This window comes from Cnephaeus nilssonii, assembly GCF_951640355.1.
Source record: "Cnephaeus nilssonii genome assembly, chromosome: 15".
Classification (NCBI taxonomy): domain Eukaryota; kingdom Metazoa; phylum Chordata; class Mammalia; order Chiroptera; family Vespertilionidae; genus Cnephaeus; species Cnephaeus nilssonii.
This window is the reverse complement of record NC_137086.1, coordinates 37,415,664-37,548,003: the sequence shown is the minus strand read 5'-3', so window position 1 is coordinate 37,548,003 and position 132,340 is coordinate 37,415,664. Positions and strand designations below refer to the sequence as shown.

At 41.6% G+C, this 132,340-nt stretch overlaps 1 protein-coding gene across 3 annotated transcripts; it reads right to left on the bottom strand.

The window, feature by feature from the left end:
- Positions 1-20,473: 20,473 nt before the first annotated feature.
- AFTPH (aftiphilin) lies at positions 20,474-88,753 on the bottom strand. Of its 3 annotated transcripts, XM_079791857.1 has the most exons (10): positions 88,529-88,753; positions 59,729-61,683; positions 50,021-50,172; positions 47,166-47,292; positions 46,696-46,752; positions 43,773-43,895; positions 35,863-35,923; positions 34,277-34,450; positions 30,116-30,239; positions 20,474-21,694 (listed from the first exon to the last, which is right to left on the bottom strand). In XM_079791857.1, exons 2-10 carry the CDS (start codon positions 61,649-61,651, stop codon positions 21,550-21,552), a joined length of 2,886 nt encoding a protein of 961 aa, XP_079647983.1. In that variant the 5' UTR covers positions 61,652-61,683; positions 88,529-88,753; the 3' UTR covers positions 20,474-21,549. The 3 variants fall into 3 exon arrangements, 2 of the variants coding, with proteins under 2 accessions (XP_079647983.1, XP_079647982.1); XM_079791856.1 differs by lacking the exon at positions 34,277-34,450 and having other exon boundaries at positions 20,478-21,694; positions 88,529-88,751; XR_013814619.1 differs by lacking the exons at positions 34,277-34,450; positions 35,863-35,923 and having other exon boundaries at positions 21,556-21,694; positions 88,529-88,752.
- Between the last annotated feature and the right edge of the window lie 43,587 nt (positions 88,754-132,340).

Below are 132,340 nucleotides of genomic sequence, written 5' to 3'. Positions count from 1 at the left end.
CTCAACACACACAAACACACCGTTGCTCTTCCTGAAATATTCTTTCCTTACCAAAAAAAAAAAAAAGGTTGACAATTTGATACATGAAATGCTATCTCATTTTGTTTTATTTAGCATTTCTTTAATTATTAATTGGGGTCAACAGTTTTTCATGTGCCTATCAGCCATTTTTGTTTCTTCTCTGAGAAGTGCCCATTCATATCTTTTGTCCATTCCATTTCTCAGTTAGATAGTTTTCTTTCAACACAGTTGTTTTATTTAGGTGGAACCTGGCATGTTAGAATCACCTAGAAGACTTTTCAAACAATCGAAGGAAGAAAAGAAAGAAGGAAGGAAGGGAGGAAGAGAAGAAAGGAGGGAGGGAAAGAAGGAAGGAAAGAGCCTCATCAGCGCAGAGTAAATATTTGGTGGAGCCTGGGTATCAGTACTTTTAAAGCGTCCTGTGCTTTGAATGTGTAGCCATGGCTGAGAACCCTTGTTACAAATTAGATTTCTCCCACTGTCTGGCTCCAAATGCTTTCTTTGCAGAATCTATTCTCGGTACTTTGACACCCCGTTTTCTCCTGTGAAAAATGGGCATCAGCACTGTGAAGCAACACAGCACCTCCCTCCCAAAGTCTATAAATCCCAGGGAGGAGGCCAGAGTTTCAGGAACCGGGGTAAGGCAGATGCCGTGGTCAGGCTCTCTGCCAGGCGGATGGGAAAACATTAAGAGTTCCCTCAGGCAAGGAGACGTGGCCTGCAGCTAGCCTGAGCTCCCCGTGGAGGGGGCCAACGCCAGGGTTCTCGGGACCCCTTTTGTTTCTCTCTTGTACCCACCTTCAGGAGCTCAGCAGTCTTGCCCATCCTGGCAAGAATTAAATTCTTATCTGAGGCATTTCATCTTTCAGATGTCAGCAGGAGAGAGGAGTGTGGGCCCAAGGCATGGGGTCCTTCAGGAGGGAGCCAGTCCCCTGGCTCACGGGCATGTGCCAGGTATGGGTGACCAGAGGCTGCCTCCACCACCTCTAGTCCTATCAAGGGGTTTATAACATTCTCAAAAACACTAAAACCAACGTATTTTAATTCATTTCTGTTAAAACCTAAAGGATCTCCCTCCCCACCCCCACCCCTACACACACACACACACACACACACACACACACTCCTCTGGTCCACCTAGTGCAGGTGCTCGCGGTCCCACTCTGGGGGACGGGAAGGGGTCACTTTCTGGTGATCTCATCAGGAAGGCCCCTGGAAACGCCCAGGCCGACTCTGTGCTACTCGAGGTCTCTGACTGGTGAGGTCTCGGGAGGACGGCCAACGCTGGTCTTCCAGGTGCCGGGGCCCAGCAAGGGGGAAGCTCACGCTCAGTGGCTTGAATCTTCGTCCACTTGGTGCTGGTGTGTGATCCTCAGCCTCGATTTCCTCATCTGTAAAATGGGCACAGTGATGTTCAGGTTTGCTGAGAGGACAAAGCAGTATGTGGTGTAAATGCAGACCCTCAGTAAATGCCAGGCGCTCTGTGTACGCCCCTCCGTGCCTTTTCCCTTCCCTCCGTAGTCGGAGCCGAGGAGGGCTGAGTCCAGCTCTGGAAACTCCGTCCACGTTATCTCCCTCACATCCCCCCCCCCCCCCCCCACTTACTCCGTTAGTCAGGGAAGGACAGAACCACCCCCCTTCCCCAGACACGGTCTCCCAGCCTCTACCCCGGAGCAGAGCTTACACCAGAGGCTGCACCCCTCCACCTGTGCCCACTCCCTGCCCCAGGCCACACCCCTCCCCCTTGCCTTCTCTCCCACCCCCTCCCCAAGAACCCCATGCCCCGAACCCCCACTGATTCCCCACAGCTCTTAGGCTTTCCCACCTAGACTTGGTGTCAAAACTTTTACGATAGCCCTGGCCTGGTAGCTCAGCCGGTTGGAGTGTCCCCCCCCCCCAGGAGCCGAGTTGGGGGTTCGATCCCCTGACAGGGCACATGCTGGAGTCAACCAGTGAATGCATGGATGGGTGGAACAGCAGGTTGGTCTTTTTCTCTCTCTCTTTCCACTGCTCTCTCTCTCTAAATAAATGAATAAATTAAATAAAACACTTTTATTATAAATCTAATTTTGACTGAGCACTTCCTTTGTGCCAGGGACAATGCTTCATCTCTGTTATATTAGTAAAGTTGTTCATAGGGACCTCTTTGTTACCCCCTTTACAGGTGAGGGAAGTCAGACTAGTTTGGAGTAATTTGCCTGAAGTCACAGGCCCCTGGGGAGCCAACCTGGGTGCCGATGGCCCCTTCTCTGTGTTTTGTGTCGCGTACACTGATCTGTCCCCAAGGAGCTTCAGTCCCAGCAGACGTTCTCTCTCCCTGCCCTGAGCTCCCACTGCACCAGGCTGGTTTCTTCCACATCCATCCACTCTGCTTCCATTGCTGTTGTCTGGGCACCTCTATGTCCTTTAACCATGGGCCCGGGCTCTAATGTGTGTCTTATTCATCTTTGAATCTGGCACTGTGGGTTCTTAAATAGTTTTTTCTAAAATTCGAAGGTAACATGTACTCATTATAGAAAAAAAAAAGGGAAAACACAGACAAAGTAAAGCAGAAGAAAAAAAAAAGTCACCTATGATCCCACCATCCTGAGAAAACCTTGGTTAACATATCGGTCAAATTCCTTCCAGTCCACATATGTATTGTATATATACATATATAGTTTTTACTTAGACAAATAATATGTATTGTGCGTAAAGTAGACATTATAGAGTACTATTTTCTATGTGACTTTTTGGGGTTTTTTTTACATTATATTGTGAGCAACTCCCATGTGAGAAATTCTTTGAAAGAAGGATTTTAGGTGGCTGTATGTTGTTCCTCTGTGATGGGGCCCCTCCTGACTAAACCACTCCCCCACTGTGGTGGTTCATTTAGGGCCTCTCTAATTATTCCCGTGGGAGAAATACCGGAAGTGGAATTGTTGGGACAAAGAGAAGGCTCTTGACACCACACAGTAGGCACTGCTCTATCAAACCCTCTCCCATCCTCGTCCGCCCTGGTGCACCCGCTGACCAGCCAGAGGCCCTGTCCTTCCCAACCCCTCTGCCCTTTCAGACTGCCCAGAAGCATGTGGGAATGTCACCTGGGGGGTGCGACTTGAGGGGCCTGGCCCACCTCTGCCAGATCTCCCCCTCTCTCTAATCCGGACTCCTTTGGGTTAAGGGCAGTGTGGCTCAAAGGTTGCTGGACGTACAAAGGATTTCCGGTTGGATGGAGACATTCCCCACGAAGCCACCGCCACCAGGCTGGCCTTCTCTGTCACTAGGTTAGCAACGGAGACTGGGCTTAGGGATCGGGGCACATTACAGAGTTTGGCAGGTTTTAAGTTTTATTTAAAAACATTATGTAAAAATATTAGCCGAAACCGGTTTGGCTCAATGGATAGAGCATCAGCCTGCAGACTGAAAGGTCCCAGGTTCGATTCCAGTCAGGGGCATGTACCTCGGTTGTGGGCACATCCCCAGAAGGGGGTGTGCAAGAGGCAGCTGATCGATGTTTCTCTCTCATCGATGTTTCTAACTCTCTCTATCTCTCTCTCTTCTTCTCTGTAAAAAAATCAATAAAGTATTAAAAAATATATTAAAGAATATTCTGGGGGGAAAAGACAAAATATCATGGCCATATCTTTTTCATTGGTCCACATCTTTTCTAGTTCAGGGAAGTAGTTGCTGCCTATGACATGGGAATGACCTTTATTTATTTTTTACAAAATGTTTTTATTGATTTGAGAGAGGAAGGGAGAGAGAGATAGAAACATCAATGAGAGAGAATCACTGATTGGCTGCCTCCTACCCACTCCACACTGGGGAACCGAACCTGGGACCTTTCAGTCTGCAGGCTGAGGCTCTATCCACTGAGCCAAACTGGCCAGCCCCATGGGAATGACCTTAGATCAGTCTCTTCAAATGTACCCGGAACCTTCTTGGCTAGATTTTCACTGAGCCTATAAGTGACGCCCTTAAAGCACTGGCCCAAGGCTCTCCAGAAGGCTGAATTCGGGAGCCTCACAGGCCGGGAGGCCTTGAGGCCTTGAGGCCCTGGGCAAGCCCAGCTGGTTGTAAACAACTCGGGATTTGATCTAAAGAGGCGCTAAGTGGGTCAGTTCTTCGAGGAAATTTGTGTTATTTTCCAAGTCACTTCTAGTCATCATCCAGGAGACAATTTTCTTAAAGAACCCGGGGGTTGCCTGCAAGAACAAGTCTCCCTGCTCACCGATCAGTAACCGGCAAGGAGCTCAGTGCACCCTCCGGGCGGGGCGGAGCTGGACCAGGCGTCCTCCTTGCTCCGGAGCCCTCTTCTCCAACTTCAGAGGGCGCGATGTGTCTGTCCTGCAGGCCCGTGGCACACCCCTTGCTGGGGCCAGAGACTCTGATTCAGTGGAGTCTGCATTTCTAGCAAGTTCTCGGGTGGCGCTGATGGTGCTGGTCCCAGGGCCCCACTTAGCGGACCCTGTAGGTCGGAGGGAGGGACCTGCAGGGATGCTTCCCCAGGGAGACGGATGGGGCTCAGACCCAGGGCGGGCGGCGGCTGAACATTCGCAGGCGGGGTGCAGACGCCAGGCCTGGGGGTGAGGGGAGGAGTGGGGGTGGGGAGGCGATGGAGCGGGAACTCCGAGCTCTCTGGCGGGGCTGCAGGTCGTGACGGCCCGGGAGGCTCCGACGCTTGTGTCCAGCGGCCAGGCCGGCTCGAGTAACCCCGGGGGCAGCGGGGGCAGCGGGGGCAGCGGAGGCAGCCGGGCGGGGTGGGTGGAATGTGCCCGGGGAGTGGCGGCGGGCGTCTCCTCCGGACACCCTGGCTGCTCCGGAGACCGCCCTCCTCCACCCGCCCCCAACCCAGCCCAGCGCCGGCCCCGCTGCGCGCCTGCTGAGCTCTCTGGTCCTCGTGCGCCCCCAACTAGACAGAGGGAGAGGGGCACGGGGCAAAGGCGCAGGGGACTGACCTGAAGTCTCCCTCCTGGAATGCCCACCCGACTGGTCCCTGCGCAAACCTCCTCGCCCCCCCTGCCTGTCACTGGTGCGCGGGCCCCTCCCAGCCCCCGGGAGAGAGGGAAGGCTTCCCACGCACACACCTTCGCCCCCATCGGACCGTGGGCCACGGAGCTGCCCTCCACAGCTCCCTTCCCCGGTGGCCTCGCTTCTCCGTGCGGAGAGCACGCGGGTGGCAGGGGGACGGGTGCTGGGCTCCTTCAGCCCTGGACGCCCTGCTTCTCCCCCTGGACCCTGCAAGTGGCAGATGGTGGGAGGGGGCTGCGGCGGGGAGGGGGGCAGGGGTGAAGACGCAGGGACTACGAGGAGGTGGAGGAAAGGAAAAGGGGGAAGCGGGAGGGGGCATCCAAGTACCTCTGCCAGACGAGCCCCCCCGCAGTCCTGGCCCCCAAGATGGGGCTGGCAGAGCCTCCAGCGCCCCCCCCCCCCCCAGGAAGGCCCCTCCCATGAGAACCCCCTCACTTTCTGGAGCCTGGTGTGCTGTCTGTCACGTGTTTGCCAGAGGCTGGGGGAAGGAACAGGAAGGAACGTGCAGGCTGGACTGGAAAATCCAGCTGGGCAAGCGACAGCCCTCGGCTGTGCCTCCCACTGGAGGCTGAAGCCTGGCTGGCCCTGCCCCCGCGTCACATGCCCTGCGGGACCCTGGGGAGCCCGGCCAGGGACTTGGCTGCCATGGGGCTGAGAGCATTGAACAGAAAGTCGAGGAGCTTTCAGCTCTGAGGCCAAACACATGTGCTTCCAAGACTGTGTGGAAATGACATTGTTGTCAACTTCAATCCATTTTCCTATAGACTTACTCAATGAGTTCAAAGACGCTAGCTCTTAATTCATACGCTTGGTGGCAGCTTCCAACACATTAATCCAAAGGACTTCGGGTCCTCCCCAGCCTACCCCTGCCCTCTCTGTAGGAAGGCGAAGCTCCCACAAAATGTCAGATGGTTCAGAGATGTATATAAGGCAGTCTGGTTCCGTGTAGCTTAAAGATATATGTACATATATAATATATAAACATATAGTGTTATATTATATACAAGTATATAACATTATATATAAACTAGAGGCCCGGTGCACGAACTTCATGCACGGGGGTGTGTTCCTCAGCCCAGCCCGCACCCTCTCCAATCTGGGACCCCTTGAGGGATGTCTGACTGCCCGTTTAGGCCTGATCCTACCGGGACCGGGATCGGGCCTAAATGGGCAGTTGGACATCCCTCTCACAATCCAGGACTGCTGGCTCCCAACTGCTCGCCTGCCTGCCTTCCTGATTGCCCCTAACTGCTTCTGCCTGCCAGCCTGATCACCCCCTAACCACTCCCCTGCCAGCCTGATTGATGCCTAACTGCTCTCCTGCCAGCCTGTTTGCCCCTAACTAACCTCCCCTGCAGTCCTGAGTCCCCCACAACTGCCCTTCCCTGCAGGCCCAGTCGCCCCCAACTGCCCTCCCTTGCAGGCCTGATCCCTCCCAACTGCCCTCCCCTGCTGGCCATCTTGTGGCGGCCATCTTGTGTCCACATGGGGGCAGTCATCTTTGACCACATGGGGGCAGCCATCTTGTGTGTTGGAGTGATGGTCAATTTGCATATTACTATTTTATTGGATAGGATTAGATAGGATAGAGGCCTGGTGCATGGGTGGGAGCTGTCTGGTTTGCCCTGAAGGGTGTCCTGGATCAGGGTGGGGCTTCCCTTGGGGCGTGGGGTGGCCTGGGCGAGGGGCCTGTGGTGGTTTGCAGGCTGTCCACGCCCCCTGGCGACCCAAGCAGAGGCCCTGGTATCTGGGATTTATTTATCTTCTATAATTGAAACTTTGTAGCCTTGAGTGGAGCCAAGCCTCCTGCTTGCTCCCTGGCCACAGCCATTTTTGTTGGGATTTATTTATCTTCTTTCTTTCTTTCTTTCTTTCTTTCTTTCTTTCTTTCTTTTTTTTTAAAATATATTTTATTGATTTTTTACAGAGAGGAAGGGAGAGGGATAGAGAGTTAGAAACATCGATCAGCTGCCTCCTGCACATCCCCCACTGGGGATATGCCCACAACCAAGGTACATGCCCTTGACCGGAATCGAACCTGGGACCCTTTAGTCTACAGGCCGACGCTCTATCCACTGAGCCAAACCGGTTAGGGCTATTTATCTTCTATAATTGAAACTTTGTAGCCTTAAGCGGAGGCCAAGGCAGGCCAGGGCAGGTGGAAAGCTTGGCTTCCTCCATTCCCGCAGAAACCCAAGCCTCCTGCTCTCTCTGTGGCTGCAGCCATCTTGGTTGGGTTAATTTGCATACTCACTCCTGATTGGCTGGTGGGCATGGCTTGTGAGTGTAGTGGGTGTATGGTCAATTTGCATATTACTCCTTTATTAGATAGGATATATAACATTATATATAAATATATATAGTAATATGCATGTTTATATACATATACTTGCACATATATTTGGCTCACAGAATCTAGGGAAAGATTAAATCTTAGTAGGAATGCAGGGATGTGACACAACTGTCCAAGGGCAGCCCCCAAGCTTAACAACTTGAAGTCTCACTGACACTTTCCTCTAAAAACCTAGAGCAAGGGAATCCTTAGCAAACCACACAGACCATGTGAGAAAGCTCTGCGGAGGCCCAGATGCTTCCGCTGGCCCTGGGTGCGGGTGCGGTCCTCTGGACCTGAGCCCGTGGGCCATGTGGGCTTCCTTTCTGGTAATGGCTCCAAGATACAAAGGCCCACTCCCAGGACTGATGAAGCCCACACGGTTCTCGGGCTGGGACCCGCCAGCTAGTCCTGCTGGAGAGCGGGGGCCAGAAGGACGAAGCCAGCCTCCCTGAAGGCCTGGCCACAGGGGCATTCGGCCTGGTCAGCAGAAGCGTCCAAGGCCACTGTGTGCGGTGGTGCCCCGCACTGCAGCCCCATGGGTGTCATTGGTGCCGTTGACTCCGTGAGGGCGCCCCCTGGAGTCGTATCGTGCAAGTGCGTGTGGCCCTGGAGGCATCTCTGTTATTCAGCCCAGTTTCTAGAAACATTAGGAACAGAGCTTCCTGAGGCATCTGCACATGCGCGGCCCCGTGAAAAACTCCAGGCAGTGAGGTGGTGACTTGCTTTCTCTGGGGGCCTTGCTACCCTCACCATCGCTGTCAGCACAGATGAAAGCCTTACTTCCAGCCCCCCGCCCTGCCTCTGAACCCCGAGAGCTGCCTTGCAGCAGCAGGGCCATCCCAACAGTGGACCAAGCACGGGACTTCTATGTAGAAACCCCAGGTCTCCACAGCAGAGGGGCCATGTGTCCTCGGCCAAGTGTCATTCTGAGGGTTCGTTCCCTAGGGCTGAGTAGTAGCAAACTGCCACAAGCTTCTGGAGGCCAGAGCCCACAGTCAGGGTGTGAGCAGGGCTGGCTCCTCAGAGGCGCCGCGGGACTCCGCCCCGGGCCTGTCCCCCAGCCTCTGTGGTTGCTGGCGGCCCCGGAGGTCCTGGCTTGCAGACACAAGCGATGGGTCTCCAGTCTCTGCCTCCATCTCCACATCACCTCCCCCTGGGTGTCTCTTCTTCCTTCCTCTTCGCTCTTTTAAAAAATTTGAATTAAATTACATTTTTTTTATGGAAGTAAAATAGGCATAGCATAAAATGTACCATTTTGACTGTTTTTAAATGTACAGTTCATTGGCATCAAGTACATTCACATCCTTCCCTCCTTTGCAAAGACAGTTATCCCTGGATGTAGAGCCCACCCTAATCCAGGATGGTCTGGTTTTGAAATCCTTATCTTAATTATATATGCAAAGACCCCCCCCCAAATGAGGTCATATTTACAGGTTCTGGGAGACTTCTTTTTTGAGGGGGGTCACCAGTCAACCTAGCATAGCCTCCAAGTCTCATCTGTGCAGTGGGAATCCTACTTCCATCTCTACCTCTATCACAGATGCCATCTGTGCTGAGGGGTCGGTGGCAGCAGGCCTGACCCATTTTGTAATTGTGTGGCCCCTAATGAGCCGCGTCTCCACGTGGCCTGAGCTCCGGCACCATGGGGATTCCCTCTCCCCAGGAGAGAGAGGCCTCTCCTACTGTAAATAGACACCTGGCCACTGCAAGTGGGACAACAGGCCCGAAGGGGAGGGTCGGGGTGGGGTCGGGGTGGGGGGCTGCCTCATTAATCTCTCTACCCATCGAAGGCATTCCTCATCCCCCCCGTGACTTGGATGCAGAATGGGTATTAGCCTTGAGACAGACAGGGCTCCATTCCCTCCTCCACAAGCCACCTTTCCCAGTGGGCTGGGGCCTCTGGAAGGAGGCAATACAATGAGGCAGAGACCAGGACTCTGCTTGTGGCCTCCAGGAGCTATTCCCGTCCTCCCCACCCTCCCCCGCCCTTCACACACACACACACACACACACACACACACACACACACACACACACATCTTGGTGGCCTTCCAGATTCCCACTGCCCCCTGCTGGACTCCTCCTCTGGTCACACCTGGCCAGAATGGCCTCTTGTCCCTCTGAATTCCTTCTTTGGCTCTCAGCTCCTCACAGCGGGAGGTGCATAATGTGCAGGTGACTTTGGGCAAGTTACCCAACCTCAGCTGTATCACCTACAGCAGTGATGGGCAACCTTTTGAGCTTGGTGTGTCAAACTTCGCCAAAAAACTGAGCATAACTCGGGTAGTGTGTCACTTTGAGGAAAAAACATTATTTTGCAAATGTTTCATCCTCAGGAGCAGCAAATGTTTCATCCTCGGCATGCGGCCGCCTCAGCGGCCGTGTGTCATCAGAAATGGCTATGAGTGTCAGTGCTGACACGCGTGTCATAGGTTCGCCATCACTGACCTATAGAGTGGAGATGATCATAGTAGATACTTCAGGGGGTGGGTGTGAGGCTCAAATGAGATAACTAGCTTAAGAGGTCAAATAAATGCATGGACCTGGAGCCAGGTCCTCCGGGTTTAAATCCAGTTTGCTGTGGGCTTTTGGGCAACTTTCTTAACCTCTCTGGGCCTCAGTCTTATATATAAAGTGAGATGAGAATAATGGTACCTACACTGAGTGGCCAGACTATTATGATCTCTGAACGCATAATAATCTGGCCAGTCAGTGTATATCCTATATAATAAAAGGCTAATATGCAAATTGTCCCCTCGACGGAGTTCGACCAGCAGGCAGGCCGGCCAAGCGCCCATGTCCCCTCCCCCTTGCCAGGCTGGGCGGACCCCACCCATGCACAAATTCATGCACCGGGCCTCTAATACACACACACACACACACACACACACACACACACACACACACACACTGAGTGGCCAGATTATTATGCGTTCAGAGATCATAATAATCTGGCCACTCAGTGTATGTTCTAGGACTTTGGGGAGATTAAATGAGCTGATACATGGGAAGCACTTGGAAGAGAGCTAGGTAAGAGCCAGCTACTATTATTGCTGTTACTGTTGTTGTTATGGAGTTTAACCCTGTACTGAGCGTGTAAGAAGCCCTAAAGAAAAAGTCGATGACAAGCAAATTAAAACCTAAGCACTCCAACCCGCCTTCTCCCCTGGGACCTATTTTCCCAATTAGCCTGAGCTCCTAAGTGGGATGGGGGCACAGCAGGGGGTGACACAACTTGGTTGATTCACGGACCCAAGGAGCTGCCCGGTGCTGTGTTTTCCTTTCTTACTTTGTGGTGGTGGTAATGGGGGCGGGGGGAGAGGGGGAGGCAGTGTCACCACCTTCATGGGGAAACTGGTGCAAGCTACAGACCTTCTCCGCAGAAAGGTGCTCGGAAGCAAATATTCACAGTATGTTGCACAGAGTTTCAGGGGACCCCTGGGGGCCAGGGTGAGAAGCCCCTCTGTAGATAACACACTCTCCCGTTGGTTGGTTTTACTCCAACCAAACAAAAGCTAGCCTTGCTCCTTCACTCATCAGTGGGCGGCACGGCTTCCACCCTGGCTCCCAGGCCCCATGCTACCTCCCCCGGGTCCCCTGGCTCAGTGCCCACTGTAAGCCACAGCCCTTGGCTAGGAGTTGAATACAGCACCTGTTCAGCATTTGAGGGCTTAAAAAGAAGAAGAAGAAGAAGAAGAAGAAGAAGAAGAAGAAGAAGAAGAAGAAGAAGAAGAAGAAGAAGAAGAAGAAAAAACACACACAACAGACTCAACTTTAAAAAAAATCAGACAGAGGGATCCTCCTCCCAGCCAAACATCGTAAGTCACAGGACTCTTATTTGCTGAGTGGGACTAAAAGGTATTTATGACCAAGAGGCCCTGGACTCACTCTGAGCTGAGTGATCCAGGAGTTACCCAAACTCTGGTGGCCGGGCTGACTGTGGGCTGGGAGATCAGATAGCTTGCAGGGGAGGTTCTATTGCTTTTATTCATGGATGATGTGATTTCCCCCTCAGCATTTAACGTTAAGTGTAGTTTCAGAATTTTAGTATATGTTTCTGGAAAGATGATAACCCAAACAACATCTGTTTACTTGACGTCAATTATGTTCTTGGAATTGGCCTACTTGCTGTGGGGCCCATCCATTCATCCATCCATCCATCCATCCATCCATCCATCCATCCATCTTTGTTTACTAGGTGCCTTCTCTATATGAGAAGCTGTTCTAGGCACTGGGGACACAGCAGTGAATAGGCAACAAAGGTCTTTGTCCTAATGAAGTCTTGGCAGGAGAGACGGCTAACACAAAATAAACAAAAAATATATGTCAGGTGGTAATGTGTGCTGAGAAGAAAGACACAGCGGGAAGGGCTAGAGAGGGCTGGGTGTGTACAGGAAAGGCTTCTTTGAGCAGAGGCCTGAAGGAGGGAGGGAGGGAGCCATGCAGGGTCTGAGGAAGGTCCCAGAGGGGAAGGAGGGCCGTCCACCAAGTGGTCAATCCTGGTTGATAACCTGCAGGGCCAGTTCCCACAGCTGGGGATGTCAAGGTTGCTGGATGACCCTAGCCCTGTGCCGGAGCCTTTTCTGGGGCACAGGTTCCCCCCGCCTGGCTGTGTGCTTGGGTCTTCGTGTCATGCGTAGAGGACTCTTTCTTCCTCACCCTTCCCCCCTCCCTATTATACCTATGCTTTGCAGAGCCCCAAATCTTCTGCTGAACTCTGGATGAAGCTGGAGATATTTGAAGACGTTGACCTTTAGGAAGGTGATACTATTTGCTATAGACAATGTTTGTGTCCCCCAAATTAATATGTTGAAATCCTAGCCCCCAGAGTGGTGATACTAGGAGATGGGGCCTTTGGGGAGTAATCAGGCCATGGTGGTGGGGTCCTCATGAATGGGATTAGTGCCTTATAAGAGACCCCAGAGAGCTCCCTCCCCCCTTCTGCCACGTGAGGACACAGGGAGAAGATGGCTGTCCATGAACCAGACTTTCACCAGAACCTAGCCACGCCAGTGCCTTGATCTTGAACTTCCCAGCCTCCACCACTGTGAGAAATAAATTTCTGTTGTTTACAAGCCATCCAGTCTATGTTATTTTTGTTAAAGCAGCCTGAAGGGACTAAGGCCTGTCAGAAGAAATATAGGGGATAGAGGGACAAGCTAAAGGACACCAGCAAGAACCAGTCAGATAAATCCAGAATGTGGGACAGTCTACAAGACAAATGACCTGGTCTCTAAAAAAAAAATCAATAAAAAAATCGAGGCAATGAAAAATAAAAGGATGGGAGAACTGTTCTAGATGAAAAGGAATATATAATCAAAATGGGATGCATATTCCTTTAGCAGACCCTCCCTGGTTAGAACCGGCAAGCTATAAAAGACATTTTAGGGACGTTTAGGGGATTTTAATAGACTGGATTTCGAATGGTGTTCAGAAATTATTGTTAATTTCTTAGGTGTGATAACAGGGTTAGCAGAAGAATATCCCTTGATTTTGGATATGATGTTGGTGTGTGTGTTTGAGGGGGGTGACATAATTTATTCTGAGGTTGTTCAGCAGAGTAAATAAGCAAGTAAATAAAATCTAAGATATCTAAGTTTCAGCTTGGTTCCAGGGAGGAGAATGAGATGCCCCAGGGGATACGACTCACCTTCCTGTGCCCTGCCAGGCCCAGGTGCTTGACAAACCCCAGGGTATGGACTTTCTGTGTGATCAGGGATGGAATGTGCACCAGCACCTGGCACCTAGTAGGTGTTTAATCCAAGTTGAAGGAGTGAATGGAGTGAAGGAGTCTTTGTGGGGTTCATCTCCTAGGATGGGCTCTGACTGAATATGCCCGCCCAACACATTTCCGTCCCACCCATCCTTCAAGCCACCATAGAACAATTGAAAACATGGGCCCATCACAAAGACACGGGTGGGTGTCAGCCAGGGTCACCTTTAAGGACGTGACTAGGAAGGTCTGAGGTCTCCCTGAGTCCCCTCAGCTGAGGCCGGGTCTTGGAACTCAGCTACTTCTGTAGCCTCTTGGTTTAAGGCAAAAGTAGGTTGCTCATAATCTCTCAGTCGTGAACAGTTGGCCTGCTGGTCCCTAATTATTTCACTGAATTGGGTGCTGCATGTTTAACAGCCTATACCCTAAAGGGCTCCCAAGTCAGACACCCAATAAGAACTTAGTGATAATAATAATAAAAATAGCTAACATTTATTGAGCAGTATTTTCAAGTGTCATGCTAAGTGTTTAACACAAGTTACCTCTTTAATTCTCCTAAGTAGTTGTATCCCTTGGGGCGGCTCATTCTCCTCTCTTGAACCAAGCTGAAACTTAGATATCTTAGATTTTATTTACTTACTTATTTACTTTGCTGAAAAATCTCAGAATAAATTAGGTCCACCCACACATACCAACATCATATTCAAAATTAGGGGATATTCTTCTGCTAACCCTGTTATCACACATAAGAAATTGGTTTTTTTTAAATATGTTTTTATTGATTTCAGAGAGAAAGGGAGAGGGAGAGAGAGGTAGAAACATCAATGATGAGAGAGAATCATTGATTGGCTCCCTCTTGCACACCCCACACTGGGGATCAAGCCTGCAACCTGGGCATGTGCCCTGACCAGGAATCGAACTGTGACCTCCTGGTTCATACCAGTAGGTTGATGCTCAACCACTGAGCCACGCCAGCCGGGCAATTGTGGTATTTTTTAAAATATATATTTTTATTGATTTCAGAGAGGAAAGGAGAAGAGAGAGATAGAAACATCAATGATGAGAGAGAATCATTGATCGGCTGCCTCCTGCACACCCCCTAATGGGGATCAAGCCTGCAACCTGGGCATGTGCCCTTGACTGGAATCGAACCCGGGACCCTTCAGTCCCCAGGCCAATGCTCTATCCACTGAGCCAAACCAGCTAGGGCCAATTGTGGTATTCTTTTTTACTTGAATTCCTATCCCCATTTTACAGCCCGTTTCATAGTGTCACAGCTAGGAAGTGGCAGTGCCAGGACTCAAATTCTGCCACCTCATTCCTGCTTCTCTTCCCAGAGCGATGGTCAGGCCGGACTTTCTGTGGCCTCAGAGGCTCGGGAGTCCTTTGTGCTGGGCCCGTGAGCACTTGGCAGCCACATGGGAAAGCCCTGGGCCACCAGGGCATCTGTTGTTCCCTTCCAGGCTCCATGCAGACATGATTATCTACAACAAGAGGCCTGTCCCTTTCTCACACCCTTCAGAAGCACACCAAAGACAATGACAACTTGTGTCATCTTGTATGGACGTGCCCGGGAGGACCCTTTCCCCCAGGGGTCAGCCCGGGAGGTACAGACCAGGGTGCAGACACACCCCTTCAGCTGGGGAAATGGCTTTTCTTGTCAGTCATCAGGGAAAGGGCTTCCTGGCGGGTTCCCCCCAGCACTTGAGCTGGGACAGGTGTCCTTTCTCGTCTGTGCTCCTCTCCCTGCAACCTCCAGGTTGGTGGAGGCTGGTATTAGCTCAACACCTGTTGTCCCGGGTGGGCTCTGCCCACATGTCCCACCCCTGACGGCATTCTTTCAACAGGTATCTGGTGACCGGCCCATGAGCGCCAGCCTGCTTCGCAGATGTTAGGTTCCAGCCACAAAACCAAAAAAAAAAACAACAAAAAAACACACACACAAAAAAACCCAGGCTGGGAAAGAGGAGTCCAGATTTCACTGCAAATGAAGCTTCCCAGAGCTGCTGACTAAGGATTTTTCTTTCCAAACATCTGAAACAGCAAACAGATTGTAAATTAAGAGGGAGTTACAAGATAGTAGCTGAAGGGAAACAGGCCTCCCTGTGTTCTGGGTTCTAGCTGTGGCCTCACTGACTGGACCTGGGCGGCCGGGAAAGGCGATTAAACCGGATGGGGGAGAGGGGCCGGGGTGGAACAGGGGTGCTGCCGGGCGTGGCAGGTCACTGGCGAAAGAGTGCAGGCCTCTTCTCTGAGCCAAGGGAGCGCAGTTTATTCTAACGGGAGGGGGACCCTGGTCTGTGTCAATCTCTGGAGCCTCTGAATTAATGCATCCCACCCAGATCAAAGTTCAGGCTCCCAAGGCAACGCAGCAAAAATAAAGGGAAACAAAGTGAGACCCCCCTTCAGCAACGCTCCCCTTGACCGGAGCATTGAGTGAGGAGCTGGGCGGTCCTTGGCCACACTTCTCTCCTCCCACTGAGTCAAAATACTCATTTTAGTCAAATGTCGCCAGCCAGCCGAGGCTTGAATTTATAATGAAAGAGAGCCCCCAGTGGTGATAATCCTGCTGGATTTGGGGGTCCCAGGATGGAGTGCCTGGGCCCAGAACCTCCCATTAGGAGCCACCTCCTCTACCATACCCGTAGCAACTCCAGCCCCAACACGCTAGTCCCGCTTTGCCTAACAGAAAAAAAAAAAGGGGGTGGGGTGGGGTGGGGTAAATGGGATGGTGAAAGCTGGTAGATGGCTGGGCAGGTTTCAACATGGAGCTTGACTTCAGGAGCCCTTGCCATGTCCCTCGAGGTTAATGACTATCAGTGTGACGTTTCCTTCCAGGAATATCAAGCTTTGTCTGAGGGCCTACGCGTGTGGCTTATCTGTGCCTCTGGGCCACACTCAGGCCTTTCCCAGGGGCCGAGAGGCGCTTGGGTTTGTTCAGAGCTTGCAGAATTGAACTGGTGATTGATAGTATTCTATATAATAAAAGGCTAACATGCAAATCGACTGAACGGCGGAACGACCCGTGGCTATGATGCGCGCTAAGGATTTTTCTTTCCAAACATCTGAAACAGCAAACAGATTGTAAATTAAGAGGGAGTTACAAGATAGTAGCTGAAGGGAAACAGGCCTCCCTGTGTTCTGGGTTCTAGCTGTGGCCTCACTGACTGGACCTGGGCGGACACAGGAGCTGTCCCCTGGTGGTCAGTGCACTCCCACAGGGGGAGCGCTGCTCAGCCAGAAGCCGGGCTCATGGCTGGCTCAGGCCTGCTCCCTGAGGACATCCCCAGAGGGCTCCTGGACTGTGAGAGGGCGCAGGCCGGGCTGAGGAACGCCCCCCAACCCCGAGTGCATGAATTTCGTGCACCAGGCCTCTAGGAGGATATATTTTGGAAAAATTCAGATGGGGTTTGAGGCGGGGTTCTCCGTATCTTCGGGCAAAGGCAAAACCCAGATTTAGGAAGGATCCCTGTCCGGTTCCGGTTCCCAGGGTCTCCTGCTTACACTGGGTGAGGAAGCAAACACTGCTGGACACTGTGCCAGGGGCCAGGGGACAAACCTGACCCAGAAACTGACCCAGGAGCCTGAAGCCAAAGCCGGAGGGAGAGAGATGAGCAAATCGGTCATCATACAGCAAGGCGACAGGTGCTGCAACAGCCCTGGCCACACTGAGAGGCTGACACTCTGCTCTGCTCGAGCGTTCAGTCCCTGGAATCAGACAGACCCGGGGTTCAGACTCTTCTGCTTCCCGGCTGAGGGACCTCGGGGAAGTTACAGAGCGCTGCACGGCTTGGTTTCCTCACCAGGCAATGGAGGCACGTTCCGTTCAGGCACCTCTCAGGGTTACTGGGAGGATTCGGAGAAAGGAGGCCGAGTGCAGAGCCCGTGTCGGGCAGTCTTGTGAGATTCTGGGGCCGTACGAGGTCCCTAAAAATATTCAGGCAAAGGCTGACTGGCCACCATTCCAGAGGAGATGCAGGAGAATATAAATGAAAAGGCCAAGAGTCAGGAAAAGTGGCTCAGGTCCTGCCTCTGGCTACAGATGTGTAATGTTGTGCAAGTCAGTTTTCTTGTCCAGCCTTCACTCTCCAGCTCTCAGGATTTTATCATTGTGGGCTTTGAACTTTTGCTAGCAGTGGAAGCCACGCTTTCATCAAATGGGATCTTCTGCACTCCCTCCTCCCAGGATGTAAGCCCAAGGTGTTACTGCTGGACACCCTTCCACTGCAGGACACAGAAGCAGGGCTCCTGCGGAAGGGTTTGCAAAGCACTGGGCCAGCCAGTGTTCCAGCCCTACCTTCGTTTTCAATTCTATAGACTTAACCCCCTCATTTATACATGAGGTATGGGAGACTTAAAAAAGGGATTATCCAAGATCTTATAGCTGCTTCTTGGCAATTATATTTACAACACACAACTCCTAGTCCCCTTCCACCCCACCAGGCTGCTCCCTACTTCCACCCATGATTTGTCTTGGCATTTGTTCCCCCAAAGGCCCAGTGCTGGCCTCTATAGATTCTCACCCTCCCCCCGCCCCAGAAAAGCACCAGGAACATGACAGATGCAGTCTGAAGCATCGCTGTAGCTTGAGACAACTCGTTTCTCTGTGTATTCCTTTACTCAATGAGATGCTGTTTGTATGGGCTGAGAGGTGAAAAACAGGTATGGCCCAGACTTAGGGTTGTCCTACAAACTCTGTTCTCTCCTTTTTCCTTACTACTAGACGCCTTCTTGAACTGCAACTCAGAATAAATATGTCCCAGTCTTTTTAGCAGTTACATGTGGTGCCACAAGTAAACGCTGGCCAATAGAATGTAATTGGACATAATGTGTATACTTTATGGGAAGTGTCCTTAGTGGGAGGAGAACACCCTTTGCCCAGGACGACTATAGGCATGGTGGTTGTACCAACAGCCACCTGGGACCATAAGGTACAAACCATGTGTTGAGGATAGTGGAACAGGATAGTAAGAGCTTTTCTCTGATGGTCTTATGAAGCCTCTGGACCAGCCAGACTGTTTCCTTCTGTTTTACAGGCAAGAGAAATAAGCTTCTATTGTTGAAAGCCACCATTACCATTTTTCATCAACTCTGTCATTGATTGTAAGGTAGCATTATTTTATACATCACTAAGAAAAGAAACCACTGCCAAATAAATGGACACCCTATCCAACTGTATGATACATTCCAACTTCAAGTGTGACACAAGTATGAGTCTTATTACATGAGACGCAGTATTTTGGGTTTTTGTTACAGCTAAGCCTAATCCTGATTCAAGAAACACAAGGGAACAGAAAGATGACAACTTCTAAAGGACATGATAATCATGTAGAGGGAAAAACAAGTTTCTGTATAAAAGAATGACTCATAAAAATAGTAGTGACTGGCCTGTGCGGCTCAATGGTTTGAGTGTCGACCCATGAACCAGGGCACATGCCCGGGTTGCAGGCTTGATTCCCGATAGGGGGTGTGCAGGAGGCAGCATATCAATGATTCTCTCATCATTGATATTTCTATCCCTCTCTCCCTCTCCTTTCCTCCTCTCTGAAATCAATAAAAACATATTTTTAAAATAATAGTGACACATGGTTCAACCTAGGAAAGTTTCTCCTATACTGGCTTGGACTGACTGGGGAATTATGTATGGGTGTTTGGATTTGGCCATCCAGTGAGACTAGGGGATGAGTGAGCGGGTTTTAAGCTGGTTGCTAAACCAGTCTCCACTATGTGTGACTTGGCTGTGAGGGTTGCTGACTCTTCAGTTTCTTCTCCCCAGTTCTGCAGGGTCCTCCTGGTTGACTTCGAGAAAGACAAATGGACATCTGATGACCAGGACAAGCTTGCATCTGACAGACTCTCCCTGGGCTGAGATCACAGGACGCTCAAGGCTCTTCCTGCAGCAGCCATTGCTACTGCTTTCTGGGGCAACTGGAGTCCTGGTCTAATAACGCAAAAAAGAGCTGAGCACTTTCGGTTGATTAGAGCCCTGGCTTTAACCTGACAATCCAATGTTAATATATCTGTTTGATTAAAACATCCAGAGCCAATATAATTAACAACAGGGAAATCTGCCTTATCTAAAAGTGGTTGTGAAATGAAACATCCATTCCCTGGGTCATTAAGCAGGATTCCTTTTATGAGGAAGGTCCACTTCACTGTTTTAAAATAATGCAATAACTTGTTATTCTTAGTGCTTCCTTCTTATTTTAAGAACATATTTTTATTGATTTCAGAGAGAAAGGGAGAAGAAGAGAGGTAGAAACATCAATGAAGAGAGAGAATCACTGACCGGCTGCCTCCTCCACGCCCCCTATTGGGCCTACAATCCGGGCATATACCCTTGACTGGAATTGAACCAGGGATCCTTCAGTCCGAAGGCCGACGCTCTATCCACTGAGCCAAACTAGCTAGGGCAGTGCTCCTTTCTTTGAGTGTCTTAAATTTACCAGGGTTCCCAAGGCCTTCACAATTTTGCTGACTCTATCATTTACTGACTATCTACTCATGTTACAAGTGTTTTACATTTATTATTTAATACATCAACCCAAGTTGGTGGTGTCATTCCATTTTAAAAGATAATATAATTAGGGCTCAGAGAAGTTGATTAACTTCCTCAGGATAACACAGCTAATAAATGGGCTCTAAACTTAGGTTGGTGAAGGCTGTCATTACAATTTAGTTTTGTAATGTACTGTAGAAGCAACCATTTAAGCTTCCATTCCAGAAATGTGAAGTTCTGCTGAGAATATTTTATCCTTCCATTCAGAAGGTCACTGGGCACTGAAGACTTGTGACTATTCTGAGGGAAAACCTTCTCTAAAAGGAAAAAAAAGTTGGGGAAGTGACTAGGAGATAAGCATGGTCATTCCAGGCCATATTTAAATGACACTCAGGTAACTTGCAATGGCCTGTGTAATAACCTGGCAACACAGGAATCTCTGTCAATGATGGAGGGACATTCTATAGCAGATGTGAGGAGCTGGGCTTCAGGGCTGCTGAATGCCTATTTCTAATGAAATATATCATGTGAGTTTGGGGGGAAGCAATATTTAATATTTTACAAGCACTTTATAGAAATTTTCTGCTCACCTTAATTTCATGCCTATATTTTCTTGGAAATAAAAAAATTCCCTACAAATCCCTACTTAACCTTGCTAATTCAGATGAAGATACATCATAATGAATCATGGGAATTTCTTTTATGATCTCGTGTTCTACATAAAAAACAGCTCAGCTACTAAAATGACTGGTCCAATTCTTATGGGCCAGATTCAAATTCTCCCTGGTTTCAACAAAGTGGAAGCCCTACCAAATGGTTTCCTCTGAATTGAAGTACATTAAAACGGAGTAAAACTTGACATCCAAACTCATTACATTTCCCCCAGATACCAAAGGACAAAGACACCAAGGCTAAATTTCTTTTAAATTATTTTATTTTTGTGTAAGCTAAAAGGAAATTTACACACTGAAATCTCCAAAGACCTTGGGCATGCACATTACCCTTGTTAGAAGTTCTTCTACATCTCTCTCTTTTTTTTCCATAGGAATTTCCCCAAACATTTAAAACCCATAGTTTTTACTGTATATACAGCCTAAACCATAGCAATCTATGATTATGTCATTTACACTGTGCAAAATCCTCAAAAAATAGTGGTATGATAGAACAACAACAAAAAAATCAGTAACAAGTAAATTTCATGGTAAGACATTCATATAATTTGGTCCTTCTCCAAACCAAACTGATTTAAAACAGACACACAATCACTTTAAACCCCTCCAATCAAGTTCTGACAATGATCCATACCCTTAACAAAGGAGCAATCGATGAAGTACCTTGCAAAAGGTCAAATAGCAATACGCCAGATTGAAAAGATTAAAAAAGAGCACAAAAATTTTAACAAAAGCCAGATCTGAAACAAATCCAGCGTGCGCGCACACGCACGCGCGCACGCGCGCGCGCGCGCGCACACACACACACACACACACACACACACACACACACACAATTTAACAATGACTTTGGAGCTTATATATGATAGTAAAAGTAATTCAACATATGATATGAAAAATTAATAGGACATTCAATGCAATCTGAAAAGACTGAAGGGGATTTCACAGACAGTGGAGATTTGAGTTTTTAATTTTCTTTTTTTTTTTTATTTCAAAAGTTTTGTAAGAAGGACACCACCAGTGTATTTCACAAAGACATAAATGTATACACCCCAGCAACACAAAAAGAATAAATCTTCAAAAATGTTCACCCCCGATTATTTACATTTTTTCTAATATAAATTTAGGACTTCAGTATGTAAATAAATATACATTACTATGTATACCTTTCTAGTGTGGCTTACCAACAAATCAGCTGAACTTGAATTTTTTTTAATTACAGCAGGTATGCTTTTGATGGTAGGGGAGGGATGGAGAGAAGGAAAAGCCATTGAAACTGTCCACTTCCTCTCAGCTATCAGTCTGCTTTCTCCTGGGAGCTCGTGGAAGGCGTTAACGTGGCTGGGAACATCAACACCTTGGCATGCATGAACGTTAAGTCAGGAAGGCTAGCGATCACCTTGATGGCTTCTTCACTGAGGTGCTCTTCTCTTTTCGGTTTCCTATTGACAAACGCAAAAAGAGAAGTGTGTTAATGTGACACTGCTGTGGACCAAATGGGGAGCACCCACTCTCAAGGTGGTCAGTTAGCAATCTATGCGGACTTGAGCACCTTTATCTCTGCTGGCTCCTGAACCTCATGATACTCTTGTGCTGTGTGCTTCCTATGCCAGATGCCAAGTCTCTTATGAAGATGCACGCCTTATTTATGTATGTTCATTATAGCTGGGCATGTACATACGGATATTCACATGTACCCGCGTATAGCTCACAGCTTTACTTTTAAGGCTAGGAGCATCTATCTACCCAGGCATCCTTTCAAAATGTGACTAAGCTGAAATATAATTCAGAAGCCCTAATAACACTTCGCCCAACTGGATTTCCCCCTGCTCCCAGTGAAACTACCAAAACTACCTCAACATAAAACAAAACATGTTTGGCACAAGACCTTGTAAGTCATTTTAACCTCAGGCGCTCTTCATCCCCAAAGGGGAATTCCAGGAGAGAAAGCCCTCAGTTCACAAACACCTGGCCTCAGCCCCAATGGGATGCAGACAGTGGGTCCAAATGCAGCAGCACAGGGCCGGCTGCTGACACTGAGGATGCACATAGGCTCGGGAGCAGGGGAAATCTCAAAATCCTGTGGGTTCTCTAGATGAAATACATTTTACTACAATGGCCCCAGGTGCCAGAAATGAGCAGTTTGGTGCCTAGCACATATATGAAGAACGCCGGGTGACTCATGTCTTCCCAGCAGGTGAGCCACAGAAAATGCCAACAAAGCCTCAAATGTGGCACAAATTGAGCACATGATTATAATCCAACCTTTACTTTTTCGAGATTAAATATATTGAAAGAATAGTTATAGTGATAAAAATACTAATTTTAAACCAAAGTTAATTTAAAATAATTTACTCTAAAAAGTCTGACCTCTTTTATGATAAAGGATAGTTGGTACTCTATTAGGTGTGACACAAGTTATTCTTGCCACCTAAATATTTTCTTTGTTCTGGGGATGGACAGCAGAAAGGCAGGAGATAATACAAGAAAGAGATGCAGACCTTTATTTTATACCTAGATTTTTCTATTGTTACCATTTTTGAATTCAGGCTGAAATTAAATCAAGCGTCAGACTTTTAGGACCAAAGTTGTTCAATGGGGCACATGGGTCAGCTTTAGGCACATTGAAACTATCAGCAGATCAACCAATACTAAACCGAGTTCTAGGGTTTCTCAGCAGAATTTTTTTCTGATAAAAATCTACATTTAATTGCACTTACAAATGGTGGCAAAACTATTAGGTGGATGTTTGATGGGGAACTGATATCTGCATCATTCTAAAGTAAAACCAGATTGTTTCTCTTTTTAGTCTAAAAGTTAAAAAACTGGAAGTATAAAATGGAAAAGGTTAGCCTCTCACCAATCGTCAATCTTAGCATCACCAACGATGGGGGTCACTCAGATGTTATGTGTTTTCTGATGTAACACAACACCTCTGATGCATTCTAGGCAATGGTTTACCTGTCTTCATCAACCCCTAGATATAATTTCCAGTTTACAGTAAGGGGAATCAAGAAACATATTAAATACTACGTGGACACAGACAAATCCAGAGGTTGGGATGTTCTTTGGCATAACTAGATTGATCATTTTAACAAGCTAGTGTTATAAAATGAAAAACAAAAGGGATCAAGGGTAGCTATGCTGGATTAAAAGGGACTTAAGAGCCGTAACAGCTAGGTACAATAGCATTAGATTGAATATTGGTTTGGACAAAGCAGAGAGAAAAGACATTGTCAGAGAAATCTGATATAGCCTGGGTATTAGATTAAATGAAAATTTTTTGAAATTGACAGATGGAGATCACTGATTGCAAGAGTAGATTTAATTCAGTATGGACTATAAAAATCTCATCTTTGGCTAAAATAATACACATACGTGCATATTTACATAGAAAAAAAATCTGAATTTACTCTAAGACATTATAGTGATCTGAGTGGTAAGAATGTGATAATTTAAAATTTTTGTTGGCTTATACTTTGTAACTTTCTACAACTTATCCTACTGCTTTGCAATGATAAAAGGTTACTAACAACAGTAACAAAATTGTATCTCAATGGACTTCCTCATTTGTGGAGTACAGTTGGGGTATGGGAAAGGAAGAACCTTCCACCCAAGGAATATTTGGTAAACATTATTCTAGGGTTTCTACCAATTGCCTCATTTCAGAGGCACTACTTGGAGGCAATATGAAGCTGTATTTAAAAATAAGAAAAAGTTTTCTTTGTGCATTTATCTGTAGTCACTGCACATTGATGTGATCTTGGTTTCTTAAAATATAAGGAAGAACATGGCTTGTGGAGAATTTGAAAATAAAAAGTTGTATCATGACCTTTTCTCAAAGCCAAAGGCAGTGACCTAATTTTCACTTATAGTGTCTCCAGTTAAGATTTATCCTTTTTGTCAAGGAAATACAATTAAGAGTCCAGAAATAAATCTATACATTTTTGGCAAGTTGATTTCCAACAAGGGTGCCAAGACCATTCTATGGGGGATGAGGGGAAAGAACAGTCTTTTTTTTTTTTTTAATATATTTTATTGATTTTTTACAGAGAGGAAGGGAGAAGGATAGAGTTAAAAACTTCGATGAGAGAGAAACATCAATCAGCTGCCTCCTGCACACCCCCACTGGGGATGTGCCCACAACCAAGGTACATGCCCTTGACTGGAATCGAACCTGGGACCCTTCAGTCCGCAGACTGATGCTCTATCCACTGAGCCAAACCGGTCAGGACAAGAACAGTCTTTTTAACAAACAGTGCTGGTACAACTGGATATCCACAGGCAAAAGAACAAAATTGGACTCCTATCTCACATCATATTAAAAAATTAACTCAAAATGGATCAAAGAGCTAAATGTAAGAGCTGAAACTATAAAACTTCTTAGAAGAAAACCTAGAATGTTCCTGACCTTGAAGTAGGCATTGGTTTCTTAGATAGGACACCTGAAGCACAAGCAACAAAAGATAAATTGTATTCATCAAAACTAAGAGACTTTCGTTAATTCTCTTCAATGAGGTGGCCAAGCAGCCTCCCCAGCAGACGCAGAGATGCGGATCTTCGTGAAGACCCTGACTGGCAAGACCAGCACCTTGAGGCCGAGCCCAGTGACACCACTGAGAATGTCAACGCTAAAATGCAAGAAAAGGAGGGCATCCCGCCTGACCAGCAGTGTCTGATTTTTGTGGCAAATAGCTGGAGATGGCTCCACTCTCTCAGACTACAATATGCAGAGAGTCCACCCTGTACTTGGTACTTCATCTGCGGGGTGGCATCAAGGAGCCCTCCCTCCACCAGCTTGCCCAGAAGTACAACTGCGGTGAGATGATCTGCCACAAGTGTTATGCACGCCAATACCCCTGCCCGCACCCACCATGCTGTCAAATGCTGCAAGAAGTGTGGCCACATCAACAACTTGTACCCCAAGGAGAAGAGTAAATAAGGCCTCTCCACCACCTTCTTGGCCCACAGGGTGGCCTCCCTGCCTGTACCCTGTGGCCCTGGGGCCTCAATAAAGTTTCCCTTTCGTTGAAAAATATAACTAAGAAACTTTCATGTTTCACAGGACACTATCAAGAATGTGCAAAAACCTGCAGAATGAAAAAATACTTGCAAAACATATTCCTGATAAAGGTCCAGTATTCAGAATATGTAAAGAATTCGTATAATCTATACTAATAAGAGAGAAATATGGTAATTGACCACCATGCCAAGACGCCCACAGCCAATCAGGAGGGATTATGCAAATTAGCAGGACAAAGATGGCGGTGGCAACGGAGCCAGCAGGAGTGGGTGGGAGGCTTGGGTCACCCCCGGCGACGGAGGAAGCCAAGCTTCCCGCCCGCCCTGGCCGGCTGCTGAAGGAGGGGCCTGTGGGCGGCGGCCACAGAGCCGGCCTGAGAGTGTGGGAGTCTTGGGTCGCCTGGGCCGGCCGCCGAGGGAGGGGCATGCAAATGGCCCTCAGCCTCTCACCCAGGCAGGCCATACCACCATCGGGGTGAGGGTCCCTGCTGGAGGGCGTGGCCAGCCTGCAAACAGCCCTCAGCCCCTCACCCAGGCTGGCCAGGCACCCCAGAGGGGACCCTCACCCTGAAGTGGGTGTGGCCTGCCTGAAAACAGCCCTCAGCCCCTTACCCAGGCTAGCCACACGCACCCAGCAGGGTCTCTCACCCCATGGGGGCATGGCTGGCCTGCAAACTGCCCCAGCCCCTCGCCCAGGCTGGCACCATCCCCAGTGGGAACCCCCACCCCAATGGGGGCATGGGTGGCCTGAAAACCACCACAGGCCCCTAGCCCAGGCCGCCCTGTCCCCCAAGGGCACCCCTACCCTGATCTGGGACACCCTTCAGGGCAAACCAGCCGGCCCACACCCATGCACCAGGCCTCTATCTATACTAATAAAAGGGTAATATGCTAATTAGACAGGGAGACCTTCCAGGAGACCTTCCGGACGTTCCTCTGGACAAAGCCATGGTAGTGAGGCAGAGGTACAGGCAGTTAGGGGCCAAGAGGGGAGGGCAATTGTGAGTGATCAGGCCAGGATGGGACGGCAGTTGTGGGTGATCAGGCTGGTGGGGGGGGGCATTGGGGGTGATCAGGTCGGTGGGGGGTGGGCAATTGGGGGTGAGCAGGCTGGCAGGTGGGGCCAGTTGAGGGCAAGTAGGCCGTCAGTGGGGGTCAGTTGGGGGCAATCAGGCCGGCGGGGGGGGGGGGGCAGTTAGGGGTGAGCAGGCTGGCAGGGGGGGCAGTTGGGGGCGAGCAGGCCGGGGGGGGGGCACTTGGGGGCAAGCAGGCCAGCAGGCAGAGTGGTTAGGGGCAATCAGGCAGGCAGGCAGGTGAGCAGTTAGGAGCCAGCAGTCCCGGATTGTGAAAGGGATGTCCGACTGCCGGTTTAGGCCCAATCCCACAGGAATCAGGCCTAAACCGGCAGTCGGACATCCCCCGAGGGGTCCCAGATTGGAGAGGGAGCAGGCTGAGCTGAGGGACACCTCCCCCACGCCCCCCATGCACGAATTTCATGCACCAGGCCACTAGTAATAATAATAATAATAATGACAAATTACCCAATTAAAATATTGGGAAAGGATGTGAATAGACATTTCTCTAAAGAGATATAAATGGTCAATAAACACCTGAAAAGATGCTCAACGTCATTAGCCACCAGGGAAATGCAAATAAAAATGACAATAAGCTATCACTTCATACTCATCGGGATGACTACAATCAAAAAGTCAGACAAAAACAAGCCTTAGTGAGAATGTGGAGAAATGGGAACTCTCATACATTATTGGTGGGACTGTAAAATAGTGCCACCATTTTGGAAAAACAGTTTGGCAGTTACTCAAAAAGTTAAACAGAGAGTTACCATTTGACCCAGCAGTTCCTCCCCAAAAAACGGAAAACATTTGTCTACACAAAAACTCGTAATAAATGCAGTAGCATTACTCATATCTGTAAAAAAGTAAAAACAATCCAAATGTCCAGCAATTGATTAATGCAATAGCAAAATGTGTTATTCCACAAAATGGGATATTATGCAGCCACAAAAGAATACAAAGTATTGATATATGCAACAACATGGCTGAACTTGAAAACATTATGCTAAGTGAAAGAAGCCAGGCACAAAAGGCTGCATACTGTATGATTCCATTTATATGAAACTAGAGGCCCGGTGCACGATTCATGCACCAGTGGAGTCCCTTGGCCTGGCCTGCAGGATCGAGCCAAACCCGGCTCTCCAACATCCCCCGAGGGGTCCTGGATTGCTAGAGGGCACAGGCCAGGCCAAGGGACCCCACCAGTGCATGAAAGGGGCTGGGGAGGGATATGGGAGGTTGGCCAGCTGGGGAGGGGCTGCAGGAGGGCTCCAGGGCGTGTTTGGCCTGTCTTGCTCAGTCCCGATCGGCTGGACCCCAGCAGCAAGCTAACCTACCAGGTTGGAGCATCTGCCCCCTGGTGGTCAGTGCACGTCATAGCAAGCAGTTGAGCATCCTTAGCATATCATTAGCATATTATGCTTTGATTGGTTGAATGGCTGACCAGTTGACCGGACACTTAGCATATTAGGCTTTTATTATATAAGATAACCAGAATAGGCAAATGCAGAGAGAGAAAGCATTTTAGTGGTGGCCAGGGTCTGGGAAAAGTGGCTAGTGAGTATGGGACTTCTTTTAAGAGTGATAAAAATGTTCTGGAATTAGATAATGGTGATAGTTGTGCAACCTCATGAATATACTGAAAACCACCGAATTGTACACTTGAGAAGGATGAATTTTATCTCAATTAAAAGGTTAGAAAAAAAAAGATGTACCCCTTTTGACAGTCCTTTGGCTTGAATAAACTTTAGTTAGAGATCTGTGGCTACTAACTAACTGGCCACACAATGATTAAAATTAGGAAGTAATTTTTCTATTAGTAAAGGTAAGCAAGAAGATGAAACGTGCTTTCTCTCATACATGCAAGGCACTTAGAAAGGATGGGATCTTGTTTGTTACATGTAAAATTCCTCTACCTAGACCACTGTTTCTTAACCTTTTCTCACCCTACAGTCCCTCAATGCTCTTCCGCTCTATCTTCTATATACTATCAAGAGCCAAGATTTTGCTGAGCTTTACATTCTATAGTTTACTCAGAAACAAACACAAAAATGACAGAAACAAAAGGAAAACAACAATACACCTAAAATGCTTTCTGGAGCCATATATGCCACCCCCTTTCTCTTCTCTGTACAACTGAGAAGTAGTTATGGGGACATTTTATAGTATTACCTTCAAATTGCAAGACTTGTGAATATTTACACTTCTCACCATTTTCAAATAATTCCTCAAAATAGAAAATACAAAGTTGGCAACTTGTCTTCTTTTCAATTTATTGTGTTTAAATATAAAGCTGAACAGATAGTAGAGAGTAATTCAATACAGCTACAACACTGATGGTCAGTAGGACACACACTGTAGTTTTAGTTCATTCCATAATAGTACAGAATAAGGGAAAACATTAAAATAACTTCTTAAAGTGATAGAGGATTTGGAAAAGTTCCCTAGTGTACATACAGCATGTTTCAAGGATGAACTAAAAAGTTAGGAGAGTTAACAATGTGGTTTAGAGCTCCTCCTAATGGCACAAAGAATGAATTCTCATCATTGGGCCGCCCATAACTCTACTATAAATAGTTTGTTCAGTGAGACTGCAGAGGAAAAAAGGAATGGGAACAGTATGATTGTCCTTAGAAGAGACTTTTCAAAAAATAGCTGGGTAAAGCCCAAACAATAAAAACATCAGTGTTTTTTTTTTTTTAAGTTAAACGTGCATTAGCTTTTGGTTAACATATATAGAAAAAATGGAGAAACTTGAATGAGAAGAATTTCAATTTGAAAATATGATTTATTTGGGAATAGGAAAAGTTAGAAAGCAGGCAAAACACTCACATTGACTTAATTTACAAGTAGGTTGACTTAATAGTAGGTTTTAACAGTGTCAGGTAGCCTTACTATGAAGAAATAGTGGTAATAAGAGCAATGGAGAGAATCTGTGGACAAATGAGCATGTGCATGCTACAAATCCATTTCAGGGAAAGAGTTAAGGGTATCCATAATTACAATTACCAAACAAATAATAATGGCTTTTCATAATTATAATTTTCATAATTTAATAATAATAAATCTCTGTAGAATGAATGCTTAAACATTTTAAAGTGCTGATGTATCATGGATGTGGGATAGCAGAGTTGGTATGCCAATCAACCAATATTTGCTCTTGCAGTAGTGATTAGCTTTTATTAGGAACTGGCTTATTCCTATGGCTAACATGTCAAAGCAATGGCTTATTCCAGTGCTTAACCATGTAAAACTAAAGGTTTCCCAAGAAACATTTCTTGTATCTGGTTCTGACACTGAGAGATAACTGCTTTTCTAGGGCCATGTCCCTGAAAGGGGTCCCAGACACCTCAGTAATCAGAGGTGCTGCAAATGTAAGAATTCAGAAAATAAAACAGTGACTCCAGAAGTGTGAGACTGGGTTCCCAAAGATTTCAGGAAGTTATGAAGGATAAGAGGGACCCTTTCTACAGTGGCTTTATGATCTCAATACTTAACCAGAATTCTTCTCTACAAAGTTGGGGGTGGGAGGAGAGAAAAATACCCATCTGTTAGCCCTTTCTAGTTTCTCATGAAATAGCTTGCTCTAATATAGTTCATAATTAAACATCTGACACTATTTTCTGGAATTAGGCATTATTAGTTTTTACAAACATAAAGTAAATCTTAATACAATACACTGAAATACTGCCACCTTATGTGCTTTCCCATTTGGGCTATTTAAACACAGAATTCAAAGTCAGGGTGTAATGAACACTAACTGCTTACCTGGTAGATGTGCTTGTCTTCTCAACTGTGGACATGAGTCTTGCAAATGCATCAGTCACTTTGAGGCTTGAGGTGGAGATTTCCAGCTTAGACGTTGTTAACTCATACAACTCTGGATCCACACCTTATAGTATAAAATGATAGTCAGTGACGGCAAGCTGCAATTGGTCACTCAATTAGCCACAATCCAAGATGCAAAAGGCAATTGTTCTGTAAACATCTGAGTCTTTTATAAGCACAACACATCTTTAGTATACTGTACTACTGTATTTATTTTTTAAATTTTAAGTTTCAGTTTTTAGAGTTCTTATAAAATAGGAAAATACTTTCAAAATTCCACTTTGGTATATGTATAGTCTTTAACATAATACCACCCAAACACTCTAAAATTCTATCTCCTATAGAAAACTCCCTCAATTTTGGATTAGTTTGCAATATGAAAGTTAACAATGTTTTATAAGTGGGATGCATATGATTTGTTATACAATAGGATGACTCAATTGTTAAGTTGACCGATTAACCACATTTTTTGAACCTCCCTCTCCCGCTACCTTCTTGACCATTTTCCTGCATTCTTTTCTTTCACATCAAAGGATTTGGAAGGTAATATAAAGTTTCAAATATGGTAATTGATTTGGTTAGTTTAAATATTCTGATAATTTGAGGGAATAAGATATTACTCAAAGCATTAAATTATTACTAAAGATATATATCAAGTTGTTTTTTCCTAAGAAGTGGGAGGGTATAATATTCTCAGAAAAAGTGAAAAAATAACTACTTTTGGACAAAATAAAAATTGTCTCAAGAGTTAATTATATTTCTATAGTCTCATATCTAAATCTAGTAGCTATTAGACCAAATATCTTTTTTTTAAATATATATTTCTTTGCTTTCAGAGAGGAAGGGAGAGGGAGAGAGAGATGGAAACATCAATGATGAGAGAGAATCACTGATTGGCTGCCTCTTGCACACCCCCTGCTGGGGATCAAGCCTGCAACCAGGACATGTGCCCTTGACCAGAATCGAACCTGGGACCCTTCGGTTTGCAGGCTGACACTCTGTCCACTGAGCCAAACTGGCTAGGGCTAGACCAAATATCTTGTCAGAGGAATTCAAAATGAAGCTGTGTTAGAGTATTAGACTTGTTGTAAGTCTATAAAAATCCTCCCCTTATCTGTCTTCAATAAAATATACATATCTATTTTTATATTTCTCTTGAATTATAGATTTATATTAAATAAGACTATGAAAACAATGAAAAGAACAATTAAATATTTCAACTCAAGCTAAAATTTGGATAATAAAGATAATGAGATAAAAAGAATTTTAATTGTATACTCTTCTTGGTCCTAGCAAATTACTTGAGAAAAGTTCAGTAGTTTCAGCGTTTAACAGAAAAAACAGACTGTAAGGGAGAATGTCTTATAGTTTCATCAATCTTTATTTTTTAACAAGCTCTGATGATCAGCTAATAAAATTACATATAAATGCACATATTGATATTAACAAGTTTCCTCCTTTTAGGATATTTCAAGATTAAAAAAACAAACAAAACCCCACAGGAACTGCCTTCAACTTAGGAAATGATTAGCAGATGTAAACATAGATCTCAGATGTTTACAGAAATCAAACAAGCAAAAGCAGCTTCCACATTTACCATGTCCAACAAGGGAGGAAGGCTATAGAAAATGTTTGTTGAATCTCCCAAGTTCTTAATATTTCATTAAGGTACAGTTTCAAAATATATCTAGAAGGCCTTTTATAATAAGTATATAGGTTGCAATTAAAATGTACAAAATTATAGATGCCTGTAAAGGGACTAAATGAATCCAAAGTACCTCTTTCCTCCACTGTGAAAGGTTAGCTTCTAAGTAACCACAAAATTTCAGTAGCTGTTTAAGGAATAATGCAGAATAAAAAACTGCATTCTGACTGGCAACAGAAAATTGCTGGTAAAAATTTACTTGGATTTGTAAAATACTGGCTACTTGGCTGTCAAACAGTAAAGTGGGAGATTAAAAAACAAAATAATCAACCTCCCCCAGCCGAAAACAAACACTATCATATCACATGCACGAAAACAACAGTACTATTGCCTTTTTAAAAAACAAAGTAACTCCCTACTCTATACTAATAATTAGACTAATTATTTTTAGTGGAAGAATTTTTTTTTCAACAAAACCTTAATGAGGCATAGTTTAATTACATAACTAAAGCTAGCCAACCAAGTTCTATGCCAACCTCCTAAGTCTCACACACAAAATTAACCGCAAGCTGAGACAAAATGACTTTCCCAGAAACAAGTCAGAAGTGCAAGCAAGTAGTGAAATGGAATACTAAGGAAGGTGTTGATACCTGTAGCTTGATGGTAAGTTTTAACAAAACCCAATAGCAATAAAAAGAAGGCAAAGCAACTTTATAGTAATCAAGTTTATACAGCAGCTAGAGCATATAATGAAAATACGGAATGAAAATATTTAAAAGGTTCCAAAGTAATGAGGACCGCATTTGACCATGCTAATTTCACTTCTATCACAGCTCTAAGCTTCCCTCAAAGCTGCTGAGCCTGGTTATCAGGTCATTTCTGTACTTCTTTATATGGTTAGATTATCTATGGATGATTTTTAACTGAGTTTAGAATGTAACCAAAAATTAAATTTAAACCAGATTTTTAGGCATCCAAAAATAGTGACCTCATTTAAATAATAATACAGTTCATGACAAAACAAAGCTAAGAGCAAATTAAAAATGGGAACTTGGTAATTCATTCTTGGGACCTGTAGAGTTATAAGGAAATTGATATAGACTTTCCCCCCTATTTAGTATTAAAAACAACTAATTAGCTCACCCAGTTATTACATAGCTCAAATGTATTTAGAAGTAATATAAGTAAATAGTAAAATATCATTTTGAAGTCACAACCAGACACAGATTGGTTTTTTCATATGCTTGCAAAATCTTGGAAACAATGAACATGATAACCAGGGCTTAGATTGGAGGAACCGAGTCATTCTACCAAATGGCCTTGGACCTTCCTTACAGCAGGATCAGATTTCCATAACCAGACCTTGGAGAAGGGCATCCACATCCCAGGTTCACCCTTAGCTGACTCTTACTCTTCCCCATTTCCCATCATGGCACCTAAACTGCTGGAAGTGGGTGGCAGGGTTATCTAGTTGAATAGGATAAACCCAGCAAATCCTCAGGAACCAGGCTGACTGTAACTGGCCACCAGTGGGGGCACAGAGAGATCCTTGCTATGCATTCTGGGCATCAGCATCTATACATAGCACTCCAATGGCTTTCTGATGATCAATGGGCATGATTACCAGATCACAAGTTTGGATGACAGAGTCATTAAAATCATATTAAATAAAATGTAAACATAAAAATGCCATTATATTTTAATCTTTTATTCAGTTAGACAATGACAAAATACATTAGTTCTTTGGTCAATGAACTGAACTTTCGCAGGGCTGAACATTAACAGGCACTCCAAGTAAGGTTTATTTCTAACTTTTAGTATCTCATAGCAATTATTTTCTATTATTAACTTTTTTCCTCCACATGGAAAACTAACAGTAAACTTTCTACTTAAGAGCTACATGAAGACAATAATAGTTCTATGTGGCACTATATAACTAAGTGCTAGATTCCAACATTTTGGAACCTAATTATACATTCAGCACTAATAAACAATTAATTGAATGCTAGCATTTGTAAAGGTTTTATTATCACAGGCACTACAATGTAAAGTCATCTTTGTGTACTAAAATATTCTTATATCTCTAAACTTTTATTTTTTCAAATGGCTTTATAGAATATGCTTGAAAAAAATAAGCATATCAAATATCACATTTTTCATTTACAGGAAAAAAAAACTCCTGCATTTAAATAAGGACATTAGGACTGTTTTATTCCTAGAAATGACTTTGAGCTCTGAATATTACACTCTGAGAAAGCTTTCCTTAAAATACATTTCACATAAGTCATTTGCTATAGTCAGCTACTGGAAAATAACAATAGATAGGTGAAAGAAAAGTATTAGAAAGACATCATAGAGAATACAATCTACTTATTTCCTTGTTTATAGGAAAGTCAAGTGATGTGGTCATGCTCTCAGTAAATAAACTAGAATTGTGGTTTTGACACTCTGCTGACCTGGGATTGTGGTGCTGCTGCTAGAGCTACTGTCATCCACGGGCCCAAAGAAATCAAGGTTCAGAAGAGTGGAACCTCCACTAGCTTGAAATTCAGTGACCGTGTTGGTAGGCAGCCACACAGAAGGTAAGCCAAGGGAGGAGGGGTTATGTGTAAAAAGGGGTAAGACACACACTTGAACATGCAGGTTATAATTAGTAGTCATTACACATTTTAAAATCAACATTAAAACAATGTGTACAGTATTAGTTTTTCATTACTAAGGACATTTCTGAAGTAACAATTTAATTTGATGTACATTTTCTCATGTACAAGTTAAATAATTTAACACTTAGTAAGGTTTTAGTTAGAAGTTCAGTTCTTTCAATCAAACTCGAAGCCATAGCAGAAAGACCAAGGGAAAGTATACCCGTTAAAGGGAAACAATACTTTAATCTCAACCCAACATTAAATCACTGCATATGCCCAAATCAATCTTTCATGTTAGTAATGCTGGTTTCCAATTAATAATGTTTAAAAAGTGACAAAGTTTTCAGTTTTAGGACACACACCAATACATTAATTTAGTTTAAAATAAAACAATATGTCATAACTGCCCTACCCTGATGTGCAACCTCAAGCTGTACTGTTCCCCTTTAACTCTGAAACAGTAATCAGAAATAATATACATTTTTAAAGAAGTTGTTTGTTAATAAAAAGCACGATGATTTGACTAAATAAGACACCAGACAACAGCAAGAGGTGCATCCAGGCTTTCCTTCAGCACTATTATTCAATTGGATGCTTTCCAAATATCCTAGCCCCCATTCTAAGGCAAAACTGACAGAATGTTTTAAGCAATGGCTCAAACAACTGATGACATAAAGGAGTAAGAGCAATTGTATCTTAGGGTCAAATTAAAACTTGTGGTGTCAACACATTGAAAAGTTAGCATTTCACATTATTTTAAAGACTCCACATTACTAAAATAAGCTTTTCCTTTCTCAAGAATTTCTCTTAAAGCCATGAGTGAAAACAATTATTTCTGGAACTACTTACCAGCTTTTTGAGATAAATTTTAGAAAAGGATCATGAAAATCATTCACTTTCTATTTGCATATAAGTGCTTTATAAAATATTATTAAATCTGAAAACTACAGAGTCAATAAATATGGGTCTATTTGCATTGTTTTTAAATAACTGTGCTTTGTGCTTCAAAGCAGCCTCTAGTCACAAGACTTTGCATCCAAGAAAATTCTATAAATTAAAAACTGCAGAAACAAATTTCAAGTAAATTGATCCTACCTAAAATATAATTTAAACTACCTACATACTTGTAAAAAATAAAGATGTTTTTTGACTTAAGATGAAGAAACTAAAATTGTACCTAACTACTACTACCTATATTTAGCCATTAATGCTAATTAATAGTAGTAATGGCTGATTTCTTGAGCAATTACTATTCAGAAAGAAAGCCTGAATTTCCAAAGATAAGAATAAGAAGTTACGTTCAAACAAAAAAGGAAATCAGCAGAGAGAAGTTTGTCTGAACTTTGTAGCTTTCTTAACTCTAGCTCTGGTGCTAGAGGCTCTACGGAGAGACGTACCATCTAAAGGGTTAGTAAGGCCACTGCTACTCCAGTCAAACTGGACGGGTGGTAGAGACTCCTAGAGTTGAAAACCAAAAAATCAAAATTAATCAGTACAGAATGTATCAAGGAAAAGAATTCTTTACAAAGAAAAAAATCGATTATAGCAAGATAATTAGGCAATAAAATTCCTAAAGACAAAATTGGGATAATTTACAATTTCAGAAGGTTACCTGCAAATATTAATCCAAACTGAAATTGCAAAATTTACAAACAGTACAGCTTGACATTGAAAAAGTTGTATCTGAAAAATGGAATTATCTTTACATTTCAAACAGAAATGTATGGACTGTTTCTATGTCAAGATTTCAATCAATTCTCAAATCATTATTTAAGCTATTGGATTTATTACAATAAAAACATTAAAATGTATAAAATATCACTGACCCTTTTCACTAGTGTGATAACTTTAAATGACTTGGCACTTAAAAATGGCATAATGCAATAGAGAAGGTACCCTACTAAATTGAGGAAATGTGGATGATCTGAAACTGAGCAACTAATCAGTAACTATTTGTATGACCATATATGGTAAATTTAGTTGGTCTCAAAATATACAAAATGAGAAAGTTCAAAGTCCTAGATCTCTGGTTCTTTACAATTTTCCAAATTGTACATATAAGATGAAAAGCAGTACAAAACATCTTAAAAATGAGTATCGCTTTAAGAATATTCTTTTTAATTTATTTTAAAGAATATTCTTGGTGAGAAAAAGTTGTGGTTTTTGGTTTTCTTTCTTTCATGTTGGGGCAGTGTTGACAACACTTACTGAAATAATCTGTGTTTTATTAGACTCAGTATCAACATGTTGTCTTTTTTTTTGCATACACACACACACACACACACACACACACACTTTATTGTAAGGTAGGTACTATTTAAACTTAATACTCTTTTTTTTTCTGTGTAAAGACATTGAAAGGAGCATGAAACCATTATTTCTGAAAGTCTAAAACCATAATATTGTAATAACAATTATCTTCATAACTGGGATACCAATGACAGGCATCCTACCTAATAAAATGGTAATATGTAAATTACCATCACTCCGCTACGCCCACGATTGGGCCAGCAGGAGGCGCAGGGGGCGTGACTTGGGGTGGCCAGGGTAGCCGATTGGACCAGCGGGAGCGGCACGAGCTCAGCGTCTGCGCCATGGCTGTGCTGCGGAACAGAAGGGGCCTCTGGGGCAGCGAGCTCACGTCCCGCCGCGGACCATCAAAAGCGGGGGAGCTGGGTGCCTGGTGCACCAGCGGACAGGCACCCAGCTCCCCCGCGATCGAAAGCAAAAGCGTGTAGGGGACCCTACAAGTGCATGATTCAATCATGCACTGGGCCTCTAGTATTACTATAAGCATCTAGTTGTCCCAAATTAGGTCAGACCTGGAGGTTGGGGGGAGGGATATAAACAAAGTAAAACGCTAACATTAGTGGGTGCCAGGGGTTAGGGATAGTTGTGGGAGTGGGGTGAGGAGGGGGCAGTGGAGTAGGAAGTATTAAGGGAGTTTTTTGTGCCGATGGAAAAGTTCTGTATCTGGATTACAGTGTGGTTATATGAATATTTCCACATGATAAAAATGACATAGAACTATGCACACATGTACAACTAGAGGCCCAGTGCACGAAATTCGTGCACGGAGGGGGGTTGTCCCTCAGCCCAGCCTGCACCCTCTCCAATCTGGGATCCCTCTCACAATCCAGGACTGCTGGCTCCCAACTGCTTGCCTGCCTTCCTTCCTGATTGCCCCTAACTGCTTCTGCCTGCCAGCCTGATCACCCCCTAACCACTCCCATGCCAGCCTGTTTGCCCCAACTTCCCTCCTCTGCCGGCCTGGTCACTCCTAACTGCCCTCTCCTGCAGGGTTGATCACCTCCAACTGCCCTCCCTTGCAGGCCTGGTCCTTCTCAACTGCCCTCCCTTGCAGGCCGGGTGCCTCCCAACTGCCCTCTCCTGCTGGCCATCTTGTGGTGGCCATCTTGTGTCCTCATGGGAGCAGGATTAACCACATGGGGGCAGCTATATTGTGTGTTGCAGTGATGATCAATCTGCATAGTACTCTTTTATTAGATAGGATAGAGGCCTGGTACAGGGGTGGGGGCCAGCTGGTTTGCCCTGAAGGGTGTCCCTGATCAGGGTGGGGTTCCCTTGGGGCGTGGGGCGGCCTGAGCGAGGGGCCTGTGGTGGTTTGCAGGTGGGCCACGCCCCCTGGCAACGCAAGCGGAGGCCCTGGTATCTGGAATTTATTTTCCTTCTACAACTGAAACTTTGTAGCCTGGAGCAGAGCCAAGCCTGGGGCTCCCTCCGAGGCCTGCAGCCATTTGTGTTGGGGTTATAATTGAAACTTTGTTGCCTTAAGCGGGTGGGCCCGGCCAGGGTGTGCGGAAAGCTTTGCTTCCCCTGTTGCCAGCGGCAACCCTGGCCTGCTCTCTCAAGCTCCATTCTGCTGCCATTTGTTTGAATTTGTTTACCTTCTATAATTGAAACTTTACAGCTTGAGTGGAGGCTTAGGCCTGCAACGACTGGCAGAAAGCTTGGCTTCCTCTGTTACCTAGGAAACCTTGCTCTCTGTGGCTGTAGCCATCTTGGTTTGGGTTAATTTGCATACTCGCTCTGATTGGATGGTGGCCGTGGCTTGTGGGCATGGCTTCTGGGTGTGTCGGAGGTATGGTCAATTTGCATATTTGTCTATTATTAGATAGGATGGTCATATTACTTGTTTGATATTGTACCATAATAATGTAAGATGTAAACATGAGGGAAACTGGTGAAGGGTACAGGCACCTCTTCTGTATTGTATTTGCAGCTTCCTGTGAATCTATACTTATTTAAAAAAATGGTGAAAATCTAGTGTAATAACCTACTTGTAAGACTGATAAACAAAATTTAGAAAAGGTCTTCTTTAGCTGATCTTAAAAACAAACAAGCAAACAAACAAAAAGCTCTAGGCATTCCAACAGATTCAACTTATATATTCTACTTCTACACCTTTAGTCATATTCAACATTGACTGAATGGACAAAACCCAATTTATGTAGTAACAAAATTTCTGGATAAATGAAGCAAAGCTCTTTCATTAACATTTTATCTAAATGATGTCAAGTAGTTGGTTACTTAGAAATATGTCAGTGATCTGCTAAAATTTTAGTTTTTCATATAGGTGTGTATGGCATTTTAAAGACATAGCCAATAATACAGGGTGGGGACAAAAGTAGGTTTACAGTTGTTTGTATGGAAAATAATACAATATTAATAAACTAGAGGCCCGGTGCACGAAATTCGTGCACGGGGGCGGGGGGGTGAGGGTGGGGGTGGTGTGTCCCTCAGCCCAGCCTGCACCCTCTCCAATCTGGGATCCCTCTCACAATCCAGGACTGCTGGCTCCCAACTGCTCGCCTGCCTGCCTTCCTGATTGCCCCTAACTGCTTCTGCCTGCCAGCCTGATCACCCCCTAACCACTCCCCTGCCAGCCTGATTGATGCCTAACTGCTCCCCTGCCAGCCTGATTGCCCCTAACTGCCCTCCTTTGCTGGCCTGGTCACCTCTAACTGCCCTCCTTTGCTGGCCTGGTCACCCCTAACTGCCCTCCCCTGCAGGCTTGATCACCCCCCCAACTGCCCTCCCTTGCAGGCCTGGTCACCCCTAACTGCCCTCCCTGCAGGCTTGATTGCCCCCAACTGCCCTCCCTTGCAGGCCTTGTCCCTCCCAACTGCCCTCCCCTGCTGGCCATCTTGTGGTGGCCATCTTGTGTCCACATGGGGGCAGCCATCTTGTGTGTTGGAGTGATGGTCAATCTTCATATTACTCTTCTATTAGATAGGATAATACAAGAATAAACTCTGTGTTTTGAGTACTCACAACTGTAAACCTACTTTTGCCCCACCTTGTATAATAATGAGGTGCTAAAATACAAATCAACATTTTGTAGAAATGAGACAGATGAAAAACAGGACACCTATGCAATTATAGGCTAACTAATGACATTGACAAGGCAACTAAAAAGAAAAGCATTGGAATGAAGCATTTTAAAACAACTTGAAGCAATATGGTATGATTACTGTGGAGACAAAAGTACTAAAAACAACAAGGTCATAAAAAGAGCAAAAACACACACACACACAAAAAAAACAGAGGCTAGAGACAGAATACTTGGGTTCTCTGGTCTTAGCTATACCATTCATAGATGATTTGGGGTCTATTACTTAGACCCCAAAATTACTTAGACCCTAAGTATCCAACTACTTGACATCATTTAGATAAAATGTTAATGAAAGAGCTTTGCTCCATTTATCCAGAAATTTGGGGTCTATTACTTAGCCTTTCCAAATATGTATTATAAAGGAGAGCACAACTATAATTTTTTTCTTTTTTCTAACTCTAAAATTCATAACTGAAATAGCCACATCAAGTAGCCTATAAGAGGAAGTTAGCTAGTGGTGACTAAGTGAATAACTGCCAGTCAGAGAGTTGAGTCTACTCAGTAGTGAATGAAATCTAAAATAATAAAAGTGTAATATGCTAATTAGACTGGACATCCTTCCAGACAACCTTCCGGATGAAGCCGGGGCTGCGAGGGAAGCCCGGGTCCTGGGTGCTGGAGGGAAGGAAGGCCTATTCTTGCACGAATTTCATGCATCGGGCCTCTAGTATGGTTATAAGTACTGATACTACTAAGAGGGGAATCAGTAATGACACCAGGAATGGTGTGACCTTGAAATTCAGTGGATAAAGATAAAAACAAGACAACAAAAGCATCACTACTGCTTTTTACCTATAATCTGTCTTAGAAAAAACACCAAAACACCATTAACAGTTGCTAGTAAGTTATTAAATTCCTAAACAAGAGATGCAATAGTTAAAAGATTAATGAGTACAAACTAATTTGGAAGAAAGAATAAAAATTCAGTGGGTACCAAAATTGAGCTAGAATAGACAAAACAAAAAGCATGCAGTCACAATGAGAATTATGTAACTAAATTTGAAAGTCAATGTTTAAGACTGCCCAAAACAAACACTTTATGAAAGGAAGGTTTGGTATATATTCTTTTTTTTGTGGGGGGGAGGTGAGGAGGAAGAAAAGATATTAAACAGGTCTTTCCTGACATATTTTGTTAAGTTTCTAGCACTAAAGGCTATATAGGTTTTTAATCTGAAAATTATGAGTAGCAGGAAGACATAACAGCCTTGCTGCATGGCCAAAAAGTAAAGTAATATGTATGTTGTATGCCAAAGAACAGTGGTAAGAAATAGCACTTTATATAAAGAGATCTTTACAATGTATAGCAGATGTTTGTTAAATATTTTAACTTGAATCACAAGTATGGAGCCAGGCAAAGATCTCACTATTTAGTGATGGCAGTCAGGCATCTCAGCACAAAGTTCTGATATGCTTACTGAAATCTGTTTGAGTGTGTTTGTATATATCAGAATGATGACTTATATAATCTCAAGTCAATTCAGAAATAAGTATGAACAACTTCCATTGGGAAGTATTATTTTCATGGGTTCTCAGAAAAGCCTAAAAACTAAAGCTAAAGAGGATCACAAACTACAACAAAAAAGTATAAAATAAAATTTTAAATTCATTATTTTTTTGAAAAAAGAAATGTGTGCACTAACAGAATAAAAGGATATGTTTGATTAAAAAGACCTTTTTTTTATATAAGCAGCAAAAGAGCAAGTTCCATTTTTTAACAAAAAAGTTAGATGTGCTTAATGTCTCTAAAAATTTATACACTTGCCTATAAATAGGGACACAGTAATCCTTTGATTGCAAGTACACAGGGGTGTATGTGCATGAATAGATGGCAACATACTATGGAGCTGCAACTAACCTCCATTACATTAACACATTAATTTCCATTAAAAGTCTTTCATTAAATTGACACATGTTTGTATTAGGTCATCTAGATTTTTTTAAAGCATGTCTATAATTAAATTATATAATAAAGATAAGTATAAGGTATGACTAGAATGAAATACATAAGATCGGCCAGCTTTGGTAAAATAAACAGTAGTTTATGGGGCTGTAATACATAGACTTGGATAGAAGGAGGAGAAGAGGGGAAGGAGGAAAGCAAAACTAGCAACAAGTGGCCTAAAATAAGAACAGCACCATTTTTAGTAAATGAGCCAGCATTGTGAGTATAAGAATGCTGATTAAGGTAGACATGGAAATGAGTTCTAGGAGAAGTAATTTTGGAATATGCATAGATAAGGCAGGCATGGGAGGGCAGTTGATATCCAGAGGGCAATGAAAAGAGGATAAATCTAAGGATAGATTCTACCTACTGAGATATTTTTGCCTAAGCCATCTTACCTATTTCCCAAAAGAGGAAATACCTGGTAAAAGACCAGGTATTTTATGCATCAGGCCTCTGCTCACGAATTCAAAGAGATGTAAACTGGCTTCAAAGGGATGTTTAGCTGTGCCTAGGTATAAACCACAGTGGCACACAGCAGTAATATCATATGTTTCTTGAAACACACTTGAAAGGGAGGGACCCTGCTTTATATCATTATTTTCTAAAGTATGTTTTTCAAAATACCAGTGCTGCAGGTGTTAAGACTCTTCTCCCCTAGTCCCTGCAGAAAAGGGTCCTGTGGCCAAGAGTATTTGAGACATGAATGACAATTAAATAGGGTTATTCACTACAGCAGTGTTCGGCAAACTCATTAGTCAACAGAGCCAAATATCAACAGTACAACGATTGAAATTTCTTTTGAGAGCCAAATTTTTAAAACTTAAACTTCTTCTAATACCACTTCTTCAAAATACTCGCCCAGGCTGTGGTATTTTGTGGAAGAGCCACACTCAAGGGGCCAAAGAGCTGCATGTGGCTCGCGAGCCGCAGTTTGCCGACCACGGCACTACAGTATTCTTCCGAGTCTGTAATGTGTGTGTTGTGAATCTCCAAGGGTGGCTGTAAGGCATGATATGAAATATTTCCCAAACTTACTTCACCCTAAAGCCCTTCTTTAGTGTTGCATCTCTGGGGATTAGTATTTAATGGAGCACACATTTTGGGAAAGGCTGTCCAAACATACATTTTTGTGTTAGATATAATTGAAGATGATATTTAAGGTTAAGAAATGACAAACACAGCAAGGATATGTTTTAGAAATGGTAATGTTCACTTAAAAATATCAATCTTCTAAAAAACAGTATTTAACCAGCACTAAATCCATGTCTGATCTGATGTGAAAAAAGTAAGCAATCTAAAATGGTTATTTTCCTCAGATAAACAGTGAGAGGGAGGCTTTGATATTATATATATTAGACTAAAATAAATTTTGTGCTTAAATGTGCTAAGCAGGTAAAGAATAAGAAAGGTAAAATGTCACATCATTTTCAAGTAATAGTTTTATTCAAACTTCCCAAACAACAGTTTTTAATGTAATAAACACATCTAAATTTTATAAATTTTGCAGGCTTCAAGAAAAACACACAATAGCAGACTTGAAGAGTCGGTATAAATGCAGTGTTCCCCATTTTTGAGGACATCCAGCACTTACCAGATTTGTGTATCAGTAATGACCATACAATGTTCAAGCTGCAAGGGACTTTTAGAGATGCATGTTTCAAAGTCTTCATTTTAAAGGAAAAGAGACTAAGTTTTAGATAGGTTTAAAGGACTTATTCATGACCAGCCAGTTCTCAATTTGTGCCTTTCTATTCTTAGAAATGAAAGATAATTTGTTTATTGTATTCCAAGTGGTGTTATTTAATAAGTAATCAAAATCAGACCCATCATGAAGTCAAATTTTTAAAACATTTAAAAAATTAAGTCTATACATGTATGTCCAGTGTGTGTGGACATACATGTATAGATATGCCTGAAATTATCTATACACATACAGATATTTTTACCTGGAATTGGTCAGATGTACATGTATTCATTTCTGGTGACATGGAGGTTGTCTGACCGATGGAAGCAATTTTTTCTGCAGCAGATAGTGGTTTCAAAGGTTCCTTGGTGGGCTCTAACATACCCTGAAAAAGGTATATTAGCCATTAATTTGGGGTGGTGGAATCAACCCATAAACTTTACAAGAAATTTAATCTATAAGGAAGCAGAAAGGATAAAACAGATTATTTGGAAAGTTACTAAAGACAAAAGGAACGATTCTTAAATTTTGTTTAAGAGAAAATTTTATTGCACTATAATGGGAACTGTTTCACAATAATACCTTGGGAACCCAAACTTTTTGAAGTAAGACCCTGTATTTTAAATCAAATTTGTTTTAAAGTACCTGGTTATCACTGCCACACAAAAGCAAAAGCACAAGCTGTGATGGTGAGGATAGGGAGAATCTTTAAGAAGCGAGCACAACAGATATTACATCCCAGCCCTAAGAATCCAACAATTTTATGATGTTCCTGACACTAAATCTGCAGGAAAAGGCCCCCTTCATACACATTACACCATGGTGGTGCTTGGAGAACTGAGAGCTAATTTTAAAACACATGGGAATCTAGTGTTTGATTCTAGCTCAACTAAAATATGGGAACCTTAATACTTAGTTCTTTGGACTGGCCAAGCAGAGAGACAACCATTTCAGAGGAGAAAACATCTTACATGTTCCACTAGGTGTATGAAAATCTAATATGCTTTTTGAGTTAGAAAGAAAGATATTTGGAATGGGTGTAGAAATAAAGAAAAAAAATCATTATTTTGCATCAACACTCTACCAAACACTAAATATAATGGGTTACTGGCCTGAAGAAGGCCAAGCTTTTATACATTTAAAACTAATACTTGATAAGTTCTGAGTAGTTATCAACCAGACCAAATAAAAGTCTCCTCCTACTGGGAGTGGAGTGGGGGTGGGGGGAAATGCAAAATCAAAGCTGCTAAGCCAATAATGTTAGAATCTGTAAATTTCTAGAACCTCCCTCCCCAAAAATATAGAGCATAAGCTACCTAAAGCAATTTACAGATTGAAGTCATGAATGCACGGTCTAGCTCAATACCCCTTGCATAAGTGTGCCCTTATACTAGTACAAGGAGACAATGTATTTGGCAATTACTAGTCTAAGCCAACTTTTCTAATGTGACCTATCACTTAAACCAGTGGTTCTCAATCAGTAGTAGTCCTCAATCAATAGTTTCTGCGTCCCCTGGGAACTTGTTAGATGTGCAAATTCTTGAGCCCCACTCCAGACCTACTGAATAAGAAACTCTGAGGGTGGTGCCCAGCATTCTGTGTTTTTAACAAGTCTTCCAAGCACTTCACATTAAAGTCCAAGAACCAGTGACTTAAATGATCATTTCAGATACTATTCCTCCAGATGAGATCAAAAGATATTAAACATCTCACACTTGTAAGGCACCATGGGAAAAATTAAGGCATAATTAAAATCTGAAGCCAGATATGAAAAAGAATAAACTTCTAAATGTAAAGCATTACTAAAATGAATGAGAAAATGATGCATTCACTAAATCAACTTTGGAATTAAAAGCTTATAAAAATAGTAAATTATTACTAACAAAGATTGTAATTAAGCTAGCAAAATAAAGCATAAATATTCATCTCTAACCTCTCACAAAACTTTAAAAACTGGCTAATGTGATGAGCCTATACATAAGCATTAAGTAGGTTATTGCTGAATGAAAGCTCCCACAAATAAAATTCATATTTCCTACTTAAAATATGACAATAACATCAACAACTTCGGGAATGCTATTCCTTGAGGAAAAAAAAAAAGAAATACAAAGAACCAAAACTTTAAATAAATATTCTGGATTATATTTATCCACAGCAGAAAAGAGTGTAAGGATAATCAAGGTGTTTTGAAAATGTAAGATAACTATTTATTAAGGAACAGAAACTGGTAAGAATGAATGCAGAAAAGTTTTTGTCCAATTTCACAAAACAAACAAAACTACAAAACAGAACAAAGCAAAATGGTCCAATTCAATATCAATAATTAGAGCTTATTCATGGGAAAAATTTTTAGATTAAAGAAAGGTCAAGCTCCACAGCAAATTCATTTTTACATGCACATAAAGAGCTAAAATTTATATTCCACACCAAGGGTTCCTTAGCTTTTTCTTTCTTTCTCAAATATAGTATTTTCAAGTTATTGGCAAAAAAAAATTTTAATATTTTTAGTTTATTAGATAGGACATTTTAATTCACCAATAACTCAATGACACACCAAAAACTGCAAACAAATCCAACTTTAAAATGTGACTGAGTCTTGATATGGTACAGAATGAAAATTCCTCAGTTATCCTGGACTACCTGGCATATCTAAAAAAACAAAACAAAAACAAAACAAAACCAAAATTCAACACATTTACAACATTAACGGTAAAACTAAGGACCAATTATGGGCATTTTCAGTTACTACAATTTTGTACTTCCAAGCTTTTATATACATCTATAGTTTCATGATTTAAATTGATCACAACTGGATTAACACAAATGGTATCTAAGTCTTCAGATATTTTAGTTTTTTCTACTTGAAAGCAATTTAGAAAAAAGAAGAAAAATACACAAGAAAAAAGAGAGACCTCCAGAAATGCATTTTACAAAGAGTTATGAGCACTAACAGTATTAAGATAAAAGTAATTTTCAATCTAAAACAAAAGTCTGTAACTAATGGAATATAAAAAATATCCTCAGATCAAGATTTAAAGGGATTTATGACATCAAAAATGATATTATATTTATTCCCTTAATGTTCTCATACTAAATGCCCTTAAAATACATGTCATATTATGTAAATGATTTAATATAATAAATGCAGCAATGATAAATACACACAGAAACATTTTTATACTTACCAATCCTGCTGCATACATGGGCACTATAACAGGTTGCTTCTTATTGCCCGTGAAGAGCTATACATGTGTTAGAGAGAAAGAGCATATATTTAGAGAATGATCTGTCATAAAATGAAATACTTTCCAAAATATGCTTGCAATGCTTTACTACATACATCAAAAATGGTAAATTGAAGAAATTGTCAAATTGCCCATATGGGGTTATAATTTTGATCTCCTAGTCCAATTCTTTCATTTTATAGTTAAGGAAAACACTAAACAACTTTTTCTAAAAATAAGAAATATTGATTGGAGAAAAACTGAGATAAATTTATGTTTAAAAGTTGGCATATTCAAAATACATGAACATCTAAACCAATTAATATTTATTTTTCTGAGGAACTAGCTTATCACAGCTTAAATAGAAGTGTAATTATTTAAAAACATTCAAAAGTTGATTAAAGGATTTTCCAAGGTATTAACAAACTCACAATGTTTCGGGTGTCTATTCCCAAGGAGCACAAAAGCTTCTTGTTGCTATGGGAGCCGCCCCACTGATATCTCAAGCCATGTGCATCGTGGATATCCTGTAGCTCAGTCCATACATCCAGCAGTTCCCTGTAAAGTCATGATGAAGCCACCAACAATGATTTACTCAATAGCTTTTACCATGAATTCTACTTTTAATGTGACTGTGAAATATTATACATTCCAATTAATCTTGAGTCTAACATGAATATACAACCAGTATCTGAATTAAGTCAACAGCCAACACTTATAGTCATTAGAAAAGTAACTAAGTTAAACGCATTGGAAACAATATGCCAGTAATCAAGCACAAATTTAGCCTGTATGTTGTTTTTTATATTAAAGCAAAAATATTTAAAAGGAGGAAAGAAATCAACTCAGCATTCTACCTTCTTATTACAGCCATTTAATATTTGTATTTTCTCCTTGAGTTTTGATCCCCCAAAACACAGTTGCAATTATAGCATATATATAATTTTGTATTCTTTTTTCAGATTTTAAGCATTTCCTCATTTACATATGTATTTTTCAATGGCTGTGTAATGTTCTATTAAGACCAATTGCACCATCATTTATTTAGCTATCCTCCTACAGTTTTAAATAAGATTTTCTGTTCAGCTCTTGTTAGTAAGGCAAGAGTATCTTCATGTATTTTATGGTGTGTGTTGCTGTTGAGTTGTGTTATTTCCTTAGACTGATCTTCTGGAAAGAGATTCCTGGGTCTAAGAGTATGAACTACCTGTACAACTAGCAATAAAAAAAGCAAACAAAAACATCAAAAACAGTTTTAAGCTGGCAAAAAATAAACCTTTTTGTCCCCTTCTCAGATTATCAACCCCAAAACAAAAATAAAGAAGCAAAAATAATCTCCATCTTCAATGAAATTAAAAGATACTTAAGACCCTGAGCCACAAATACTAAGGTCACAGAGAGCTATGAAGGGAAGACCTGCGGAGGGAAAGAATGCCTCCAGAGGTGAGAGTAAAGAAATGCAAGAGTCCAGGAATGAAAATAACGTTGAAATTAAAACTAGAAAATCAGCCCTAACCGGTTTGGCTCAGTGGATAGAGCATCGGCCTGCGGACTGAAGGGTCCCAGGTTCGATTCCAGTCAAGGGCATGTACCTTGATTGCGGGCACATCCCCAGTGGGGGTGTGCAGGAGGCAGCTGATCAATGTTTCTAACTCTCTCGCCCTCTGCCTTCCTCTCTGTCAAAAATCAATAAAATATATTTAAAAAAAAAATAAAACTAGAAAATCAATGTATACCCTCTAACAGCTAATAATAAGAGTTCCAGAAAGAAAATAAGAGTTCCAGAAAGAAAACAGAGACAATGAAAGAAGGTAACTGTCAATACAAGCGGAACTGCCCTACACTAGAGCAGGAGTCTCTGGACTGAAAGGTCCCATCCAGTGCTCAGTCCAAGGAATGAAAAGACTCATATTTCATTGTGAAATTTCAGAACACCAGCAACAAAAGATCCTAGATTATAAATTTAATGTGAGAGTAAATAAAATAAAATAAAACTTTATCTCCTATGTGCCTTTTTTCTCAGGAGGCTATTAGAGGATGAGGGGCCACAAAAATGGGATCTAAGTGAACAGAAGTCCCCAAGACAACATGTGTTTAAGAGGATTGAAATAGGAAGATGGAAGTCCCCAGGGAAAAAATGGAATGGTCAGCCTGACAGGTTTGATCACAAATAAAATTATGATCAGGCTGTTGGCTGGTAGGGAAAGGCTTAGAAATGGAAAAAGAGTCAGGAAAAAGTTGTACTATAATGGAATTAGTGGCTAAGCTAGGACCATTATTAACATCCTATATAATAAAGAGATGATATGCAAATTGACCATCATGCCCTTGCACAAGATGGCCACCCCCATGTGGTCACAAGATGGGCAGCAGGGGAGGGCAGTTGTGGGCAACCAGGCCAGCAGGGGAGGGCAGTTAGGGGTGACCAGGCTGGCAGGGGAGGTCAGTCGTGGGGGACCAGGCCTGCAAGGGAGGGCAGTTGGGGGCAACTAGGCCTGCAGGGGAGGGCAGTTGAGGGTGACCAGGCCTGCAGGGGAGTGCAGTTGGGGGTGACCGGGCCTGCAGGGGAGAAAGGGCAGTTGGGGGCAACCAGGCCAGCAGGGGAGGGCAGTTGGGGCAACCAGGATGGCAGGGGAGGGCAGTTGGGGGCAATCGGGCCAGCAGGGGAGCAGTTAGGCGTCGATCAGGCTGGCAGGGGAGTGGTTAGGGGGTGATCAGGCTGGCAGGCAGAAGCGGTTAGGGGCAATCAGACAGGCAGGCAGGCAAGCAGTTGGGAGCCAGCAGTCCCAGATTGTGAGAGGGATGTCTGACGGATTGAGCCTAAACCGGCAGTTGGGACATCCCCCGAGGGGTCCCAGATTGGAGAGGGTGCAGGCTGGGCTGAGGGACCCCCTCCCTCCCAGTGCACGAATTTCATGCACCGGGCCTCTAGTGATTATCATAATGAAAATATCAAATAAAAATTTAACCGAAAACTATAAGTATATTGGGATGATGAAGGAGAATAGCAGATGTAAGGTCTAAATTCTCATCTACCATTCTATGAAGTCAAAAGATGGAATGTAAGATTGACTGGTTAGAATACTGATTTAGAAATATCAGAAAAAAAGCTAAAAAATGGAGACGCACGGAGGTTTTAAAAAATCATGTATTTTTAGCACAATATGATTTTTTAAAACTTTAACACAATAATGTTTCAGAACCTTAATGTTTAAGATAACCTTATAAAATAGAACAGTTGACACTAACACATCTACATGCTATCTAACAACTGTCTACTACTTACCCACTTTCAGTTAAGGCCTCTCTTGTTTTTACTGGCAAGGTGCTTGTTTCCAGCAAGTGCTTCAGGGAAGTAACTTCCTCTTCAGTATCAGGGACAAACATGGAAGGAAAACATGCTTCGAAAATTCGCTCCAGGCGGTTTAGTAAAGCTGTCTGTACCAAAATACCCCCCAAAAGTATATTTTCATTTCTCAAGTTTTAATGTCATATTTCTTCTTCTTCATCACACACACACACACACACACACACACACACACACCCTCTGTCCATTACTATAAGACAGAGAGGGAAACTACCAGTCAGGTACATGTGAAAGAAGCACAACTACTCATAGAACAGCTGTTTTAAATGATTACTTTAAACAATCTTGGTGATACAGTGATGAAAATTAAATGTAGTTACACAACAAGCATTATACCTGGTACTTTAGAAACATGTTATTTAATCCATTAGAAAATTCTACAAAGAAGAAATTATTACCCAATTGTAAAGTGAGAAAGCAATCTCAAAGTCTGAATAAATTGTCCAAAGCAAAAACAAAAACCAAATACTAGATAGCATTCATATTCTTTACACTAATCTGCGATGTTTCTTATCACCACTCACATATTCTAGATTTAGGACCAATAAGATGGGATGCTCGTAAAAGTATACTACTATAGTTGAACAAACCTTTTTTCTTGGACATAAACTTGAATTCTGAAAGCCTTTCAGAAACATCTCTGCTGCTAAGAGAGCAAACCAAAATAGGAAAGAATGTCTCAATTTTTACTTAGAAATTCAACAGCTCATTTATTATTCTGATGATCTGTGTTATCTTCTAGAAATTCCATTTCTCTACTTTTCTATGGTATGTATATATGTATTTTTGAATAAAACAATGCCTTTCCTCCAAGCAAAACTCATATATTCCCAAGAATTTTCACCAAGAAAGTTGGTATTTGGAATTTTTTCATTAATTAAAACTTACTGGATTTAGATTAACTTACATTTTTGGTTACTACTAGGTTTATTCTACATGTGCAACCTATAATAACATCACTCTCCTTACTATTTCAGATACATGTAAAATTGAATAGTAGTTCAATTTACTAATTAAACATCAAATAGGAATACAAATTGTTAACATGTTAAAGCTTGTTGGAAGATTAAGTGTATTTCTGAAATGACACCCAGTGTACAAGAAAATGCCACATCATGGTGGTACTTCCTGCCAAGTAAGGCACACAAGTTATCACTTGATTTCTGTTGTTTAGTACAGTCAGCAAACAGGAAAACCAAAAGGAAAAATTTTCACAAACATTTTCCAAACTAAAATCTCTCTTTTGAAAGCAGTATCAGAGCAAAAAACTTAACACTGCATAATTAGTCTCAGGTACTCTTCTGCTCTCTGCAGGTGACTCTAAAATCTTTATTATATTCATGTCTGTGATATGAGAAAAGTTCTCAGTATCAATTATGAAACTTCCAGTAAAAAGTAAGCTCAAGATCCCAAGGCTTGTGAAACTTGAGTGTGTCAAGGGGACCAGCACTTAAAGGCTTCAACAGAGGGAATGGACAGACATTACTTTTAAACGGATCAGATAACCATCTAATTGGAAACCTGAGGAGTGTTGGCATCTCCTGGGCAGGGAAGGTAAACAAAACTCACATAAGACCAAATTTTTATTTCTCTGTAAATTAAAACAGAATCGTTCTGGTATCTTCTTTGTTAAATGGGATAAAAAAAAAAAAACAACACAAAAAAACATAACATTTATCAAAGGAAGAAAGAAATTGACTCCAAAACACATTCAATCATTTGGGCAATATTACACAACAAGTCTTAGGTGTACCAGCAAGCAAATTCTTAAATTAGTGGAATGTACGCGAGGAAACAGAGCATTACATTAACCTGATTACCTCAATATTTTACTTCTTTCCCAATCTTTTCTCATAAAGAACATGAATTACATAGTAATTTGAAAAGAAAGTTCCATATGTCTAGGATTAGACATTACATTAAACTGCTTCAAACCTACTGTTGAATGAAGCAGGCAATTTTTTTCATAAAGGGTTAGATAGTAAATACTTTCGGCTTTGCAGGCCATCCATAAACCAGCAAGTGTGGGTGTGTTCTAATGAAACTTTATGTACTAAGCAGGTGTCAGGACAGATTTGTCGCTTAGGCCACAGTTTGCCCAACTGAGGTAGGGCAATAAACAAGTAACAAAGATTCAAGTAGCCAGAGTCCACTAACTGAACAGCACTACCCAACACATACTGCCACTATATTATAGTGTCATCAAAGCAGTTCTAAATTCAATTTCTAAAAATTACAGGAGCTTTGAGGGCAAGGACTATCCCTTATCTTGAATCTCTAGTACCTAGATTCCTACACATAACTGGTACAGGAATATTAACTATATCAATGTAAAATAGACTTTTTTTAAAAAACAACACTGCTTCATTTTTATTTAAGAATGCAGGGGGCATATTTGTTATATTTACTAAAGTATATCTTATTGTAAGCCATCTAAATAATTTTTGTACACAGACTGGATATATTTATATAATTTTAACATTTATAAATAATAATAGCTGAATGAATGCCTTTATGTAATGCACTATGCTTGATGCTCTACATATATTACTTGATAAATCCTTTAAAAGAAACCCTGAAAGACAAGTATTGTGTCCATGTTATAGATGAAGAAAGTAAAGGGAGATTAATATAACCAGTCACAAGCTGGCATGGTGCACAGCAAAGATTTGACCCAAAGCCAGACGCTAAAGCCTACTTTCTTTTCATTAAATCATGCTTTTATCCACTTTTTTTTTTGTCTTTCAAACATTTGTAGTCATTAGATAAGGTATTCAATTATTAACTGCTGATTTGCTTAAAAAAGCAAATAATTTCATTCAACACAACAATTCATAGTTTTCAACAAAGAAAACTGAAAATTTTACTCGTCAGTGCTATGCTCTACATTAATGTGAGGGTAACAAAAGTGTACATACTTAGCATACTAAATTTTAGCTGAGATTATAATAGTAACTAAATAAAATAATATTCACATCAAATACTTAAATTTTAAATGCCTTCAACACCAAAGTCAAAGAGGAAAAAGAGCCATCAGTTCTCCCTTAAATTTGGAATTTAGAAACTGGTGACTGGTTGGCTGAATACCAGTTTATATAACTCAGTCATGTCCTTCAATTCATACAAATCTCAAATACTAAGCCTAGCAAACAGCAGCACATCTAGCCATTAAACATTTTAAGAACTGGGGGCTCTAATAAATGCAAGGTTGAAAGTCAAATGCCCTTCAAGGGAGGTGCCAGATTCCCTTTTCATTTTCTCTATTCATGTCCAGTGCTAGGAAGCTAAATAAGGAGGTTTACTACTTGCACAGAAGGGCACTTATTCCCATAAGAGTTCCTACCTGTCAAAACTATTCTGAGAATGGAAACTAGCCCAAAGCAGCAGCTTTGCTCTCAAAATAGTTTGATGGGTAAATATAGAGCCAGAATTAGGGGTACTCCCCCACAAATTCTCATTTGTCTCTATTACTTCCTGCTATTCACCAAAAAATCCAGTTAGTAACACTATTTCTTGCACCTCTGAAGACCACTTTCCAAGTTCATTTCTGAGATTATTCAGTAACATTTATTGAGCACTTATTATGTGCAAGGCACTGTGCTAATTAAGGACCTTTAGATGCACAATTTTATTTTATCTTCATAATAAGAGTTTTGAAGTAAATACTTTGATTATTCTTTAAATCTGAGGTTCAGGGAAGTGGATAATGCAAAAGTTAGTGGTGAAACATGAATCTGAATCTAGCAGTGGGACTCCAGAGCCTTGCTTTTAGCATTATACTATGCCCAGGACCAACTTACACAATAGGCACAGGACCTAGGGCCCACAATAATTTTAGGGGTTCATGAAAATGTTTTAATATCTAATATTAACATACTCATCTTTATACCGTTATAAAATAAAATTTTAAATATCTTTTATGGGGAAGGAGCTCACAAAAGTCCTATGTGGCCTTGACTATCCTACTCTCCAAAGGTAAACTGGCTTTTGTAGCATTTCTCATTTCAAACATTTGTTTTCCTATCAAGGTCCTTTATTACCTTAAGTGTTTTTATATTTTCATTTTTTTTTTTCCCAAATCAGATAGGATTTCTGGGAAAGCAAAAACAATTAACTACCCGATTGTTTAATTCATCAATGGGGGACAAATGATCATGCATGAATTCCCAATTCCATCATATCTTCTGTCTAAGGCTGGAGGAAGAAAGCCCTAGGATATCCTATCTAATAAAAGAGTAATATGCAAATTGACCATCACCCCAACACACAAGATGGCTGCCCCCATGTGGACACAAGATGGCCACCACAAGATGGCCAGCAGGGGAGGCAGTTGGGAGGGACCAGGCCTGAAAGGGAGGGCAGTTGGGGTGATCAAGCCTGCAAGGGAGGGCAGTTAGGGGTGACCAGGCCTGCAGGGGAGAGCAGTTAGGGGTGACCAGGCCAGCAGAGAAAGGAAGTTGGGGGTGACCGGGCCTGCAGGGAAGGGCAGTTGGGGGGACCCAGGCCTGCAGGGAAGGGCAGTTAGGGGTGACCAGGCCTGCAGGGGAGGGCAGTTAGGGACAAACAGGCTGGCAGGGGAGCAGTTAGGCACCAATCAGGCTGGCAGGGGAGTCATTAGGGGGTGATCAGGCTGGCAGGCAGAAGCGGTTAGGGGCAATTGGGATCGGGCCTAAATGGGTAGTTGGACATTCCTCAAGGGGTCCCAGATTGGAGAGGGTGCAGGCTGGGCTGAGGGACATTTCCCCCGCCCCCCCCCCCCCCCCATGCACGAATTTCGTGCCCCGGGCCTCTAGTACTAGTATAAGCAGCCTTTTACCTACTTGTGCAAATAAGTCATATTATCTAATGCAGAATTTCCCCACTGGTAGCCTCAGTCACAAACAAGTTACAAGTGTTCTAAAAATTTTGAAAGCTATACATAGACATGTGGTTCCCATATGGTTAATTTTAAGTGTCAACTTGACTGGGCCATGAGGTACTTAGAGGTTGATCAAACATTATTCTGGTTATGTTTATGGAGGTGTTTCTAGATGAGATTAACACTGGAATTGGTAGACGGAATAAAGTAGATTGTCTTTCCTAATATGAGTGGGCCTCATCCAATCACTGAAGACAGCTCAAAGACTGTAGAGATTGGGACTTTTCAGTCTTCCCCCACGCCACTCTCCCCTCATCCATCCATTCATCCATCCATTCTCCTGGTTCTGTTTCTCTGGAGAGTGCTAACTAATACACTTTTATTTTATAAACAACTGGAGTATGAGCAGATTGAAGGTCTCATTCAGTTTTTCAAGGTAGTGTGTAAGACCAGTACAACTAGGGGTCCTAGACTCTGGTTCTTATGCCATTCAAATATGTATCTCCTTTAATGTATTTTGTATTTAAGGTAATTCCTAAAATTCCTTAAACATATTCCTAGTTAGCTTTTTCTTTCTTTCTTAGGAACAAAAGTTGATTATTGTTAATAGTTTTATATTGATAGCATTAGGTCTTGCTCTTAAGTGGAAGTTTAGAAGAAACATAAAATCCACTGGGTAATATAATCTTCCATTTAAAAAGATACCTTATGCCTCAACACCATTAAATATTAAGTAAGATATCAAGTACAACCTACAACTGTATACTTGTCAGTTTCCAATTTTAAACTATATAAAAGCGACTGGTTATAATATTCATGAGGCTCTAAAAAGATGCTTTGCAATTTCTACACAATTTTTGGATAAATCTAATAAAACATTTCTATCTATTTTGGAATAAAAGCCCAGAATTTCAAATTTTTTGAGGGAAAAATAACAAAAGGAATCACTATCCAAATACTTCAGATTAGCAAAGAGCTATAAAGCCAAAATCTTAATTTCTTGAGATATAATTGACATATAACATTATATTAATTTCAGGTGTACAACATATGATTAGACATATGTGTATACTACAAACTGACCATCACAATAAGTCTAGTTAACATCCATCACCACACAGTTACAAATTTTTCTTGTGATGAGAATTTTTAAGATCTACTCTCTTAGCAACTTTCAAATATAAAATACAGTATTATGAATTATAATCATCATGCTGTACCTTTCATCCCCAGGACTTATTTATAACTAAAAATTTGTATCTTTTGACCACTTAATTTCTTTATTTTGTTGCTTACTTCTGTTTTCAGTCATAAATTGAAGTGTTCCCCAAATAAAGGAAAACTTTCACAAGCCTCAGGCAGATGATTAAACAAACAAAGGTGAAAATATAGGATTAGTTATACTCAGTTTGAGAATGCTGACTTTCTGGTGAACAAACCAATAACTTAATCTGAAAATAACATAAGCCAAAGTATTAGAGATTCTCTTTTTTCCTTTTTGTGATATTCTTAATATTTAAAGCTCTCAAAACGAATCTTCATCTAAACCAGTGATGGGCAACCTTTTGAGCTTGGTGTGTCAAACTTTGCCAAAAAACTGAGCATAACTCGGGTAGTGTGTCACTTTGAGGAAAAAACTAACTCCAAGACTCTAGTTGCAAATGTTTCATCCTCAGGAGCAGCAAATGTTTCATCCTAGGCATGCGGCCGCCTCAGCGGCCGCGTGTCAGAAATGGCTACGCGTGTCAGTGCTGACACGCGTGTCATAGGTTCGCCATCACTGATCTAAACTATACATCACTGATCTAAACTATTTTCCCAGTAGCATTATCAATTAGATACCTAATAAGAAAGAATGACTCATAGCTTCCTTTTCTACAGCCAATTAATATTTTAAAAAAATTACTCACTAATTACCTAAATTATCAAATAACATCAGAGTAATACTTTTCAAATTTTACAAAAGCTCAAAATTAACTGCAGTGCTTATGACATTATCTTCTTTACTATATTCTTAAGAAAAAGGTATCTTGGCTATCAGTCAAGGTCCCTTTCTGGAAAATTAACAGGTAAATAAACAAACCTGTTGAAACAATATAAACAATGGTCTTTTGGAAAAAAGGACTGTTTGAAAGAGGACTTTTGTTGTCATTTTGTTTTGTTTTAAATCTTAGCCCAAAAAGTGAAGAATAGTTTTGATCTCTTTCCAATTTATACAATAGAGATACCACTACCTGCTTTTCTCTGTTAATGAGAATGAAATATATTGAACTCTAAAAAAGATAATTTCACTGTAGAGGAAGAATATTTATCAATACATGGTCATGTATGGCTTAAATCCCCTTTGAGGTTTGCTAGACCCACTTCTGAGAATTAGTTTATCTAAGAACATTTTATAACTTTGAAAAATTTCTTCTTGGTTGATTTTTCCCCTAAGTAACAAATTATTGCAATAAAGCCACAATAACTGATTTGTCTCTTGACCCAAGGAAGAGATATTTTATTAAAATGTTAAGAGCCCTGCTGGAGTAGCTCAGCAAATCCTGGAAAAGAAAGAAATTGCAGGCCACAGGCCTCCTTCACAACAGCAGGATAAGAATGAAAGTCATTTGCAACTACTCAGTCAGCAGGGCTTACCCATTCTCCTACCTCAACTTTCTTCCAAAGTTCTCTTCCAGCCCTTTCCAGCAGTCTATTTCAACACCCACCTCCAAGTTCTGCTCCTTTTGTGTAACTCATTCAGCAAAAATAAAAGCCTAAGGACTGAGCCAAATAAATCTCAGGAAGTCTTAACGCATCTTGCCACATATACACAGTTTGTTTTATTTTTAAAAAATAGAATCATATTAAAAATTTTGGTGTTTCAGATTTTTTTCACTCATTTTAAAATTTAGTCATTTTATCTGCACAAAAGTCCTCTGAAGTAGATATTACAGATAACTGAGTTCAGAGGTAACTTGTCTTAAATCATAAAGCTTATAAGAGGCTGAGTCAAGATTCAAACTCAGATACATAAGATTCCATAAGGACCATATACTTTATTACCTCCTATATTCAGTTATCAAATTATACATAAATAACGTCGATCAACTTGTATGATGCAAAAAAATTCCTTTTTAAAGTGGTCATACTTTAAAAAATTCATTATCTGATGATGTTAAATGTTCTAATGCCATAAATTAAAGATCATCTAATACCAGTGTCACCTTATACTCTAGTAAGATGAAACTAACTATGAAAAGGATTAGGTCAAAACCAACAGTCTTTGCTTTGCATTGTATAATTAATTCACTCCTTCTTTACAATTGCAAGCTTCTGCCTCAATAATAAATTCCTCATCAGATATAAAACATTAGCCAAACCATGTAATAAGTGAATTAGCAAATTTAGCTATTAAGACATTCAAAGTCAAATGAAAAGTGATTAGCTGTGCATTTTGAGGGTTTCTGGGGTATCAGTCTTTTCATATGTCCTATGTGACTGCCAGGCTTCCTTCTGATGATGAGATTCAGCAGCTTGCTCATCTTCAACTGGTAATACCATAATTTCAACAATATCTTAAAGTATTAAAGATGTTAAAGCAATGATGTATAACCATTTCAATTAACATTCAGACTTTGGAAATACTTCCAATTAAAAATGGTTTGCTTAGCAAAAGATAACAAGAGAAGTAGAATTTATAGATTCTGATTTTATTCTCAGGATCTTTAAACTAAGCTTGAGGACCAAGTGTTACATATATCAATTGTCAGTATAAAGCAGTTATTTTCAAGTGTTCTCTTCCACACCCCTGGGGTTGAGGAAAGGCAAAATGTAGCCGAAGGAACAACTTGGGTATCAAGCTGCACCTCTAGGGGCTACTTTAGATGAAAATAAACCTTAATGAATCTTCTCTAAAAGAGACTATACAAGAAGATGATAAAGTACAGGGGAATAAAAAATATTCTCCTTGATGTCCTTACTCAACGAGAGTGGCTGTAAATGTACATTTGCAAGAAATTATAAGCAAATAATACAGCCATAATAAGTCAACCATGGTTGTCTCTTACTAGATCTAAACCTTACTCTCTCACCCTTACCTCAGGTCTTTTAGTACCTGTTATTGGTAAATTACGAGGCCCAAATTTGTTTGTTTTTTTCAAATTCTTTTTCTATCCTTCAGCATAGGTTGAGATTTCAAATTCTGCTTGCTTTCTTCTGCTATCAAAACTATACTTCAATTTCCTAGGTCTTTCTTTGATAGACAAAATGAAAAGACATTGCTTTTTGAAACTTAAAAAAGTCTTCTAAATCTCAGTTTAACCTTCTTTTAAAACCACTATAAAAGTAAACACTGAAGGATTCACTAGAATAATTAGCTAATTGATAAATTTTTACATTTTTGATGAATGTAAAATGGTTTGCTTAGCAAAAGATAACTAGAGAAGTAGAATTTATAGATTCTGATTTTATTCTCAGGATCTTTAAACTAAGCTTGAGGACCAAGTGTTAATTTTGATAATATTCATATTAATCAAAAAACCAATATTTAAAGAAATATTAAAAAACTCCTTGAGACAAAGAAAATTTTTACTAAGCATTATTGTTAAGACTGTCTATTTCAAGTTTACCAAAGGCTTGTAAAAAATGTAAGTGACCTATAAATCAGGCAAGCATTATGTCTCATAAAGACTCCTTAACAGATATTCAATTTAAAAATATTTTTTGAAAAGTTAAATTAAGAAGCCTCCATATTTATGTCATATAAAATAGAGAAAATTAGTAAATACCTGAACTGAAGTGGCTGTTTCCTGTACATAGCCACCCGCAACTGCTCCTTTGGAAGTTGCTAAAGGGACACTATGCGTTTTGAGGGTTTCTGGGATAGCAGTCTTTTCATCTGTCCTATGTGACTGCCAGGCTTCCTTCCGATGATGAGATTCAGCAGCTTGCTCATCTCCAAAAGCAGCCCAAGAGCAACTATCTTTCTGTCCATCCTCAAAAGCATTCCAATCTACAACTTGGCTAGGACCAGCTGAACTGAAGTCCGCAAAATCATCAGAGTCTTGAAAAGCACTGCAGTCATCTTGAATATGTGGCACAGAATCAAAATCTCCAAACTCACCTTCTTGCCCAATTTTTAGTTTTGAAACTGATTCAGTTCCTGTAGACTTTCTTTCCAACTTAAATTCCTCTGAAAAACTATCAGAATTTTGTTTCCGGTCTAACTCGGTAAATATAATTTCCTCTTGGCAAGAAACAGCATTTGTATCCCCAAATTCTCCAAAGTCATCACTTGGTTCACTAATATGTGGAAAGTGCTCTGAAGACTCTTCACAAGTGACATCACTCATGGAATCTTGAGTACCAGTAACAAAAGGTGGAGTTGTGCCACTGGCTGTGCCAAAGTCACCAAAATCATCTTCATTAGTATCGTTGCAAGTCACAAAGTTGTTACTACTATCGCCATTTTTTATACTTATAGGATCGCCCAAAACATTTTCTTCTGCAGGATCAATGCTGGGGCTTTGGTAATCAGTAAACTTTCTACTTTCTTTGGAAGAACTAACTTCATCATCAGCATCAAAAGTTTTAACAGAATCCATGCATAGGCCAGTACATTTGGAAGTAAATAAATCAAGTTTTTCCTCAGTTTTACATTGTTCTCTCCTATTGGTTTCCAAATTATCAGCTGAGTCTACCAAAGTCCAAGCCTTTGATTGTACACTTGAATTTAAAAATTCATCCTGTTGTAATGTTGGAAGGCCTTGTATTTTAGTACTGAGACCTCTGTTACTCTTCATGCTTGTTTCTGAAAGGCAAATCTGATCCTCTCCTTCAATGTGTCCTTTATCATCAAAGCTTCTACCCAAAGACACTTCTTTTACAGAATTCAGTTCATTAGCTCTATTAATTTTATTGTTTTCCTGAATGGTTAGTGCTTCTCTATCATTTAAAATTGCACATCCTATTTCTTCTAGTTGTATCCTTTCCTTTTCGGGAAATGTGGCAAAATCTGCAAATTCCTCAGCAGGACTATGTGCACAGTCTAAATTATACTCAGTACCATGAGTGCTAAGAGGCTTTCTTCCTTTTGAATCCACTACAGTGTCCAGATCATCTGTTCCCTGAGGATTTACAGTTTCCAATACTGCAAACCCATTTGTTAGAATCTCCAGACAAGGAGGCTTTTCACCATTGCAGCTCTCTAAATGCTGGTTTTGATGAATAACATTCATATCAGTTCTAAAATCTCTTGGAGAGAAACTTTCAGGTGTTCCAACATTCTGTCTCTGCTCCATTATTTTATTTAAATCTCCTGGACATTCTATGCCATCAATGGAAGTATCTAAAGTTTCAGATGGAATTACTTCTTTGCTGGTGGTAGAGAGCAAAACATTAGACTGTCCTTTCACAGGAGAAGAAAGTTCAGTAGTGATATCCTTATCATTACCATTTTTAACGGACTTAAAGCTTGTAAGGCTATCTACATTTTCTGAGAAATCATGAATTGGCATAAAATGGTTTGAAGGTACAAACTCTTCCTTGGGATGAGTACAATCTGGTGTTTCAAATTCAACAAACCCTACACTGGAAGGGCTAACTTCTGAAAACCCTCCAAATTCCCCAAATTCATCCTCATCCTCATCCTCGGCTCCATTGTCCAGTGGTGGTGGGGATGAAGAGTACATTTGAATGACGTCTGGCTCCATTGTTCACTTGCTTTCAAATAATTAATTTATAACTGGGGGGGGGAAAAAAAGATATTTTTTAAGGATAAGATCTTTCAAAATTCTCTAAGCTACTTCAAAACAATGCAAATTTACAGTGCTCTGTTTTGTATATTTTAAACTATTTTCCTCTTAGGTGAGATGACTTTTCACCACTATAATAATATGCCAAAAATTTTTCCCTCTTAGAGTATATGTTTCTAAGGGCATTGGTAGTACATTACTAAATTTGGGGATTTCAACAAATTTCAAATAAACCCAAAAGTATATCTAAAAAATTCTCTTTGAGGGCACTTGCTTGTTCTCTTAAGCCCTCTTTCCAGTTTACTCAGGGCTTACCTTATGAATTTGTATAAGCTCTTTATAAATAAAAGATATGAACATTTTATCTCTAATAATTATTACAAATATTTTCCTCACTTTGCTTTTCAATTTTTTACCCAAGTTGATTCTTTTGTTTTGTTTTAATATACTTTATTTTTTTAGAGTAGTTTTAGGTTCATAGCAAAAGCACAGAAGATACAGAGATTTCCCATATATTTCCCTGACCCTATTCATTCATAGCCTCTCCTATTAAGAACATCATCCACCACAGTGATATCTTTGTTATAATTGATGAGCCTACAGTATATCAACATATCATTAATACCTAAAGTCCAGAGTTTATATTAGGGTTCACTCTTGGTGTTATGCATTCCTTGGGTTTAGACAAATGTATAGACACGTGTCCACATTATAGTATTATAGAGTAATTTCATTGCTCTAAAAAATCCTGTGTTCCACCTGTTCATCCTTCCCGCTCCCCTGACCCTCCTGGAAATCCCTGATCTTTTTGCTATCTTTATAGTTTTGCCTTTTCCAGGATGTTATATACTTGGGATCATACAGTATATATGTAGCCTGTACATACTGGATGACTGGCTTCTTTCACTTAGTAATATGCATCTAAGGTTCCTCCATGTTTTTTCATGGCTTGATAGCTCATTTTGTTTTAGCAATGAATAATATTCCAGTGCCTACATGTACCACAATTTAATTTTTTATAATTTTCAATTCTGAAATCATTTAGGATGTACAAGAATATAGTTATCGTGTACATTCCACTCAGTTTCCCCCCAATAATATGGTAATTAATGATAGCACTTGATTAAACCACCTTGTTTAGTTTTTTTTTCCCTTTGTGTTTTGTGTGTGTGTGTGTGGTTCTAGGATATTTATCACATATATAGATTAGATTTGAGTACTAATCATCACTACAATTTGGATAAGAATCGTTGCAAAAATAGTTTAATATTCATCATATAGTTCATTCCTTTTTTACTGCTAAGTAGTATTCTATTATATAACAAACTGATATACCACAGTTTGTTCCTCCATTCACTCCATGTAGGACATTTTGGTTGTTTCCTGTATTTTACAATTACAAATAAAGCTGCTATGAACATTTATGTACAGACTGTTCGGAGAATATGAGTTTTCATTTCTCTAACTTAAGTACCCAGGAGTGTGAATGCTGGGATACAGTGTTTAACTCTATAAGAAACTGCAACCTGGCCGGTTTGGCTCAGTGGTTGAGCATAGACCTATGAACCAGGAGGTCACGGTTCGATTCCCAGTCAGGGCACATGCCTCGGTTGCAGGCTTGATTCCCAGTGGGGGGCTGTGCAGGAGGCAGCTAATCAATGATTCTCTCTGTCTCTATGAAACTGATGTTTCTCTCTCACCCTCTCCCTTCCTCTCTGAAATAAAATAAATATATATATATATATATATATACTGCCAAACTGCTTTTACAAATTAATTTTTAAGGGGTAAAACCAATTGATCTTCTCATTAATAATTTTCTTCATTATTTTATTATTACCGTATTTTCCGGCGTATAAGACGACTTTTTAACCCAGGAAAATCTTCTATACGCCCAGTCGTCTTATACGCCGGAAAATACGGTATATAAGTTTAAGATTTAGTAAATAGTATCACTTTTATCTGCTTTTGGAGTGTATTTTTAACATTTAATTTTTAATCCATCTAGAATTTATTTAGTGTATGATCTAAAGCAAATCTAAGTAAAATCTTTCCTAACTAGCCAAGCAATTATCATAATCCCATTTATTTAATAATCCTTCCCATATCCTTTAGTTTATCGTGTCCTCTCTTTTTTTTATACATTTACTTCTTAAATTTATATCTAGTTTATTCTGTTCCTCTGTACTAAACAGTCAAAAGTGCCACAAGACAGGCTAATATTAAAAGCAAAGGGAGGATTAACAACCAAAGTCCTACAATAAAATTAGCCCATAAATAATGAATTGATATTTCCTTTAATTCACAGTTGCCAGTAAGGTACATGAGGAACATGTTTATTACAAAATTCAATCAGTTTTGCAGCTTAAAAAGAATTAATTTTTTTCAACTCTCAGAATAAAATTTTATATGATCTTCCAGTTTTAGGGAGAAGGTGTCTTAGAAATAATATTAATTTAAATTAGAGATGAAGAAAATGGGGCTAAGTGATGATCAACTGTTCCAAAGGTCATACAGGTGGGTTAGTAGAGAATGGCTTCAGATCTTTGAGATCAATGACTGATCAGTCATTGAGAGTTACTTGAAAGAAATGAGCAAGTCATGAGAAAAGTAAAAGGCCCCATTGTAATATACCTACTTTAAATTGTCTTCCTTATGAAATCAGCATCACAAAGAGTAATTGTTTTAGTTTTGAAATACCTTTTTTTGTGTGCTGCTGATTTAAAAAGAAAAAAAAACCACCCAAAAGATATATGAGTATCCTCCAAAAATGTATACACACACTTTGAATAATTATAAATGTAGTGCTTAATAAATTTCATTTTCAAAACTGAGCTATTAGCTGTTAAAGTGTGTATACATTTTTTCTGGGACACCCTGTATAAAGTAATCCCTGTTTTTCCCCTTGTTTAGAGTCCTGTTATCTCCTTCCAATGTTTAGTGTACAGGGTAATTTGACTTCTAACAGTTTCCCTATAATTATGAAGTTCCTACTATTTAAAAATAGTCTCTGATTGTTAATGAGAGTGTGGAGAAATGGACACCTGGCACACACATACTATACTGCTGGTGGGTGTGCAAATTGTTATAAAGCTTGCAGAAGGCAATCTGGCCATACTATACAAATTCCTAAAAAAAAGAAAAAAAAGTAAAACAAAATGCCCCAAAGAGATTATTTATACAAATTATGTTATATTCTTACAATAGCATACTATGTAGCATTAATGTCATGATTCTTTTTTTTTTTTTAAATTTAAAACATTTATGATGGGAGCATGTTAAAAGAACACAAAAACCAGCTTGAAGGGTTCCAAACAGTTAAATCAAGGACAACTGAGCATCAAAATAAAAATAATAACTGATTGTAATCCACTGAATAAATAAACTCAATTCTCACAGATATAAACATGTAAGTGAATAAATTGAAAGTTAGATGAGGAACAGGATATGCATAGCTTCAAAATACCTCTCCACAACATACTTAATTATAAAGGAAAAAGTGTAACTTTATAAGTGGTGAAGGCTGACACTTAATCAAGTGATCAAAGTGAACATTAGTAATAGGAATATTGAAATCATGCATCAGTTGACAAATGCAATGAGAAGAACGTAGAATCACTTTCGGAATATTCCTGCCAAAAATATATAACCTCAACTGAATCATGAGGAAACGTCAGACAAATTCAAATTGAGAGACAATCTTCAAAACAATCTTCACAAGTATCAATGTCATAAAAATTAAGGAAAAAGTGAAGAACTGTTCCAGATTGAAGATGACTGACTAAAGAGACATGACAAGTAAATGCAGCATTTCACTCCCGATTCCCTGTTTGTAAAGGTCATTATTGGGATGATTATGAAATTTGAATATAGTCCAAGGATTAGATAACAGCAACATTTTGATGCTAATTTCTTGATTTTTGATGGTAGTATTATCGTTATGTAAGAGAATGTCCTTGGTTGTAGGAAATACACATTAGAATATTTGGCAGAGATAGGACATTGGGTTGATAAGTCTCAAAATTATTTTGGGAAAATATTTGTACTGAAATTGCAACTTTTTCTAAATCTGTGACCATTTAAAAATGAAAAACACACACACAAAAAGACCAAATAACACTCAAGGAGATTTATGATTGTATTTAAATATGTATGTTTTATAATAAACATGTGTTACTTATACAATAAAACCTTATTTTAAAAAAATTATGACAAAATACACATAACAAAATTTACCATATTAACCATTTTTAAGTGTATGGTTCAATGGCATTAAGTACATACACACTGCTGTGCAATCTTTATCACCATCCATTTCTAGAACTTTTTTAATCTCCCAAAATATCAAAGTATCTTCTCTACCCATTAAACAATAACTCCCCCTTTCCCTTCACCACTCCACCATCCCCCAGCTCCTGCAACCATCATTCTACTTTGTCTCTATGAATCTGACTACCCTAGATACTTCATAAAAGTGGAATCATATAGTATCTGTTCTTTTGTGACTGGCTTTATTGATTTTATATTTTTACTGCTTTTTAGAGAGAGAGGAAGAGAGAGGGAGAAAGAGAAACATCAATGTGAGAGCAAAACATTGATCCTCTGCCTCCTGGATGCCCCCTACTGAAAATCAAGCCCACAACTGGGGCATGTGTCCTCACAGGGAATTGACCCGGAGACCTTTTGGTGCATGGGACAACGCTCAACCAATGGAGCCACACTGACCAGGGCTATCATTTGTTGACTAGAGGCCCAGTGCATGATTGAATCATGCACGTGTAGGGTCCCCTACATGCTTTCGCTTTTCGCGGTGGAGCTGGGTGCCTGTCCGCTGGTGCCGGAGCAGACAGGCACCCAGCTCCCCCACTTTTGATGGTCCGCGGCTGCTGAGGGGGGCTACCCTGCTGTTGAGAGGCGCAGGGGGCGGGACTCCCGCCCCCTGCGCCTCTCAACGGCCGCTGAGGGGGGCTGCCGCGGACACCTGGCTACTCTGCCCTTGAGAGGCACAGCTGGGTGTCCACGGCAGGCCCCCTGGCCGCGGATCTGGCCGTTGAGAGGCACAGGGGGCTGGAGTTCCGCCCCCTGCGCCTCTCAACAGCAGGGTAGCCCCCCTCAGTGGCAGCGGATCTGTGCCTCTCAATGGCCGGATAGGCCACCCCAAGTCCCGCCCCCCAGCCTCCCGCCGCCCAATCGTGGGCGTAGCGGAGTGACGGTAATTTACATGTTACTCTATTATTAGATAGGATGGGTTGCTTCCACCTTTGGCTATTATGAATAATGCTGTCATGAACATAGGTGCACAACATACCTTATTTTTTAACTTTTTATTCTGAAATAATAATAGACTAACAGAAAGTTGTAAAAATAGTACTCCTGTGCATCCTTCATCCAGCTCTACTTAATGGTGATATCTCATATAGCTCTAGTAAAATAGCAAAACTGGAAACTGATCTTGTTAACACATTAATATTAGACTACAGACCTTACTCAGTTCATTTAAAACAATACAAAACAAAACCGTGCAATCTTTTAGGTTTGTGTATAGTTCTGCTCAATGTATCCCATCTGCAGATGTGTGTAACTACCACCACTACCCTTATTCCCACACCCCATCCCTGTCCTTGGGCAACCATTAATTTGTTCTCCATCTCCATAGTTCTGCCATTTCAAAAGTGTTATGTAAGTAGAATCACAGTGTAACCTTTTGAAGTTAACTTTTTTCACTCAGTATAATGAGTGCCCTTAAAGTCCATTTTGGTTGTTGCATGTATCAACAGGTCAATCATTTTTATTGTTGAATTAGAGGCCCAGTGCACGAATTCATGCACCAGTGGGGTCTCTTGGCTTGGCCCGCAGGATCAGGTTGAAACTGGCTCTCTGAGATCCCCTGAGGGGTCCCGGATTGAGAGAGGGCGCAGGCTAGGCCGAGGGACCAGGGACCCCAACGGTGCACAAGAGGGGCCAAGGAAGGACCATGGGAGGGCTCCAGGGCATGTCCGGCCCATCTTGCTCAGTTTCAATCGGCTGAACCCAAGCAGCAAGCTAACCTACCAGTCGGAGCTTCTGTCCCCTGGTGGTCAGTGCACGTCATTGCGAGCAGTTGAGTGACCTTAGAATATCATTAGCATATTACGCTTTGATTGGTTGAACAGCTGATCGGTCGACCGGACACTTAGCACATTAGGCTTTTATTATACAGGATAGTATTTTACTGTACACATATACTAGTTTGTTCAACCATTCACCAAATGAAATACATACAGGTTATTTCTAGTATTTTATTACAGTATGCATACTACATAAATAATACCTATACTAATAGTATGTTTAACTAATCTATATATATAAAAAGCCAGTGACTGGAACGCCGTTAAAGACCGGAACGACCAGTCGCTATGATGCCCACTGCAGCCAGCGAACAGACCCAATTGGGGGGCGGGGCTGGCCGGCCAACCTCCTGCAGCACCTCCCCCCACCCAGCCCCACCCCATATTGGCCCCCTGACTCTGATCAGGGGCAAGCTCGTGGCCAACCACCCATGGCTCCTCCCCCAGGCTGCTGGCCCCTGATTGGCTCCTCCAACTCCATTTGGGGTCAGGGCCAGCTGGACCACCACCCACAGCCCCTCCCCACAGAGGGCCCACCCCTGATCAGCCCCCACCACCCAGATCGGCCTGCAGCCCCTTCCCCTAGCCAGCTCTGCTCCCAATGCCCCCCCCACCCCACACCAATTGGGGGCAGGGAATGCCGGCCAATCGTCCATGGCCCCTCCCCCCAGCCGGCCCAGCCCTGATTGGGCCCTGTTTGGGGCGGGCCAGCCAGCCAACCTCCTGCCATCTCCTTCTCTTGTGATGGGGCCAGGCCGGCTGGACCCTACCCATACACAAATTCGTGCACTGGGCCTCTAGTCTATATAGTAAACGCCTAAGCGACCATTACGGCAGAACGACCAGAATGACTGGTCACTATGATGTGTACTGACTATCGGGGGCAGACACTCAATGCAGGAGCTGCCCCCTGGTGGTCAGTGCACTCCCATAGGGGGAGCGCCGCTCAGCCAGAAGCTGGGCTCACAGCTGGCGAGCACTGCACGAGTCTCTCCTGCCTCACGGCAGTGCTAAGGAGCAGTGAGCCGGTGGGTGCTAAGGAGCGAGGGGTCCCGGACTAAGAGAGGGCACAGGCTGTGCTGAGGGATCCTCCTCCCGCCCCACCAGTGCACGAATTTTGTGCACCAGAGCTCTAGAATATAATAAAGATGTTAAGAGCATTTATATACAGGTTTTTATGTGAACATAGTCCTCATTTTTTTTCTGGGATAAATGCCCGAGTATAATTACTGGGTCTTATGGTAGGTGTACGTTTTTTTGTGTTTTTTAAAAAAATATATTTTATTGATTTTTTACAGAGAGGAAGGGAGAGGGATAGAGAGTTAGAAACATCGATGAGAGAGAAACATCAATCAGCTGCCTCCTGCACACCCCCTACTGGGGATGTGCCCACAACCAAGGTACATGCCCTTGACCGGAATCGAACCTGGGACCCTTCAGTCTGCAGGCTGACGCTCTATTCACTGAGCCAAACCAGTTTTGGCAGTATGTTTAGTTTTGTAAAAAAATTTAAAACACACACACACACACACACACACACACACACACACACCCAAAACCCAAAACCAACAACTGCCAAAGTATTTTCCAGAGTGCTATACCATTTTACATTCCCATAATACTTTATTTCTTGAAGAAACATCTGATCTTTGTTTTAGTGAAACTTGGTTGTGGTTAACTGCTTTTTCTAAAATGTTTTGTTGTTTAAAAAATGAAATATTTTATTGGTTTAAGGCCTATTTCAAACTCAGATATTAAGGCAAATACAAGGATCTGTATCAAGGACTTTGTAACCACACCAACAACACAGAGAGCAGTTTTTCTTCCTGTCATACCTTGGCAACGCATGCTCCCTTTTTCTCCTTCTAGGTGTAACAGGCTGTATCAGACTCCCAGACTATGATCATTTCCTTATTCCTCAAATCTGTGTCAACTATTGAGGGAAGAACTTGGGCGCACATTCTCCTTTAGCAGGTCTTGGCTCTGGCCCAACTCACCCTTCAGAAACCTATGAGTGATATTCCCAAGTTTCAGCCAAGAATGCCAACCAGCCAGTGTGGAGGAAGTCTGAAACTTTCCAGAAAATTCTTCTGTGTCCAGGCCAATTCACTAATATTTGTTAACTGAAATATTATTTAGTAATTGTTAATTGAAGTATTATTTGTATAATGAATTTACCTATTAAGCCTGACTTAGACAAATCCACATTTTAAACATAGAAAATATGGATTTAAAATAGTTATTTCTGCTTAACAGGAAAAAGAAAAAGGGATAGAGGTGTTACCTACTGTGCCTGGCACATAGCAACCTCAAGAAATGTTTCATCCTTCTTATTTCGCACCACAAGGAGTCCTAATCAGTCATCTATTTTCTTTACAACCTGAACAAAGTCACATGTGTGTGTGCGTGCACAAAGAGGGATGTGTGTTTAGCTTGCTATTTTTATGTCTGCTTATTCTGAGACCTACTAGAGGGGGTTAAACAAATAATGGGGGTATCCAAAAAAGATTCAGACCATAGTATACACAAATACTAGTAGTAAACATGAGGTTCTCATGATTGAGTAGTAAATGGGGTGTCTTAAAGGTAGTTAGAACATGAAGATAGAGAATTTGGGCAGATCTCCTCTACTCTGAAGATTTGTCCATGGGAAATCACATCTTCAGAGAGAGACTTGTGAACAATATAGACTTTTCAACAATTGGTGCTAGATCAACTGGACATCCACACAAGTAGAAAAAAAAAATTGATTCTACCGAACACCTTACACTAAAATCAGCTCTGGATGGATTGTGAACCTAAATAAACCTTCTATAAGATAATTTCAGAGATTATCTTCATGACCTTAGGAAAGGCAAGATGTTTTAAAAAAGATCCAGAAAGCAGTAATCATAAAAGAAATAATTATAAATTGGACTTCGTTAAGATTAAAAACTTATGTTCATCAAAAAAACATTAAAAGAGTGAAAAGGCAAGCACTGCCTGGGAGATATCCTACATAATAAAAGGGTAATATGTAAATTACCATCACTCCGCTATGCCCATGATTGGGCCAGCGGGAGGCGCAGGGGGTGGGACTCGGGGTGGCCAGGGTGGCTGATTGGGCCGGCGGCGCGAGCTCAGCGTCTGCGCCATGGCTGTGCTGCGGCACAGAAGGGGCCTCTGGGGCAGCGAGCCCACGTCCTGCTGCAGACCATCAAAAGCGGGGAGCGAAAGCGGGGGAGCTGGCTGGCTGTCCGCTCCGGCACCAGGCCTTTCGAAAGCCTCTGCCACGCCGGAGGCTTTCGAAAGGCCTGGTGCGCCAGCGGACAGACAGCCAGCTCCCCCGCGATAGAAAGCGGGGAGCTGTGTGTCCGCTCTAGCACCAGTGGACCCCCTGCCATCAAAAGCGGGGAGCAGGCTGCTAGCAGTGTCCTCGGGAGCGTGCTAGGCTTTGCGGGCAGTGGATATGGCCTGGATGGCAGGTTAGGCCTAGAGGACCCTACACGTGCATGCTTTAATCATGCACTGGGCCTCTAGTTTATAATAAATGTAACTACCAAAGAACTCATACCCAGAATATGTAAAGAATTCCTACAAATCAATATGAGAAAAACCCAATAAAAAATGGCCAAAATATCTGAACAGGATTCACAAAAGAGGATCCAAAGGCCAATAAACATATGAAAACTTATCAGGAAAATGCGCATTAAAACCACAATAAGACACCATTACACACCCGCCAAAATGGCTAAAATTAAAACAAAACAAAAAAAACTTAACCATAGCCACTGATGGCAAAGAGCAACTGGGATTCTCATACTTTAATGATGGGAGTGTAAACTGGTATATCCATTTGGAGAATTATTTGGCAGTATCTACTAAAACTGTACCAGGTACATACCCCCAAAAAGTGAGGACATAAATGCCCTGAGAGACATGTACAAGACATTCATGACAACTTTATTCTTAACTGAAAATAATGCAAATATCCATCAATAGAAGAATGATTAAATAAACAATGGAATACAATGAGATATTTGGCATTATTATTACTATGGGCAACAACATGGATGACTATCACAGACATAACGTGTAAAAAAGTCAGACAAACACATACAAAATACATACTATATGATTCCATTTCTATGAAGTTCAAAACAGGCAAAACTAAATCTACAGTGGTAATGCAGAATAGTGGTTACTTAATAGGGAGTCGAATACTTACTGGAAGAGGACAAAAAAGAGTCTGCTAGATGTCCATATTATTTCTTGACCTGGGTAATAATTGCACAGGCACAAACATTTGTAAAAATTCACCCACTGTACACTTAAAAGATTTGTGCATTTGGCCATATGTATGTTAGACATCAATAAGAAAACAAAAATTGTTTCTCAGAAGGTCAACATACTTAGATTAACAGCAGCTACATTACAAGTAAATGAACATATGACCATAGTTATAAATATACCATTCTATTTTTTTTTTAAGTTTCCTTATTTATGCCTTGCCTTATTCTGGGATTTAAGGCAAAATATGTATGTCTCAAGTGGATAGTAGTATAGTATGGGGGAAAGATCTTGGACTTGGAGTAAAATGGATCCTAGGTTCAGATTCCAGTTTCCTCATTTACTAATAGCTATGAGTTTGCTTTCTCTGAGTTTGTTTTCTATCTACAAAAAAAAAAAAAAAATCTAGCAGTTCCTACCTTTCAATGCTGTTATGAGAATTACAGAAAACAGACCTTCAGTACCTGGTACATTCTGTGCACTCAGTAAATTATCAACTATCATCACATTTTAACTTTCACCAAGTCTGTGGCTCAAATCATAATCTACCCTTAACAAAATCTAAGCCAATGTTTGCTTAGTTAGCACAAACATTCACATGACTCTGCATATACTTTACTAGTAAAAAGATCACTAAAAGAAAAAGTCATTTAAGAAAAACATTACTAAAGATACATGAAATTGACTTTATTGCTAAATCCATAACCAATCCCTAGAAAATAGGAAACAACGCCTAAGGCTAAAGGACTGAGATCATAACATCTGAACCAACTCAAGGGACCAGTCTGTTAAAAGATGGAAGTTTTGAAGTGGAACAGGATAATGCAACACAAGTTGTCGTTAGTACCTTGAAGTAGGTACTATCCAGGTAAAGACCACAAAAATAAAGACTTTTAAGAAGGTGCCTGGTTGAGATAGAAAGGACTTTACATATTTCTCTAAGACATAGAGGCAGGCCCTCTAGGAACCTCCCAAAATCAAACACTGAATAAGGAGTTCCCTCCAGACAAGCCCAAAAACTCATCACAAAAACTTCCATATTTTTTTACAGGGCACAAACAGCATCAATGTGTATATTAACTTTCTAGGCCAGATAAGCACACCTCTATTACACAATCCAGCTTTACTGATGACTCTTCACTCCAAACTTACTTTTATAGGGACTGGGATGGGGAGTGTGTGTGTGTGTGTGTGTGTGGAGGAGAACCTAAGCAGGAAGGATAATGGTTAAGAAAAAGGAAAAGACAAATCACTGTATCTGAAGTTATGCTACTGATGTAAATAGTACAAACTACAATAGGAAGATTTATTTAATGGAGCACACACACACAAATCACTACCTTTTTATTACATTATATCTGAAGATAATTAGTCACTTGTTAAATCATTTGGGTGAGTAAAGAAAAAATCTGTATTTTCTTTAGAAAAACGAGTGAAAATGTTATATAAGCAATTAGCATCATCAATTTGCATTACAAATGTTGTCTGCTACTGCAGTAGTTTGAATTATTCAAATCATTACTGTAATATTCTCAATGGAGTTTTAAGATACTATCAAAATGTATTGTCAATGAATCTGCTCAGTTTACATGCCTGCTTAAGAGTCATTTTGTCTTATGTATTATAGGATCGTACACCTGAAACCTATAACGTTATTAACAAATATCACACAAATAAATTCAATAAAAATTAGTAAGTTTAAAAAGAATAATCTTGTCATAAAGAAACTGAAGAGCCCTACTTCTGAGCCACATGAAGATTTGGATTTTAGTTAACTATTTGGTTTTCAATACATCTAGAGATGACTGAACCGTAATGTTGAAAAGTTTTCATGCCTCTAAAATTTAGTATCTACAAAAATGATCTTTTTTTTTTCTCTTTTTGAGTGCTTTGTTCTCAGCATATTAATTCCATAGCAGCCAACAAAACAGGGAGAGCCCCTAAAAAGAGATAATTTTTAGTAAAGAATTGAAAAAGGTTTTGTTGTTGTTTGTTATTATGACAACCATCCTCTCTCCCTTCAAACAAGCTGCAAACTTTAAGGCTACTTAAACTTCCACAATCCCAAAGCTAAATATTTTTCAGAGATCTCATAATTCCTTCAAACTTGTCAATTTAAAAACTAAAACCCAAGACACTATAGATATCAACTGTATCAATATGTCACTATGTCCTCAACTGCATAATAATATGCAGTATTACTTAAAACATCTATTAAAAATAGTACTAGTATCCTAGTAATTCCACGTGCTTTTGTTCTCTGTTTACACCAATATCAAATTAGTATGCATTCAATACTTACTATGTGTGTGGATACTTTATGAAAAGCACTCATTAATGATCTCATTTAATCCTTACACTAGGCCATACTGTAGGACTTGCTATCATCATTTTACAGTGAAAAAATAAAACCTTAAAGAGGTTAAATAATCCCTTAAAGTAGTATTACTAGTAAGTGGTGGTGAATCAGTCACAAGCTAATAAAATAACTGAAAAATGTCTTACTGCATTAACTCCTGATATAACTGTCAGCAAATGTTAGAATTAGTCTTCCCTAAAAGATTTCTGAGTTGTTCAGAAAAAGGTTTCTGAAACTTCCAAAAAACTTGGGAGAAAAAAAGGTGCTTACAAACTAAGATGAAGAAAGTATAAACAACAAAAATGCCAAGAAGTGAATCTCTTGTTTCAATATTAATGTACATAGTAGTAAAAATGGAGTGAACTTTTTATCTTCCTGGTTTTGATATCAATAAGGATGATTTACAAAAGTACGAATACATAATGTGAATGACAACATGAGCAGCAATATACAGTGTATGTTGCTAAACAGCAATGAGTTATCATTTTATAGAAGCTAGTTTTCAAAGATTCCTAAGAACTTTTCTTTTACTGTATATTTTAGCCTTCTATGCAAATCCTTAAGCCAGTTTACTTATGTTTGTACTAGTGGCCCGGTGCACGAAATTCGTGCACTCGGGGGAGGTGTGTGTGTGTGTGTATGTGTGTGTGTGTGTGTGTGTCCCAGCCTGGCCTGTGCCCTCTCACAGTACGGGAGCCCTGAGATCAATCGCCCCAAAGAGGTAGGCCCTGCCCACCCATCCGGGGGTCCTCGATGGATTGCCCCAAAGAGGTAGGCCGGAGCCGGGGGTCCTGCCTCTGCAGCACACGTGGGGCCGCGGGAAGCCCGGCAGAAGGAAGCCATGTGGAACAGCCGCCGGGACCCACCCCCCCCTCGGCATGCGTGGGGCCACGGGAACCCCAACCCACCCCCACAGCGCGTGCGAGGCTGCAGGACCCCCAGCAGCAGCCGTGTGGAGCAGCCACCGGGACCCGCCCCCACGCTGCGAATGCAGCATCAAGCCCCGCCCACCCTGGTGATGGATTGTGATGGCATGACAACCACCTAGGCTTTTATTAATACAGATAGTTTCACAGTCAAAATTAAACAAGATAAAAACATTAGAAATTGTTTTAACTTTAACTCACCATATCAACTGACTATTTTTGAGAGTTTACCCGCTATTTTTCTCACAAGGCACTTCTAATTGAATTAGAATAAATGACATTGGATAACTACTGATAACAAAGGCAAAAGAACAGAAGCAGCAATGAGGATAGATACATTAGCCCTTGGAAAACAGGTTTTTCACCTCCGGTATTCTCTGCTTTTGTTATATTATTGCAAAATTAATTAGCCACTGTAATTTCCACCCTAACATTCCCGAAACTTTACAATCTAAAAGCAGAAACTACTTCAATTTCATGCCCTTCACTAAAATCTTGCTTACACCCACAATATTGTCCAGAGATAACCCCTGGACATTCCAATGATTTCTCAATTGCTTGTTCAGGGGGCTCTTTGAATTTCTTCATTACTACTGATGCTTTCTCATCAGCCTATAAATGTTCAAGACTCTACCATCCTCAAACAAATCAGATCAAAACAAAACAAATCCCTTCCTTCCGTGTTCTTCTAGCTCTCCTCCTCACCACGAAGCTTCTTGAAAGAGCCCTGTCTGTTCACTATCTCTACTTCCTCACCTCCCACTTACTCCTCAACACAGCACAATATGGCTTTCACCTCACCACTCCACTGAAACCGCTCTTGTATGAGTTATTTTACTTGAGCTCAAAAGACTGGAAATGTGCAGACATAGAAAGGCCTCTGTTGTTGAACAACCATCCTCAGGGCCTGGCTCATAGTAGGAACTGAACACATTACCGTATTATTGTTCTTGCTGGGGCATTTACTCCACTGGCCACTCTTGAATTGCTACCCCCTTTCCCTCACCACACTATCTTTCTATAACTCTAGCTCTGGAACCCTAGCTCTATTCCACCAAATAAATTAAGAAATTTCTAAATTCAATCTAGGTAAGTGTGATCTGAGAGAGGCTGGCCTGAAATGTGACACATGCAAGAAAACAAGTCCAATCATTTGTGCTGCAATGTTATCTGAAGAAAGTATATATTGAGAAGGGTGGTACTCACATGCAAGCCAAGAAAATAAAACCAGCTAAAGGACAACAATTTGTTCATGCATTTTTAACAAACTAGCTAACATGAATATGTGCTTTGACTTGAGTCAGTTCCTCAGAATAAGTAGAAGTGTCAGCTGGTGTCACCAGAGTGTGATGCTACTCTGGACAGCCCATCTAATTTCCCTTGCTCTGATTCTTTGTTCCCAGCAACATACTTTAGTACTTCATGTAAATTTTCCCACAGATTTTGCAATCTGCTTACATGAATAGCTAACATGCTTTGAAAGACATTTCTTGCTGTAAAGTTTTAAATTAGCATTCTGGTTAAGACTGATGAGTTAAACCTCAATAGCCCTCGGAATTTTTGGGAAAAACAAACAAACAGGAAAACCCACTTTGTGGACTTTGAAAACTAAAGACACCACTCTAGTCTGTAACTAAAATATGTACACCCTGGCAGGCCCTTGGCAGATGCCCTTCCTCAGACAGTGCTACTCTTTATTATAAATGTCTACGGTGAGAGCAACTCACCTTTTAAAGAAAACATCTACTAAAAGTTATAAAATTACATTCAAATGCAGTTAAATTCAATTATCTGGACTAATGAGGAAGGAAGCAGGCAACGTCTTAGATAATCTAAAACTTACAAATTTGGCCTTAAAATATGACCTATGTAACAGAAGATTTATCTCATAAACTATGTCTTTGCCAAGTGCTATTAGTTTTACTTTGTTTCTTGACCATCCACTGACTGAGAAAAAAAAATGACCTAGAGACGTGTGAGGCAACAGGAGGAAATCAGACAATGAACCAAACTTAAAAATAGTCATAAATTATTAACAGATAATAGCGTATAATGACATTCTTGGGGGGAATTATCATAAAACAAAAGCTTTGTAAGGTTGAAAAATCAGATATAAACACATTCCAAAATAGTGTTCATTATAGTACATGTGTGTGTAGTAAGTATATAAAGCTAATGCCACAAGTGGATCTACCTGTACCAATAACTTCATGGAAACTATGGAAGGAATTCCCATCACAAGCAGATTTCTAGCTGGTTGACCTTTTAATAGTGTCATTGCTTGGTTTAAAGTTTTACTTTCTCTTGGTAGAAAGGCTAAAGGGTAAAAGGAAAACAGGTAACATTTATTACTTGCAATGTGCCATTATACTGTTGATTAGAAATTTTTTGAGAATTAGCCTGCCTTATAAAGCAGAATTTTTCAAACTTTATACCTGTAACCCACAGAAAAAATACATTTTGCATGATGACCTCCATATACATACATGCACAGAGGTGGTTAGGGGCAATCAGGCCAGCAGGAGAGGGCCGTTAGGGGCGATCAGGCCAGCAGGGGAGGGCAGTTAGGGGTGATCAGGCTGGCAGGGGAGGGCCATTAGGGGCCATGAGACCAGTAGCGGAGGGCAGTTAGGGGCGATCATGCAGGCAGGCAGAGTGTTTAGGGGCAATCAGGCAGGCAGGCAGGTGAGTGGTTAGGAGTCAGCGGTCCTGGATTGCGAGAGGGATGTCCGACTGCTGGTTTAGGCCCGATCCCACAGGGCAGTCAGACATCCCCCGAGGGGTCCTGGATTGGAGAGGGTGCAGGCCAGGCTGAGGACCCCCCCACCCCCGTGCACGAATTTCATGCACCAGGCCTCTAGTAGGGTAAATAAAAAGTGTCACCATTTTAAAAAGTGATAAAGCTGTATATTAGTATGACTAATAGGTAAAGGTGTCTAAAATACATTTTCTAAGTGAAAAATCACTTTTGAGAGGCATTCCTTCTTAATTCTCCTATTATATCTGTTCTTTCTCCTCCTTGAATGGATCTGCTTCTTCTGCCTGCCTCATAAGTGTCAGTCTTCCCCGGGCCTTGGCTTCCCTATATCCTTATCCCTGTGAGATCTCATCCAGCTTCTGTTTTTATATGCTTGTAATGCTCAAACCTCTCTCTATCTGTAGGCTGCCCAAACTCCAGATCTGTCTACCCAAATGCCTTTTTGAATATCTTTACCTGAATGTCCCAAAGTCATATCATATTCTCCAATTCCAAAACTGAAGTTAACCTCTACTGAAAAAACACACTGAAACCACTTGTTTCTATGACATTCTGAATTTTAAGTCCAGAAAAAAAATTACCGTGACTGCTCCCCCCTTTTATAGCCCACTGCCCAAAATTAAATCAATTACAAATTAAATCCTTAACATCTCTGAACCAATACCTTATTTTAGGGCCTCATAATTTTTGGCCAAGATTACAGCAATCCACTTGAAACTACTTATCTTAGCCAATATGGCTAAGATATTCCCTCTTTGCTCCAGCCAGACAAAACTACCCCTTGGGTCCTCCACTGGCACCATGCTATCTCCAAATTGTCACATTTGCCCCTTTTTCTAATTTCCTATTCCTATCTGTTCAGAGAACCCACTGACCAAAGCCTTCAAAAACCCTATTCAGTCATGAAGTTTTCTGTGAAGTGAGAGCAGCAATATTTATCAAGTCACTATGTGATTGGTATTGTGCAAGGTGCTTATTCATACACTAGAGGCCTGATGCACGAAATTCGTGCAAGGAGCTTGATTTCCGCCACTGCGGCAGCCACCTCTGCCTTGGCCCCCGCCCACTGAGGTGGCTGCCTCTGCCTTGGCCCCCGCAGCTGGGGCTTTGTCCAGAAGGTCGTCCAGGAGGACGTCTGGAAGGACATCTGTTCTAATTAGCATATTACGTTTTTATTATTATAGATTATACAATTTAATCTCAACCATCCATTTTATAGATGAAAGAACAGGTTCAGTGAGGTCATTTAATCAGTTCAAGGTCCCATAAAGAGTAAGTATAGAGAGTAGGGCTTTAACATTAAAGCCTGGGTACTTTATGTGAGGTCGACTGTCTGAATAAAGCCTCCTTCTTTATATCTACCTCTTTTATTGCATTTAACAAAGTGAATCAAATTTGTTTCCCCTGGTAGACCATAAACCAATGCTTCTCAGTTTTAGTTTTGTATTAAGTTTTTTTTTAATAGAATAGGTGCATTTTAAGTATGCACCTGAATATCTGCATTTAAAAAGGGTTTCAAAGATGATTCTGATGGTTAGCGAAGGCTGAGAACCACTGTGTTAAGCTCCAGAGGATAAAAGTATTATGGACTGTATAACTTTCGGGATGACATAATGTCTCTAAACTTCACTGCTGAGCTGAGAAAGGTAAATCAATGAAACAGTTCCTTTTCTTTTAAAAATTTTCCCTTACAATTATTTGGTTGTACAAATATTTCTTGAAGTTCTGTCATACACATTTACCTGAGACTATCACTAAGAAATGAACACTCTTAAGACTTCAAATACAAAAAGCTCACAACATTAAATCTTGAATACTTTTCTTAAAAATGAAACTTGGAAAATTTCCTTAATGGATCAAATTTAAATTACTGCAATAATCCTTGAAACAGATAAAATAATGTATATAATTTAAATACTATACAATTATTGGGAAAAATACAGCACATTTAAAAAATTAATCACAGTTTCACTTGCAACTGAACTTTAAGAAATAAATATGAACATGAGAAACTTTTCTACACTTCCAGAAACCAAGGTCACTGGTAACCTGATTAAAATCTGTACTTTTGTTTTTAGGTGTAACACTTGCACTGTGCTTCAAGTAAACTTCTGAAACCTAATGAGACACAAACACATCATCTGCTGGCTCATTATGATGTAGGGGAAATAGTCTAATAAAATATGTAAAGGAGTGCAAAGAAATGGTGACTTAACTACAAGTAAAAAGTGGATATTCAAACATTCTGTTTGGGTTTCAGGTAAGAGAAAATTTGAATTTGATAGCTGAAACTCTTGGTACAAATTTTTTAAAAAAGGAACAAAAATGTTATTATGAACATTCAGTATAAAAAGAGATAAATGATCTCTTGACGATAGGTTTATTGCTTTTTAGAAATAGCTACTAAAAACAAAAGCTTTAAGAAAATACATCAATTTTCACATTTTGAATGTCTCTGCAGCAGTAGTGTTTTATCTGCAAATATTCCAAAGTCAACATTTCTGCATCCACACAATAAACAAGACTGGAGATGCTAAACCACAGATAATACTACAAAACATAAGCAATGACTAAGAATAAAACAACAAAAATACCTACTAGGGAGAGTAGGTGAGGCAGAAACATTCATTTCATACATTCAAAAAACTGTGGTCTCATTAAGACACATGCAAATATTCAAGATCCTACTCCTTTAAGTCTTCCTTTGAAAAATAAAGTTAGCATTGCAAGAATAAGTAAGTGTGACTTAGGAATGGTCTCCTCTATTATTACCAAAACTGTTAACTTTATTTAACATAAAAATTTAATCTGTAGCAATGTAGGATTTTTACATTTGTTGTTAAATTTATTGTTAGGTATTTTACCTCCCCCCCTCCCCCAATTGCTCATTGTAAAATGGGGTCTCTCCATTTCTACTTTCTAATTGGTGAGTACTGTTTATAAATCTGAAAGTTCTTGGTATACCATATCATCACATCATAAGCAAATTGGGGTGTGTTGGTTGACCCTTTTCTTTTCAATTCTTATGTCTCCATTTTTCCTTATTGATTACTAATGCCTCCAATTCCAAATCTAATGTGATTGCAGGAATCTGGTATTCCCCTGTACTGTAATGACGTTTGGTTTGAGATACATGTTTTACAGATTTTCTAATAAGTATTAAACACACTCAGATTAGCATATAAATTCTTCCAGGTTTTATCCAGGATATCGTCTCATAATTCTCACACAAACAATCTTATCTACCCAAGGCTTTAACTGAGTCCTAGATGGATCCCTATAGCCCAACCCTCAAACTTGAGCTTCAGTCCAGCCAAGTCAACTCTCTACTAGTCCTCTCTACTTGAATTCCTTAAGATTTGACCTAGCTTAACAATAACAGAGTTCAAGTTCCCTCAAATCTGATCCTGTTCCAGGGCTCTCTAACTCAGAGAGTGTCCCTACCACCCATCCACTTACTAAGCCAGAAACTTAAGACCTCCCCACCCTCCACTATCTCTAAAGAATGATATTTATTTCATAAACCCCTCAATTTTAGAATATCTCTTTTCACTACCCTTGTTCTGGTCTAAGCAGCCATTATCATCTAAACAAGTTTCATGAACTATTATTTAATCATGTTCAATCCAAATATCTTTTAAAAAGTCAATCTGATGATGTAAAATGCTTGTGATATCTCAAAAAAAAATCTCTAAGTTTATTAAGCCCAATTCCATTTCTTTAGCCACACTACTTCACCTCTCTTTCCCCACTGTTATCAATTCTTTAAGCTAGGCTTTCTTTCAGTTTTTGAAAGGCAGACAATAACATTCTTTTATTCCAAAGGGCCTTTGCACCTACATTCCCATTGCCTAAAACATTCCCACATATTTTTCAATTATTTTTCAATCCTCACCTGAGGACATGCTTACAGAGAGGAAGGGAGAGAGAAACATCAATGTGAGAGAGAAACATTGACCAGTTGCCTTCCATACATGTCCCCAACGGGAAATCGAACCCACAACCCAGATATGTGCCCTGACCAGGAAATGAACCAGAAACCTTTTGGTGCACAGGACTACGCTCAACCAACTGAGCCACTCCAGACAGGCACATCTTTTAATGCTTACTAGTAGATGAAGGATTGATGCCTCAGCTAAGTTTTCTAACACCTTCCCCCAAGTCCTCTTACTGGTACATACACTGCATAATATTTCTTTCAGAGCATAAGAACTGTAGTAACTTATGGTTTGTAATCAAACACTTACAACTTGAAAAATGACTATGCAAACTGTGTATGCTATGGAAAACATATTGACAGGCTTAAGTAAGTATTTTTTGAAAACCTACTTACTACTTTCTAGAATAATGAAGTTAATTTTATATTTCTTCTTCATAAAAAAGTCAGTGTCATGCTCAAGAGCAGCACTGCCCACTTTAAATACAAGCCTCATATATAATTTTAATTTCCCAGTAGCCAATTAAAAAAGAAACAGATGAATTTATTTATAATTACTTTACTTAACCCAAAGTATCACAAATATTATGTTAACATGTAATTGATGCAAAATAAATTATTATATATTTTACATTAGTTTTCAAAAACTGGTGTGAATTTACACTTAAAACACATCTTACTTTGGACTATCCTTATTTCAAATGCCACATGTGGATAGTGGCTACTGTACTGGACAACACAGTTCTAGAAAATAATATTCTATTTTTTCTTAAATAGCTTATTAACAGAGTCAGAATTATTTTCAAAAGAGCATGGCATTAAGCAATGTTAACCTCTCATCAAACAAGGACACATCTCAAGTTTAAACCCTACAAAAAATTTTAAATGATGCAAACATTCCACACTGCTAAAAAGCCTAAATAAAAATTATTCAGGTAAACAATTTAAAAACTGCATATTTACTGATCACCTAAGGAGATTACAGGAAGATGGCTACTCTCAACCACTGTTGATAGCAATATTATTATATATAACCTCTTGGAAAGCAATTGGCTTGCCCTTTGATTTAGTAACTCCACTTCTAAGTGTCAGTCCTATGGAAATAACCAAGGACAAAGATAAAGATTTGCATTCAAACTTGTTCACAGAAATGCTTTTCTATGATAGCAAAAACTGGAAAGAAACACACCAAAATTTGTAGGAAATAGCAGAGAAAACTTGAAACTCACCGGATGGCATTCTACACAGCCATTAACAATCATGTTTTAAGGAATATTTAATAACATGAGAAAATGCTCACATTTTAATAGTAAAAGAAAAATCTATGCATAGATTCCTAAATATATGTTGTGTGTATAGATACACATATACAGGTGTATCCCCCAAAAAGTATACACACTTTTTTATGATAGCTCAATTGATGTTTCTTTCTTTTCAGATTTAACCCACTGGAATTAATAATTATTCAAAGTGTGTAAACATTTTTTGGGGACACCCTATATACGTGAATGACATATATCCATAGGAAGAAAAAAAAACTAAAGGAAAATAAAAATGTTAACAGTTACCTCTTCGTAGTGTGATGATTAGTAATTTTTTCTTCTATTATTCTTTTAAAATATATATGTTTATTGATTTCAGAGAGAAAAGAAGAGGGAGAGAAAGAATTATCAATGATGAGAGAGAATCATTGATTGGCTGCCTTCTGCACGCCCCCTACTGGGGATCAGGCCCACAATCCAGGCATGTGCCCTGACTGGGAATTGAACTGTGACCTCCTGGTTCACAGGTCCATGCTCAACCACTAAGCCAAGCCAGCCAGGCTATTATTCCTTTTAATATATATTTACCAAGTACTACTCTGTGCCAGGCATTAAAACAGAAGGCCTGTGCCATCAAGGGGCATTACTAGTTTTCTTTACGTTTTCCACAAGGAGTATATATATATGTTATCCTTCCATAATCTTAAAAACCATAAAATTATAATATGGAGTGAATGCTAATTTTGGCAAATCAGCTGTAAAGCAACATTTTTGGATCAGCTGGGGAAGAATTTGAATATGGCCTTGAAAATTAGTTTAGGTGAAAATTTCCTGTGATGACAGGAGGAGTCACTAACTGACTGAAACAAAACAAAAAAACTATAACGCCGTCAGTACAATAAAATTTCATTTTTGTAAAACGTACATATATGCATGGAAAGAAATGTACTAAACTGTTAACAGTGGGGCTCTCTGGGTAGTGAAATTGTGATTTCTTTCTTTTCTATTTTCTACAATGCTCCTGTATTCTTTTGTACTAAAAGGCTATTTTTTTAAATTAAAAAATATGTACATCCACTATTTATTGAGCATCTACTATATATAAAACTCTAGGTTCTATAAGGAGAAGTGAGTAAAAGGAGTCATGACCTTTGAAAAACTAACAATTAATTAGGGGGGACAATACAAGAAAACAGTAAAAGCCAATTACTGAGGCAGAATATAAACACCATATGAACTAAAATGTGGCTATAAGGATTCTAAGAAAAAGATCTTACTTGACTGGGAAGAGGGAAAAAATGCTGAAATGAGGAAAAAAGCTTCATAAAGGAGAAAGAATTTGAAATGGGAAAGATTTTAATTGAGAGAGGAAAAGGCAGGCGCTAAAGATAAAGCATGTGGCAACTGTCAAGGAGCAGGAAATCACATAGTAGTAGAGTCTGGTAAGAAAGTAGGATAGATGGAATAAGGCAGTTATGCTGACAACCTTGAATTTTAGAAGGTGGCACCTCTGTGTAAGTTTTTTGAGTTTAGCAATGGGAAAATTATTAAAGGTTCCAATTCAAGAAACTGTTCTCACTTCTCATCACCTCTGTTGCCACCACCATCTTGGTTCAAGCCACTATAATCGCCTACCTACATCACTGTAACCACCTCCTAACGGAATCTTCCTGCTTTCACTCTTGCCAAACAGATACTTTTGAGTTCTCTACTCAAAAAACCCTGCAATGGTTTCCCATCTCACAGAGTAAGAAGTCCAAGTCGCTGGATTGTCTACAAAGTCCCTACAACATTGCCCTCTCACGCTCTAACTTGCTGATCACAGCTACTACTCGTCTGCTTGTAATTTCTTGAATATTCCAGGCATACTTTTACCTCTCTCCCCCTTATTCTCTTCTTCTTCAGAAATGTCTTGAGCCTTTTCTAACTCAATCCTATGTAAAACTACAAGTACCACCAACCTCCCACCCCAATTCAAAGTAAAAAAGTTTGTACTTGTCTATCTCCCTAAATTATTTTTCTCCATAATATTTAACATCATCTGCCATCTCTGTATTTCATTTGTCTATCCACATATACAAACATTATGCACACACATAAAAGAAATTGAAGCCCTATGACGGCTAATTTTTTTCCTTGATTGTTCATTTCATATCACCAGGTAAAACAAAGCCTGATATACAGCAAGTGCTCAGTTAAGTACTTGCTGAATGAATGGCAGGAAAAGAATACCATGGTGTTAGTAGATACTTAGTTGAAATGATTTGCAGCATATTATAAATATTTATGTAAATATGTGAATTTATTCTAATTTACTACTTGATTTTCCTCTGGGAACTATTCACCAAAATACTGCTTATAGATTAAGCTTTGAGCATACAGACAACCTTTAATTTATTAGCAATTTATCTTTGTAAGGTTTACTTAAGTTATTCAGAATGAGGTGGTAGTGACTGAGGAATGATAGGACAGAGTCTTAAATCTATTTTCCTTCTCTTTTCACTCCTCCCAAAGCAATGACTCCCCATCTTCCTATGACTGTATAGTTTCAGACCTTTTCCCTTTCTCAGGGAATAGGTCTCATCCGGACTTATGAGCCCCTACCCTAGGGTAAGGCCAGAAATGGAAACTAGGCGTGTGATACAGAGCTACTGAGATCACTGGCAGCAATTAGAGGAGAGCCCAGGCAAGAGAAACTGCTGTAGAGGAACCTGGAGAGGGCAACATTTCTTAATCCAAATACTTTTAAGTTAGAGGCTCCTTGAATTTTAAAAGTCAACACCAAATGACACCAACTCCTTCCCTTTCCTCTTTTAAAATATACCATGCTGACGGACAGAGTGATACTTTATATAGCTTTTTAAACGAAAACCTGAACTTTTAATTTTATTATGATTTCAAGCATACAACAAAGTTTGGGGGGGAGGGGTAATGAATGAGCAAGTACCCATCACCTAGTTGTGTTGAAACTTAATCTTTTACCAAATCAGCTTTAGATTTAAAGACAGTACATTTATGGTTCAAAACCCTTGGGCCCTTCCTAGATCCTTTATTCCTCTCTAATTTTCCAGAGGTAACTTTTAATTCTGATTTGTCACTTACCATTCCCAGGTATATTTTTATACTTTTGCTACATATTCCATGATTTCCAGAAAAAAATATTGTATATTTTTGCATATGTTAAAACTATATAAATGGTATATTATATCCTGGCTGTCACTTAACAGCTGTTTGACTTTAAGCAAGTTACTGACATCTCTCTGCCTCAATTTGCTCTCTAGAAAATGGGGAAAATGGGGATAAGCCTACTGGCTTATAGAGTTGTTGCGAGGATGAAATGAGTTAATGTACTGTACATCACTTAGAAAAGTAGTGTCTATCAGTGTTAGTAATTATATAAAGTTGCAAAAGGACCCGCGACTGTGTATATATGTTTGTGTATTAGTTTTTAACTAACTGTAAGCAGAACAAATTAATATTTAAAATATTTTATAATAGGATTTACCTAGATACATGATTTTCATAAAGGCAATTGGAGTCTGCAAAATTTATCAATGCAATTATGGACACATTATCTTTGTTTTGATATGGAATTATTTTTATAATAGTCTCTAGGTAAAAAAAAATCAAGAAAACATCAAAATTGTAATGCCCTACATATTATGCTAAATCTACTCAATTTCTTTCAAGAGCCTTTTTAATATTTAAAAATATCTATATTTTGAAGATTAATTGATATATTTAAGTGATACATAAACAGAAGAATTAGATCTAAAGAGCATTTACTAGGTTCCATGTAATGGGCTAGATGTTTTACACAAGATCTGTCTTTTAATCCATGTGAAATATCTTCATGGACAAAATTTAGAAGACTTACCACAGGTACTTTGTTTAAACATCTATACAGGGTATGGTAAAAATAGGTTTACAGTTGTGAGTACGCAAAACAGTTTATTCTTGTATTATTTATTAACTATTGTATTACTTTCTATATGAACAACTTGCCCCACCCTATACTTCTGGGGAAGAGTTAAAAATTACTACAAAAACGAACATTTAAGCCGGCAAAGGGCATAAATGTAAACTGCATAAATTTTATCAACGCAATAGTGTTGAAACATTTGTTTCACCTAGAGTTTGGCAAATATCTGTGTCTAAAAGGTTAACTGAAAGCAACAATTTAAATGTAACATAAAGGATTCAACTCTCTCCCCCCGCCCCTCCCCCCTCCAACCCCCCAAACCGGGGAGTACCAACCTAGGCAGTGAAAGGGAAGATTCAAGTTCTACTTTTCTTCTCTCCTAAAGCGAGAACTTTGAAATGGAACCTTTGCTTTTGTTTCATTTATTCCCCAGTAAAATATTCACATGTATGAGTTAATCCTTCCCTGGCCCCAGTAGAAAATGTAGTGGGAAACCAAGCTATAACTTGCATTAACCAACAAAAGAAAAACCTAGCCATGCTCAGTCCTTTCCTTAAAGGAGAAGGGGCCCTACCACCGTTCACCCTACATTCTGTCCTCGGCCCAAGCAAGACATGAGCACCTGCCAAGCTGGGCGCTGAAAGAATAATGGTCCAACTTTTCGAACGCAATCTGGGGAAGAGACGCAGTTTATTTCCTGAGGAGCGCAAGAAGGGAGCCGAAAAGGTCCTCTCAGGAAGGGATGCATGAGCTTTGGGGCCGTCTCCTCCGCCCGCAGGAGAATTCAAAAATCCGCTTGCTTCAGAGACCCTTGGGAGCAGCAGACTCTGGTCGCGGCCAGCCTCCGGCCTGGGCGAAGCAGGCAGTGTTTACACCTGTCACGAGGGAGGAGGAGGGAGAAAAAGGGAGCCCCAGCAAAGCCCCAAACTTCTCCGCAGCTCCCGGGAGGGAGCGGCCGGCGCGGAGCTGTGGGCAGGTGGAAGCGGAGGGACAGGGCGAGCCGGCGGCGGCCGGGGAGGTGACGACGACTCTCACTTCCCCGGCCGGTGCCTGGGGTGGCAAAGGAGGAAGCTGTACGCTTCGGGCGCCGCCGCCGGCTTCCCCGCACCCGCCGCGGAAGAGGGCAGAGCCCAAGCCCGGAGCCCGCAGGCCCGCAGAGCCAGCACCTCCCCGCAGCGCCCGGCTCCGCGGCAGACAGGTGCCCCTTGCCCCGGCGAGGGTCTGGCGGGTGGGCTGGGTCCCCTCACCCTCTTCCCCCCAAGCGTAGCTGGGGGGAGAGGAGCAGTGGCGCTTACCTGGCTCGTCCGGGGCGGCCGCGATGGGCATGGCTCAGGGGGCCGGGGAGGAACTGGCTCCCCGGGGAAGGACTGGCTATTCCGACGCGGAGCTGGTGAGAGCGGAAGGCAATCTACTCACAGCCCTGTCAGCGAAGCAGCGCCATGGACGCCCACCCGGAGTTTCAGCGCTGCCGCGGAACCCCCATCCCATTACCCTCCGCCCTCTTCCGCCGCCGCCGCCGCCGCCGCCGCCGCCTGCACCTCCTCCTCCGCGGAGACCCCCCGCCCACTCCACACACTCTCCCATCATGCAGCGCGGGAACCGCTGCTGCCTAACGTCACTTCCGGGCGCAGGTGACTAGGTCGGGGCCGGACGCTGGTGGGTGCCGGGGAGGCGCGTGGGAGGGAAACTCCAAGGGAGTTAGTGTCACAGAACGCTGCCCCGCGCAGGCGCCGTCGCGCAGAGCGCCGGCCGCCATTTTGGGTGAGGGCAAGTTGCCCTATTCTCTACTTCCTGGGGAGTCGCGGAGTCGTTCGAGGTCGGGAAAAAGCGGCGACGTCCTTCCGCCCTCCGCCGCCCGCCGAGGCAGCGCTCGGGGCGAGGGACAGGTGCTTCTTTAGCCGATTAACATCGAGGTTCAGCTCAGGACGAGTTAAGTCTCTGGCTCGCCAAATAAAATGACTAAGGTTTTGAAATACCGAATCATCTCGTTAAAAAGCAAAGTGGAGCACTGATCAGCTTGTCCTTTTCGCCCCGAAAAACGACTTTCTCACTCACTAAGTCTCTTCCTCTTTTAAATTCCGTATGACAGAAGAGGAAGCTGATGTTTCACAAAGAAAGAAGAGATGGTTAGACGTGAAACTTACGAGGGGAAGAAAGAGGGGACAGTCGCCGCCGAACTGACAAATCGTCTTGGAGACCCACCACCACGGAAACGGGATTTTGTTAACGGATGGAGGCTGCGGTCTTTTTTTTTTTTTTTTTTTAACCGATGCTGCGGGAGAATATCCGATGAAACTAGAGACATCAAATAAACTTCTGCGTTTCTCTAACAGGTCCTAACAGATTCTTTTTCTATCATCAGTCTTGAGCAGTTGTTTATAAGTCCCCCCCCCCCCCACCCCCCGCGTTGATCGGGAATAGTCAGGACGCCGCCACGGTGCAAACCAGAGTGCAAGGCTGCGAGGACTATGGTCACCGTCCGGGGCGATGAGCCCGGGGCTCCTACCCTGCGAATCGCGAGCCCTTCTCACACTTGCCATGCCTGCAACGGTAATCGGGATAATTTAAAATATTCCCAAACAGCAAAGCTCAACGGCTACCCAGAGAAACAGGATGAAAAACACCCCGCTTGAGCCACCGGGAGGTGTCCACCCCTTTGAGCGGAGGGAGTTCACAAATCGGGGAAGAGAAGGACAAAAGCAGTTCATCATGGTTTAGCCCTGTCTCTGCAATGTTCTAGGCAGATGAACGTGGAGCGCTAAAATAGACCCGCGTTTGTCTCTACGGCTCATTCGCTGTCAGATATGCGTAGACTACATAATTTTACATCGGAGTACCACCAATTGCTTCGTGGCCGTGCTGGATTTTTGGTTATCGTTAAAGCGAGAATAATCTACTATAGTATATGGCTTGTCAAATTTATTCCTATTGTATTTCGCCCCCTGCTGGTTTTAGCTGCATGATTGAATATACATATATATGTTAGTATAAGTTTATTACCAAAGAAGGAAGGAAAGAAAACTGTGTTTGTGTGTGTGTGTAGAAACTGGAAATTAATTATTTTAGATGAACACATGCCTGTTTTTATTTGATAGCTCTACTCAATAGAAATATCAGGATAATAAGAACATATGACAAAATCTTAAAGCTGAACCTATATCAAGAAAATGTTTAAAGTGAAATAATTTAACATCAGAACATTCAAAGGAAAACCCTGCTTTCTGAAAAAAATATCTTCCTGATTTCATACATAACATGGGATTATGATTTTTTTTCAGGTAAATGCAGAAACTAATTCTGTTCACTAAGGACAATTAAGAAATCAGAGTCCAACCTTGTACATAGAACTATTTAGCCAGCTGACTTGTGAGTGCAATCAACCAATTGTAATTGGTAATCCTACCATAATTCTGAAGATAGCATTTCAATGCTTGTGAAATTGTATTGCAAAAGCAAAGTCTTTATCTCTGAATGTTTTTAAGATGATGAATCTGTGGGAAACATACTATATTCATTGCATTTGGGTCCAATGATAGTATTGTTTTTGTTTACCTTTTAAAAATTATGACCATAACTACATTAGCTAAGATTTTGTATCAAGAAAAGAAAAAATAAATGACCAGTTATCATTTGTTGTATTTACCTTGTTTTTTTTCTCCTGTGCAGAATTTTTATAAAGTTGTAGTCATCATATAAGTTGATTTTGTATCCTTTTGTTCACTTACTAGTATGTTATAAGTATTTCCTACTATTGCTTAACATTTTATAAAACCTTAATTTTACTTTCCTACATAGTTCCAATGGAGTAGATAGACTGATTTATCCATTATCCTACTCATAGATATTTTCCACTATTATAAATAATATTTTGATGAACATTTTTCGAATGTGGCTTTGTCTGATTTTAGGGATTTCTTCTCAATATAAAAATGGTTGAGCCAAAAGGCTATATTTTACTGGTACTTCATCATCTCAGAGAGGGTAAGTAATTTATACAAAGTTACTAGACCACAGATTCTCAACTCTACTAGGACAAGTAACTACTGTGTTTAGCACATGTAACTCTTTGAGAATATGGTCAAAGATTTGTCCCTTTCTGCAGAAAATGCTCATCCTCCAGGTGCTCAAATTTCTTAAACCTAAATCTCATTAATGGAAGAGAGTCTATAAATGCCAGCTTAAGAAACCCTGTACCAGAAGATCTATAAGGTCCTTTCCATATTTAAATATTTTCCTATGATTTTATTTTATAACCCAGTAAACACTTTTTAGTGGATAAATAGTGATATAGTCATAGATGCATTACTATTCAGCACACTTAAACTAGAGCTGTAGGTATCAATCTGATTAGATGATAAAAAGTGAATTTTCTGAATGAATAAATATGAATTTTATAATGAATGTTACTTTAAAACTAAGTCAATACTTTATTACTTATGGATATGCATTTTATAGTAAAGTATAAAAATATGGACTGGCATGATATATACAAATTCATTATGGACTAGTATGAAATGGGTCAAAAAGTATTAAATAAGATTTATCTGTAATTGCAATGTTTTATATCTTTAAAAGATCTGATGTAAATGTGACAAACCTTTTATATTTTTTCCAGCTTTATTAAGATATATTTGGCAAATAATTACATACATTTAAGGTGTAAAACTTGATGTTTTGATTAAACCATTTACAGTTAATTCTAGGTGGAGGGTATATGGATGTTTGTTATATAATTATGTGCCATGTTCTATATTCATTTTTTTTCATGGTTAAAAATATAACTTTTCCAGGACCAGTTAGTTTAAAACTATGAATTGTGAAAAAAAATAAATAAAACTATGAATTGTGAACAGGGACCTAGAGATAGTTCTTGATTATGCTAATGCTAATATATTAGATTTGCAGAATATTTCAAAGTGCCTTTAAGTATATTGTATCTTCTGATTCTCACACAGATTCCTATAGAGCCAATTAATGCCATTTTACAGAAGATGTGGCCACATATTTTGAGATTTGTACAAGATCAAAAAGTTAGAAATAGAATTAGGACTAGAACTGTGACCTCTTGATTCATAGCCCCACCCTCCTATATCATCTGGCCTTCTCACTCTACAGAAGAGGAATATTATGGTCCCTCAGTTTCTTCATGGGTAAAAGAAAATTTGCCTCATTTTGTCATTTAATATGCTTTTCCATTTCCTTTATGTTTGAATTATTTTCTAATGGAGTTTTTTTCTTCTTACAATGAGTAAGGTTAATAAATGGAACAAGCTTTCACTATAATCTAAAGTACCATGCATACAGAATTGAAGCCATTGAAAATTTGCTGTAAAAAGTTTAGCAGCATGGGAAACCATGTAGTCCAAAAGTAGTCTCTCCCCCCAGTTTAAAAAATATATATATTTTTATTGATTTCAGAGAGGAATGGAGAGGGAGATAGAAACATCAATGATGAGAAAGAATCATTGACTGGCTGCCTCCTGCATGCCCCACACTGGGGATCGAGCCTGCAACCCTGGCATGTGCCCTGACCAAGAATCAAATCATGACCGCCTGGTTCATAGGTCGATGTTCAACCACTGAGCCACGCCAGCTGGGCCTCCCAGTTTTACAGGTAAGATTCATAATGTCCTAAGAGGTTAAATGACAATGATGTCCTCAGTCATCCAGTTGGATTCTTGAGAACTAGAAACCAGATTTCATGTTCCTAATACAGAGTAAATTCCATTTTTACTCCACATTACTTCTTGTTTGATACAATCTTCTCTTTTTTCGACAAAGCACATAAGAAACCAAAACTATTTGGGAACCAAATAAACTTGTTTTCTATATACTCAGCTGGCTATGACCATAATATAAGATGTGCTGAAGATAAACATTCATGCTAGGTATAAATTGTGTTAATCACATGGAATAACAGTATAAAAAGAAACTTGTTTTATAACAACAATACAATTAAACTTTTTTGTTGCTAATGTTTTTGTTGCTGGTTTGATGGGGACTTCCCCATTTTATACTTGGTGAAACAACAGAGATTTTGTTTCTTAATCATTCCCACTGGTCTTTGTAGGACTTGCTTATCAAGTCTATTGCATAAATAATGAAAATTACAATTTAATGTTTTGATACTTTCTGGATTACTGGATAGCTAGAACATTCTGGACAGATATTCAAAATGTCAGGACAGTATAGACCTTTCCAAAGATAAAGTTTTAAAGGATAGGCTCCTGGTGGTAGAAATTCAAATTAATACATAACATTTAAAGTAAGGACCCTGAAGACATTTCCTAAATGTAGAGGAAGAAAGGCTCATACCTAAATTTGACTCCTCATTAGTTGGCTTTATTAACATGTTGAAATGACCATCACAGAAGTCATTGGCTAATTAAATGTGCTACTTAAAAAATAACTAGAGCTACATTCATTATTCAATATGATAGCTACTAACCACATGTGGTTGTTTAGCATTCAGAACTTGTATAGTCTATATTGAGATGTGCCACAGGATTTTGAAGACCTAGTTCAAAAATTAATTTAATAATTTAAAGCTATTGATTACATTTTAAAATATGTTAGATATATTTGATTAAATAAAGATTTTGAAATTAACTTCTTCTGTTTCTTTTCATTCAGAAAAAATGTAGCTACTAGAATATTTTACATCACATAGTAGTTCAAATTCTATTTCTATTGGACAATGCTGAACTAGAGTATTACCTTTGTGGAAAACTTAGGTCTGTTTTTAACTTTGTGTGTTAGTGGGATCCAGAGAAATGTGGCAGAGATAGTTTCATGCAAATTATACTTGCACGAGGGCAGAGATTTCTGTCTGTCTTATCCATTTCCATGTTCCCAACTTCAAGAACATTGCCTGGCACATGGTAGATGAAATAATATTTGTTGAAGATATAACATTTTCTTAAACCAATGGACTCTTTCTAAAAAAAATTGAATAGTTAATTGTTACTAGCTTTTATGAGGCTTTGCTATTTATCATGTTCCTAAATGGTTTTATAGTTATTCCTATTCTTGATTACTTTTGTAATTTGTCTTTTAAAATTAATGAACAATTATGCACTTGGCATTGTGCTGAGGGACTGTAAAGAAATAGGCCTTGGTTCTTGCCCATAAACAAAAGATTTTACAGTTTAGTTAGGGAGACAAGACTAATATACTTGAAACAACTACAACATTGAAACTTCTGATTCTATAAAATGGAGAACAATTAAATGCTGAGGTGCGTATGACTAACAAAGAAACGGGGGTTCAGAGAAGAGGAAGATCTGCTGTCATAGTTGGGAGAAGCTTCACTTCAGATATGGGTTTGCCCTCGTGTATCTGATCGGTTCTACTGGAGGGGTACTTCTCCAGACTCCTCCGTGCCCAGTGCCTGAGGCCTGCCCCTCCACGCACCAGCCCTTCCTTCCTAGGGTGTTCAGCGAGCATCTCTCAACACTATGCTACTTAGTGAAGTGTGGTTCGTGTAAGTAGTTTTCTCATGCTGTAACTCCTGAATTATCTCTAGGATCTTCTACATTACTGGAAGAACTTGAGTACAATCCTCTCATTGATATTTCTCAGGGTCCTACCATGTTTTGTCCTCCATGTTTTTAATATGTTGCATGACCCCCCACTCCAAAGCATGTTTCTGTGACCCTCATGGCTATCCTTTCTTCACCTCATTGGTCAGGTCAGGTAGCAGCAGCCCCATGAAAACCGTCAGTGGAAACCTCCCTGTGCTCCTGAAAACTCCTACCCATGCAATGCTGCTAAGCCAGTAGATGCTCCCTGCGCCCAGCCAATGCTCCTTCAAGTCTGCCCCATCTCACTCCTGACCTGCATTGAAGCTCAGTGCTTGCAACCAGGCTTGGGATGCCGGCATTCTGACGACTGCTCCTGTTGTCACTAAGAGAAACAGCTTGGTACACGGAGAGAGAATTCCATTTACAGTGGGGTATACTCAGGTCAGGACCTTAGCAACATCACAGCCCCCTGCGCAGAACTTCCCTCAGCTGTAAAAATCAAGACAGAGCCCTTGTCTCAGAGCTGCTATCCAGATGAGATGAACTACTGTGTGTAAGAGATTCCAACACAGAGCCTGGTGGTGGTCCTTTAATGGAAAATCCTCCTGCCACTCAACTGACCTGTCCCCCCAGACCAGTAATAACTGAACTGTCCCCCTAGACCAGTAATTCAAAACCAGGGTTGATTTCCCCCTCTCCCACCACACTCCTACCCCAGGATATTTGGTAATGTCTGGAGGAACTTTTGGATGTCACAGCTTGGGTGGGGGTGTAACTGGCATGGAGGAGGCTGAGGCCAGGGAAGCCACTATGGCTTCTACAATGCAGAGGGTGACCTCCACAAGAAAGAATTATTCAGCCCAAGACATCAGTAGTGCTGAGGTTGAGAAACACTCAACTGCCAGGTGCTTCTGTACTGTCTCAGGTAATTCTGTCCACTGGGGTCACGACTCCTGAGTCCTTCAAGTGTCTGCCACTGCTCCCCAAACGCTTAAAATCAATCCAGGAACCAAATTGCCACACCAGCTTTCCAGAGAACTCCCTACTGCCAGTTTGGATCTCTGCTGGCGTGTTAGAGCTGAGAGACAATAATTCCAGTGTACTAGCCTCTGGGCCCATATTAAGTGCACCAGACCCTTAATTCTTATTGCTCTGTGGATCCCATGAAGTAAACATTGCTGTAATGCTTTTCCTTTAAGGAAATCAGACCAGATTTCTCCCAGAACAGGGCATGAGAGACTTGTGCAGGGACTCTGCTGGGACCTTCCTATTCAACAAGGTGCCAGGATCTTTGCCTCCATTAATACTATGAAGATGAGAATCACTCCTTTTAGGTGAGCTAGTCAGCCCAAAGCTAAGGACTCAGAAGCACACAGCATCCCTGGGAGCTGGCTCTCACTTCTTTCCACACATTTATTCCTGCTGGGACCCTGTCTTAGAATATTTTGCCTCATCCAACCTGGTGTACATTACTTTTGCTCCCCACTTCCCAGACTGAAAGGCAAAGGCAACTGGACACAATGAGCTTCCTGATGTGATGTAACGTGAAGTACAGAGACCACAGATGAAATAGGCAGATCACAGCAGTACAGAGAAGGCAGAAGTACACAGTGTTCATGCCAAATATAGTTAACCTGAATCTAAATTAGCCTCTAAATCTACCTTCCAGGTGACAGGAAATACTGGAGGAACAAGTTAAACAGGATTACAAAGAAACAGTCATACCGATCCAGTACTTAGATTATTCCACAAAACAAAAAATGTTCAAAAGGGATATTCTAGATTAAAATAGGTTTAAGATAAGTAACAACCAAATGCCATGTGTGGTTCTTTATAGGATCCTTATTTGAATAAACCAGTTATAAAAGACATTTGGGGGATAATTGAGGAAATCTGAATATGGACTGACATTAAATGCTCTTGAGAAATGACTATTACATTTTTAAGGTAAATAATGAAATTATTAATATGTATGAGAACATCTTTACTGTTTAGAGGTGACTAAAGTGTGATGATGTGTGTAATTTATTTTAAAATGGTTCAACACCCCCCCCTCCATAAACCTGAGATAAAGCAAATATGGCAAAGTCTAGCAATTATTGAACCAAATGTAGGTGGTTGATACTTGTTTGTTGTATTATTCTTTCTACTCTTTTGCTCTTTCGAATAATGCGAAGGGAAAGAAAAGACTACTGAAAAATACCCGACTGTACAGATGAGGTCTGGCTCTCCCTTACCCTTATTTCCAAACTCCTGCATTCCCTAGGCAATCACTGTCAGGCACACATTTCCGATTCTGGAGCAGCTTGAGTAAACAGTGACCTTGTAAAGGGTTTTAAAGATGTAGAAAGGGGAAAACGAACACGGACTGCCACTTCCAAATCAATTGTAATCAGTTTAAACCCTCTAATATGCACAAATACAGTGGAATTACAAGTCTGCTCGACAAGGAGTTCTCTAATGCAGTGCTAGCAGGAGAACCGCGGGAATTACATTATCATTGGTAGTGCACTATTTAAGCGGCAGTACCTGCTGAAGCCCTCTCTGTGGCTTTCCAGTGCTGTTTCCTCTACTTGGAGTGCCCTTCCTGCTTCTTACAGTGAACAATTGTCTCTTTCTTTCTTTCTTTCTTTCTTTCTTTTTTTTTTTAAGAGAGCTCAGCATCTGAACCCCTTTTCTATGTATAGGAAAATCGTCAACTTATGAATCTTTGCCTTCCTCTCGTGTAAAAGCTCAAAGTGCCAGTGTGGGGAATTAAATTCAGCTGCAGAAAAAAAAATTTTTTTGCCACTCTTTACATTTGAGATGGGGTTTGTCTTGCTCTTCTTTGAGTACTTGCTAGCGGGTGGCTTGATTTGCCCAATAGCATGGGTGGAAGTGGTGCTGTGTACCTTTTCAGGCTGAGCGTTAAGAGGTCTGGAGCTTCTACCTTTGCTGCTTAAAATGCTCCCTCTTGGAAGAGAGATACCATGTGAAAGGTACAGCTTCCCTGAGGGCACCACACTGAGGGAAGCCCAGTCGACATGATGAGGACCCTAGGGAGGAAAACCGGCCTGCTCGAGTTCCATCTCTTTCTCAGTCTCATTCCCCCCTCAACCAAGTAATGCTCCACCAGTCAACCCCGGCTGATTAAGTAGAAAAGAAATTTATTGAAATGATGCTAAGTAACTCACAGAAGAATATTAGGTAGCTGGCTGAGCTCCCAGCCCACAGCCAGCCATATTGAGTGAGCCAGATGAGCCTTCAGATGATTTTAGACTCAGCAGACACCACTTGGAGCAGGACTGTCCAGTTGAGCCCAGTCAACCTATAGAAGCCGGAGATATAATAATGGTTGTCGATGGTAAGCCACTCAGTTTTGGGGGTGGTAGTTATCCCACAAAGAAAGCTAGGCAGATACTTTCCTAGCTTCTTTTGCCGCTAAGTGTAGCATGTGACCTAGGCCTTGCTAAGCAGATGCCTCTCCCAAGACGTTGAATTAGGAACCAATGACACACAGAAACAAGAACAACAGAGAACTTTCCCGATAGTGATGGTAGCAATTGCAGCCGGACTGAACTGAGGCAGCAGGAACTAGCTGCTGTTTAATGTTCAGGGCCAGTGGCACTGACTATACCATGGCATGATTCTCTCTGGCATGATTTTGGGAGATGCTTTGGGAGATGTTTCTGTCTGTGTGGACTCTGAACCTGGTTCTTGAGTCATCCAGGCAATTCTGAGCTACCTAATATAATGTTTAATAAATTTCTTTAATAGTTAATTCAACGAATGACAATTTCTGTTACTTATGATTAAGAACTCTGATACATACATACTCCTCAAACTAGCTGGCTTTGGTTTTTTTTTTTTTTTCCCTTAAGATAAAATTCAAAGCTTAAGAAAAATTCCTCCTGGACACCTTCACAGACATCTTCTCAGTATTCTACCCCTTCCCCCATTTTTTTTTTTTTGTGCTCTTCTTTTAAGCCCTTGACGTGCCTTGTGTGTATGTATAATAATTCTCTTATCATATCCATTGTAATTTTCAATTTCATAAACTATCTCTAGTGCCTAGTGTAGTGTTCATCTAACATTTGTTGGATGAATCATTGAATAAATGAAATTTGGTATATTTATAACAGTTCTGGACACAAATAGACATCATTTCAAAAAAAATTTTTTTACCACTCATATAATTGTCAAAATAGAGCAAATTTTAGAGTATTGCTTTTATAAAATACTACTGTAAATTCTTTGGCTATTACTGATAATCATCTTAATGGATTCCTTCTCATCCTAGTAACTGTTCCCCTTTTATGCACTGCCAGAGAAATTTCCATTTTTATCCCCATGATTACTTTTATTCTTTTTTTATGTAAAAATGTTGAGAGTGTGGGTTTAAAAATCCATTTACTGATATTCCCTAGAGTATTTAAATATTTGAAAGGAGGAGTTGTATAAGAAAAATCATTTTAGAAGAAAAGAGATGATAGATACATATCATAGAGCTTCTAGTCCCATGTTTAGTGAAGTCATGGCAAACACATTCTTCTCATTTGAGTTAAAGGTGAGTAAAACTATTTGTATGGTCAAAATCCAGCTATGATGAAGGATTCTCCCATGGCAACAGGGTCTCCAGGCGTGGGCAGTGGCGACTGTGTCATGCAAAGTTCCACAGGTGAGAGTGAGACCTGCACCAAGAATTAAGACCTACCTGCTAAGACAAGGGATCATTTGTTTTCTTTTGGCTATTAGCTTATTAAGCCCTAACAACACTAACACATTGTGGACCAGTAGTTTTATTGCTAGCTTTACCCAGTGGCCAGATAAGTTTCTATTGAACGAGTACAACAACGTTTCACATAAATGTTAAAGGCACGCTTTAAAATTAAATACCCATTGCATTTTGAAGTTATTTATTACATGGTCTTACAATCTAATATCTTTTTAAAGTATGATACTTTGTAAAGCACTGTGTAATATGAAGTGGAACGAAACAAAGCTGGCAAATTCTCGTGATCCGTCCGCAATGTGTTAAGTAGTGTTTCAAGGCTCGATCTCAGGTGCTGAGGGCGTATACAGATGAATCAGATACTCCCTGTCCTCCAGGAGTTTGCAAATTGGTACCAGGTCCATACAAAGATTTTGCATGTTTTATGTACTTTTCTGTATGTTTTATAATCTCGTAAGACAATTGCTAAAAAAAAATAACAGCCTCTCCCTCAAGGATCTATGTGAGATCTAGGTGAGATGCTGCAAATAAAGTATTAAATACAGGGCTTAGGATATAATAAGTTCCAGCAAATGTCAGCTGTGACTGATGTGGTGATTCCATGGGTGTTGTATACCTACCGATGGAGAGACAGAACCAATCTCTTCCTGCCATATCAACGGCATGGAGTTTAAGATGGACAACTGATGCCAAGAAGAGGATGGCATACCTCGAGTACTGTGGCTCATCTCAGGACTCCTGAGCCTGGGTGAAGTGGATCCGTGTTCTCGGTTTCCCAAGGTTCTTCCTTCCCTGTTGTTCTCAAAGTAGTTTCTGGAGTGGGGTGAAGCAGGGTTGAATCTTGGGTTATACTCAGGTATAAAAGAGAAACTATAAAATCCGTGCACTGAGGAACTGGGGTTTTTGATTCCCGGCCCTTGGGAGCTTTCATGAGCTCGCCATGGTGCTTTTATCCTTCCACAAGTATAACACACATATGATACTCAAATGTTTGCTGAATGAGTGAGCACATAAGTCTCAAATACATCACCTGTGTTAAGTCTGTTACCTTCCACAAAATATGTCCATCCCGACCAACTGACTTACCGATGCGCCTGCTAAGAGAATGCAAGTTAATCCTCTTTGTGGCACCCAACCTGGAGAAGTGTGACTAAAGCTCGCTCTTGCCATCTCCATCACAGGTCAGCCATCTAGATCTGCAATCATGCAGCCACATAGGACCACCACTCTCTGGTGCAGCGTGTCTCAAGACTCCCTTTGTTGACCATGGTCTGAGAGCCACTTTTGGATATGCTGGGTACCTTGCCATCTGTCGCTTTTTGCGACTCCAGCCTCTTTCAAATTCAATCTTGAAGCTGTTTCCAGAGTGACCTATCTGTATTACAAGTATAATTGCGTCATTTATTACCCAAAACACTTCACTCGTTTCTCCCAGCCTGCCTGAATGATAAAAGCCAGAACTATTTTGCTTAGTAAATAAGATATTTCATAATCTGTTCTCAGCTTCTTGTTTTGCTACTTCTTTATATGCACTCAGTTACTTGGAGCTCCCTAAACAGTTTTCAAGCACACCTGCATTTTCCCACTTGATTCCCTCTGCCTAGAACACCTTGCCCTTCTCTAACTGGTTAATGACTCTGAGTCCTTTAAGACTTGCTTAGGCATCAACTTCTTTGAGAAGATGTTCTGACTCACCCACCTGAAAATGCCCTTTTTCTATGCCCCACAGCACACACTGAGTGACACATATCACATGGCACAGTAATAGTTAAGGTCCTTGAGAACAAATTAAGTAGGATTAGGGAATATGAGTTATTGAGATCAACACAATCAAGATTAACCACACCTGCTGGTAAGGTCCAGGGAACATTTAGTTTATACCAGCGCTGCTCACACTTTAATGTCATCTAGTTCTTGTTAAAATTCAGAATCTCACTCAGTAGGTTTGGGGTGGGACCTAAGATTCTGCCTTTCTGACAAGCAGCCAGGTGACGCCAGTGGTACTTGTTTGAGGTGCACACTTTGAGTATCAAGAGGTTTAAACTATGTAAAGGGCACTCTCTTAGCTGCTGGGAATTCTAAGAAATCTAACACATTGTCACTCCTGTTGGGGAGATAGAATATACACATAAAAAGACAAACAAGAGTCAGATAGTACCACAAAATTCTACTTTTTTCAAGGTGCAAAGCGTCATTATCATTGACTTAGTATTATCTGTTATCTTTCTATAGGTTAAGTTAACATACCCTAAGCATCAAACCATATATATCCAGAGACATTTGAGACAACACATAGCCACAGAATGGTAGATATATTCTATAAATAATTATTTTTATTTTAATAAGTAAATTATTCATTTAAATGTTTCAGAGTTCATTACAAAGACAGAAAATATATATGCCAATAACTCCCATGAACCATTTCAGCATCTGGGCCCAAGGAATAAGGATCAGACTACCCATTGCAGCTCTGTTTATAACAGCAGGAGAGTGGAAGCAATCTAACTGTTCACCTGTAGGAGGATGGGTAAATAAAATATGGCTATTCACACTTAACATGATTGAAAAAGCAAGTTGCTAAAGGATAGATGTAGCATGAAATTGTCCATGTAAATTTAAACATAACACAGTATGTAGGCTATCTATACAAATAAAAGGGTAATATGCTAATTAGACTGGACATCTTCCGGACATCCTTCCGGACAAAGCCACTGTGGTGGGGGCCGAGGCAGAGGCAGTTAGGGGTGATCAGGCTGACAGGGGCAAGTAGTTAGGGGCGATCAGGCAGGCAGAGGAGAGTGGTTGAGGGGTGATCAGGCAGGCAGGCAGAGTGGTTAGGGGAGATCAGGCAGGCAGGCAGGTGAGCAGTTAGGAGCCAGCGGTTCCGGATTGCGAGAGGGATGTCCGACTGCTGCAGGGATCAGGCATAAACCGGCAGTCATCCCCTGAGAGGTCCCGGATTGAAGAGGGTGCAGGCCAGGCTGAGGGACTGGCCCCCAATGCATGAATTTTGTGCATGGGGCCTCTAGTTTTATAATATAAAAACATGCATGGAAAATGGTAGATGCAAACTTTAGGACAATGGAATTAGCTCTCTGGAAAGGGAGGTGTGGGTTGGGAGGTTGGGCTGATCTTTGGGAAGAGAGATCAGAGAAAGTGTTGGAAGGGGAAGACTTAGTTTTTTTCCTGCCATATTCTATGTTTTAAAAAGAGAGAAATGTTCATAGTAAGGCATAATGTTAACATCTGCATAATCTCAAAGGTGGGTAGCGCCTGTGATAAGGAATCAAAGACCCTCACATCATACATGTTGAAAGTTAAAATTAAGAGGTCCTTAATGTTCTACCAATGCTTGTTCTTCAGAACAAATATAGTGACTCCCTTTGTTTTCAAGTGCTTATTTTTATTTTATCCTTTCACATAAGTGTTTGAAATTTGTTAATAGGCAAGTCATGGCTCCCAGACCATCCACCAATGCTGAGTATGAGTGGCTCTGAGTCCACCACATCTGGATCTACTCCTACAAACAAATAGGAAAAGGTAAATATCCCAATATACTCTGAACAAAGAATATTAAGTAATTCACAGAAGAAGGAAACGCAAATGACCAATAACCATAAAAGGACTCCCAATTTTGCTGGTCATCAGAAAAAAATATTAGGACCACAGTAAGACATAATTTAACACATGTTCATTTGCCAAATTAAAAAACACACAGCACTAAATGTTGATAAAAATGTGTAGCAACAGGAACTCTTATTTTCTTGCTGGTAGGAATCCATTCTGGAGAACAATTGGCCAATACCCAAAAAACAATCGCATATACCCAATGAACCAGCTGCAACTCTACCTCAGAAGTACATCTCAGAGAAACCCTTGCAAGCCAGCGCAATGAGACATGAATGTTGATGGCACCATTGTTTGTAATAGCAAAAATTTGGAAACAACTTATGCCAGCATCCAAGAGAATGGATAAATAAATTATTGTACAGTTATGTAGTATGGGACAGTTAAAATTAATGACCTACATAGAGCTACATGCATAAACAGTATATGCCTCTTAAAGGTAATGTTGAGTAAAAAAAAAGTTGCCAAAGGATACACACAATATGATACAGAGTGGGGCAAAAGTAGGTTTGCAGTTGTGAGTTCGTGAAACAGTTTATTCTTGTATTTTTTTCCAAAGGAACAACCATCAGCCTACTTTTGCCCCACCGTGTATTATATATGTATAATATATGGAAACTTTACAATATCATTTATCATTTAGGGATACTTAGCATATGTAATAAAAGCATGAAGATATACCTGGAAGTGACAAACATCAAATTGCTAGAGGCAATTGAAGCTCTGACAAATGGCAGAAATTGCTGAGATGACGCGTTCTCATCCAGGGACGTCAACAACTGTCATGGCTCTGGTCAGGCAGACCCAGTCATCAAAGTTGACCATTAAAATGAGTTTTCTTGTGTGAGGAGACAGCTTGATTCTCCACTAGGAGGACACAGCAGCAGGGAATCAGGATACAGATTGAGGCATCTTTTTTTAAAAAATATATTTTATTGATTCTTTACAGAGAGGAAGGAAGAGGGATAGAGAGTCAGAAACATCGATGAGAGAGAAACATTGATCAGCTGCCTCCTGCACACTCCCTACTGTGCCCGCAACCAAGGTACATGCCCTGGACTGGAATTGAACCTGGGACCCTTGAGTCTGCAGGCCAACGCTCTATCCACTGAGCCAAACCGGTTAGGGCAGATTGAGGTATCTTAAAAGCAGTCTTTTTGTCTCTATTATTATGAAAAAATAATTTTTATGGTTACAAATTTTAAAAAATTGTTGTAAACATTTCAATAATTCAGCAAATACTATATTTAAAAATTAAACAAACAAAAACAACACCCCAGAAGTATATTTTCTATTAAGAAGGGAATCCGTTTTTATTAAATGGGACCTATGAAACAAATCACTGGATCTAAGATATTTTGTTTATTCAGTTCTGTGTTTTAAATGCCTTGCTCTTTTCTGATAAGGAAACTGAAATGAGGGCCTAATGAACTAAACAACAAGCCATTGTGAGCTGACGGCTGGAGTAGTAATGAAGGTCTCAAATGAGAATGAATTTGTCTGTGCACTGATATCCATCAAGGTACAGATTTTCTCATTAATCATCAAGGGATAAAACCATTGTTGTCAAAAAGGCTTTTCTAGAGAGCCTTATCCGTATCAAATGTAAACCTGTTCCATTTATATGGACATAAAGACTCGTGATAAAGGCTTAGGCAGTCCTGGAAGATAATGAAACAATTGTGGGAGATGATGTTGGTTCACAAACTGCCTATTACTAATCACATGGAGATGTGTACATGAACTCCCATTAAATTCAAAGCATTTTGTCTTCTTTCTCACCTTCCTTTGAGTTTTTGTTTAAGACCACACAATGGTATTTCTGGTGTATGAGGCAGCAAACACTAGCTCTGTTATCTTCATTCTGCAGTGGTTTAAAAATAAAAAAATAAATAAACAAACAAACAAATAAATATTCTTCTGACAATTTATAAAACTAAAACTCACTGAGGAGCTTTGTTTTTCCAGGACGTGAAAAACATATATATATATATATATATATATATATATATATATATATATATATATATATATATATATAATGTATTATGAGTTAAGGAACTGGCTCTAGTGAGTGGCTGTCACACCACAGTCCTACACAACTTGAAGAATAGCTGGCAGGACGTCCCGCAAGTAGTACCTCTCCTTATGGCATCTCTCTTGTTTTTTCCTTTTTTCTGCCCATCCTTCTCCTAGACCTGCCTCCTCCCAACCTCTCTTAGCTGGAACTGGTTCTGATTTGCCACCTCTGGATTCACTGTGTGTATATATTCAACCCAACCCAACAAGGTGAGTCTTGGCTTTAGCCAAACAGACTACCTGTTGATCTTCAAACAAACCCTTGGGGTCTTAAGACATCTATAAATGTTTTGTTTGGTTTATCTTATGAAGATGAAATCATCTGACTCCAGACGTAGTTTTGGGCAAATTACTTTTTAAAAATATTCAACAATATGGACATTTTCACCTATAAATTCACATAGTGCTTTCCCCTTCTTTTTATGGCTGCATAGTACCCCATAACGTGCCCAAAATAATTTTCCAAAATCAATTTCCATGTTGATTAACATTAAGGCATCTCTCTTGTGCTTTGCTATGATTTCTTGATGGACTTGTCTGGAGAGTGGGGTAGGAAGTGGAAGGAAAGAAGAGTGCTATGTTTGGAGCATGTCAAAGGGCTGCCAGCATGGTTTTGGATGTGATGATAACTCCAGTTCCTTCAGTCATCTCTTATTTGGGGAGATGGTCATTTCGTACACAGCACATTTTGCAAACAGCAAAGTAACTCTAATAGTTATAGCCCTATGTCATATGATATGATCTATATATACTAATCTACACATCTGACTGCAATCCAGGATGCAACTGGATGCTTTGGAAATGGTGTGAGCGTGAAGGAGGGATGAAGTGGAGAAGGCAGCAGAGGAGATGGAACAAGGCCTGGACTGGTGGGCAGCTTTTGTTCCTTCCACCATCCCACTTCTTTTTAGGCAGCCAGTGATTTCTATCAATTACCAACATGGTGTTAGAGAGACCTAACATTAGCTCACTTTTTATCAACCTACTGTATTAATAACTAGCTCTTCTCTGCCTTCATTTGGGAAGGCAGGCTAAGACCAATTGATGGAAGGTCTTTAATTCCTCACCAAGGGGTCTACAGCAATAAGGAGGCTGTAAGTGGATTGTGCTTGACTTGAGACTTCAGGTGTCAGCATAAAAGTTTGCTTTGCAATTACTCAAGTGTTCTTAGGAGATAAACAGCGCAATTAGAGAACAGCCAACCTTGGGAAAGAACACAATATATCACCTGTCTGGTTGTGCTTCAACTCAATAGGTTACCTTTATCACCCAGGAGTGGCCTCATTCCTTTAACTCAACTCCATATTTTTGTACACATTAACTGTCCATAACTATGTCCCCACAGCAACCCCCTCTTCATAGCCCTGCTGGTTTCTCTCTCTCTCTCTCTCTCTCTCTCTCTCTCTCTCTCTCTCTCTCTCCCTCATCATTGGTAGGTTCATCATGCACACTTGCAGCATCAAGCATAACTTCTAGAGATAAATACAATGAATGCCTGGCTTTTTCTAAAGCATTTAACCTTATTGTTACTTTTTTCTTCTTCATGGAATTGCTCCTTCAATCATCACTTATTTGGGAAGATGGTCATTTCCTACACAGCACATTTTACAAAAAGCAAAGTAACTAATAATTAGAGCCATATGTAATATGATATCATCTGTGCATACTGAATTACACACCAAACTGCAATCTCACCCGAATAGCAAAATGCTAGAAATTCTCAATTTTGTGGAGTATATTTGAGTGTCTGAACTTGATTCAGCCTCCATGCAGGGCTGACTGCACAGGGAGGCTTTCGTTCCCTTTCCTTCTAATGTTGCTCACCTTCTGGCCAAAGCCATGGCTGTGCTTCCCAAACCTCCTCCCACCTCCACTCCATTCTTGGGTTCCCCTTTGGGCAACTTGCCACAGGGTTTCTGTCTGACCTGGCTTCCCAGGTTGAGTTACTCAGTCTGTGTTCCCAGGACCAAGTGAGGGCAAGTTTCCCCGCAGGCTGCCATTTGCCCAGAGCTCGAGCCCATGGGGAAGCCCTTCGGGGACTTGAAGAAGATGCTGTCAACATTCGGTACCTTGCTTCTGGCATCAGTCTCTTACATCGCTCTGCCTGCCAGCCCTTTCCTACGCCTCTCTGGAGAACTGTCTCCCTTCCTGCCAGGGCTTTCAGCCTTCATTTCCACAGGAAACGCTTTCTCCATCTCTCCACAAAGCCCAGGGGGAAAGGAACTGGCCTTTCATTCACAGTTGGCCACAGTGTGGCATGGGAGGCAGTGAGAGTAGGAGTAAATGTTCTCCAGAGTTGACATAAATGCAGCTTCCAATAAAAACCAGATGCTGCTGTCACCGGAATGGGTAGAAAGCTTATTTTGTTTGGAATGATCAATGATGGGATTACCAGAGAGTCGATGTGTCAAGGAGTGACAGAATGTCTACTGGATGAGGAAATGAAGATGGATTTATTTTATTCATGGTGTGTATGAATGGGTACGTGCATGTGCGATTTCCTTCTTTTGTAAAGGAGCTAGTTTCTGAAAGCGAGAGGGCCAGTCTCCAAGGGGATAATTAGGATTTTCACAGTTTACTGTGGGTGGAAAATTTCACTCTCTCAATATTGAGAAGTGCATGCTAATAGTTACCCCAGCCATTAGTTGTCTTGCCAAAGATTTCCATCGGACGTCGACATTCAGATAGATGTTCCAACAAGCACTGTAATCAGCAGAGACCTGTAAAGACTTTTCTGGAGGAAATCAATCTGTACCCAATGCATTATCCAGACATGTTTGTTTTCAGATTCATAAGTCATTTTGTTGTCAGAGCAGCCTTTTTTTCCCTCTTGACTTTCTATTGAATTGTTCTAGGCAGCTGTTCCAAATACTTTTCACTCTTCTCAAAGAACGTCTGACCTTCCCCACATACCCCCAGATGACCTGAATAACTAATTTACTGAGAAGGTCAAGGCCTAAGCTCCCCTCTCTACTGTCTCAATTTTTCTGCATCATCATCCATCCTTTACTTTTTCCTTCATTCTTTCTACCTCTTTCCAGAGAAGCCATATCCTATTGTTATTTCCAAAGCTAACCTTTTCCGGGGTTCTTGATTTTATCTGTTCTCCATCTCCACCTCCATCTCCCACTTTCTGGCATCTTCAAGTTCATGTTGTCTCCCAGGTCCATCCTCTAGCTATTTGAAAACATACCCTAATGTCTTGACTGCAAAAACCTATACCATGACAAAACTCCCTATCAGATTGCTAACTTGTCTGTTTGGAAAGCGTAGGCTATTGTGAATTTATGTGCAATCACAACTTTTATTAAAACTGGCCTCTTAAAACTCATCAATGAACTGCTTAAACATCACTTCCAATGACCTCATCTTGCACTCCTGACTGTGGGCCGCCGTGATTAGAAAAGGAGGACAGTGGGAACTGGAGAGTGAGAAGGAGGTAAATGATAGTCCAGAAGGAAAGTGCAGAATTTGCAAGCAGCCATTGAAGAGGTAAAGCTGAGTCAAACTCACCAGGACCTTTGGCTTTGTTCCTTCTTGTGGAGGGTGGAGAGTGGAGGGGGAAGAGACAGGACAGCAGTTCTGTACATCCTGGTGGGCTTGGGTGCAGCACTGCTTTGGCAGCGGAATAGCCATGTGGCTTTTTTTAGGGACAGGAGTTAGACAGGCACCCCAGAGGCCAGGTAAGGTGGCCCCTTACTTTACGTATTTAGGCATATTGATAATGCTCACTCCAGGATGGAAGATAACCTTAGAGGCTTTCTCTTTCTTCAGATTCTTACCAGGGTTTCCAAAACACCACACTCTTCCCCCCTCTCTGGCCTTTCTGTCACTGGCTTATCTGTTGCATGTGCTGTAAAAGCCAAAACACCCCAAAGTGCTCCTTCAGGCTGATTCCTCTTCTTGCAAGTTTTTCCACCCTTGATTTCTCAATCGTTCCCATGCTTTCTGAAAGCTTGATGAGGCTGTCTTTGATAAGGTCCTAGGGGGCACAATTTTATTTTGGATAATTTTGAAAGGAGTGCAAATATACATTAAATTAGTGTAAATATGCATAAATTCACCAATTGGGAAGACTGTATATAGTGATGGTGGCCACATACATACATGTTAGACATTACATTATCAGTTCCTACAGAGCAGTGCTCATTTTATAGGTTCCTGATATAGCTACATTCTTTCATTGTTTGTGACCCTTAATTTAATGGCAAGTCTCCTAGTCCAGTACCCAAGGGCCTATTCCTTTGAAAGGCTCAAGATGCAGTGATATGTAATGATAACTCATGAGTAAATGTAAGAAGAATGATGGCATTAGAAAATTACCATTGGTCCCCACCACAGTAATAACTGTTCTGGGCAAGATGCATCAATAAAAGCTAAAATTAGTGAGCAAAAGTATGATGAGAAACAGAATATTTATGCAATATTAAATATCAAAATATTTCCCCATAAAATACTTATTAAAAAGGTTAAGTTAGTAATTTTACAATGGAGAAACCTGGCAGATACCACCTTACCCAAGTGATCAAAGGGAATATCACCATTAATGGGATAAATAGGCAACGTGTATCTCTTGACACGAAGCACTGAGAAGGCCACCACATGGCTTCTGGAATATTCCTGACAAAAAAAAATGCATAAGCTAAACCCAATTATGAGGAAACACCAGATAATCCCACACTGAAGAACATTCTACAAAACAACTAGCCTGTACTCTTAAAAATGTCAAGGTCTTTAAAAAACAAAAACGAACTTTTTCAAATTAAAAAGGTATTAAAGAAACATGATAACTAAACGCAATATAAAATTCCAAATTTAATTCTGGGCCAGAAAAAAAAGAAAATTGGTGAGGCAATTGGCAAAATCTGAATAAAGTTTGTAGATTAGCTAGTAATACTGTTTTAATGCCAATTTCTTGATTTTGGCAATTATGCTATGGTTAAGTAAGAAAATGTATTTTTTTAAGAAATATACACTGAAATATTTATATGTAAAGGGTATCATGTCTGTAATTTATTCTCAAATATTTCAGAAAAAAATTGCATGTGTGTAGAGAGAGACAGAATAATAAAGTGTGATAATGTATTAACATTTGGAGAATTTGGGAAGAGTATATGGAAACTCTTTGCACTAGTTTTGCAGCTTGTCAGTCTGGAGTTATTTCATAATATAAAGTTTAAAAACATCTCACAATACAAATACTAACATGTATTGAAGACTTAATGAATAGTTAATAAGGACTTACTAAGTACTCTTCAATGTACCTTGCATGTATAATTTATTTGAATTTTCACATTAACTCTATGTGGTATGTATACCTATTATAATCTTCAAGTTAAAAAGGAGGAAACAGGTTTAAAGAGGTTAAAAAACTTGGCCAAAGTCACACTGTTAGCAAAGATTGAGCCATAATTTAAAGAGAGGCTGTCTGACTCCAGAGCTCATGCACTTCGCTTCTGTGCCATGTATAATTTACTGAAGATTGCTTAGATAAATTAGCCACTTGGCTGGCTTGCTCAGCTCTCTGGAAAATTTTTCAATGACATCTCATCACGTAGCTATAACCAGGCGGCTCTTGCTGCAACTGGATACACAGTTTTCAAACAGTTTTAAACAGGGGTAGGGAAGAGCCTAATACTTCCTACTTGTATCCGGTTATTTCTCCTTCTCCAGAAACATAAAAAACCACACTTCCCAGCTTTCCTGCAGTAGGCAAGGTCATGTGATTAGTTCTAGCCAATAAAATGTGAGCAGGAGTGATGTATATAATTTCCATGGTGAAGCATTTAAGGGCAAGTGTGTTCCCTCGGTGCTCTCTCATCCCTGTCTATGGTGACTAAGCAGGCCACAGGTTGAAATGGCAGAGCCACAGGTGGAAGTAACCTTGATCCTGGAATCACTGCAAGAAGTACAGGTGCCTGGAAGAATCACCTGCCCCTGTTGGGTTTTGTGTGAACAAAATAGAAAACTTCTGTTAAATTAAGCCCTGAGCTAATGGAGCTTACTATAAACTAGCCTAGCCTATAGAGACAAGGGCTTAAATAACTGTAGGGGTTTGACCAGCAGGCAATTAAAATGAATAAGTAGCTAAGAGTGAGACTGAGAGAAGGGACTAGGGGTGGGGGCTATGTTGCATTGGAGATGTGGGTCCCATTATAGAAAAGAGCTGCTATCAGAACTAGCTCATCCTATCTAATAAAAGAGTAATATGCAAATTGACCATCACCCCAAGACACAAGATGACCGCCCCCCTGTGGTCAAAGATGGCTGCCCCCATGTGAACATAAGATGGCCGCCACAAGATGGCCTGCAGGGGAGGGCAGTTGTGGCCAGTTAGGGGTGACCAGGCCAGCAGAGGGCAGTTGGGGGAGACCAGGTCAGCAGGGGAGGACAGTTGGGGGGGACCCAGGCCTGCAGGGGAGGGCAGTTGGGGGGGCCAGGCCTGCAGGGGAGGATAGTTTTGGGGGACCCAGGCCTGCAGGGGGGGGGGGGCAGATGGAGGGACCAGGCCTACAGGGGAGGGTAATTGGGGGGGGGAAGGCCTGCAGGGGAAGGCAGTTAGGGTTGACCAGGCCGGCAGGGGAGGACAGTTAGCTGTCGATCAGGCTGGCAGGGTAGTGGTTAGGGGGTAATCAGGCTGGCAGGCAGAAGCGGTTAGGGGCAATCTGGCAGAGGCAGGCGAGCGGTTGGGAGCCAGCAGTCCTGGATTGTGAGAGGGATGTCCGACCACCCGGGATCGGGCCTAAACGGGCGGTTGGACATCCCTCAAGGGATCCCAGATTGGAGAGGGTGCAGGCTGGGCTGAGGGACACTCCCCCATGCATGAGTTTCATGCACCGGGCCTCTAGTTCTCTTATGAAATACTTAGTCATTGCCAGATCTTAACCAATTTTTCTTTTCTTTCTTTTTCTTTTTTATTTTTTAAGCTGGATATCTAGATATTGATGTGAAATCTCCCAATTTTTAAATGTTGTCAGCTCATACAGATTAATAAAACAACAACAACCCACTAAAAACAAAGCCAAAACAAAAAAGCAGATATCCTTTCTGTTGCCTAAGCATCATTGATACGTTTCTACCTCAAGGTTTTTGCACTTGCTTGTCCTTCTGCCTGGAATGTCCTCCCTCTAGACACCTGCAAGGCTTGCTCCTTCCTCTCTTCAGGTCCCTGCCCAAATGCCACTATTCCAGCGAAGCCTTTCCTGACCACCCTCTTTAAAATCACAACACCCTCTCCCTCACATTTTATGCTCTCTCCCCCTTTTCTGGTTTCTTTCTCTATAGTAGTTATCACCTTCTAAATAAATAATACTTTTAAAACTTATTGATTGGCCAACCCATTTCCTACCACTATCATCAAAGCGTATGAGAGCAAGATTTTTTTTGTCCTGTTTTGTTCACTTAGCATGCCAAGTGCCTGGAATAGTAGTATCTGGCACATAGAAAGTGCTCAGTATTTATTTATTTGTCAATTAAAGGAATTTTTTTAAAAACACCCCACTGTGTGGGTCAGACAAAGCTCAGCTGGAAATTTGGTTCAGTTCATGGGCCATCAGTTTACAATTCTGTATGAGACCATTATTGAGCAGACCATGGAGAAAAGTGCCATTGAGAGTTGCAAGCAGTTTCCTGCCTCCCACAAAGTAGACCTTTGATTTATTTTGCTCTGGGAAATGGACCACAATGACTTTTAGGAAAAGTCTTGTGAATTCCAGGGAGCCTCATGCCTGCCTGTGTCTTCACAGAACACTGTGACAGCAGTCTACTTGTCATCCCATCTCTTCTATGAATCCTTAATTCATTCACCCCCAATTTCTTCTCTGTTCTATTTAAAATATATTTTTATTGATTTCAGAGAAGAAGTGAGAGGGAGAAAGAGATAGAAACAAGAGAAAGAGAGAGATTCATTGATCGGCTGCCTCTAGCACGCCCCACACTGGAGATCGAGCCCACAACCATGGCCTGACCGGGATTCAAACTGTGACCTCCCAGTTCATAGGTCGATGCTCAACCACTGAGCCACGTCGGCGGCCTTCACACCCAATTTCTGTCTCCATTCTGGTGAGCAGACCTCCTGTTACTGTACTGCCTCCATGCAGGACCTTTCCAGTGTCAGGTGACCTCCAGGTCCTTGACTTGCCCAGGAAAAATGTCAAGGACAAATCAGAATGGGAGCAAAGCAAGTTTTTATTCAGGTAGAAAAAAAGACAGAGGCCGGGGCATGGGCGCTGTGAAAGAAGCAAAAACTATGTGTCCGTCTGAGTGGACAGTGGCCAGCTGGAGAGTGAGTTGTGACCCGTGTGGTCAGTTAGATCTTGGGATCTAATGGGTTTCCAAGGGTGGTAGTGTGGCGGGGGAAGTATTGTCTCCAAGCTTTGTGGAGCCAAATTCTGACTCCTCCTCTGGTTGGGAGGGGGCCTTGTTGTGACTTCAATGACCAGGGCAGGGGTTTCCTGCCATTAACTGTTTCCCTTTGATCATGCCTAAAGGTGGGGGCTCTGGTGAGAGGAAGTCAGCTCCTACTTCCTCACGCCACTTACTGAGATCTTCCCCTAACTTCTTTCTATCCTGCCTCATTCACAGTTAGACAAGCCACTACATTTCCTTTTGCTTATTGAGGTGCTTTTTAAAAGCATATTTTTATTTATTTCAGAGAAGAACAGAGAGGGAGAGAGAGATGGAAATATCAATGATGAGAGAAAATCATTGGTGGCTGCCTCCTGCACGCCCCCTACTGGGGACTGAGACTGAAACCTCGGGCATGTGCCCTGACCGGGAATCAAACCATGACCTCCTGGTTCATAGGTCGACGTTCAACTGCTGAGCCACACCGGCCGGGCTATTGAGGTGGTTTGAGTTGGGTTTCTGTCACTGTGATTAAGAGTCCTGACAAGTCTAATGTGACTTTGGGCAGGCTGTTTCATGTTCTGAGTCTCAGTTTCCTCACTTATAAAAGAGGGGGTCGTATTAGATAAGCACAAAAGCGTTTTCCAGGATTTTTACATTTCAAAATTCTATCACATAAGTCCCCGATCTGTGGAGCCCAAACATTTCTGACTGGGAGTGAACTGGATTTCCTGGAGCCACACTCCACCCCCATCACCACAAGTGTCTACTGCTCCCACCTTCTATGGGGGTTGGCTGTTCTGACCACGTGTTCAGGCCCTGCCCCTGGCAGAGACACTGGTATTTTACTTCTAGTATGTCCAGGTATGTCCTCCAACATAATCCTTCTTGGCACATTTTTCTTCTTTCTGACCCCAGCTCCTTATTGCCTCCCCACCCCACTTCTTGTTCCGTGTCCTGCTAAAGTCATTCTTACTTGCTAATCTGTATGTAGCCTTCAGACATTTTTAGACCTTTCATTCCTATTGTGTATTTACATTGTTCTTCCCTTCTCTATCTCTTTCCATTTTCCTTTTTTAAAATATATTTTATTGATTTTTTACAGAGAGGAAGGGAGAGGGATAGAGAGTTAGAAACATCGATGAGAGAGAAACATCGATCAGCTGCCTCCTGCACCACCCCCACTGAGGATGTGCCCGCAACCAATGTACATGCCCTTGACCGGAATCGAACCCGGGACCCCTCAGTCCGCAGGCCGACGCTCTATCCACTGAGCCAAGCCAGCCAGGGCAAGGCAATCTCTTTCCATTTTTCTCTGGCATAGGTAAGACTTACTTGATCAACTCAGGTTAGAAAGCTGCTTTATTTTCTTTAAATCATAATAGAGTCTGATTTGAGTCTAATCTGAGTCCCCATTTGGTATGACTGGTGGGAAATTCAGTCTTAGTCATTATTAGAGATTCCTCCCCTCATTCTAGAGTCAGATAAAGGTCCTGGGGATCTTATCCAGAGCAGAACATTTGAGGGGTGCTCCCAGTTCAGAACATGCTGAGTACTGTGGATATGCTTACTTTCCTAGTCTACTCGGTACCCAGGTGTCTGGTAGCTGCTGGTCACGCTTGGGCATGAACACAACAGCAATCAACATTTATGGAATGTTACTAAAGTCCAAGTAACATTCCATAAATAATTTTAGATGAGCCAACTACTCTTTGATCTGGAACATACTTTTCCCAGATAACCATGGTTTTCCCTCATCTCCTTCACGTCTTTGCCACATATGACCTTCTCAGTGAGACCTAGCCCATTTACCTGCATCCGGGCCTTATCCCCCACAACTCCCCGTTCCTTTCCCTGCTCTACTTTTGTTCCCATTGCACGTAACCTCTATCATAGTATGCTGTATGATTTACATAGTAACAGTGCCTTCTGCCTGCCTGCCCCCACTGGAATGTTAGTTCCATAGGGTAGGATCTTTATTTTGTTTACTTCTGTCTCCCAAGCCCCCAGAACAGTACCTGACATAGTTCAATACATGCTGTGGAATACATAAACACTCATTATTATAGATGAAGACACTGGGGCACATAACGAGAAGTAACCATCCCATGTCACATAGCCAGAGCTTGGGTTCAAACCCAGGCCATCTGATTCCTTTTTTAACCACTGCACTATCTTTGCATCAACTGAGTAGCCCAGATCTAGATCTAGCCCCCCCCCCCTCCCCCCCCCCCCCCCCCCCCGGCACATCACTCCTCCAGGGGCACTGCCGTATCCCCGGGGCACTGACAGAGCACAGAGCGCAGGTCCCAGTCATCAAAGAACCCCTGAACCTTCCTCCTCCTCCAGTTCAGCCCTTCCCTAAGCAGCGCCCACTTCCAGAATCCTATCATACCCTCACTCAGATTAAACTTTCATGGAGGCCAGGAAGAGAGTTTATCTTCTAGAAACACCAGCTTTCCACCAAGCAAGTGCTCCCGAGGCTAAGAAATAGAGACGGGCCACTTTCCTGGAATGAGAAGGTGAACTATCCAGAAAACAAAACAGAATTAGCTTTGAATGTGAGTGAGTGTGCGTGCATGTCATGAGCATGCTTTTTATTATACCCTGAGTTCCCCTTCCCATACCGGCTGCAAGGTTCTCTCTTTCTCTTCTGTTCATTCCAGCCCCAAAACCCAGCCATGCTACCAACACCTGCTGAAACGCCCCTGGATGGAACAGGCTTGCACGAAGCGCACCTGCCAAGAGTGCTGGAGGGAGTGGAGGTCCCACTGCAAGGGGGTCTCTCACTGGGTGATTTCCCTACTTCGCCTCAATACCTTCAGCTGTTGCCTTCGATGAAAGCCTCCTGTGAAAGTGACTCCACATTTGGTGAGAAAGGATAGCTTTTCCTTTGTGTAAAGTCTCCCCCACTACCCTCCTGCCCACTGGGTGAGGGATGGGGAATGCGGTGATGTTTTGAAACAAAAGAGAGAGTTGGACCTGTTGCCAAGGCCCCAAGGCAAGCAAGTCAAACTTGAGACCCGCAGGCCGGGGCCGCATGTGGCCCACAACAAATACTCATTAACGATTACTCATTTATTTCAGCCCTTTATATTCAGCATGTCTTTATCGAAATAAACCTACATTTCTGTGAAAATTAAAGCTTTTGTTTTTTTTGCAGCCCACCTAAACTTAAACCTTGTTTATTTGGCCCGTGTTAGCCTTTGAGTTTGACATGCTTGCCCTAACGAGTGGAGAGGGAAAGAAAGTACTTAGAAAGAGGGAGGGGGCCATGGTTTTCCTGCTCTTTGAGAGAAACATGTGTCTTCAACGTGCAATCTCTCCTTTCGGACCCAACCCTTTTGATGATGTTCATAAGGACACTAATGTTAACGAAGATGTTATTCTTTTCTCCTCCTCCCACCTCCCTTCTAGAAAATTAACACTGGTGAATATTATGGGGAGGGAGAGGCAGAGCATTCCCTTAATCCCAGCCTGTCAAAAAGTCCCCGGCACTTACCTGAAAAGACACCTGTGCCACACGACCAGGCTGCGGGGGATCGGTTTCCATCCTGGAACGTTTCCTGTCTTCCTGGTGACTTCCTATCTCTCTGTGATTGACAAGCAGTTTTACATGCTGGAGGCTGATTAAAAACAAAACCAAATTCTGTTGTGATCCTTTCACAGCTGGACCCTCCATGTTCCGTCTCTGAGGGAGTGGCAGGCAGGGCCCGTGTGGTCAAAGAGGAGACAGTTGAATGTTCCATCACCCCCAAGGAGAGGAAGACAGAGTGAGGGCCCCAGAGCCTGTGCTGTGGGCCCCAAGCTCTGAGGTACCCCAGTCACAGGACTAGGAGAGGTGGGCCCACACAGAGGCAGCGAAGAGCCCTAAAAACCAGAGGAAGCCCAGGACGGTCCCTTTTATGGTCTCCCTTTTCGTCTCAGGTAATTTGGCTTAGGGGGAGGTGGGGGGATTCCCTGGCAGGATTGCCTTTGGCAAACCATGCATTCTTTCACCTCACTGTGCTCGTTTGTAAAGGGAAGGGGTAGGCAATAGGAACTTCTGAAATGCTGTGCTCCTGAGGTTGACAGGAGGCAGGAGGGGCCAAGTCTCAGGAAGCCTTGCCATCAGGCAGAGGTGGCCGCCCCTCTCGGGACCAGTGGTTCTCAAACTTGAGGATGCATCAGAATCCCCTGGAGGGCTTGCTAAATCAGCACAGACTGCAGACCCCACCCCCAGAGCTGCTTTCAGTAGGGCTCGGTGGGGCCTGATAATTTACATTTCTAACAATTCCCAGGTGATGCTGGGCTGCACAGTCTGGGGATCAAGTGATGAGAGCCTCTGCTCTCGTCCTCCCCCGCCCAGTGGAAGGAGCCCTCTGAGGTGAGGATCACCTGGGTGGGGCCCCACCTGTAGGGGGCAGCTTCGTTCTGCCTCAGCTTAGAGGAAAGGCCTGGATTAACTGTGAAGTTAACTTCTGATAAAATACTCCCATTTCCTGAAAATCCTAGATAGATGCTAAAGCTGCCTCATGGAGCTGGGTCTGGACCTTGAGCTGAGAGTCCTGTTAGGCTGAGTGATCCCAACCTGGGCTTGCTAGGGCTTTACTACCCCAAGAAGGCAGCTTTGCTTATGCTGGCTTCCTAAGGGCAGGGAGTGTGTCTCATTCGCCTTCGTGTTCCCGCTGCTAGCAAAGTGCTGGATGGCTCAGTGATGGGGCCGAATAAATGTTCCACAAATTAAGACCTCCAGTATTTGTGCACGAGCTAGTGAAAGAGAAGGGCGGAAAGGGATGGAACAAGTTCTGACATGATCAGTCCACAAAGGACACTGACCACTGTTTCTGAAAGCCAAGAGTATCTTTTGAAGCTGGGTCATTCTGCCCTGTGAAACCACACAGGACTTCACAAAGCACTTTGACTGGCAGAGGGCTGCAGGGGCAAAAACGAGCCAGCAGGGGGAGCCTCTACCTTTGCTCCGTAGGCTCTTAGCCCCAAGCAAGGCACCCTGCACCCCCTTCAGTTTCTCTTCTTCTTAAAATAAATATCTGTTATATTGCAAGATGACTTAAACCTTTATTTAAATCAGGGTAAAAATAAATAAGCAACACACAAAATAAATTCCCAAGCTAAACAAACACCTTCTATTTGTACAGCGATCAGAAGCGGACAGCCTACACAGTCCACAGGTAGACTGTTACAACAGATGACAACTATCCCATTCACGAAGCTTCCCATTGAATAGAGTCGCCCAGTGTGGAAAAAGAAGGCATTATGACTTCATAGGAGGAGCAGCAGAGGCTCTGAGATGGGCAAAAGGTGTTTTGGGGGAAAAGAGAGAAGACTAGGCTGATTCCTCTCCTTCCTCCATCCCTTAAGCCAGCTGGTCAGATTTGGGCAGAGACTCAAAGCAGGGCCTGAGGTCTATCCCAATAGTCAGATCACCTACCCTAGTGTACCCAGTTTCCCACTACCAACAGATGTCTGTCCAACCTCTCGATATTTAGAAGATGTGAAAATGGTACCATACGAGGCCACTGTCAGTAGGAGAAGCCTACTGGTTGGGTCTCTAGGGGTGGCCCTAGGCGTGTACTGCTCTGTTCCCACACTCTCTCAAAGTTCATCTAGGGAACCATGAGTTCATCAAACCATGCCATAGGGTCAAGCTGTGGATGTAGGTCAGAGCACTTCATGCCGTACGGCTGGAGATCAACTCACAGTGGACCACTGGAGCGACAACTAACATTAGCAACATTATCTATTTCCTACACTGGTTACTGGACACATGACTGAAATCTTAGGCATCATTATATGGCACTTTCCACTAAAGTAGTTCCTCAAGCTTTTTATCACCCCTTCTCCAAAACTAGTCTTCTTCCTGTATTTGTCAGTCTGCTTTTAGTAGCGTCATCATTCACAAAGTCTTCTAAATAAGAACCTTCCCAGTTATTTTTTACTTTCTCTCTACCATACACATCCAGCCAGCCAGGAGATCCCGGTCATGCTACTTCTTATCTCTACCTTCTATCTTCTCCCCTCCATGGCCACTAATTAGGATTCATCTGGATGTCTACTGGCCTTTTCTTCGATAATTCCATCTGTAACACTGATTCCAGATGATCCAAAAATCATATTTGAACATGGAGTTCCCCTGCTTAAAAACCACTGATAGGTCCCCAGTGCCCGTAGGGCAGTGGTTGGCAAACCGCGGCTCGGGAGCCACATGTGGCTCTTTGGCCCCTTGAGTGTGGCTCTTCCACAAAATACCATGGCCTGGGCAAGTCTGTTTTGAAGAAGTGGCGTTAGAAGAAGTTTAAGTTTAAAAAATTTGGCTCTCAAAAGAAATTTAAATCGTTGTACTGTTGATATTTGGCTCTGTTGACTAATGAGTTTGCCGACCACTGCCATAGGGTATGAGGCTGCATTGCTTTCAGGAACAAGGCAGGATATGAATAAAAAAAATGAGTGAAGAAGTAGAAGCAAACTGGTTGGGGAGAGGAATTGGGGGTAAGAAAGTTTTTTGAATTCCTGTCATATAGGAGACCACCCATTGCGATCCTGCCCTAGAGTTGAATTCTAACCAACACAGGGGAGTCAAAATTGTATTTAAGATCTTTTAATCCATTATTCACGCCACCCCAATCAGGCATGCTTCTCATTTCTTTCCCTACTCTCCTTATAAATCCCTAAAGCACTTTGCACTATTTCCCTAAGACTTATACTAATGAGAAATGAGGTGCCACATGGTCAGCCCCATGTAGATAGCAGACTGCCCCCCAGAAGGCCTTTCAGTAGTCATTTGGATGGATACTTCCAACTAGTTTTCCCTTCTAGCCCTACCCAGCCTCTAGCTGGAGAAAAGAATACGGTCTCAGAAGTTGAGACATATTTCCTCCTTTAACACAGGCCCTTGTCTTATACTCACATTAGAAAAATACATTTTTCTGAACATTCATGCACTGTTTAGCTTCTTATAAAAACTGCTGTTACTGTTCTCATCCTCAATATTTGCATCTTGGAGTGGTTGGCCCTTGCCCTGCACTTGACAGGAGCTGACAAGTAACCACTTGTGGGTGTCACCGATGCCATGTCTGGAGTCTCTCAGGGATGAGGTGAAGAGAAGCTGGTTTTATGTTTATACACCCAGGCAACCGTCATATTTACTGTCTCTGGTCGTCTTCCAAACCAGCCGCACCGCACCCGTTACCATGGGCCTCCACGCTGGTTACTGACAGACTGGCCTGCCAGTTTGTGAGAAATTGTTACTTTTAACTTGAGCAATTGGTGTTTCACCTGAGGAGCAGTTTTACAAACACACTCAGAGTTTCGCCTGACAAAAATCCCTAACGCCCAATGAGGCGGTGAAACCAAAAGGTGTGGCCATGTACCCATCAGACTGTCTGCTTTTCTTCTTAAGAGACTGGTAAGTATTGTGTCTATCAATCCATGTAGATTTGCTGAGATCCTCCTGTGTGTTTGACATGGATTTAGGCTTCAGAAACCCAAAGTTAAATAAGGTATGGTCAGTGAGGAGTGATAAGTAGGTGAGCAGGACAATGTAATGCAGGGCCAACATAGGGCTAGAAGAGCAAGCAGGAGTAAAGTGATGTGGGAGTACAGAGGAGGTGGTGGGCAATTGGGAGGGTCTGTGAAATAGTTGATGTTTGAGCTGGGTATAAGAGGCAAAGGGAGAACATTTTAAGAAGAACCGCATTTTAAGAAGAACAGTGTGAGGTACTTTGCTTGGTGAGATTCATATGTGATGCTCACAAAAGCCCTGTGAGAAGGGAACTATTATTTACCTCCATTTTACAGATGAGGAAGCGGAGGCTTAGGGAGGTTAAGTCACTTGCCTAAGGTCACACACCGAGTAAGTCAAGGAGCTGGGACCTGAGATAATGCAGGTACATACCCTCAGTAAACATGAGCTATTATTATTATTTTATGATGATGATCATTAAACCCAGGGCTACTTCCTCAATACCCTTGACTACTATATTATCGTGGTTGCAAAAACATGTGAAGTAAATGTGTCTGGGCCTTACCCAGGATCACTAGAGACATGAGTCTTTTATGGTGGATTCTTAGTGTTCTGAGTTAAAATGTGGAGCCTTGCCTACATTCTGAAGAAGGCAGACTTGGTCTTTGTCTCCCTCCTATGCATGCCTCTTCCTTCAGGCTGCTCCTTCTCCACTTTCCCCAAGTTTGAAAAGTCTATTTCTTTGTAAAGGATCAGACAGTTTAAGTAAGAATCTTAGAGCTTGAAGGATGAAAAAACACACACACACATGGAGTCATTTAGCTCAGTTTCTTGATTTTACAGTTGTAAAAACTGAGGCTGTATTAACCAAGATTCTTTTCACTTTAAGAGACAGAATCTAATTTAAAGTGTCTCAAACAAAAAAACAGAGATTAGTTTTCAAGGGTGAAACTCACTTTAGGGATTCAAGAAAAAGTCTCTAGTTTATTGTTGTTCTCTCTTTAATCTCAAATCTTTTGTTTTTATCTTAGAACGTGACGGCTTCAATTGTTTCTGGTATAGTTGGAATTCTTTATAAAGTTGGTAAGAGATATGGCCATGGAAAACCCCAAGTTACATCATTCCATTTCAGTGATTTAAGATGAGACAGAGAGATCTCAATCTCCTTGTTTTAGTATATATAAATATCAGGGAAAGGTTCTGGTTGGCCAAGCTTGGGTCATGTAGCTACTTCTTGGTCCAATCACTGTAGCCAGCTAGATGTGCTATGATGATTGACCAGACCGGAGTTTCATGCTGTCCCAGTGTGGGGGTGGGTGGGAATGGCAGGTATTATGAACATCAGCCCCACCAGAATCATATGTTCCTTTAAAGAGGAAGGAGGATTGCTTTTACCAGAAGGGCAGTGAGGTAATCAGCCTTCTAAGGTGGTCCCTAGTGATCACCAGGCCTTTATGTAATCCCCTCTACCTTGAGTGTGAGCTTGACCTAGTAACTCACTTCTAATGAATACAATAGGGCAGACGGGAAGTCCCTTTCAACATTGTTTTACCAAAATCTGTGATTCCCCGTCCTCCCTGCTCACTCTGGTGAAGCCAACTCCCATATCGTAAGCTGCCCTGTGGAAAGGCTCACGTGGCAGGGAACCGAGTTGCCTCTGGCCAATAGCCAGCAAGGAACTGAGATCTTCAATGCAATAGCCCACAAGGAACTGCATCCTGCCAATGGCCACTGAATGAACTTGGAAGTGGATGCTTCCCCAGCCAGGCCGTGGCCAACTCTTTGATTGCAGCCTTGTGAGAGACCCAGGGCTGGATGATCCAGCGAAGCCACACCCATATTCCAGACCCATAGAAGCTGGGAGATAATAAATGCATATTGCTTTAAGCTTCTAAATTCTGGGGTAATTTGATACAGCAATAGAAAACTAGTACCGGGAGGAAAGCCACCACAGAACCTACTCAAACACAAAATACCACCATTGTTCTGGTTTCTGAATGTCCTGAGCTTTCCTTCCTTTTTTTCTAAAAATTATTTTTAAAATATATTTTTATTGATCTCACAGAGGAAGGTAGAGGGAGAGAGAGAGAATCATTGATCGGCTGCCTCCTGCACGTCCCATACTGAGGATCGAGCCCGCAGCCCGGTCATGTGCCCTGATGGAAATCAAACTGTGACCTCCTGGTTCATAGATTCTCAACCACTGAGCCATGCCAGCTGGGCGCCTGAGCTTTCCTTCTCAGACGTTTCCTTCCAGCTCTGTCTTCCTCTCTGCCTGGATTACCCTTTTTTTTCTTCATACCTTTTATTCCTTCCCATTTTCTATGCTTTCATAACAGCCAGCAGAAAAGGGAAAGGAACAGGGAAGAGAAATATGTTAAGAAAGTAGCAGTGATGGGGGAGTTTGACATAACTTGCTCAGGATCACTTATCCAGGAAGTGGCAGTGCTGAGACACAGCCAAGCATGTCCATGCCACGGTGGCATGCTGCCTGCCTCTTGGCACACAGGTAATTGTTTTTATCCAATAATGAGTCCACTTGTTCCTGCCGATGGGGCATGAGGCGGACTCCAACATCAGGCCTTCACACCGAGAGGGCCGACCAGTTTGACTGTATGACTTTCACAGAATTACTCTGTCCTTTTCTTCCTGTGCCAACAGGTAAATTTCTAAACGGACCTGCTGCCAGCTAACCCAGTCCCCCGGGAAGGAGTCCCTTTTTCACTCTCCAGGTCAGATAGCTTCTGTGTTAAACTGAAGGCTGAGCATGCCAGGGAGGACGCAGTGCCACCTGCTCCCACAGGTGCCTGGGACAGCCTTTGTTTACAGAGGGGGGCTGCCCGCCCCAGTGGGGAAGGCCAGCCAGGACTTTGGAAGCCCAGAGAGGATGTCCCAGGCCTCCACACCAAGGGGTGGGAGACCTTAGTTTTGACTTCTCCTGCCACACCAATGGAGACACCCGATGGAGTGGAAAGCTATAACTCTGACTCCTTCACCAACACAGTGTCAGAACGTCTCATCAGCTCAACAAGGAAAACCTATAACAGGCTAGACTACAGGCCTAGTTTCAGAGAGAGAGAAAAATAAGTTCCCTGAAATGCTATCCAGTGCCGTGTGAGTCATAGCTGGACTGCCAAGGGATGTGTTTTTAGAGCATCACAGAGTGGACAGTCATTAGTCTAAACCTTTAAAGGAAATACATTTTTTAAAGGTCAATCGCTTTTTCCCTGGAGAGGGTCCTTCTAATAGGGATGGGTAATTAATAATTGTGATGTTGAGAAAGTGGCCTGAAAAAGGAAAAAATTACTTGGAACCAGCTTCTCACCCAAGACACGCCTCCTCCCTTCCTGCGTTGCTTCGATGTAGGGATGCAGGGATGCCAGGAATAGATCCCAGCTCTCAGTCTTGATAGAGTTGAGATGCGCATTTCAGCAGAGACCATTAACATGGAAATGTCTCACAAATTCTCGTTCCTTCATTTGTATTTTCAAGATTCTTTATTGATTGCCATAACCTTTTTCTCATGACAAACATATGATGCATTTGTACATGCACCAGTACTGAACACATTCCTGGCGTGTAGCCTAATTAAAAAACAACAACTGGGGGAAGGCATTGGTTGTATGACTTTTGAAGGCAGAACTGTCTCATCATTTCTGGGACAAGTTTCCCGTTTTTAGTTTTCATCCTCACTTTGAGAATTTCTCCCAGGCTAGTCTTCAATCCCAATTGCCCCCAAATTCCAAGCTTTTCCTTGAGCTGTTCTGCTGCCTCCTACCACATTCTCCAAGGCTCCCTGTCTGTTGGGACTATGACCTGCTGAGGCCACACCTTTTCAATATTGCAGCTGGCCCAGGAATGGATTACATAATTTTTTTTTGCTCAGCTCCTGCTGTGTTCTTGTAAGACTCTCCCTACCATAAGAGTCATTAATAATGAGTGCCCTTATTGAGCACTTAGTATATGCTAGGCTTATGCTAAGCTCTTTATTCGAATCCTCTTCATTCCTCACAAGAAGCATGTCCTTCTTGTCCTCTCTGCTTTGCAAATGAGGACACTGAGGAACAGAGAGGTTAAATAATGCACACAAGGTCACAAACCCAGCAGTGGCGCTGGAATCTGAACCCAGTCAACCTGGCTCAGAGGCTGTGTCTTCACCGTGATGCTGTTGGCTGGTTCCAGACCTTAGCCCATTTCCTGCAGGGTCCTTTGGGTCAGGTGCAGCTGTAGCATGAGAGAAGGGTATTCAATAAATTCTATTCAAGAGTCATGTGTTGAACATCACCTGGGGATAAGGCACTGCTAGCTCGCAAACCTGGGGTCTGGGTGTTGGTGTGGAAATAAAACATGCTCATCTTTCACTGAATGACTGGGAAGGGAATCCTTCGGTGTGCAAGAGTAAGTAGATCTGACCTGAGGCACAAACGTGACCGGCCTATGTCCCATTGTCTAGCCCTCCTTGAACCCTGGTCTGCTCTTTCTTCAACTAAGGACGCTTCCCCTTCTCCTCCACCCAGCATTGTCTCCCCGTGCCTCTGCACCCGGCACTGCACTCAGAAGTAGGTCAGGTGCTCCTCGGCGCATCTTTGATGTAGGCTTTATCTTCAGATTATCCAGGAGTGCATACTCCAACATTTGTTTAATTACCTGGCTCTGGAGAAGCCGTGACGGGTCACGGTATCCCCAGCCTCAATGAGCTTATACTTTGGTAGGTGAAGGCAGACACAAGTCCATATAATAGGGCAACATAAAATAAGAACTCTGAAGGGGTTGATTTATAGAAGGCATTGTTCTTTCCTGGGGAGAAGGAAATATTACAAATCTTGATGGGAGTGCTGGTGGCATAGGTAATATATTTTTCAAAGCTCGTGAAACTTTGCACTGAAGATCTGTGCACATCTCTGTGTGTAAGTTTTACCTAAATAAATTTTTTTGACTAAGAAATTTTAAAAGGCATAGTTCTGAAGGACACCAGTAAGTAGACACAGAAGTATTTCTAAGTGTCATAGAGGTAGACCATCTATCTAACAGCCATTCATTCAACCAGTATTTATTGAGCACCTAATATGAACTGGGACTGTTCTAGGCCCCATCAGTGGAAAGACTAAAGTCCCTGTGTTAGGGCGCTTCCTTTCTAGCTGTGAAAGAGTGGGAGGGTGGCGGGAGGGAGGATTTTGCTGGTTTCAGCAGGAGCCACTGAGCTCTGCTCTCAGATGGGCTCAATGACCCATGTAAAGAGGGATTAATGGAAAAGACTCAGAGAGCACAAAGCCCAAAGTCCTCACTTGCCCCGGAGATTAGACCTGCTCTTTCAGGTGAGGCCCAGGGGAAGAGCCTGCGATCTGCCAGCCCCCAGCCCTGACGCCTGAGGCTCCCTGAGGCCTGGGAGGGCAGCGTCCACACCACCTCCCCACCAGCGACTCCAGTGGGCGGGGAGGAGAGCGCCTCCGCCCCAGCTCGCGGCTGCCTTCCACACCACAGGGCCTGGGCTCTGGCCAAAGCCAGCAAACCAAGGGGTTGGAAACTCATTTTCTGAGCACTGGAAGGGGCGGAGAGATGTCGGTGCTTTTGGAAACCAAACCTATGTCCTTTGAAACACCACAGAAGCGCCTGACCGAGCCCCTGGGAGTTGGGTGGTGCTGCTGGGAATCACAGGAATCCTAGGCGACAAGAGAGGGGGTGCAGGGTCTTTGAAGTCTCAAAATCTTTGTTAAAAAAAGGATCTGGGAAGTTTAAACACAGCAAAGTTTAATGACATTATACATAATAAAGGACAGTGAAGCAACATATAGTCTTTACTAATTTTAAATAATCTAAGAGACATATAATCTCTGAATGTACAAAGATAGCACAATTTAGGCAATACGTCAGATTTTGCAATTAGTCTTTTTTTCAGTGACAACAATAAGATGATATTAGAGGGGTAGAGTTGGGGCTATAGATTGTGAGACATAACATTTCTCACCGCTCTCCAGTTTTTGCTCATCCTAGAAACCATTTTTTTTTTTTTGGTCCTTTAATTGGCCACATACATATTATTTGCTTTCTGTTCTATTAGTTGAAAACATATATGGCACTTCCAGGTGACATGGAAATTTCATTTGGACATTGAATAGGAGAAAGGACTTAAATTCACAAAGAGTTTCCTTAACCCCAAAGTCATGAAAAACTTCAGCAGTGTTATGAAAAAGACCAACATAGACCAAAGGAATAAGCGAGCATCAGAGTTCTTCCCAGGCAGATTAGAACCCTTCTCTCGAGGTGTTCTTGTCTGCTGGTTTCCCTGGGGGAGTATGCGGACCCACAAGGGCAAGGGAGTCGGGGAGGGAAAGACTCACTCAGTCAAGAGAGGACAACACGCTTTTGGAATTTGGAAAGCTGAGGCAGCTTTGCAGGAGTCATCACATTTTTTCTTTAAAGGCCCAGATAGTAAATAGTTTAGGCGTGGCAGGCTGCAGGGTATCTGCCAAAACTCTCCAGCTCTGCCATTATAGCATGCAAGCATCCATAGACACAGCAAGTAAACACGTGGGCATGGCTGTGCTTCAATAAAACTTAATTTCCAAAAACAGGCCAGGGGTTGGATGTGGCCCACAGGCGGTTGTTTGCCAGTCCCTGTGTTATTGGTTAAATGTCAGCAGGCCAGAGACAACTAGAAACAGGAGTGGGGACATGGGGCTGGAAATGGAGTCAAGGACTGCGATGTGGTCACTAAACCCCTTTTCCCTGTCCTTATGGACACATGGGGAACCTATATTTTTCCAGCCTTTCTCATATTTGACTGAATAGTGAAATATGGGCAGAAATAAGGTATGCCACTTTCAGGCCTTAAAAACTTCCCAGGAGACCGCCATGTTCTCACTTGAGAAGTAGAGACCTTTATGTGCTGGCTGAGTACAAAGGATCCAGTAGAAAACTCTGAGGCCCTGGAAATTGCAAAGCCACTTGGTAGAAGGAACATAGGTTCTCAGATAATGGGTTTGATCAGAGCTTTCCTGCCAATGTCATCAGACTTTGACATGAGCTAGGCATTAACTTTTTATTTCACGAAGTCACTGAGAATTGGGGTTTGTTTGTTATAGCAGCCAGGCTTACTTATTGTAACCAATACAGATTTCAAGCATCATGTTATTTTGGGCCACAGACACCCTAAAAGCTCAAGAATTTAATGCAGCATGTATTTTGAATGTGGGGTGCAGGTGGTGTTGAAATTAGTAGAATTGTTTGAATTGGGGATTATAAGCCAGTCGAATACTGAGATACTCCCTTAACCCTGCAAAGTCAGGGGATGGCCTTTGTAAATGAGTTTTCAAATGTTTCCTATAAAATGAGTCTATTTGATTCTCATAGGAGCTTTATGAACAAGATTATTGGTTAGAACCCCACCCCAGGTTTGTGAGTTATGAGAAACAGAGACCACTTAAGCGAGCGTAAGCAAAATTGGGAGATTTATGATAAAAACATAGTGGCATTTCCCCAGGCTTACCTTTGCACATAAAACAGAAGTGAAACAAAGAATAAAATTGGCATCTCAATCTTCAGGCATACCTTAGACTGTTTCCTTGGGGTAAGTTCCTAGAAATGGAATTCCTGGCTCAAAAGGCATATGCACTTTTGATGCATTTTGCCAAAATGGCCTGCCAGCAAGACCGCTCTGGCACACATTTCTACCAGCCCTGTTTGAATGTCTGATTTTTTTTAAAAAAGTGTTCTCTTCTGCCTTACCAAGTGCTTTTAGGAAGCCTGTCAGTTCTTCCTGTCCAGGTGATTCCTGACAAGAAAGATTGGCCTGGACGTCCTAGTGTTTCAGGAGGCGGCTGCCCTGTGATGAATATTCTCATCCTCTCCCTCCCTGCTTACACCATCTTCAACAGAACCATACGATGGGGGGAAACTGACACCAGAAAAAAAACCCACCAGGTCCATTTATTAAGTGCTTACTTATTGCCAGGGTGACAGGTGACTTTCTAAATGATGGAGCTGCTATCAACCTGAGATAGAATTGTAGCAATGAGCAAGAAATAAATCTTTGTTGTTTTCACTCAATAAAACTCAGGGGTTGATTATGATGTGGTATACTATCTAAAGTGAGGTGGTTGGGGAGTTTGAGGGAACATTACCCAGCAGCAATTACCCATCGATTCTTAGCACTTTCCCCCCTCAAGAACTAGGTTACACTTGGCTTTGATGTCTAATACCACCCAACACTCCCATGTTAAGTAATTGGTGGTTGGAAGAACTGGAGAGCTCATCCTCTTGGGAGTGTGGTGGTGAAGAGAAGCTCAGAAACTAGAAGGCCTAGCTATGAGAATAAATGTCCACCTCACAGAACCACAGATGCCCAAATAGAAGGCATGTGGAGCTGTAGCATCCAGTGCCCTCCATTTCCCTCGGCTCTGACTCTGTGCTGGGCTCTGCAGTTCAGCCTCTTGCCCATCAAGGAGCCAGATACCCATGCTGTCCCACCCACACATGGACTGCTCAGGGTGTGAGTGGGAGCTTCAATATACTTAGGAAAACGTGGGGTCCAGTCATCTTCCTTATTGTCCCCACTCCATATCCTCTTCAGGTCCACATTCCTGTTTTCTGACTTAATTTAGAAGGCCTCTTAGAAACCCTTGTTCTTCCCCATTTCATAGGGGGAGACCCCAGGACCTGTGGGTGAGCTGTTTCTACAAATCAATGCCTCTTGGGAGTGTGAGCAGTGGGCATGCCCTGCAAAGTTGGCCCTTGGCACCTATTTTTAGATAACTATGTCATTCTTAGGTACCACAGATGGTGAATTTATCTCTGTTCTCTTTTAATCTACAGTGATGCTATAGATTTGAACCATCTTCAATGCTTCCAGCAAACTACTAGCTTTCCAAGTTCACCTTCATCTCAGCCCTTCTTTTGTGGGGCATCTAAACTGAGTAGGCCCTCTCTCTTTCTGTATCTGTTCCTTATCCTTGAAGCAAAATTCACTTTCTTGGAGGGTCACCTTCATGACTCCCTAAGCTGGGATAATCCTTGGAAAACATGTGAAGTATTTGGAGTGCCCAACTCCTTTCCTTTCAGTGGCTCTCCAGCAGCCTTGGAAACTCCCATTTCAGCTCTCCCTCTTATGCTGTCTCTTCATGATCCTGGTTTTTCTCCTACAGAGTCCTGGCCTAGGAAGCAAGAGATCTGGATTCTATCTGAGCATCTGCCTTTGACAAACTGTACTGAGTTTAAGCAGTTGATTTCATCTCCGAGCCTCAATTTTCTCCTCTGTAAGATGGCAACATTAGATCACCTCAAGAATGAGCTCTATGCCTCTGTCCACCCCCTCTCTCACTTTAGACCTGCCTTCTAAGCCCCAATCCACAAGGCCAATATGCTGTCCTTCCAGATATTTTCTTTGAATTCTTCCCAGGTGCCTTATCTCCAGAGTGTGACTCTCCTGATGGGAACACCACGTCCTGCATCAGCCGCGTAACCCACAGTGATTTTAGAGCATGATTTTGTGGCATCCACCACCCACTGCAAACAGTCAGCCACTGAGAGCTCCTTGTCTAATTGGTCCTCTCTTGCACCCAAACACTTCACTTCTAGCAAACTTAGTGCATAAGTAGGAGTTTTCTTTTAGTCCATGGGCTGGGGTAGGGTGTATATTGAACTTATTGTAGTATGAACACAGGTAAACTTTCCACTTAACTTTCGTGGTGGGCATGGCAGGTGCTGTCTCATTTACAGAGTCTTTCATAAAAGGGGCAGAGCACTATATTCCATCCCCCAGACGTAAAAAGGGCTAGGTACTTCATTCATTGCTTTACCGAGGAGTTACTTTCTGTAGAAAAACAAAAATTTAAAAAAGAGAAAAGGATAACTTCTAGAGCCCTGGGTAGGTTGTAATAGGTTCTAGAATGGATTAAAAAAAAAGAAGTGTGTGCCCTTTGGGCTAAAGATGGAAGACATTTATATGAATTAAAGGGAGATTGAAACCAGGCAAATACAAACACAGTCTCATAATCTCGCATTTGCAAATGACTGAAAATCTACCCAGAAAGTAGGATGTGACAGTATGGATGACTAATCAAAGCAGGAGCCTGCCCAGTGAGGAAAACCTAAAAAAAAAAAGCATGACACCCCCACTCTCCTGCAAAAAAACCCAAAGCAACAACAAAAAGATGGGATAATTAGTAAGGCTCTCAGGACTTTCCAGAATCACAAGCTCGTTAAGGCCTAAATGGTTGTTTTCTCATCGGGTGATAGCTGCTGGATGCACTCAAGGGGCTTATTGGAATAAGGATGCCCTGTCACTGCTGCTTTACCAGCCACTAATTAATCCCCTCGAAAATCGAAAATCGCTGGGAGGTGGGTCAGGCACATGAGCCTCCCCCGAAGAATTAACCAAGACAGTAACCAGAGTCCCAGCTCACCCCAGGATGACCTCTGGGAGCCCGGATAGGCCACTGCTGTCTTGGGCCACTCATTACCCTCCCAGGCTGCTTCCCGCTGTGTCTCCTCAGAGAGCCCTGCCCAGGAGCCTGACAAGCAGTGAGGAGCGAAGTCACACCCTGGACAAGTCACCTCAGCTCTCTGGACTTGTTTTTCTCCTCTGCAACATGATAACCTGACAAGCTCTACTATTCAGGTCACCTCCAAACGGCTAAGTTGAGGTCTAGAATATAAAATACCAGGTGAGGGTATCGTCACTCCGATATAGTCTGAACAGCAACCATTTCATAAACTCTCATTACATGCCAGGAATTCTGCTAAGTGCCTATGGACCTTCTTTGGCTTAAACCTTACAACAATCTTGCAAAGAAGATTTTTACAGCCTGATGTTACAGAAGAGAAAAAGGAGACTCAGACTGGTCAAAACTTAGAAAGATCACAGAGCTGGCAAGCGGCAGGATTTGAACCCCAATCTGTCTGTCCTTATGCTCTTTTCCTTTGCACATATCTCTGAGTGGAGAGAAACGGATTCTCTTCAAATACAAAGAAGGCATCCCAATCACAGAGCCCCAATCAAACCCTCAGATGACTGCAGCCCTGGCTGACAGCTTAACTGTAACATCAGGAGAGTCCCTGAGTTAGAACCACTCGGCTAAGCTGCTCCTAAATTCCTGGTCAACAGAAACGGTGTGGGATAATACATGTTTAGTGTTGTTTTAAGCCTCTGAATTTTGGGATAATTTATTACACTGCAATAAATAACTAATACAGCACCTTGGCTATCATTTATCCATCCAACAAACATCTATTCATTTTTTTTATTGTGACAAGTACCATGCCACATGTTCGGGATGCAGGGAACAAGATTAGCAAGGTACCTGCCCTGACGGAAATGATCATCTAGCTGGAGAGATGGACAAAAAGCAAGCAAACATTGAGG

What these genes read in the sequence shown, in the direction of transcription:
- AFTPH (XM_079791857.1), bottom strand. Translation starts at nt 61,651, where the DNA reads ATGGAGCCAGACGTCATTCAAATGTACTCTTCATCCCCACCACCACTG. An exon ending in CCATGTATGCAGCAGGATTG is followed by an intron (nt 43,896 to 46,695) that starts GTAAGTATAAAA and finishes TACCTTTTTCAG; the next exon opens with GGTATGTTAGAGCCCACCAA. An exon ending in GTACATCTGACCAATTCCAG is followed by an intron (nt 35,924 to 43,772) that starts GTAAAAATATCT and finishes TTTCAACTCTAG; the next exon opens with GAGTCTCTACCACCCGTCCA.